This window comes from Xenopus laevis, chromosome 2S (genome assembly GCF_017654675.1).
Source record: "Xenopus laevis strain J_2021 chromosome 2S, Xenopus_laevis_v10.1, whole genome shotgun sequence".
Taxonomy (NCBI): domain Eukaryota; kingdom Metazoa; phylum Chordata; class Amphibia; order Anura; family Pipidae; genus Xenopus; species Xenopus laevis.
This window is the reverse complement of record NC_054374.1, coordinates 62,409,887-62,554,065: the sequence shown is the minus strand read 5'-3', so window position 1 is coordinate 62,554,065 and position 144,179 is coordinate 62,409,887. Positions and strand designations below refer to the sequence as shown.

At 40.8% G+C, this 144,179-nt stretch overlaps 2 protein-coding genes and 3 long non-coding RNA genes across 9 annotated transcripts; 2 read left to right on the top strand and 3 right to left on the bottom strand.

Annotated features, from left to right (window-relative positions):
• Positions 1–43,228: 43,228 nt before the first annotated feature.
• Positions 43,229–82,500, bottom strand: LOC108710737 (WD repeat-containing protein 91). 4 transcript variants are annotated; one of them, XM_041583873.1, is made up of 4 exons: positions 82,050–82,500; positions 79,181–79,374; positions 78,045–78,195; positions 43,229–43,527 (listed from the first exon to the last, which is right to left on the bottom strand). In XM_041583873.1, the coding sequence occupies exons 2-4, from the start codon at positions 79,189–79,191 to the stop codon at positions 43,405–43,407; spliced, it is 285 nt and encodes a 94-aa protein (XP_041439807.1). In that variant the 5' UTR covers positions 79,192–79,374; positions 82,050–82,500; the 3' UTR covers positions 43,229–43,404. The 4 variants fall into 4 exon arrangements, 3 of the variants coding, with proteins under 3 accessions (XP_041439807.1, XP_041439806.1, XP_041439808.1); XM_041583872.1 differs by lacking the exon at positions 82,050–82,500 and having other exon boundaries at positions 79,181–79,791; XR_005965807.1 differs by lacking the exons at positions 43,229–43,527; positions 82,050–82,500 and adding an exon at positions 74,896–74,916 and having other exon boundaries at positions 79,181–79,786.
• LOC121400549 lies at positions 73,145–78,256 on the top strand. Its single transcript, XR_005965808.1, has 2 exons — positions 73,145–74,708; positions 78,075–78,256. It is a non-coding gene; the product is annotated as an uncharacterized LOC121400549 (long non-coding RNA).
• Positions 82,501–84,158: 1,658 nt separating the features above from the next.
• Positions 84,159–87,082, bottom strand: LOC121400548. The gene is made up of 4 exons (XR_005965806.1): positions 86,549–87,082; positions 86,285–86,319; positions 85,829–85,977; positions 84,159–85,688 (listed from the first exon to the last, which is right to left on the bottom strand). It is a non-coding gene; the product is annotated as an uncharacterized LOC121400548 (long non-coding RNA).
• Positions 87,083–87,129: 47 nt separating this feature from the next.
• LOC121400547 lies at positions 87,130–90,187 on the bottom strand. The gene is made up of 4 exons (XR_005965805.1): positions 90,153–90,187; positions 89,768–89,855; positions 88,043–88,159; positions 87,130–87,219 (listed from the first exon to the last, which is right to left on the bottom strand). It is a non-coding gene; the product is annotated as an uncharacterized LOC121400547 (long non-coding RNA).
• Positions 90,188–105,549: 15,362 nt separating this feature from the next.
• On the top strand, positions 105,550–121,617 carry nuak2.S (NUAK family, SNF1-like kinase, 2 S homeolog). Of its 2 annotated transcripts, none has more exons than XM_018248426.2 (7): positions 105,550–105,731; positions 114,067–114,187; positions 115,151–115,302; positions 115,539–115,604; positions 117,173–117,292; positions 117,999–118,131; positions 119,026–121,617. In XM_018248426.2, the coding sequence occupies exons 2-7, from the start codon at positions 114,115–114,117 to the stop codon at positions 119,994–119,996; spliced, it is 1,515 nt and encodes a 504-aa protein (XP_018103915.1). In that variant the 5' UTR covers positions 105,550–105,731; positions 114,067–114,114; the 3' UTR covers positions 119,997–121,617.
• Positions 121,618–144,179: the final 22,562 nt, after the last annotated feature.

Genomic DNA, 144,179 nt, shown 5'->3' with positions numbered 1-144,179 from the left:
GTAAGGATATGGTCTGTAGTTCAAAAACGAATGGGATATTACAAGATAGATTGTAAGGCTCTGCAAACTTCTATTGGAGAAACAAGGGTTGCATCTATTTACCTTCTGTAGAAGGTCCACTGTGCCCTAATGAAGTTTCCTCAGGTCAGCAGGGAAAGCCCGGCACACTGCAAATCTCTTTGCCAGTCAGACTGACACTCTGCAGCTCACTTTACCGGGCTCTGTTTGGGAAAAAGATAGGGAAAAATATAAATTAGTGACTTTACTATACCCAGATCAGATAAGAAGAAACTTTGTAAAAGGATTAGAAAACTGGATTTTTCCTAGTGGATTTTAAAAGAAGAGCTTCAAACACATTGCACTGGATGAGGAGTAAGGATATGGTCTGTAGTTCAAAACGAATGGGATATTACAAGATAGATTGTAAGGCTCTGCAAACATCTATTGGAGAAACAAGGGTTGCATCTATTTACCTTCTGTAGAAGGTCCACTGTGCCCTAATGAAGTTTCCTCAGGTCAGCAGGGAAAGCCCGGCACACTGCAAATCTCTTTGCCAGTCAGACTGACACTCTGCAGCTCACTTTACCGGGCTCTGTTTGGGAAAAAGATAGGGAAAAATATAAATTAGTGACTTTACTATAACCAGATCAGATAAGAAGAAAGTTTGGAAAAGGATTAGAAAACTGGATTTTTCCTAGTGGATTTTAAAAGAAGAGCTTCAAACACATTGCACTGGATGAGGAGTAAGGATATGGTCTGTAGTTCAAAAACAAATGGGATATTACAAGATGGATTGTAAGGCTCTGCAAACATCTATTGGAGAAACAAGGGTTGCATCTATTTACCTTCTCTAGAAGGTCCACTGTGCCCTAATGAAGTTTCCTCAGGTCAGCAGGGAAAGCCCGGCACACTGCAAATCTCTTTGCCAGTCAGACTGACACTCTGCAGCTCACTTTACCGGGCTCTGTTTGGGAAAAAGATAGGGAAAAATATAAATTAGTGACTTTATTATAACCAGATCATATGAGAAGAAAGTTTGGAAAAGGATTAGAAAACGTGGATTTTTCCTAGTGGATTTTAAAAGAAGAGCTTCAAACACATTGCACTGGATGAGGAGTAAGGATATGGTCTGTAGTTCAAAAACAAATGGGATATTACAAGATAGATTGTAAGGCTCTGCAAACATCTATTGGAGAAACAAGGGTTGCATCTATTTACCTTCTGTAGAAGGTCCACTGTGCCCTAATGAAGTTTCCTCAGGTCAGCAGGGAAAGCCCGGCACACTGCAAATCTCTTTGCCAGTCAGACTGACACTCTGCAGCTCACTTTACCGGGCTCTGTTTGGGAAAAAGATAGGGAAAAATATAAATTAGTGACTTTACTATAACCAGATCAAATAAGAAGAAAGTTTGGAAAAGGATTAGAAAACTGGATTTTTCCTAGTAGGATTTTAAAAGGAGAACTTCAAACACATTGCACTGGACGAGGAGTAAGGATATGGTCTGTAGTTCAAAAACGAATGGGATATTACAAGATAGATTGTAAGGCTCTGCAAACATCTATTGGAGAAACAAGGGTTGCATCTATTTACCTTCTGTAGAAGGTCCACTGTGCCCTAATGAAGTTTCCTCAGGTCAGCAGGGAAAGCCCGGCACACTGCAAATCTCTTTGCCAGTCAGACTGACACTCTGCAGCTCACTTTACCGGGCTCTGTTTGGGAAAAAGATAGGGAAAAATATAAATTAGTGACTTTACTATAACCAGATCAGATAAGAAGAAAGTTTGGAAAAGGATTAGAAAACTGGATTTTTCCTAGTGGATTTTAAAAGAAGAGCTTCAAACACATTGCACTGGATGAGGAGTAAGGATATGGTCTGTAGTTCAAAAACAAATGGGATATTACAAGATAGATTGTAAGGCTCTGCAAACATCTATTGGAGAAACAAGGGTTGCATCTATTTACCTTCTGTAGAAGGTCCACTGTGCCCTAATGAAGTTTCCTCAGGTCAGCAGGGAAAGCCCGGCACACTGCAAATCTCTTTGCCAGTCAGACTGACACTCTGCAGCTCACTTTACCGGGCTCTGTTTGGGAAAAAGATAGGGAAAAATATAAATTAGTGACTTTACTATAACCAGATCATATGAGAAGAAAGTTTGGAAAAGGATTAGAAGACTGGATTTTTACTAGTGGATTTTAAAAGAAGAGCTTCAAACACATTGCACTGGATGAGGAGTAAGAATATGGTCTGTAGTTCAAAAACGAATGGGATATTACAAGATAGATTGTAAGGCTCTGCAAACATCTATTGGAGAAACAAGGGTTGCATCTATTTACCTTCTGTAGAAGGTCCACTGTGCCCTAATGAAGTTTCCTCAGGTCAGCAGGGAAAGCCCGGCACACTGCAAATCTCTTTGCCAGTCAGACTGACACTCTGCAGCTCACTTTACCGGGCTCTGTTTGGGAAAAAGATAGGGAAAAATATAAATTAGTGACTTTACTATAACCAGATCAGATAAGAAGAAAGTTTGGAAAAGGATTAGAAAACGGGATTTTTCCTAGTGGATTTTAAAAGAAGAGCTTCAAACACATTGCACTGGATGAGGAGTAAGGATATGGTCTGTAGTTCAAAAACGAATGGGATATTACAAGATAGATTGTAAGGCTCTGCAAACATCTATTGGAGAAACAAGGGTTGCATCTATTTACCTTCTGTAGAAGGTCCACTGTGCCCTAATGAAGTTTCCTCAGGTCAGCAGGGAAAGCCCGGCACACTGCAAATCTCTTTGCCAGTCAGACTGACACTCTGCAGCTCACTTTACCGGGCTCTGTTTGGGAAAAAGATAGGGAAAAATATAAATTAGTGACTTTACTATAACCAGATCATATAAGAAGAAAGTTTGGAAAAGGATTAGAAAACGTGATTTTTCCTAGTGGATTTTAAAAGAAGAGCTTCAAACACATTGCACTGGATGAGGAGTAAGGATATGGTCTGTAGTTCAAAAACAAATGGGATATTACAAGATAGATTGTAAGGCTCTGCAAACATCTATTGGAGAAACAAGGGTTGCATCTATTTACCTTCTGTAGAAGGTCCACTGTGCCCTAATGAAGTTTCCTCAGGTCAGCAGGGAAAGCCCGGCACACTGCAAATCTCTTTGCCAGTCAGACTGACACTCTGCAGCTCACTTTACCGGGCTCTGTTTGGGAAAAAGATAGGGAAAAATATAAATTAGTGACTTTACTATACCCAGATCAGATAAGAAGAAACTTTGTAAAAGGATTAGAAAACGGGATTTTTCCTAGTGGATTTTAAAATAAGAGCTTCAAACACATTACACTGGATGAGGAGTAAGGATTTGGTCTGTAGTTCAAAAACAAATGGGATATTACAAGATAGATTGTAAGGCTCTGCAAACATCTATTGGAGAAACAAGGGTTGCATCTATTTACCTTCTGTAGAAGGTCCACTGTGCCCTAATGAAGTTTCCTCAGGTCAGCAGGGAAAGCCCGGCACACTGCAAATCTCTTTGCCAGTCAGACTGACACTCTGCAGCTCACTTTACCGGGCTCTGTTTGGGAAAAAGATAGGGAAAAATATAAATTAGTGACTTTATTATACCCAGATCAGATAAGAAGAAACTTTGGAAAAGGATTAGAAAACTGTGATTTTTCCTAGTGGATTTTAAAAGAAGAGCTTCAAACACATTGCACTGGATGAGGAGTAAGAATATGGTCTGTAGTTCAAAAACGAATGGGATATTACAAGATAGATTGTAAGGATCTGCAAACATCTATTGGAGAAACAAGGGTTGCATCTATTTACCTTCTGTAGAAGGTCCACTGTGCCCTAATGAAGTTTCCTCAGGTCAGCAGGGAAAGCCCGGCACACTGCAAATCTCTTTGCCAGTCAGACTGACACTCTGCAGCTCACTTTACCGGGCTCTGTTTGGGAAAAAGATAGGGAAAAATATAAATTAGTGACTTTACTATAACCAGATCAATAAGAAGAAAGTTTGGAAAAGGATTAGAAAACTGGATTTTTCCTAGTGGATTTTAAAAGAAGAGCTTCAAACACATTGCACTGGATGAGGAGTAAGGATATGGTCTGTAGTTCAAAAACGAATGGGATATTACAAGATAGATTGTAAGGCTCTGCAAACATCTATTGGAGAAACAAGGGTTGCATCTATTTACCTTCTGTAGAAGGTCCACTGTGCCCTAATGAAGTTTCCTCAGGTCAGCAGGGAAAGCCCGGCACACTGCAAATCTCTTTGCCAGTCAGACTGACACTCTGCAGCTCACTTTACCGGGCTCTGTTTGGGAAAAAGATAGGGAAAAATATAAATTAGTGACTTTACTATAACCAGATCAAATAAGAAGAAAGTTTGGAAAAGGATTAGAAAACTGGATTTTTCCTAGTGGATTTTAAAAGAAGAGCTTCAAACACATTGCACTGGATGAGGAGTAAGGATATGGTCTGTAGTTCAAAAACGAATGGGATATTACAAGATAGATTGTAAGGCTCTGCAAACATCTATTGGAGAAACAAGGGTTGCATCTATTTACCTTCTGTAGAAGGTCCACTGTGCCCTAATGAAGTTTCCTCAGGTCAGCAGGGAAAGCCCGGCACACTGCAAATCTCTTTGCCAGTCAGACTGACACTCTGCAGCTCACTTTACCGGGCTCTGTTTGGGAAAAAGATAGGGAAAAATATAAATTAGTGACTTTATTATAACCAGATCAGATAAGAAGAAAGTTTGGAAAAGGATTAGAAAACGGGATTTTTCCTAGTGGATTTTAAAAGAAGAGCTTCAAACACATTGCACTGGATGAGGAGTAAGGATATGGTCTGTAGTTCAAAAACGAATGGGATATTACAAGATAGATTGTAAGGCTCTGCAAACATCTATTGGAGAAACAAGGGTTGCATCTATTTACCTTCTGTAGAAGGTCCACTGTGCCCTAATGAAGTTTCCTCAGGTCAGCAGGGAAAGCCCGGCACACTGCAAATCTCTTTGCCAGTCAGACTGACACTCTGCAGCTCACTTTACCGGGCTCTGTTTGGGAAAAAGATAGGGAAAAATATAAATTAGTGACTTTACTATAACCAGATCAATAAGAAGAAAGTTTGGAAAAGGATTAGAAAACTGGATTTTTCCTAGTGGATTTTAAAAGAAGAGCTTCAAACACATTGCACTGGATGAGGAGTAAGGATATGGTCTGTAGTTCAAAAACGAATGGGATATTACAAGATAGATTGTAAGGCTCTGCAAACATCTATTGGAGAAACAAGGGTTGCATCTATTTACCTTCTGTAGAAGGTCCACTGTGCCCTAATGAAGTTTCCTCAGGTCAGCAGGGAAAGCCCGGCACACTGCAAATCTCTTTGCCAGTCAGACTGACACTCTGCAGCTCACTTTACCGGGCTCTGTTTGGGAAAAAGATAGGGAAAAATATAAATTAGTGACTTTACTATAACCAGATCAGATAAGAAGAAAGTTTGGAAAAGGATTAGAAAACGGGATTTTTCCTAGTGGATTTTAAAAAGAGACTTCAAACACATTGCACTGGATGAGGAGTAAGGATATGGTCTGTAGTTCAAAAACGAATGGGATATTACAAGATAGATTGTAAGGCTCTGCAAACATCTATTGGAGAAACAAGGGTTGCATCTATTTACCTTCTGTAGAAGGTCCACTGTGCCCTAATGAAGTTTCCTCAGGTCAGCAGGGAAAGCCCGGCACACTGCAAATCTCTTTGCCAGTCAGACTGACACTCTGCAGCTCACTTTACCGGGCTCTGTTTGGGAAAAAGATAGGGAAAAATATAAATTAGTGACTTTACTATAACCAGATCATATGAGAAGAAAGTTTGGAAAAGGATTAGAAACGTGATTTTAATAGATGGATTTTAAAAGAAGAACTTCAAACACATTGCACTGGATGAGGAGTAAGGATATGGTCTGTAGTTCAAAAACGAATGGGATATTACAAGATAGATTGTAAGGATCTGCAAACATCTATTGGAGAAACAAGGGTTGCATCTATTTACCTTCTGTAGAAGGTCCACTGTGCCCTAATGAAGTTTCCTCAGGTCAGCAGGGAAAGCCCGGCACACTGCAAATCTCTTTGCCAGTCAGACTGACACTCTGCAGCTCACTTTACCGGGCTCTGTTTGGGAAAAAGATAGGGAAAAATATAAATTAGTGACTTTACTATAACCAGATCATATAAGAAGAAAGTTTGGAAAAGGATTAGAAAACGGGATTTTTCCTAGTGGATTTTAAAAGAAGAGCTTCAAACACATTGCACTGGATGAGGAGTAAGGATTTGGTCTGTAGTTCAAAAACAAATGGGATATTACAAGATAGATTGTAAGGCTCTGCAAACATCTATTGGAGAAACAAGGGTTGCATCTATTTACCTTCTGTAGAAGGTCCACTGTGCCCTAATGAAGTTTCCTCAGGTCAGCAGGGAAAGCCCGGCACACTGCAAATCTCTTTGCCAGTCAGACTGACACTCTGCAGCTCACTTTACCGGGCTCTGTTTGGGAAAAAGATAGGGAAAAATATAAATTAGTGACTTTACTATAACCAGATCAATAAGAAGAAAGTTTGGAAAAGGATTAGAAACTGGATTTTTCCTAGTGGATTTTAAAAGAAGAGCTTCAAACACATTGCACTGGATGAGGAGTAAGGATATGGTCTGTAGTTCAAAAACGAATGGGATATTACAAGATAGATTGTAAGGATCTGCAAACTTCTATTGGAGAAACAAGGGTTGCATCTATTTACCTTCTGTAGAAGGTCCACTGTGCCCTAATGAAGTTTCCTCAGGTCAGCAGGGAAAGCCCGGCACACTGCAAATCTCTTTGCCAGTCAGACTGACACTCTGCAGCTCACTTTACCGGGCTCTGTTTGGGAAAAAGATAGGGAAAAATATAAATTAGTGACTTTACTATAACCAGATCAAATAAGAAGAAAGTTTGGAAAAGGATTAGAAAACTGGATTTTTCCTAGTGGATTTTAAAAGAAGAGCTTCAAACACATTGCACTGGATGAGGAGTAAGGATATGGTCTGTAGTTCAAAAACAATGGGATATTACAAGATAGATTGTAAGGCTCTGCAAACATCTATTGGAGAAACAAGGGTTGCATCTATTTACCTTCTGTAGAAGGTCCACTGTGCCCTAATGAAGTTTCCTCAGGTCAGCAGGGAAAGCCCGGCACACTGCAAATCTCTTTGCCAGTCAGACTGACACTCTGCAGCTCACTTTACCGGGCTCTGTTTGGGAAAAAGATAGGGAAAAATATAAATTAGTGACTTTATTATAACCAGATCATATGAGAAGAAAGTTTGGAAAAGGATTAGAAGACGTGATTTTTCCTAGTGGATTTTAAAAAGAAGAGCTTCAAACACATTGCACTGGATGAGGAGTAAGGATATGGTCTGTAGTTCAAAAACAAATGGGATATTACAAGATAGATTGTAAGGCTCTGCAAACATCTATTGGAGAAACAAGGGTTGCATCTATTTACCTTCTGTAGAAGGTCCACTGTGCCCTAATGAAGTTTCCTCAGGTCAGCAGGGAAAGCCCGGCACACTGCAAATCTCTTTGCCAGTCAGACTGACACTCTGCAGCTCACTTTACCGGGCTCTGTTTGGGAAAAAGATAGGGAAAAATATAAATTAGTGACTTTATTATAACCAGATCATATGAGAAGAAAGTTTGGAAAAGGATTAGAAGACGTGATTTTTCCTAGTGGATTTTAAAAGAAGAGCTTCAAACACATTGCACTGGATGAGGAGTAAGGATATGGTCTGTAGTTCAAAAACAAATGGGATATTACAAGATAGATTGTAAGGCTCTGCAAACATCTATTGGAGAAACAAGGGTTGCATCTATTTACCTTCTGTAGAAGGTCCACTGTGCCCTAATGAAGTTTCCTCAGGTCAGCAGGGAAAGCCCGGCACACTGCAAATCTCTTTGCCAGTCAGACTGACACTCTGCAGCTCACTTTACCGGGCTCTGTTTGGGAAAAAGATAGGGAAAAATATAAATTAGTGACTTTACTATAACCAGATCATATAAGAAGAAAGTTTGGAAAAGGATTAGAAACTGGATTTTTCCTAGTGGATTTTAAAAGAAGAGCTTCAAACACATTGCACTGGATGAGGAGTAAGGATATGGTCTGTAGTTCAAAAACGAATGGGATATTACAAGATAGATTGTAAGGCTCTGCAAACATCTATTGGAGAAACAAGGGTTGCATCTATTTACCTTCTGTAGAAGGTCCACTGTGCCCTAATGAAGTTTCCTCAGGTCAGCAGGGAAAGCCCGGCACACTGCAAATCTCTTTGCCAGTCAGACTGACACTCTGCAGCTCACTTTACCGGGCTCTGTTTGGGAAAAAGATAGGGAAAAATATAAATTAGTGACTTTACTATACCCAGATCAGATAAGAAGAAACTTTGTAAAAGGATTAGAAAACTGGATTTTTCCTAGTGGATTTTAAAAAAGAGCTTCAAACACATTGCACTGGATGAGGAGTAAGGATATGGTCTGTAGTTCAAAAACGAATGGGATATTACAAGATAGATTGTAAGGCTCTGCAAACATCTATTGGAGAAACAAGGGTTGCATCTATTTACCTTCTGTAGAAGGTCCACTGTGCCCTAATGAAGTTTCCTCAGGTCAGCAGGGAAAGCCCGGCACACTGCAAATCTCTTTGCCAGTCAGACTGACACTCTGCAGCTCACTTTACCGGGCTCTGTTTGGGAAAAAGATAGGGAAAAATATAAATTAGTGACTTTATTATAACCAGATCATATGAGAAGAAAGTTTGGAAAAGGATTAGAAAACGTGATTTTTCCTAGTGGATTTTAAAAGAAGAGCTTCAAACACATTGCACTGGATGAGGAGTAAGGATATGGTCTGTAGTTCAAAAACAAATGGGATATTACAAGATAGATTGTAAGGCTCTGCAAACATCTATTGGAGAAACAAGGGTTGCATCTATTTACCTTCTGTAGAAGGTCCACTGTGCCCTAATGAAGTTTCCTCAGGTCAGCAGGGAAAGCCCGGCACACTGCAAATCTCTTTGCCAGTCAGACTGACACTCTGCAGCTCACTTTACCGGGCTCTGTTTGGGAAAAAGATAGGGAAAAATATAAATTAGTGACTTTACTATAACCAGATCATATGAGAAGAAAGTTTGGAAAAGGATTAGAAGACTGTGATTTTTCCTAGTGGATTTTAAAAGAAGAGCTTCAAACACATTGCACTGGATGAGGAGTAAGAATATGGTCTGTAGTTCAAAAACGAATGGGATATTACAAGATAGATTGTAAGGCTCTGCAAACATCTATTGGAGAAACAAGGGTTGCATCTATTTACCTTCTGTAGAAGGTCCACTGTGCCCTAATGAAGTTTCCTCAGGTCAGCAGGGAAAGCCCGGCACACTGCAAATCTCTTTGCCAGTCAGACTGACACTCTGCAGCTCACTTTACCGGGCTCTGTTTGGGAAAAGATAGGGAAAAATATAAATTAGTGACTTTACTATAACCAGATCATATGAGAAGAAAGTTTGGAAAAGGATTAGAAACGGATTTTTCCTAGTGGATTTTAAAAGAAGAGCTTCAAACACATTGCACTGGATGAGGAGTAAGGATATGGTCTGTAGTTCAAAAACGAATGGGATATTACAAGATAGATTGTAAGGATCTGCAAACATCTATTGGAGAAACAAGGGTTGCATCTATTTACCTTCTGTAGAAGGTCCACTGTGCCCTAATGAAGTTTCCTCAGGTCAGCAGGGAAAGCCCGGCACACTGCAAATCTCTTTGCCAGTCAGACTGACACTCTGCAGCTCACTTTACCGGGCTCTGTTTGGGAAAAAGATAGGGAAAAATATAAATTAGTGACTTTATTATAACCAGATCAGATAAGAAGAAAGTTTGGAAAAGGATTAGAAAACGGGATTAGAAGATGTGATTTTAAATAGATGGATTTTAAAAGAAGAGCTTCAAACACATTGCACTGGATGAGGAGTAAAGGTGGCCATAGACTTAAAGATCCGCTCGTTTTGGCGACATCGCCAAACGAGCGGATCTTTCCCCGATATGCCACTAAACTGTGTGGCTATATCGGGGGTAATTGGAGCGTTCGGCCGTATGGCCGAACGATCGAATTACGATGCGCCATGCGGCTCCGACGGGTAAAAATCCAACCTTCCCGATCGATATCGTGGCCAGATATCGATCGGGAAGACCCGTCGGAAGCCCCCATACACGGGCAGATAAGCTGTCAAATCGGTCCAAACGACCGATATCGGCAGCTTTATCTGCCCGTGTATGGCCACCTTAAGGATATGGTCTGTAGTTCAAAAACAAATGGGATATTACAAGATAGATTGTAAGGCTCTGCAAACATCTATTGGAGAAACAAGGGTTGCATCTATTTACCTTCTCTAGATGGTCCACTGTGCCCTAATGAAGTTTCCTCAGGTCAGCAGGGAAAGCCCGGCACACTGCAAATCTCTTTGCCAGTCAGACTGACACTCTGCAGCTCACTTTACCGGGCTCTGTTTGGGAAAAAGATAGGGAAAAATATAAATTAGTGACTTTATTATAACCAGATCATATGAGAAGAAAATTCGAAAAAGTTTTGTGTGTGGCTGAGCTATCCACAGAAGAGGAGAAGACATATGGATTTAAGGGTATATATTAATATGTTGTAATGAACTTCTTGTATATGAGTGATATCTCTAAAGTGAGCACCAACCATTTGTGTTGTCTGGTTTGCTGCAGCCATTAATGTGGATACAGTCTTAGGTTCTTGTGGTAACATGGATGTTCTTTAAAGTGGGTGTGGTTGAAAAACAGTGAGTGGCCAACACTCACTTCCATTATTGGCTCTCCTTCACACAATCCAGATAAATTCTGGCCCTTGTTACCACAGAAATTGGACAGAATTGTCCTAAAGTAATGTCACAATTTCCCACTTGCTACAGTACACCTGAATTAATATTAGCCATACCACAAACATGTTTATAAACCTCAGCTGTGGTTGCGATCTGGTGGTGAAATGGGCCACGGCAAATCTGAAAACAAAATTCTACATATTTCATCAGTCATGTGAAATAAATTGTATTAAATATGCATTCGACAGCATGGGCAACATTTCTATAATACATTTATTTGAGAAAACTGGATCCTTTAGGAAAACTTGAAAGAAAAGCTCTTGACCTTGGTGTCATTGGAGGGATTAAAAAACTAGTGATCAGCTTCTGTATAGGTTTTGGGGTTCATGCAGTTATGGCTGCAGGGCATATTTTGTACCAGGGTGCAAGGCTACCATATCCTATTACTTATGGTGTATATCTTTAAAGGTGTTAAGTAGTTTATAACTTAAAGTGGGTTGTACAACATATGTAACTATCAAACTGCAAAGCTACACTAACAAAATGTAACAAACAACAATGCAAGCACAAAACTATGATACAATCACAAAAATCAAATCCAATCAGGCAAACTAATAACATAACAAAATATCCAATCAGACAATATGGTTAGCTGTCAGAATACAAAGTAAAATGATAAAATGAAGAACTAAAAAAAGAATACATTTGTTTTTGTGTATGCATGTGTGTGTGTGTGTATCTAAGGAAAAAAGCGTGTGAATGTGTGTATAGGTGTATGTGTATAAATATGTGCAAAAAGTGTGCAAAAATAAAAACTCTAAGCTTAGTAAAATGTTCAGTGTATGTGTGTAAATGCATGTATGTGTCTGTGTGTGTAAATGCATTTTGCATTGTCTGCCATGGAGACAATGGAGTGAAATGATGTTTGTATTAATCAGAGTATTGACCTCTTCTTCTTTTCCCTAAAGGTTACTGATGTTGATAAAGGAATATATAATTATGATCACCATAAGCTTGACCTTGATGTAGTATGGTGACTTGACAATTTTAAAGGTCTGGCCTTGGGCTTGTACAGATTCCCAAAACATAATCGCCAGCATTTCTAGCCTATTTCTTTGCTCATCTTTAGTTCTCCTTTAAGACTTCTAATTACATACCCTGAATATTTCTAAGGAGCATTAAGAATAGCTTATAGTTTCAATTAGCTCAACCTCAGGACAGGATAATAAAATGTTTTGTTATATAAAGTCTGGTTGCTAGGGTCAAAATTACCCTAGCAACTATTCACTGACTTGAATAAGTGACTGGAATACAAATAGGAGATGGCCTGAAGAGAATGATGATTAATACAAATTACCAATGTCAATAAATGTATAGCTTTAGCGTATTTGCTTTTTAGATGGGGTCAGTGAAAAGTTGCTTAGAATTTGCTATAACATAGTAAAAGTTAACTAAAAGGTGAACCACCCCTTCAAGATGCTATAGGTAAAAAACTAGAAGTCAATAAATCACAAAAGAACAATTTGAAACTAGGTGGTGTCGTTTCTGAAGAAACCACAAGAAGTTGGCTTTGAAACGCAAGAGGTGTTGGGGCCAGTCGCCCTGGTGCATAGAGAGTACACAAAGTTGGTAGAATCTGGTTTAAAACTGTGAAAATTGAAGCAGATCAAATTTTACCATTAAAATCAATCCAAAAACCTGATTGGCTGTTTTTGGCTCCACCCACTTTTAAAATTTGAATCCCAGTCCCCCTGTGACCGAATGTGCCAAGTTTGATGTCCCTGCCATTAACTGTGAAAGAATGGCAGCAACTTATATATTGACATTGATTAGCAATAGGTAACATTTGATTGGCTGTTTTAAGCTCCACCCAGTTTTCCGAATTTTAACCCCAGTCACCCAGTCATGGTCTGTACCAAGTTTGGGGCCTCTGGCTTTAAAACTGTGAGAATGGCAGTATTTGAAACTTTTACATTGAAGTCAATAGGTAAAATCTGATTGGCTGTTATTGGCTCCGCCCACTTTTCCTAAATTTTGACCACAGTCACCCAGTGAGTAATTGTGCTGAGTTTGGGACACTTGGCATGGACGCCGTAATAATAGCAGCAATTTGGCGTTTTTCATTAAGGTCAATGGCTGAAATACGATTGGCTGTTGTTGCCCCACCCCTTTTTTTTCCTAATTCTGAACCAGAGTCACCAAGTGACTAACACTTTAAGGTTTCGGAATCATGACATTTAACATGTAAAAATGGCAGCAATTTTATGTTTTTCTATTGAAAATCAATGAATGACATTTGATTGGTTGTTGGTGGCTCCACCCACTTTTCCTAACTTTGAAGTGCAAACACCCAGTGACCACATTTGTGATATTCGAGGTCCATGACATCAATAACGTGCAAATGGCAGCAATTTTAATTTTTCCCATTTAAATCATCAAAGATATCTGATTGGTTGTTTTTGGCTCCACCCACTTTTCCAAATTTTGATCCCGGTCCTCCAGTGACCAACTGTGCCAAGTTTGAGGACCCTCCCATGAACAATCTAAGAGCGGCGACAGTTTTAACTTTTCCCATTGAAACAAATGGCTAATATTTGATTGGCTGTGGTAGACTCCGCCCACTTTTCCAAAATTTTAACCCCAGTGACCCATGGTGCCAAGTTTTGGGTCTCTGGCTTTAACACTGTGGGAATGACAGTGTTTGACATTTCTCATTGAAGTCAATAGGGAAAATCTGATTGGCTGTTTGTTGCTCCGCCCACTTTTTGGAGTCCCCAAAATGTGACAGAACTCTTCAGGTTGACCCCATGACTAAGTGACCCAAGTTTGGTGAGTGTAACTTTAATGCTGTACGAGTGGCAAAAGTTTCACATTTTACAATGAAAGTCTATGGGAAAAAATGGGGTCTTTGGGGGGCCGCCACAGGGCCACGGAGGGTGGGATTGCTTAACAGAGCACAAGCAACCTATTCGGGTATGAGCCCAACAAGTGTGCAAAGTTTCATAATTGTACTCCTAAAACTCTGGGAGGAGTAGCGTTTAGAAAATTGCTAAAATTTCATTGGCTCTTGGTAGCTATTATTTTGGATATTATTATTTGGATAATAATAGAGTCTATAAGAGATGGCCTTTCCGTAATTCAAAGCTTTCTGGATAGCGGCTTTCCAGATAATGGATCCCATACCTGTACTATTCTTTCCAATATCTGTTCAGCATGACACCTAATTCCTTTATGGCAGCTCATCATGACCTAGTTCACAATTGTCCATAATCATTCATACAATGTCATTGTTGCACATTAGTTATGTCACAATAGGAAAGCTGCATTTGTTTGTACTTTGTCTTAGGTGTGTTTATAGCATATTGTTTCATTGTGAGTGAGACAGGCTTTTACAAGATAGACAATTAGGTTCTACAGACACTTGGAAAAGAGATTTGATCAATGTACCTTCACTGGAGGGTCCATAGTGCCTGGATTTCCTTTGAATTTCAATCTTTCTTTACCTCAGAATTCAAGGTCTGACACAATGCAGATCTCTTTGTCAGTTAAACTGACGCTCTGCAGCTCACTTTGCCAGGCTCTGTTTGGGAGAGCCTGGTAAAAGTTCAGCTTCTGCAGAATCTGTATGCAACAATTCTACCAACCCCTATTGGGCCATTTCTGCCCCACCTGCCCCTCCAATACAATAAGATTGCCCTATTTTTCATTTTGTTCTTACCTCTTAGTGAAGAAAACACCTTCAGTTATTCTGAGCCAGCCCAACTGTCAAAGGGTCCCTAACATCCTAGAAGCTGACTGAAGCCAGTTCATTCCAGTCAACAGGAAGTGAGTTTGATTGACAGCTGTTCAGTCAGCTGGCAGCACTTTATGACATCATAGTCACCTACAGTGACTAGGACATTGTAGTCTTTATATAGGAAGCAATTTTTGTGAAATGGCATAGAGCCCAGAATGCTCAGCACCTACACTTAGATACAGTTATAACTAGTAAGATAATCAGATCTCTTGGAAATTGCAGCTTAAGGGCTCTTCCTCCAATTCCTGCCTGAATCACAAAATGGAGGGGGATGTGGGGGATTTCAATTGGCAACTCAACTCCCTCCCTTACTTTGTTCCATGTAAAAATGAAAGATTCTGGAACTTAACAGTATTCATTTAGATTGGTTGGTATGATCCAAATTATCATTGCGCTGATTTCAATAAGAGACTGGAATATGAATAGGGGAGGTTTTGAACAGAAAAAAGGAGTAATAAAAAGTATCAATAACAATAAATGTGTAGCCTTACAGAGCATGTGTATATTAGGAATGGTCAATAACCCCCATTCAAAAGCAAGAAGAAGAGGAGTCAGAAGAACAAGACAAATAGTTTAAAAAAAAGGTCAATTGCAAAATTGCTTAGATTTGGTATAACATACTACAGGTATGGGATCCTTTATTCAGAAAGCTCAGAATTAAGGAAAGGCCGTCTCCCATAGACAGGGTCAGACTGGGGGGGCCCAGGAGTGTGCGCACTGCCCCCCAGCCAGCGTCACGCGCGACCCTGCCCATAGACTTCATTTTATCCAAATAATCCACATTTTTAAAAATGATTTCCTTTTTGTCTGTAGTAATAATAAAACAGTAACTTGTACTTGATCCAAACTAAGATGAAAGCTAAACCAGCCTATTGGTTTTATTTAATGTTTACATGATTTTCTGGTAGACTTAAGGCATGAAGATCCAAATTACAGAAAGATCCGTTATCTGGAAAACCAGACTTTGTTGTATGTATGCTCCATGAGCTCACAATATTATAGCGTTGGCACTCTAACATGACACTTGATTACTCTTTTCAACAAGAGTTACAACAATGTATATATGGAATGATAAATGGAACAGTAAACCAACAGGAAGAGGAGTGGGTAGAAAAGTAAAAGAGGTGGGCCCCAGGCACCCTGCCCATTTGCCAGCAGTCACTTAGACAGAGCGAGGGGCATGCACTTTTCACCTACCCAGCCCTAAAGCCCTGTGCCAAAACTCAATCTAGGGAGCTCCTCCAAAATGGTTTCAATTGGGCCTGCAGTTGGTAAGACTGGCCCTGGGTCTATCTGTATATGTAATTGAGAAGTACAATTTATTCATAAGATCCATCTAATGAAAGGATTTTGCGAATAAGCAGATATTTTCCTGCTCAGTGACAAAATAAATCAATTAAATTATATTTTGTAATATGTAGCAAGTTGTCATTAGAAATATGAGCATTTTAGTAAGTGGCATAAAAAGTACTTCTACCCCTGCTTCCAAATCAGAAGCCCGTAGTAATGATTTTTTCCATGTTCTCTATACTTAGGGCCATTTTAAGGCTTTGGTGGGCCCTGGGCAAAGATGTAATTGGTGGGCCCACCAATAGTGCTGCATGCAGCGCAAGAAAAAAGAAAGACAATAACCACACTGTACCAAAACATAAACCAGACGTGCCCAGGGTCGGACTGGGGGCCCGGGGCCCACCGGGACTAATGTCCAGGGCCCCCTCCGACCCCCCTGCCTCCCTACTATGACGCGCCGAGCACGATTGCACGAAGGCGCTGCTCGGCGCGCCTGCGTGTAGGCGCCGTTCCTCAGTAAAAGGTGCCGCGCGCACCGGGACGGGGGACTGGCCCATTAGGGGTCGGGGCACACCGGGTTTTTTCCCGGTATCCCGCCGGGCCAGTCCGACACTGGACGTGCCAGTATAATTACTGCAGAAAATGGATCATCAGCATATTAACCCTAGTAGCACCAATATAATAATATATAAGTAAGCATGAAGTAAAATTGATAACAGGCATATTAACACTAGAAATGCGAGTATAATTACTATAGTACATGCAGCATATTAACCCCAGCTGTGCCAGTATACTCACTGTAGAGATGGCCAATAAGCACTCTATTAACTCCAGACATGTTTTTAAATGTAAACGGCCTAAACTTGCCGTTAAAAACTAACCTGCTCTGTAGAGAATTTAAGTCAATAGGTCCTAGTATTATATTTATTCAAGAGACCCTGTGAGAATGGCAGTATTTGAAACTTTGACATTGAAGTCAATAGGTAAAATCTGATTGGCTGTTATTGGCTCCGCCCACGTTTCCTACATTTTGACCACAGTCACCCAGTGAGTAATTGTGCTGAGTTTGGGACACTTGGCATTGACGCCGTAATAATAGCAGCAATTTGGCGTTTTTCATTAAGGTCAATGGCTGAAATCCATTTGGCTGTTGTTGCCCCGCCCCCTTTTTTTCCTAATTCTGAACCAGAGTCACCAAGTCACTAACAGTTTAAGGTTTCAGAATCATTACATTTAACATGCAAAAATGGCAGCAATTTTATGTTTTTCTATTGAAAATCAATGAATGACATTTGATTGGTTGTTGGTGGCTCCACCCACTTTTCCAGATTTTGATCCCGGTCCTCCAGTGACCAACTTTGCCAAGTTTGAGGACCCTCCCATTAACAATCTAAGAGCGGCGACAGTTTTAACTTTTCCCATTGAAACAAATGGCTAATATTTGATTGGCTGTGGTAGACTCCACCCACTTTTCAAAATTTTAACCCCAGTGACCCATGGTGCCAAGTTTTGGGTCTCTGGCTTTAACACTGTGGGAATGACATTTTCTCATTGAAGTCAATAGGGAAAATCTGATTGGCTGTTTGTTGCTCCGCCCACTTTTTGAAGTCCCCAAAATGTGACAGAACTCTTCAGGTTGACCCCATGACTAAGTGACCCAAGTTTGGTGAGTGTAACTTTAATGCTGTACGAGTGGCAAAAGTTTCAAATTTTACAATGAAAGTCTATGGGAAAAAATGGGGTCTTTGGGGGGCCGCCACAGGGCCACGGAGGGTGGGATTGCTTAACAGAGCACAAGCAACCTATTCGGGTATGAGCCCAACAAGTGTGCAAAGTTTCATAATTGTACTCCTAAAACTCTGGGAGGAGTAGCGTTTAGAAAATTGCTAAAATTTCATTGGCTCTTGGTAGCTATTATTTTGGATATTATTATTTGGATAATAATAGAGTCTATAAGAGATGGCCTTTCCGTAATTCAAAGCTTTCTGGATAGCGGCTTTCCAGATAATGGATCCCATACCTGTACTATTCTTTCCAATATCTGTTCAGCATGACACCTAATTCCTTTATGGCAGCTCATCATGACCTAGTTCACAATTGTCCATAATCATTCATACAATGTCATTGTTGCACATTAGTTATGTCACAATAGGAAAGCTGCATTTGTTTGTACTTTGTCTTAGGTGTGTTTATAGCATATTGTTTCATTGTGAGTGAGACAGGCTTTTACAAGATAGACAATTAGGTTCTACAGACACTTGGAAAAGAGATTTGATCAATGTACCTTCACTGGAGGGTCCATAGTGCCTGGATTTCCTTTGAATTTCAATCTTTCTTTACCTCAGAATTCAAGGTCTGACACAATGCAGATCTCTTTGTCAGTTAAACTGACGCTCTGCAGCTCACTTTGCCAGGCTCTGTTTGGGAGAGCCTGGTAAAAGTTCAGCTTCTGCAGAATCTGTATGCAACAATTCTACCAACCCCTATTGGGCCATTTCTGCCCCACCTGCCCCTCCAATACAATAAGATTGCCCTATTTTTCATTTTGTTCTTACCTCTTAGTGAAGAAAACACCTTCAGTTATTCTGAGCCAGCCCAACTGTCAAAGGGTCCCTAACATCCTAGAAGCTGACTGAAGCCAGTTCATTCCAGTCAACAGGAAGTGAGTTTGATTGACAGCTGTTCAGTCAGCTGGCAGCACTTTATGACATCATAGTCACCTACAGTGACTAGGACATTGTAGTCTTTATATAGGAAGCAATTTTTGTGAAATGGCATAGAGCCCAGAATGCTCAGCACCTACACTTAGATACAGTTATAACTAGTAAGATAATCAGATCTCTTGGAAATTGCAGCTTAAGGGCTCTTCCTCCAATTCCTGCCTGAATCACAAAATGGAGGGGGATGTGGGGGATTTCAATTGGCAAGTCAACTCCCTCCCTTACTTTGTTCCATGTAAAAATGAAAGATTCTGGAACTTAACAGTATTCATTTAGATTGGTTGGTATGATCCAAATTATCCTTGCGCTGATTTCAATAAGAGACTGGAATATGAATAGGGGAGGTTTTGAACAGAAAAAAGGAGTAATAAAAAGTATCAATAACAATAAATGTGTAGCCTTACAGAGCATGTGTATATTAGGAAGGGTCAATAACCCCCATTCAAAAGCAAGAAGAAGAGGAGTCAGAAGAACAAGACAAATAGTTTAAAAAAAAAGGTCAATTGCAAAATTGCTTAGATTTGGTATAACATACTACAGGTATGGGATCCTTTATTCAGAAAGCTCAGAATTAAGGAAAGGCTGTCTCCCATAGACAGGGTCAGACTGGGGGGCCCCAGGTGTGTGCGCACTGCACTGCCCCCCAGCCAGCGTCACGTGCGACCCTGCCCATAGACTTCATTTTATCCAAAAAATCCACATTTTTCAAAATGATTTCCTTTTTGTCTGTAATAATAAAACAGTAACTTGAACTTGAGCCAAACTAAGATGGAAGCTAAACCAGCCTATTGGTTTTATTTAATGTTTACATGATTTTCTGGTAGACTTAAGGCATGAAGATCCAAATTACAGAAAGATCAGTAATCTGGAAAACCAGACTTTGTTGTATTTATGCGCCATAAGCTCACAATATTACAGCGGTGGCACTCTAACATGACACTTGATTACTCTTTTCAACAAGAGTTACAACAATGTATATATGGAATGATAAATGGAACAGTAAACCAACAGGAAGAGGAGTGGGTAGTAAGTAAAAGAGACACAGTACAAGCAGGAGAAGAGTGTGATAGAATAGAAACTAAAGGGGCAGAATGGGTAGTGGAGATATAGTGGCAGAATAAGGAATGAAAAAGGGGAAGCAGGATTGGAAGAGAAGCTAAACTGTAAAAAGGGAAGAAATAGAAGTATTGGAAAATAGGTAGAATGGCCTTCATTCTTTCTCTCTTGTTCTTATTGTGGGAGCTGTTACTGAGTCTTTAATGAAATGCTTGGAGGGCAGACGGTGCCATAAAATGTAAAAAGGAGTGTAATTTTGTTATTTAGGAGTGTTTTTGTGGTGTTTTGCAGAGTGACACAGTTACAATGCACAGTGGTCCTACAGTCATATGTGGGTAATCTGGGCTAAAGGGAATGCCAAAGGGAAGTTACATAAAACTTACTTTGTGCATTTTGTTGGGGGTCAAGCTTCACTTTTGCCTTAGTCAGTTCTGCTCAACCATATACATTGTAAGGTGTGGCGGCATGTTAGGGCCCCTGGGCTTAGGCTCTCTGGTGGGCCCCAGGCACCCTGCCCGATTGCCAGCAGTCACTTAGACAGAGCGAGGGGCATGCACTTTTCACCTACCCAGCCCTAAAGCCCTGTGCCAAAAAGCAAAACTCAATCTAGGGAGCTCCTCCAAAATGGTTTCAATTGGGCCTGCAGTTGGTAAGACTGGCCCTGGGTCTATCTGTATATGTAACTGAGAAGTACAATCTATTCATAAGATCCATCTAATTAAAGGATTTTGCGAATAAGCAGATATTTTCCTGCTCAGTGACAAAATAAATCAAATAAATAATTTTTTGTAATATGTAGCAAGTAAAAATATGAGCATTTTAGTAAGTGGCAAAAAAAGTACTTACAGTGTATACCCCTGCTTCCAAATCAGAAGCCCGTAGTAATGATTTTTTCCATGTTCTCTATACTCAGGGCCATTTTAAGGCTTTGGTGGGCCCTGGGCAAAGATGTAATTGGTGGGCCCACCAAAAGTGCTGCATGCAGCGCAAGAAAAAAGAAAGACAATAACAACAACCCCAGCTGTGCCAGTATACTCACTGTAGAGATGGCCAATAAGCACTCTATTATCACGGATAATCAGTCAGGATAGCAAATTCAGAAACAGGTAGCAAAAGCTCAGGAAACCACAGGATATGATCCTATAACGGGCCCTGGCTACAGGTCTGAATGGGCCTTAAATAGGGATCCAATTGGCGCCAAAACATGCGCAATTTCGCGCCGTTGCGCACTGGCGCAATCACCCCAGCACCTTTAAGAGGCGCACCGCGCGCGCCCTAGTAATCCAAGATGGCGCCGGCAAGGGCAGGATAGGAGCGGCGCAGCTGGCGTCCACGCCAAGGACGCGGAGTGGACCCCGCTGCCCACTAGACCACCAGGGTAAGTTTCTTACAGTGTGTTTGAAAATGACATTATTGCTGCTGAGCAAGGGGAGATTTGTGCCGCTAGAAAGCTTTACTTATTCACTGCCTGGGAGCAGAGGGACAGCGTATATTCTATACATTACCATTAGCTGATGAGACTATGAAACTGCTCTTACTGCTATAAAGAACTTTTCTGTGCCAAGAGTAAATGTGGTTGCTGAAAGATATAAATTCTAGTAAAAAGGTCCATCTTTTCTCTTTAAGGAATACTAAAGTGATGCCTAAAACGTTCGAATATCTGAATCTGACTCACATTATATCGACTGTTCATTATGCCAGAAGGGAAACACTACTTGGAAGCACAAGAACGTTTCTGGAACTTAAAAAGTAAAGCAAATCTTGGTTTTTTTATTTACGTTTTCTACATTATTATCAAGTACATATTGTCATCAGGAACAAAACGACACTTTATTCTGGTTTCAGTAGCCAATTATATTGTGCCCCCCACACTATCCATTTAAATGACCGTACAGCAGAGGATGTGTACAAACATACTGATATATGTGAGTAATTGTGTGTGTGTATAGGCAGGTGCATATATCTGTTGTTCAGAAATCATTGTTGCCTATTTCCCAAATTAAAGCAAAACCAGCCCTACTCATTCTGTAATGAACACTATAGTAGCAATGTGAATCATTTCCCCTGAAACAAAAGAGAAAGCTCAAGCACACTCACACTCACTCACACACACACACACACTCACACACACACACACACACACACACACTCACACACACACACACACACACACACTCTCATGTGCTCTGAAGGGAATTAGAACCACATTGAAACAAGTAATGAAGTTATGAAGCCAATTCCCTTTCAAAAAGACAACATAATCCATAAATGACGGTCTTTATCGGCCTTTTAACACACAGTTTCTCCTGTGCTGCTCTAATCACTCTCTGCTTTATTTGCAAACACCTAATTATCTGCACACAGACCAGAGGACCTGGTTTTTTCTCACTTATATACATGTGAAAAGATGTAAGTAATGTGTCTAGATGTACAACTCTAGTGGTAGCACGTGGCTTAATGTAATGACAACGGAGAAGTGATGAATTTCAGTCATAAGCTCCCAATACCAGTGTGTATTTATTCACTTTTAGTTCAGCCAATGGCTGTCCTGTAACATATAGATGTGTTATATTATACTTTCTCTCCTCTACTCCTTTACCCTGACTTTTATCTCCTCCTCCTCCTCCATCCCCTTCTTCTCTCTCCCCATCCAGCTTTTCATTACTTCCCTTCACTCTTTTTACCTGTCCCTCTGTGCCCATCACTACCCTATCTAGTGCTGTGTGTCAGTCTGTGGGTCCATCTCCATCATCTACCTATCTATCTGTCTATTATCTATCTATCTATCTACTGTATCTATCTATCTATTTATCTATATCTATCTATCTATCTATCTATCTATCTATCTATCTATCTATCTATCTATCTATCTATCTATCTATCTATCTATCTATCTATCTATCTATATATCAATATATCTATCTATCTATCATCTATCTGTCTGTCTGTCTGTCTCTCTGTCTATTTAAAACAATAACTATAGAAATAAATGATCAACCTATACACCTTTCAATATCTCTTTTTATCCTAGGAAAATGCATCTGTCAATCGTCTATCACCTATTTGTCTGCCCTGTTTATCTGTCTCTCTATGTATCAAACTAAAATATATATAAAAATCTATATCGTGTCAGTCAGTGCATGTCACAGCCCAAGTTACTGACAGTGAGAGGTAAGATGATTAAGAAACATGAAATATGGAATAATCTACGCTCTGACATTCACCCCTTGAAGGTTCAGACATATTATAGCTGATCATTTAACCATTGAGGGCTCACCGTTTGCTAACGAATTCAGCTTTATAGAGGTAACCGCTCCAAAGAATTGTGTTTAGAAATAATTACAGCAAATTGTATTTTTTTTTCATGACTGTGACATGTAATTAGTTTATGTCATATAACATTTTTGTTAACCTTTAGATTTCCTGTATATTTAGGGAAAGATAGAAATGATCCTAAAGCTTCAGTGGTTATATAAAGTCACATTTACAAACATCTACATATATTTCCCATGACGTTTTAAAAGTAACTAAAATACAATATAAAAATTGAATTGTTTCCCAAAAAGAAATCATTTCTATGCCTGTTTCTATGTTATACATAGACAGAGATTGGCATTATTGTCACAGAAAGTAAACTCAGCAGCCTTTTTATTCTGTCGATGTCCATATGAAGTCCTGTAATATTGCTGTCCAGCTTGACCTATTGTTTTTATACAAAATACCCACAAATGGTTTGGAAATGAGTAACACCAGAGTAGTAAATATGGGTTCATTGTAGCTATGCATTTGCAGGAATACAGGCATGTGAATGTTTCAATATTTTCTTTGAATAAAATAACTTTTTAGTAAATTACACATTAATATAGAAGAAAATATAAGAAAAAATATAAAAAATATCCTTCACCGTCTGCTGAATAAAAAGGTAAAAAATTGGAAAGTCGACCAATGAATTTTTATGCACAGATTAACTTGCCCCCCTTGCCCCACCTAAAAAAAAAAGAGAGAGATAATAAATAATCGGTATTATAGATAAACAATAATTCCTATTGCCTGCGACATCATTGTCCTAGCTCAGTGCCCACTGGGAATGTTATTCAAATGACAGGGAAATAAGTGGATGAAATATCACTACTGGTCAGTGAAGAGATGGGAAAATTGCCAGGGCCGGATTTACATAGCGGGTGCCCCTAGACCCACTGCCATTCGTCGCCCCTGTCCCCTCCCCTTTATTCGTGCAAATTTTCATCATCTGGACCAGAGCAATGGGGATTGGCACATGGGAAATTTAAAACATAATTGTATCTCCAGCGCATCCCCAGTGTTTTTGAACCAATGTGGGTGTGATTGGGCAGCATGCCGCCCCCCGAAAATCCTGTCGCCCTAGGCCCGAGCCTAAGTGATCTTTCCACAAATTCGGGCCTCCAAATTGCACAATGTATTGAGACGTATGTGGGAAAAACCCTGCTGGAATTCCGTAGAAGAATCCATGAACATGTGGGGGATGTTAAGCATAAACGAAATATCTCAGTAGCGGTGCATAACAATGAATTTCACAATGGCAATATTAAGGCAATGAAGTTTATTGCATTGGAACAATTAAAAGAAACCTCTAGTATAGGGGATGTAAATAAAAAATAGTTGCGAGCGGAAGCCAAATGGATCTATGCTATGAACAGCAAATCCCCCAATGGCCTCAATGAAGGTTTTACCTTTTCACCGTTTCTATAAAAATATGCCTTTAGAGAATATTACTCTCAGTATCCTAATGGAATGAAAACTTCTATTTTTGGGATTATTATACTTCCCGTATTTACTAACAAAATTGCTGTATTTGGATCGGGCTGGCACAATGTATCTATTTAAAAGAATTTTGCCACACTGATTAGATGTGCGCATGCCCTTCGGCAGTTTAAGCGAAGGTTCAGCGCAGGTTACACATGCGCACTTTGATGCGGCCCACGCTGGACCGAACACAATGGCATTTCCGCGAATGACGTCGGAGAAGCGGAACTGCCACCTGTAGCTATGCCGGTAAGACGGTATTTAAACAGGAAAGCCACGACCGGAATTCACTTGGAAGCCGTTCACGCGGAGAAACGCGTAGGGCTAGACGGCATAGGTGGATGATGGTGAGAGTAGCTCCTATTGCTCCCAACGTAGACAGGCAGATTGCACCAAATGGGAATGGAAGGGAGGGGGGCAGCCCACCGTGGCTTGTAACTGGCCGACTTTAAAAAGGCTTTTCTACTATCGAGACTATACTCTCATACTAACAGAGCCTCACCTAGGGTCCACCTATTGCACTTTTTAGTTATATGGTTTTTATGGAGACAGTCCAGCACTGCGCATTTAAACGCAGTGGGTTTGGTTTTTTGGTTGTGGTTTGTGAAATTATTCACGGTTGTTGCGCCATATACTGTTTTTAAAATATAAATCAATTAACAGTTAATTTTTAATGGCGTATGCTTCGTCAGCCTTTAATTATGTCACAGAAGCAGGTGTTCTGAACTGGTTTGCTGGGGGGTGGGGCTATTATGCTCAGGTCTACTGGGTGTTCTGCCCGACTCCTATTGTTTCTAATTTAATTGATAAATTGCACAATGTGCAGCACCAGGATGAAAGCGATTGGGCTAAAACAGTTACATTCTGGGGGATGAAGCTGCGGGAACAGAGTCGCACTCAGACTGATTGACAGCGGCAACGTCAGCAGGAGGAGGAGACTTTTTTTTTAGAGAAGATCAAGGAAAAGTTTCCGTGGGATCTGGGAATGTCTCCTCTCTCTTGTGTGGAACGAGAGATCGGGATACAACTAGGGTTGCCACCTTTTCTGGAAAAAAATAGCGGCCTATAAATTTTTTCCCTATTAATAACATTGGGATCATCCCTCGTTTTTAGTGGCCAGGTGGCAACCCTGGATGCAACAGGCACTGTGGAAAGGAAGGCTGATCCTTGTGCCTAAATCTACTCACAGCATTGGCCACTTCCCTCTGCCCACAGCTCCCTACCCAGGACACACACGGCCTGAAACAGTGGATCATCTTCACTGAAAACTGCAAGTCGGGGAACCCAGCTGCACCCACCAGCAAATGCTGCTCCCCCGCTCTTGGATACACTTTTAACAAAGAGATAAGGGGACGTTCCTAGAGCCTGGAGTCTGTTTAACCACTGTAAGTTGCCCTTTTATTCGACACTCTCTTCTGTGTGAAGGGAAACAGGGGCCAGGAGGGGAAGAGAGAATAAGCTGCAGATTTATATCCCATACACCCAAGGAATAGAGGCTGGTGCCAGTTACCCAGCACCCAAGTCATCTTGCTCCCTCTTGTCAAACTATTCACTGATTTTTTTTTAGACATTCCAATGAACAAGCATATCATTTTCTCCATTACATCATAATATTAAAAATATTTTTTGTCCTTGCAGCAAATAACGAAATTTCAGTTGTGAGAAAAGGTAGGAGTTGAGAGGCCAATGAGGGCTGCAGCAACAAGGATTGAGGGGTCAGAATATTGCTCTTTATTTGCCTTTTCCTTTTCAGAGCCTATTCCTAAACATCACACCCAACAGAGCAAAGGGACTTATCTGCCTATTTAGTCTACAGTCGCAGACTCAATTCTAAGCACCACTTTCACTGACAGATCTCCCCCCCCACCTTAAGGTGAAGGCCTAAGTTTATATCAGAGTCAGCGCTGTGTGTTATTACTAATGGAGGAATAGGCTAGACACCTCTATATAACTACTCCCATCACCCACTGACTCCCAGCATCCCCTGACTGTCTGGCCTCTGGCTGAACAACCCTGACCCCTTATTCTATAGCAATGACATTAATAATAACAGAAAAGTAATAATACAATGTTATACTATATTTAGTATTATTAGTAATATATGTAGCAGGATTGCTTTGGATGCAACCGTGTTTATACTACTGATTTCGGGGGATTTTAACCGCACGCTACGAATTCTTTTGTAACTAATTAAATTGCGACCCAAGGAATTCAGGCTTGATGGCCTTTACCGGCCGCAGGGGTTTAAAACAGATAAATATTCTTGAATTCTATGTGTTTAGCTAATGTGCATTTACTTTTGTGTTTTATGGGCATTGGTAGTTTTACAAATAGTTTTACATCGTTGCCTGTTTGAAACATTTCATTTGTTTTTAAAAAGAAACAATTGAAACCAAAAATATTTAGCATAACGCTTTGTTTTATTCAGAGTTGATTCGATTATTCAGTGTTATGTAGAAATCATCCGCCTCATCCGATATAAACACAAGGGGAATGTACATTTGAAATCCTTCACTAGAGGGAATTCACAGCGTTTCTTGTTTGTTTCGTTTGAGCGTTGGGTGAGCTTTTTGACACTAGATAAACGGCACAGCTATGATACACCCTAAGAAACTCCACTCTGTAAATAGAAATATTTTCTCTTACCTAAAGAGAGCAGCATAAAATAATATACACACACGTCACTCACAGAGGCACTCGCTCACTATTTCATTCTTATAAATATATATACACACTCACTGGCTCTCATCTCTTCCATTTGTTGGCCTAGAGAAATTGAAAATACAAGAGAGTGAGTTAAGGTGGCCATAGACGCAAAGATCCGCTCGTTTGGCGACATCTCCAAATGAGCGGATCTTTTCCCTGATATGCCATTAACGAGTATGACTATATCGGGGGTAATCTGAACGTTCGGTCATATGGACTCCGACGGGTCAAAATCAAACCTGTCCGATCGACCAAACGACCGATCTCCGCCGGACGAAAGATGTCGGCACTCTCCACGCACGATCCGAAAATCATACGAATCATTGATTCGTACGATAGGATCTGTGCGTCTATGGCCAGCTTTAGAGTGAAAGGGAGGGAGAGAGAGGGTTCAGTTTATTAGTACAGAGGTTGTGAATACATGGACATCAAGCTAAGGAAGAATTAAAAAGCCGTGAGTTTTTAACTTTTAGAAGGAAAAATGAGGAAAGTTCTGTTTTCCAGTGAATGTTGATAAACTAAAAACCCTTACAAGTCTAGAAATTACGCCAGGGAGGACTTTATGAAAAAAGGAGTTTTAAGAAAGGTTGAAACAGACCCTTTTTTTTAAACTTTTTAGAGAATATTTCCCCCATGAGTGGAGTGAACGATCGTTGTGTGCTGGGTCGGTGAGTTGTGGGTCGGTGAGATGTAGGTCTGTCACAGTGTTCTGGGGTCTCTCATTCTCCAAGGATAACAGGCCACTTTGCTCATGTGAGCATCTACCTACGGCCCCCATGTTACTCCAATTGTGACTATAGTAACAGTGGGATAATAGTCTCTGGGAAGGGAGTGTGACTGTGGGATAGCAGGTATAGTAGGGAGAGATGGTGCCTATAGTAACAGTGGATAATAGTCTCTGGGAAGGGAGTGTGACTGTGGGATAGCAGGTATAGTAGGGAGAGATGGTGCCTATAGTAACAGTGGATAATAGTCTCTGGGAATGGAGTGTGACTGTGGGATAGCAGGTATAGTAGGGAGAGATGGTGCCTATAGTAACAGTGGATAATAGTCTCTGGGAAGGGAGTGTGACTGTGGGATAGCAGGTATAGTAGGGAGAGATGGTGTCTATAGTAACAGTGGATAATAGTCTCTGGGAAGGGAGTGTGACTGTGGCATAGCAGGTATAGTAGGGAGAGATGGTGTCTATAGTAACAGTGGATAATAGTCTCTGGGAAGGGAGTGTGACTGTGGGATAGCAGGTATAGTAGGGAGAGATGGTGTCTATAGTAACAGTGGATAATAGTCTCTGGGAAGGGAGTGTGACTGTGGGATAGCAGGTATAGTAGGGAGAGATGGTGCTATAGTAACAGTGGATAATAGTCTCTGGGAAGGGAGTGTGACTGTGGGATAGCAGGTATAGTAGGGAGAGATGGTGTCTATAGTAACAGTGGATAATAGTCTCTGGGAAGGGAGTGTGACTGTGGGATAGCAGGTATAGTAGGGAGAGATGGTGCCTATAGTAACAGTGGATAATAGTCTCTGGGAAGGGAGTGTGACTGTGGGATAGCAGGTATAGTAGGGAGAGATGGTGCCTATAGTAACAGTGGATAATAGTCTCTGGGAAGGGAGTGTGACTGTGGGATAGCAGGTATAGTAGGGAGAGATGGTGCCTATAGTAACAGTGGATAATAGTCTCTGGGAAGGGAGTGTGACTGTGGGATAGCAGGTATAGTAGGGAGAGATGGTGTCTATAGTAACAGTGGATAATAGTCTCTGGGAAGGGAGTGTGACTGTGGCATAGCAGGTATAGTAGGGAGAGATGGTGTCTATAGTAACAGTGGATAATAGTCTCTGGGAAGGGAGTGTGACTGTGGGATAGCAGGTATAGTAGGGAGAGATGGTGCCTATAGTAACAGTGGATAATAGTCTCTGGGAAGGGAGTGTGACTGTGGGATAGCAGGTATAGTAGGGAGAGATGGTGCTATAGTAACAGTGGATAATAGTCTCTGGGAAGGGAGTGTGACTGTGGGATAGCAGGTATAGTAGGGAGAGATGGTGCCTATAGTAACAGTGGATAATAGTCTCTGGGAAGGGAGTGTGACTGTGGGATAGCAGGTATAGTAGGGAGAGATGGTGCCTATAGTAACAGTGGGATAATAGCTTTGCCCCACAACATTTGTACAGAGCTTTATAAATACCATGAAATACTCCGAGTAATGGAAAGGTTCTACTCACAGATAATATTCATTCTATTAGTTTAGCAATGTCACTTCAGGAATATTTTAATGGAGTAATAACTTGTTGTCGAAAACCAATTTGCTCAGTGATTGACTTTTCTGCAGCAGATCGATGGAGAGATTGGGGCAGTGTTGTTTCCCAGTAGAACAGTTATTGAGCATTATACAGGCTGATCGGGGCTTTGCTGGGCTGCATCGTATAAATAGCGCTAACAAGGAAAGAGAAGACGTATACGAGAATTACACAGGAACTTTGTTACTCCCCAGCAACTCACTGGCACTTGGGGGCAAATAACTGTGCCCCATTCTATTTCGTCCACGGAAGCCTCCTTTCCTTTTATTCCGTTGTCACTTTCTATGTTATTAGTGATTATGATAATAAAGGCAGGAATAGAAGGAGTGCACAGATTAAGAAAAATTATATTTAAAAAGTTCTGCCCCCTCTGGTCCAACGTGCGTTGCAGCCAGCAGCAGGTTAATAAAGAAGTGAAATCGCTTTGCCGTAAGCTGGCAGCCATTAATAATGTATAAGGGAGGTTATCCGATTTTTGTGCTGCTTTTAATGGGCTCATTTCTTTTTGCTAATGTGCATGAAATGTAAGGGGGCAGCGCCAGGCAGGGGGCAGCCCGGCTACGAATCGGAGCAGCGCCTTCATCTAACGGCACGACGGAGGATAAAAGTGGCGACTGTAGAAGGCTGCGTATTGAAACAAAATAACAAAACTGCTCCCAAAAATGGGTTTAAAGTTATTTGTAAATGTACTTGCTATTGAAAGCAGCAGCTGCCTGTTAATAACTCCTGAACCAACGTATATGAGATGCATTTATAGTATCCCAGGGAAAAATCCATTATTGCCCCAGAACACACAGTAGGATAAATACAGTGGCAATTCCATATATAATACCCCAGAACACACAGCAGGATAAATACAGTGCCAATTCCATGTATAATACCCCAGAACACACAGCTGCATAAATACAGTGCCAATTCCATGTATAATACCCCAGAACACACAGCAGGATAAATACACTGCCAATTACATGTATAATACCCCAGAACACACAGCAGGATAAATACACTGCCAATTACATGTATAATACCCCAGAACACACAGCAGGATAAATACACTGCCAATTACATGTATAATACCCCAGAACACACAGCAGGATAAATACAGTGCCAATTCCATGTATAATACCCCAGAACACACGGCAGGATAAATACAGTGCCAATTCCATGTATAATACCCCAGAACACACAGCAGGATAAATACAGTGCCAATTCCATGTATAATACCCCAGAACACACAGCAGGATAAATACACTGCCAATTACATGTATAATACCCCAGAACACACAGCAGGATAAATACACTGCCAATTACATGTATAATACCCCAGAACACACAGCAGGATAAATACAGGGCCAATTCCATGTATAATACCCCAGAACACACAGCAGGATAAATACAGTGCCAATTCCATGTATAATACCCCAGAACACATGGCAGGATAAATACACTGCCAATTACATGTATAATACCCCATGTGGATGTAAATTTTCTGGAATTTTCCTATGTTTTTATGTTTTTCACCTTAAAAGCAAACTTTCTTGAAAATTTAAATTTAATATAAGCTTCATCATACTGAAATATTAGACTTTCTAAATACAATCAATAAAATATTCTGCATTAGTTTCTCTCTTCATGCAGCAGTTGGGTGTCAGATGATTAATCCAATATATCTTATAGGGGGGCTCCCTTTCCTAACTGATGTCACTCAAATAACTGATTCCAGTACAATAAAAATCTAACAAGATAATCCTGCATGTAGAGAGACGTGATGTCTGGTGATTTTAATAGAGTGAGCTCTGCTACATCTTCTAGGCAAAAGATATATTGGATCATTGACACCCAACTCCTGCATGAAGTGAGAATGAAGAGAAACAGATGCTAAGAGAGGAATAGTGAAGACAAACGTGATTATTTCAGAAACAATGCAGAATATTTAATTGATTGTATTTAGTAAGTTTCAGTATGATGAAGCTTATAATAAATTTTCATTTTCACGATCGTTCCCCTTAATTAATTAATTAAAATCAGCCTGTGACTCTATTTAGCATCCTTGTTTTACCTAAAGATCTTGGGACAGTCAGTGAATGGCTGGCATTTGGTTAGTCAACGTCAGTTATTATAAAAAGGCTGCCATCTACTGGTTAGGACATGAAAATGTTTTTGCAAATTCACCGATCCAAGACAGAGCTACACGAGCAGGCTCTTTATAAATAGGCAATAGATATATATTCATAAGATAGTTGTACATATTTGGCCTTTTAATTTATAGAATACGCTTGTCCTTCAACCAACAGTTGTTGGTAGCTGAGCAGCCCCTGAGGCTGCAATGAATACGCTTTGAGCGATGGTTTGTGCCTATGAATGAGAACGGGAGCATCCAATTGTTCCGGGGGAGTCATGTTGTTGAGTTAATGCTTTGCAATTCTCCCAGTCGATTCCCTCTGGGCTTTTCCCTTCTGTTCCCCAGTCGCATTTGCCTTTCAAATGACCCATCGCAGACACAGCTTTTTATTAAGAGGTTAATAAGTGCCTTTCGCCGCCGAATATATAAATCGTGTCGCGTTGCCTTCTCCATCTACTCTGCCGAGATTCCCTAGCCATCAGGTCGGTCATTATTCCCAGGCCGATCAAGAGACTCAAGAATAAAAGACGGCAAATCGCCTTTTCTGTGGCTCATATAAATCCTTGTGAAGTGGCTTGAAAGTGCTCCATGAATAAAACTCTCTGAGCCGGAGATACGGAGGAGGGGGAAGCGGAGAAATGTGCAGTTGGTGGGGCTGCCCGTAACTCACTGGCCACCGCTTGCCCCATAAATCCAGCGCTCTAGATGCAAAGTGGCACAAGGCTGAGGGACGGAGGTTGGAAAGAAAAATGGGTTTTACAGTGAATTTCTTTAACCTTATTTACTGCACATTCAAGGATGTCCCTAAAGGAGGAAGTGATTTTTGGAGCTGCTGCTAAAAGCATTTTTGGCCCCCAATCCCCCCATCCCATGGACCAGTCTCATCCATGTTCCTCTTCTTCTCATAAGCCAATCTTCCCTCTTTCCCTGTGCCATTTGGTCCCCAATTCCCCATCCCAAGGACCAATTTAAACCTTCTTCCCAGAAAAAATCTTCCCTCTTTCTTTTATTTCCATGTGCCACTCTATTCTCAATCCCCCCGTCCCATGTACAAATCTCAGCCCCTTTAGCCGCAACCTGGCCTACAAATCTCTCATTTCATGCCATTCCCTTCTTAGTTTTCAGTTTTACCCCTTTTGCTTTGTCCCCTTTTTTTTACCAAGTTTATACTCTGCTCATTTATCAGCTTTGAACTTTGATTTTCCCATCCCACCACCCACAAGGACAGAGAAAATCATTAAAATGTAGGGATAGCAAGAGTTGGTTATAAGTTTGGATGGAAAGATTCCCTCTAGACTGATCCCTGAGTGTCTTGCACTAGGAAAGCATGCGCGTAACCTAATTAAGAGGAATCACATCTCATGTTCGTTGGCACCTATCATTGGGTGGAATAGATCCGCTAAAGACCCCCCTAAAGACCAAACTAATAGGATTTATTCATCAGCGTAACCAGAAACTTTAATTGCTTCATTCTTAACTATCTCTCTGCTGACTGTGCAATTAACACAAGTAAGATGTGAAGAAATGAATGATAGACCATGTGAATGTCTTCTTGACTCTTACACAGTAGTTACAGCTCAAACAAAGACTCATGATGATCAAGTTCAACTTCTATCTAAATTATTTATTACTAATTGCCCCATTTGGGACAAGTCTCCACCCTGACTCGAAAGATTAATAAATCATTTAACAGTTGCTTTCTAAAGTCCCAGCAAACATTTTGTCCAAAATCAAAACCAATAGACAAATGTTCCTGCACCAAATGCTGCTTCCAGTCTTTTAGATTTGTAATGTCATCATGGGAGAAAATACTTAATTTTTTTCATAGCAGTTTTTTTAATAGGATGTTCCAAGAACATAAATAATCTTCCCATCAGATATAATGTTTAACAACAGGCTCAGGCAGGAAGAAGAGTTTTAATATCTGTGAATAAAAGCACATGACATGCTGGGGCAGATTTATCAAAGGTTGGTTTAATTTCCCATGTGAAATTGTTTGGGACAGTCGGGCAAGTGAGGGACAGCAGGGCAAGGAGATGGTAAGGTAAGAGGGAGACAGTAGGGTAAGATGGGTACTGCAAGGCGAGATGGAGACAGTAGGGTAAGATGGGTACTGCAAGGCGAGACGGAGAGAGTAAGGTAAGATGGGTGCAGCAAGGCAAGATGGAGACAATAGGGTAAGATGGGTGCAGCAAACCAAGATGGAGACAGTAAGGTAAGATGGGTGCAGCAAGGCAGGATGGAGACAATAGGGTAAGATGGGTGCAGCAAACCAAGATGGAGACAGTAAGGTAAGATGGGTGCAGCAAGGCAAGATGGAGACAATAGGGTAAGATGGGTGCAGCAAACCAAGATGGAGACAGTAAGGTAAGATTGGTGCAGCAAGGCAGGATGGAGACAGTAGGGTAAGATGGGTACTGCAAGGCGAGACGGAGAGAGTAAGGTAAGATGGGTGCAGCAAGATGGAGACAATCGGGTAAGATGGGTGCAGCAAACCAAGATGGAGACAGTAGGGTAAGATGGGTGCTGCAAGGCAAGATGGAGACAGTAGGGTAAGATGGGTACTGCAAGGCAAGATGGAGACAACCAGGTAAGATGGGTGCAGTAAGGTAAGATTGGAGCAACAAGGAAAGATGGAGACAGTAAGGTAAGATGGGTGCAGCAGGGCAAGATGGACACAGCAGGGTAAGATGGACACAGTAGGAAAAGATGGAGACAGTAGAGTAAGATGGACACAGCAGGAAAAGATGGAGACAGTAGGGTAAGATGGACACAGCAGGAAAAGATGGAGACAGTAGGTTAAGATGGACATAGTAGGAAAAGATGGAGACAGTAGGGTAAGATGGGTACTGCAAGGCAAGATGGAGACAACAGGTAAGATGGGTGCAGTAAGGTAAGATTGGAGCAACAAGGAAAGATGGAGACAGTAAGGTAAGATGGGTGCAGCAGGGCAAGATGGAGACAGCAGGGTAAGATGGACACAGTAGGAAAAGATGGAGACAGTAGAGTAAGATGGACACAGTAGGAAAAGATGGAGACAGAATAAGATGGACACAGCAGGAAAAGATGGAGACAGTAGGTTAAGATGGACATAGTAGGAAAAGATAGAGACAGTAGGGTAAGACGGGTGCAACAAAGCAAGATGGAGACAGTAAGGTGAGATGGGTGCAGCAGGGCAAGTGGGAGACAGGTAAGATGGGTGCAACAGGGCAAGATGGGTGCAGCAGGGAAGGATGGAGACAGTAGGGTGAGATGGGCACAGTAGGGCAAGATAGAGACAGTGGGATAAGATGGGCACTGCAGGACAAGATCGAGAGAGTGGGTAAGATGAAGATGGACTAAGATGGGTACAATAGGGCAAGACCAAGAACAAAGAGAAAGATGATGAGACAATTAAGTAAGATGACCACAGTAGGACAAGATGGAGACAGCAGGGCAACATGGTGACAATAAGGTATGAATGTGAGAACAGGGGAAGATGACAACAGCAGGGCATGATAGTTACAGTAGGGTAAGAGAAAGGTGGGCAAGAAGAAGGCTCCAGTGGGGCAACGTGGCAGCTGTTACTTTTTGTATTTGAGTTGCCCAACTTGTAGACCTTCCTCGTTTTTGCGGGATAGCAGATATAGTAGTGAGAGATGGTGTCTATAGTAACAGTGGATAATAGTCTCTGGGAAGGGAGTGTGACTGTGGGATAGCAGGTATAGTGGGGAGAGATGGTGCCTATAGTAACAGTGGATTATAGTCTCTGGGAAGGGAGTGTGACTGTGGGATAGTAGGGAGAGATAGTGCCTGTAGTAACAGTGGATAATAGTCTCTGGGAAGGGAGTGTGACTGTGGGATAGCAGGTATAGTAGGGAGAGATGGTGCCTATAGTAACAGTGGATAATAGTCTCTCGGAAGGGAGTGTGTCTGTGGGATAGCAGGTATAGTAGGGAGAGATGGTGCCTATAGTAACAGTGGTTAGTAGTCTCTGGGAAGGGAGTGTGACTGTGGGATAGCAGATATAGTAGGGAGAGATGGTGCCTATAGTAACAGTGGATAATAGTCTCTGGGAAGGCAGTGTGACTGTGAGATAGTAGGGAGTTAAGGTGCCTATAGTAGATCCTCAGGTTGTGTTTATAAAAAAAACTTATTTTCCAGTATTCTTGAAAAGAAATCCAAGAATATAGGCTTTACCCAAATTTAATTCCACAGTCACTTTCCATGTGGACACATGACACAATCCATATGTTTTATCATTTTATCCTGACATGTAGAGCTGGCCCTGCCTTCAAATTGTGCCTGTAAATTATCTTCCTTTCTGGTCAATGTTTTTCAGATGAGTTTGTTCCCACACAGCCGGGGGCCTGAGGAACTTTATCAGTCAGGTGTTGAAGTGTTCCACCAAGGGCCACCCCCACAGAGTAATTACACCATCTCCTCTAAGGGAATTCGATTGGGTACTGGTTACAGTCGGCCTTCATTGGGCCTCAGCACTTTTCCAAACTGTTGAAAAGCCGGTTTTATTTATCATTTAAATTCTTGTTGTTTTGGCAGCGGAATCAAACAACCACAATAGAACTGAAGACTGCATTGAAATAGATCAATAGTGTATTGCAATGTGTGCAAGTGACACAGGGCTATGTACGTTGCCATTTTGGAACAGAATTTGACCTGGTGGTATCTCCAAGGTTCAATGTCAATAGGTGCAACAGGTAGATCCACCAAAACATGGAGAAGCAGCATTAACCCCCCACACACACACTTCTTTTTTGGGGAATATTTGGGCACATGTTATTAACAGCCCAAACATTATGGTTTTAAGTACAGTCCAGATGAGTTTGACTCCAGGAGGCAATGTAGATGTTCTCCAGCAAGTGGTTCTCCGCAATGTCCTTTCATCTCTTTCAGTCTTCAGGGTGTCCTTTCAATTCTCTGAGCATTTTTGTCTCTTCCAATAACCTGGGGCTCCTAATCAAGCCTTCATATGTATTTTTTGGCTTCAATCACAAAGTAAGTTTGATTTGGTCAAGGATCCACTTGTTTGTTCTCTTTGCCACCAAGTCTTCTAAAATCATCTCCACACTCAACTTTTAAAGGCATCAATACTTTTCCTGTTCTTCTTCTTCATTCATTCATATCTGTATAACGTCATGGAACGTATCTCAGCCTGGACATTTCTGCTCTATGTTCGGGTAGTTGAAGACCGTTTCTAGGCGATTTGTCCTGGTTCTACCTGGGCTTTGAATGCCGCATCCATTGTTATTAATGATTGATTGAAGGAGACAAAACCGCCTGAGTTCTATTTCTTCACCATCTACTCTAAACCCAGCTGTCCTTCCTACTGTCACAACCTTTGTCTTCATCTGATTTATCTGCAGTCCCATCTTTTCTCTTGGTTCATTATAAGAGTCGGAAGGGCTTCTTCATTTGCAGCAATGTGTCAGGTGTCTCTCAGGTATAGCCAAGAAGAAGAAAATCTAGTTCTGCAGACACTGCTGTATATATAGTAAGGGTTTGATGGTTGTGTTGAGCACCTTGAGTTGTGGTCACCATACGTTTTGTTGTGATGTTAAAGGCAGGGCCTCCTTCTGCACTGTTCCTCGGGTGAGCAAGAATTTAAAATGGTTAGTAAGCTTTGACCCATCTCTCGTTGGGCATGACTCGCCAATGGCTTATGAGAGTTCCATTTGGGTAAAACAGATGATCGGGTCTTCAACAGAGATGCACCACTCTAGGGATTCAAAAATAAGAGTAATGATTCATGATTTACTTTTCAAGGCTTTAGTTCTCCTTTAAGGAAAACCAAAGAATGTGCTGTTTTAGTCATGGATGAGAGAAGACATACAGTATTGGAGAGGATTTGGCTGATCCCTGTCATTTTGCTAGGAAAACGCTGACTGCTGAATGGGGCCTTCATAATTTAGAGGAGCAGCCTATCCAATAAGTGCTTTTTATGGCGGATCAAGAGATAAACACAGAAAAGAATGTAAAGGGAAAGCGACACAGTCATATGATTATGTTTTTGTATCGGTCTACAAAAACATCTCCCCCAGGCGCGTCCCCATCTCCCTCAACATTTCCCATTGTGCGACGCTCCAGCAACTTCCTATTACTGAGAGAAGCTGATGTAAAATCATTGTGACATTTTTTTTTCTAAGAGTGAATTTGTAGCTTTATCTCCCCCCCCCCAACAACTGCGATACGGGGGGGGGGGGGGATAAAACATATTACTGTAATATTCAGTGGCAGCTCTCTAGTTAGTGGCTTAATTATACATAATTCATTAGCAAACATTGTATACCTTAATCATTTTGTGGGGATTTTTTGAGCAGTTTTTCAAGGAGGAACAAAGCCGGCCCACATTGTTTTAAATCATTAACTTTGTAACTGTAAACATTTTTATCAATATTATTAATAAGGTAATAATCAAACACCAACATATTCTGTAGCGCTATAAAATAGAAGGGTGTATACAGAAAACATACAAAAATCATTACAGGAGGTAAAGTGGACCCTAGTCCATAGAGCTTATGATCTAAAAGATCCTTTGCTTCTCCGCTTTGCTGCCATTAGAGCCAAGGCCACATCAGTAACCCACACTTTCAAGTTCCCTGGACCCTTCCCCCCCCATGGGGTCTGAATTATTAGTCCACAGGGTGGTGGGCCCTGCCAACAAGTAAAACAGAGTCTTAGTAGAAAAAAGAAATCTCCATGGATGATGGGCAAGGTCCCTGATTTGGCCCGGTAAGTCTCCAATTATAACAAGGTCCCATCCATGATCCATCCAAAACCCCACCCACTTCACTATAAACCTCATCTCTTTAAATGACCCACAAATCGCAATTTTAAATCTTGAAGTCTCCCTTATGCCTCCTCAGTGTTCCGATGCCACCCATTTCATTACAGACTCAGTCACTCCCCTGTAAGCTGCCATTAGGGTGTTCTAGTTCCACCCACTGCTTGAGCCACAGACTCCCTGTCCCTCCCCTGTAAGCTGCCATCAGATTGTTCTAGTTCCACCCACTGCTTGAGTCACAGACTCCCTCCCCCTGTAAGCTTCAATCCGAGTGTTCCAGTCCCATCCACTGCTTGAATTTCAGACTTGCTGTCTCTCCCCTTGTAGTGCTCCAAGTTTTTCTTACAGTAAACAAAACTTTGGTCCAGGAGTTTCACTCCCAAAACAACTCAGACACTGAAGTGGGAGTATATATGAAATATTGGGCGGGATCACCAGTTTGTTCTGATAGGTTCTTAATGTACAGGTGGAGTTGGCCTGTTTAGGTTGTGGAGTTCGATTGGTTCAGGATACCCAAGAAATAAGCTTGCACAGGACTGCTCAAGGAGAATCTCACAGAAGACTTTGAAGTGTCTGGACAAGTAATCTTGGGTGGTAGGTGGCTAGAACCAGAGGACCAGAGATTCTAGTTTTGTGCAAAGACTACAGCTCTATTTGTTTATCTTTTTGTTAAACTATTGCCTTTGTTATGTCCCTATTTAATGAGGACTTGTCTGATTTTTCTGACATTTGTTATATATATCTTCATGACTGCATTTTAACAGGCTATGTTTTGATTCTGCTTGTTTTATGGTAAAACTTTAATAAAATATTTGAAAACTGAAGACTGCAGCTCTTCAGGAACTTCTGTAAACTTCACCTCCAAAATCGAAGTATTAGGTGTGTAACGGTTTTAATTCACTATAGTAGGCTTAGCATTGTGTGTATCATTTAGGATTGTCAATAGCCATTTTCTTTAGTAAAGTATTATGTGTTATAAGCCATAGTGTGTGTGTTTATTTCCTTGAAATTGACTGCAATTTCTGAACTTAATAGTGTCCTTAGTGCTACACCCCTATCAGTTGCAGCAAAGTGTTCTAGTCCCACCCACTGCTTGAGTCACAGACTTCCTACCACACCCACTGCAAGCTGTCAGAACCCACGTCATAGGCTGCTGCTTGAATGGAAGACTCCCAGTATGGTGCAATAAACATTCACATGATGGAAGTAAGTCCATTTTGAAGAACCAATCTGGTGCTCTAGGGCAGGAGTCCCTAACCTTTTTTTTACAAGTGAGCCACATTTAAGTGTAAAATAATGTTGGAGAGCTGCATAAGTATGCAAAAAGTGCCTTGTGTGCCACATAATGGCTGTGATTTGGGTATTGGCAGCTCCTATGTGGACATGAAGCCAACAGGAGGCTCTGTTTGGCAGTAGACATTATTTTTATGCAACTAAACCTTGTCTTTAAGGCAAGAATTAAAAAAACAAGTACCTGCTTGGAGGCCACTGGGAGCAACATCCAAGGGGTTGGAGAGCAACACGTTACTCACAAACCACTGGTTGGGGATCACTGCTCTAGGGTAAAGTGAAGAACGTCATACATTGATGCCTTGTATGATCATAACTTCATACTCGTATTCCACATTTTATATATTATATTATTATCTCCTGATTATTCTAAGCAGTACACTATCTCCCTGCCATGCTTTATACTTCAGTGTGGAAACCTAGAGTGCAGAAAAATAAATGGAGGAGTTTAGACATAGGCATCAAAGCCCATCCAAAGAGGTACAATATGGGTCATTACTTTTACTTTATCACAAGTTCAATGCGGCTTTTGGAAATGCAGGGCTTCAGCAGCCACAATGTAATAAAGACGCAGTTTCATGTAGTGAGTTAATTAGACATTCTGTAAAATCCTTCAATCCTTCCGTCCGTAGGGGCAGGGCCACTAGCCGCTGACTAGGCTCTATCTCGGAACGTCTGCCAGGGAAGATCAAAATAAGGCATGAATACTTTTATCCAGTAGAACAGTTGCTTCCACGTCTTGCCGGACCAGGCCATAAAATCAGGCTTGTCTCGGTGAATTATGACCACAGTCCTTTTTAAAGATACACAGAGAACTCAAAGTTTTCCCTTAGCTCCATCGCATGTTACAAAACTCCTACGAACTTTCTCAAGTTGAGTTTTCCTTTCTATTGGAAAATGTTTCCTTGGTGTAAGGAACTAGATGGGTGAGGAGTCAGAACAATATGAACTTTATGGATCACTTAATGTTTTTAGGGAAAAATGTGCATGTTTTTTATCTTCAGTTTTGGAGGTTTGACCGTTTCCAATATGTTTTCTGTATGAATATCATTTTCACGTTTGTTATCTTAACAACTTAAGTTCCAAATTTTTATAGACACAAATTAGCGCAAATGCAATGTGAGGGAGAATGAGTGCTGGCTATATACTTTTGGCTATAGTAGCTAAAGAAAGAGCCCAAAGTGACTAAGAACATTGGGTTGGGAAAAGAAAATGATGAAGGCCTATTTGCTCAATATGTTGTTTACAATAGCTAGAGAAAGAGGCCTCAATGAGAAGATTGTGGTTTTTTTGGTTGAAAATACAATGATGAAGACCTATTTGTCCAATATTTTGTCTACAATAACTAGAAAAGAGCCTTCAGTGTGTGAGAGAGTGAAAACTATTGAGTTGTGTGGTGGAAGATACAAAGATGAAGGCCCAGTTGCTCAATATTTAGGCTACAGTAGCTAAGATCAGTAAATGTAGCGAATGAGAGATTGTTGGGTTCTTTGGAGATAAAATGAGGATCCAGTTGCCCAAAATTTTGCTTCCATAGCTAGAGAAAGAACCCTCAATGATTGAGTATTGAGAAAAAGGGAAGATTGTTGGGTTGTTTGGTAGAATATACAACAATGAAGACCCAGCTACCCAATATTATGGTTACAATAGCTAGAGAAAGATTCCTCAGGGCTTGTTTTTTGTGCTTTTGAATGTTTAGTTTTTTAATTTGTCCATTATTATGGTTATGGTAACATTATTTTCAGACTGGGGAAAGGCCAACCGAAGCCTTTTGTAAGAGACAACTCATTTTATCCGTCTTGGATCAACTTATACCGTTATTATCTTAAAGGTTCTTAAATGTATCTCCTGTATCAGCCATCACAGCTTTAATATTTAGCTGAAAAGGATAAGCTGTATTTTTTGACACTTATATGTCCTTTCCTGCAATCACAAGCCACTAATATGCACTAATATGTACTTATGTGGCTCTGAAAATAAATAGTTCCCTTCAGCATGTATTTACCTTGGTAGTATTGGCCCAAATTAATCATATGTCTTCACATACACCTTTTTCCTGTTCTGTAAACAAGCTCAATATATCAAGCCTTGCTTTATAACTCATTCTGTATCCCTTTAATGATTTTAGTTGCCCTTTGGAGAGCACCTTCAAGAGAATATCCTTTTTTTTAATGAATACAGGTGTATCAAATATTCTATCATTTTACTATGAGAGACAGAATGGAGAGATCACCAAGACCAGTGATGGTCATCTGTGAAAATAACATATAGGCTCAACTCATGGAGAGCTGAACTTACAGTATGTATGGCAACCTAGGATTATAAGCTGTATATCAGTGATATTGAGTTAGTCATGATATAGAGTATCTAGTAGATTGAAGTCAAAAGCTACTGGTCTTGGGTAATTTTTCACCACTCATTCAACCAGCGTCTTCAGTTGAATTGGCTTAACTTTTGATGTAACTCTACTAGATACTCTATATTATGACCAGGATGAACCTTCTCAGCCTATAGCCTTGTCATCATTTCAGTCAATGGTGACATACCCCAGCTACCTCCATTGCAAGTTGAGTCTCACAACTGCCGTCTTACCTCTTCAGGTGCTTTTTTGGTGGTAAGAAGAGGTCCCAGGTTTTCTAGATTACTACTTTACTCTCATACACTATTGTCTCTTAAAAAAGGAACCACATATAACTATCCCTTATTGGTGGCTTTTGACTGTCCTGCAGAAATGCTGCATTTTTTACCCTGTTTACCCCATTCATGATTACCAATACATCAAGAGTCTTCTCTAGCCATGCTAGGGTTGTAAATGCTACTTGCCAAGCTTAGAATCCAATGTAAGATGAAGATACCCAAGCTTAGAATCCAATGTAAGATGAAGATACAGTTTTGGGCTACTTACTTTTATCCCATTCCATGTATCTCCTCATTGGCCACAGTCTCTACAGGAATGAATTAGATAGGACGTCCCTAACTGTCCTGTTCCCAACCTCTGAGATTCCAGACACTGAGAATTCACAAGGTTTTAAAAGTTGCTACAGAATGAGGTCAAAACTGATATGACTTAAGGACACCTGAAATGATACGCGACCCTTGTATCACACACCATGCAAAGAATTGAATTTCAGATTCTGCCAGCTCAGTTTGGGTCGCTGTCCTCAAAAATATCAGCATTCACCACTGGTTACACCCAGGCTTATTTCTCTTTAGGATTCTACCAAATCTTATTCGCTGAGCTTTGAAGACAACAAGTGCTTCAGGACAGGTTCTGCAAGCAGGAGTTATGATATCGAGGAGACAGCATTTCCACATTGCCAGGATCATTGTATTTATTGCATCCAAGCCGAACAGCCAAAGGCCGCTGACTAAGAAGAAGCTTGCCCGGCTCCCTTACGCTGATTCCCTTCCGCACTTCTCCCAGCTGGAAGTTTCATATCATCGGCCTGTCCAATTGATTGTGTAAGGCAATTAAAGGGAGCGTGTGGGGTGAGACGGTGTAGAGAAACAATTACAGGTTGGTTTTATGCTTGCCATTCACTATTAGGAGGTCAGACATGACAGATTCCGAATAAACACCAAACAACTTCGGCAGGAATGTTGGAGATGGCCTAGATGATACCTTCAGTGGCTCTTCTGTTGAGGGATTATAGTATCTCCTTTTTCATTTGTTCAGGCTTTGTTTCAGTTACTGAGCTGAATAAAAGATACAAGTGCCTCCAAGTTAAGCCTTTGAGATAGAGGCTGATGATGGCGTCTATGGTGTTGACCTGAAGGAAACAAAAATACTTATTAATTTTGCTTCTAGAGTGGAAAATAATGGAGAAAAAATGACCAATGGATTTAAAGAAAAATAAATGGTATGTAATAATGTGTTCTCTTGCATTAGAGAGAGGCTTCATGGTTACTCTTCGGTAAAGAGTAATTTTCCAGTAGAGCAGTAGATCCCACCCAATGTTTCTATATATCGTAACCTTGTTATGAGCTAAGGGGGTCCAGCCTGAAGGCCAGTTAGGGGGAGATTTGGGGTGAGAGCTTATTTGTGCCCTGGGTACCCCTGGACCTATAGCAGGGTGACACCCCAATGTTTCTATATATCTGTAACCTTGTTATGAGCTAAGGGGGCCCAGCCTGAAGGTCAGTTAGGGGGAGATTTGGGGTGAGTGCTTATTTGTACCCTGGGTACCCCTGGAACTATAGCAGGGTGACTGTTACCCCAATGTTTCTATATATCTGTAACCTTGTTATGAGCTAAGGGGGCCCAGTCTGAAGGTCAGTTAGGGGGAGATTTGGGGTGAGTGCTTATTTGTACCTTGGGTACCCCTGGAACTATAGCAGGGTGACACCCCAATGTTTCTATATATCTGTAACCTTGTTATGAGCTTAGGGGCCCAGTCTGAAGGTCAGTTAGGGGGAGATTTGGGGTGAGTGCTTATTTGTACCCTGGGGTACCCCTGGAACTATAGCAGGGTGACACCCCAATGTTTCTATATATCTGTAACCTTGTTATGAGCTTAGGGGGCCCAGTCTGAAGGTCAGTTAGGGGGAAATTTGGGGTGAGTGTTTATATGTACCCTGGGTACCCCTGGAACTATAGCAGGGTGAATGTTACCCCAATGTTTCTATATATCTGTAACCTTGTTATGAGCTAAGGGGGCCCAGCCTGAAGGCCAGTTGGATGGAGATTTGGGGTGAGTGTTTATTTGTACCCTGGGTACCCCTGGAACTATAACAGGGTGACTGTTTCCTTAATGTTTTATATATATATATATATATATATATATATGGGAGCAAATTTGCAATGGAGAAAGCATTTTGTTTGCCCATATATACAGAAAGTTACCCTTCAGCCCCTGATTGCTTCACTTGCCCAATGCTGTTGCACACTAGACCTTTTTGAAGTCCGTATGTGTCTATCCTACAGTTACACTGACGTTGCACAAAGGAGGATTTATTACACGTCTCAGTGTGACGACAGGTGATAAAAGAGGGAAAAAGAGCATCATTAATCATGAATGAGATCCACAGCGTGGAATTGCGTCTGTGAGTCCAGCAAAAAAACAAACAAAAAGAATGATGCTCCTTGCAGATGTTTTCTGCCCACTGAATTATTAATAAGCACCAAAAGAAAAGCGAGATGCTTCTTATTTCTGCATTGAAGGGTCCAGGTTGGTGTCAGCGAATAATGTATCAATGTTTGTAAAGAGAAGGTGGCAGCATAATGAATAATAAATTTCCTTTTATTACCGATTTGTTTTTAAATGTCCATTTTTATTCTGTTGAATTTGGAGTTTTTGTACTACTTGGAGAAAGATTTTATTGGACATCCAGACAGTGTTGTTCTGTTGTAGGAAATGCTTCAGCAGTATTACTCCCATATCCATAAATATAAATGTACAGAGAGATCTCATAAAACTATGGCAGCATAGGTATTCCCTGTACTAAGCACAATTCAGCAGGAACAGTCCCTAAGTTTGCTCATAGTCTGTACTGAGAGATCCAATAAAACTATGGCAGCATAGGTATTCCCTGTACTAAGCACAATTCAGCAGGAACAGTCCCTAAGTTTGTTCATAGTCTGTACAGAGAGATCCAATAAAACTATGGCAGCATAGGTATTCCCTGTACTAAGCACAATTCAGCAGGAACAGTCCCTAAGTTTGTTCATAGTCTGTACAGAGAGATCCCATAAAACTATGGCAGCATATGTATTCCCTGTACTAAGCACAATTCAGCAGGAACAGTCCCCTAAGTTTGCTCATAGTCTGTACAGACAGATCCCATAAAACTATGGCAGCATAGGTATTCCCTGTACTAAGCACAATTCAGCAGGAACAGTCCCCTAAGTTTGCTCATAGTCTGTACAGAGAGATCCCATAAAACTATGTAATTTATCTTCAGCAGGAGAATGTCAGGGTGGGGCCTAGCAAGCCAATTTGGCAATGAAAAGCGGGAGAATTTTTTTTGTCAATCAGACAAATGGAACTTTTGAGCATGACCCCTAAAGTGATTTATCATTCGGCTGAGATAGGATTTCGTGACATGTGAGAAATGCAGTGTATTCCCAGCGGAAGGTCATTTAATCAATAGGATGATGAATGCAGCCTGGGATTTCAAAAAAAAAAAAAGACTGATTAAAAAAAAAAGAAAATATTATTTTAAACTAATGAAATGAAGGGCATCACTTATGAGCGGGTTCACTTTAACATGGAAATTATAAATATGGAAAAATGTGATGAGGATAAGGGGAAGCTATGTGTGTTGGGAGAACATCCATTCATGTCCATGTTAACATCCTAATCGCTTCAGTAATGGGAGGACCTCGCATCATCATGGACCAAGTCAAGTTCTAGGAATCCAATATGGTAGCCGTGTGTATATATTAGGCTCCAACAGCTGTTCGACCTCAACATGAGGCATGAAAGGTTCTCTGTGCCATAGCCAAGTGGGAGCATCTCAACTGGTGTTCTAACCCATTTGCAATTGGGAGGCCCAGATGTATTTGCAGACATTATGATGATGGTCAACAGTCGGATTCTTAAAAATCCAAGATGGCAACCATTTGTTCATTGGCCAAAGCTCTTCAAAACTCAACTTGAGCCATGAGCAGTTCTCTGGCCAAGGCCAAGTGAGAGCTATGTGTGTAGGACTAAGGTCATACCTACCTCAAGTGGTGTCCTAATCCTCCCAGCAATGGGAAGTCCAGATATCATCACAAACGTTCTAATGGTGCCCACCAGAAGGCTCTGGGAATCTAACATGGCAGACATAGATGTATACACTAGCCATGGCTCACAAATAAATAGTTGAATGACCATTATTTGAGTAGCCTACCTCCCCTCTGAACTTTCCCTAGGCCTGGGCCTTTCTCTTAATCTCTGCACCCTTGCCATGGATGTCAAAGCTCCTTGGCCCAGTTCTGGCTGCTGGAAAGATGTAGCAATGGATGTGACTGAATGACTTATTGTTTTATTTTCCCCAACGGGGGGATTGTGGAATCTCATGGACTAATAGTTATGGGCACCCCCTGGATACCAAGTGCAGTGGAAGAGTGAAATACAAGGGGGGGGGGGGTGATAAAGTGAATCTCATGTTTCCATGGCTGACGTGCAATATCACAGATGGGCCCTTAAGAGCAATTTCGCTCTCGGGTCGGGATTTGTGACACCGGAATATAATTAAAGCGACTCGCAGAAAAGTCTCCCCGTAGCTGCCTGACACTGCACCGCCTCATCCATAATTGAACATGGGTTAGAATTCTTCATTGGGAAAGGTTAGGCCTCGTGGCCCTACATATGTATAGAACATAGCGGCTGAGAGTTGGGGGAGACGAGAGGCGTCTGCTGATAGCAAGGGGGGGACGGAGAAAGGATTTCAGAGGTGCAAAAGGGTAATGGAATAATTTGTGTGCTTCTCCTGGCAAGATTTTATTATCAGTCACATGGGAACCCAGTAACTTACAGTCAGTGGCCAAATGTCTTGTTATATTATACAACATTTAACTGGTGCCAGACAGAGGGGAAGGTGAGGGGCACATACAGAATGAGGAATGTTCCATCCAATACAATTCCTATGGGGGGGGCTTTAGTTCCACTTTATAAATGAAAGTTATTTGCAGTTATGTATTTTTTCTTCTGGCATTGCTAATGATATCCATAATGACTGGAATTATTCAGCAGTATGACAAAGAGATTTCAGTATAAAATGATTTTAAACCTAGAGATAGATTTGCATTTCATTTCCCGGAGTTATTAAAGGCTATTGTTCCCCCCTCCCTTTAAGAAACCCATTAGAGATTGTTGCTCTATTTCCCCCGACACAACATTCATTTCTGATCACACTCACATCGGAACTCTCGAAACAATCCTCTCTGCCTTCCTTCATTCTGTATTTTCATTGTATGTAGTTATCAGGGTGGGAGTTCTGTATATATATCGGCCCCTAATGGCTGATAGATGAGGATCCCCCGGGTTCAAGTCAGTTGATGTGGATTAAATTCTTCTGTTTATTGTGAATTATTCTGCCATTAATGGGATTTTGTTTACAGGAAATTGTGTTTCCTTCGGCTGAATGAGCCCGACATGAACAAGGGAAACGATGTTGGTTTATAATGGAATCTTCCATGTGTACAATATATATATATATATATATATATATATATATATATATATATATATATATATATATATAATATAAAGGAAGGGCTGAGCATGTGGGGGTATACGGGAATGAGATTGGAGTTGTATTATAATACAGACATGTAAAAGATTTCAATAGGAACATGGCTTCATCAACCTACCCAGTTGCATGTTCTAAAACAAATCTCTTGCCTCCACCATCCGGAGAAACTCTCTACCCTAATCCGCCCCTTCCAACCCACACCCAGCCCACCATTCCCCCTCTACTTATAGACCTGACCCACCGTGACATCACAAAAGGGGCGGAGTGAGTCTATAAATTTAGGTGCCAGCAGTGCCAGGTCATGGGCGGGGAGAGCAGGAGAAGAGCTCAACCCAGACCTGCCCATGAGCTGAAGATTTTGTGCAGCAGCAGAGGGGCCAATCCTGTCCAACCTGAGGGTGCCGTGGGTTTCGGGCTGGCCCACACATAACTACAGGATTGCAAAAACTCCCAGCGACGACTGATGAGTAACATCACAACTAAGGAGTAAAGCAAACCCCCAATAGTGACCCATAATCCTCGTCTCTCCTTAGACAACACTATTAGAAGCTGCATCACTGACCAATATAGACAAGTAATGGACATAGGGAGACAGGGGGTACATTTAATACAGGTATGGGATCCGATATCCAGAAAGCTCCGATGGCCTTCTCACATACAGTAGACTCCATTTTATCCAAATAATACAATTGTTTAAAAATGATTTCCTTTTGCGGTGTAATAATAAAACAGTAGCTTGTACTTGATCCCAACTAAGATATAATTAATCCTTATTGGAGGCAAAACCAGCCTATTGGGTTTATTTAATGTTTAATGATTTTCTAGTAGACTTAAGGTATGAAGATCCAAATTACAGAAAGATCTGTTATCTGGAAAACAAGGTCCTGCACATTCTGGATAACAGATCCCATACCTGCCATGATGAAAAAAATGAATGCCAGAGTTCTCTTAAAGGGGTTGTTCACCTTCCAAACACTTTTTTTAGTTCGGTTGTTTTCAGATTGTTCCCCAGAAATAAAGACTTTTTTCAAATACTTTTCATTGTTTATTTTTTTACTGTTTTTCTAAAATCTAATTGTAAAGTTGAATGTTCGTGTTGAATGTTGCAACAATTAGTAGATCCATTTCTCAGCAGCATCTCTGGAGTATCAGCAACTATTGTATCAATTCTAACAGCTGCCTGTAATGAAACCCAGAGACTCTGCTCAGCAGGGACAGAGATAAGAAATGTATCAACTAAATGTATCAATTCAGAACAGTTTAGGGAGTCGGCGACCCCCCCTCCCAGAGCTGCTTTAGAAGGTGAAAAGAGACACTTTACAGTTCAATATTAGAAAAACGGTGACACGTAGAAATAAGAAAGTCATTGGAAAAAGTCGTTATTTCTGGTGATTTATCTGAAAACAACTAGATGTTTCAAGGTGAACAACCCCATTAAAGTCATACTGACACATCTCTGCTCAAGCCTTGGCCCAGGGCCACCATCAGTAATCATGTGGTCCAATACTACTAAGTTAGCTGGACTTTCCCCACCAGGGGACCCCGATTATTATCCAATGGGTGGTGGGTCCTGCCAATAAATAAAATAGGATGCTAATGGGAAAAAAGAGGCACTTCCCAATTATGCCCAAACCCTGCCCACTTTCATGACCCCCAAAAAGCACATCTACATCTTAGGACCTAATATAAGTAATTATAAAACAACTGGACTTGTTTCTTCAAGTTGAACAGAAGAAGCTGCTCGGATGAGTAGTGAAACGTCTTCAATAATTACTCAGCAAGTCCAGTTGTTTTCTAATTACTTATATTAGATATACCATGACCTGGATAAATGAAAATCTTCATAGTCACATATTAGGACCCTATAACTGCAGTACCCCCTGCGCCCCCCTGATGGCGACCTTGTGCCTTTATCTGTGACAATGAGACTATAATCCCTTGTATCTACTTTGAGTCGTGTTGTGCCAATGTAATTGCCTATAAGGGTCGGGGCAGACAGAGCAGGTACAGGGGGATCTTCATCCCTAATGTTGCTGATCTACACCTTGCAGCATGCAGTAAAGCAAAACTCCACCCAATAATTTGCCTAATGAAGTATTATCAGCAACTTCCCAATATCCATTCATTTCATCCAGTCCCTTTCTCTGCACTGCTGCCTCTGACTCCTGATACAACTTCCCAATATCCATTCATTCCTCATTCTCACTGGGTTTATAGTTCTGTGTAACTGTCATTGTGTCGTCCCTTTCTCTTCTCTGCACTGCTGCCTCTGACTCCTGATACAACTTCCCAATATCCATTCATTCCTCATTCTCACTGGGTTTATAGTTCTGTGTAACTGTCATTGTGTCTGTCCCTTTCTCTGCACTGCTGCTTCTGACTCCTGATACAACTTCCCAATATCCATTCATTCCTCATTCTCACTGGGTTTATAGTTCTGTGTAACTGTCATTGTTCTGGAAAGCAGCATTTGTCTGTCCCTTTCTCTCTGGTTCTGTCAGGAGTTGGAACCAGTTGGGTAGAGAACATTAACAGTCATTTTAAAACAGTTTTGGGCAGAGTTCCGTTTGAAATGAATCTGTATATCATTCTTATAGACTCCCTGATAGTGACCTGTTATTTCAGTGAGAATCTCCCACGACAGCAGCTCCTGGTACATTTGGGTAACGGCTTCGGTTTCATTGAAAAATCCATGATCCTGACAAGTAATAAAGTCCCTGGTAGAAGTGCAAAGAGCTTTCTGCTTTTCTACTTATTGTGTTACAGCAAAGAAGTGACTCAAGCAGGAACCGCAGAATAAGGCACAGAAATTACTGATAAAACTTCTCCAATAGAGCCCTATAAAAGGATGTAGTACATAAATGCTTGCTACGGTATATATTATCCTTTTATTATTCTACTTACGCTGTTGTCGCTCTGTTTCCAAGTATGCGTACAGCCTTAACCAATCATCAGCCTGCGTTCCAGTTGGATAGGGGATTGTGGCTTTTCCATAGCTCGGTACTTAATTCTCTCATCAGGCTACATTGATTTTTGGGTTATAGAGGCACAACAGCAGCAGACATTTTTAAAGGACAAGTAGATGCCCCTAGTAACTTAAGGACCCACTCACTATATACAGTAAATACACAGTATAAAAGCCCCAATTCAAGGCTCAGCTTCTCAGCAGCAGCCCAGGAACAACTGAGCATGTGTAGTGCCACTGACTCACAGAAGATGCCCAACGATCCAAGATGGGGAGCCGCTGGGGGAAACTTGATCATTATTGATATCAATTCTGTGGCACCTCTGGGTAGGTACAGTATATAAAATAAACCATTTCTAGAATAGCAGTACTTTTGTAGCCTTATAGAGCATTCGTTTTTTTAGATGGGGGTAAGTGACCCCCATTTGAAAGCCGGAGAAGTTAGAAGTAGACAAATTATTTAAAAAATAATATTTCAAAAAAACAATGAAGACCAATTGAAAAGTTGTTTATAATTATCCATTCTATAACATACACATGGTTAACTTGAAAGGTGGACCACCCCTTTAAGGAATAAAAGTGCCATTACACGGAGGCTGGGGCTGACGGCAGTTTATTATATGTCTGCTGGTTGGAGGGGCACTCGCTGAATGCAGCTCCAGGGTCTCTGTGTTGAGATGAATTTCATTACAGTGAGAACCAGGATATGAGGGGAGCTGTTGGGTTATAGATTTCAAGGGCCTTAGGTATTTAAAGATACCAATCATTCTACAAAGAACAGGGGTAAATGTACAGAGAGATCACACAAAACTATGGCAGCATAGGTATTCCCTGTACTAAGCACAATTCAGCAGGAACAGTCCCCTAAGTTTGTTCATAGTCTGTACAGAGAGATCCCATAAAACTATTGCAGCATAGGTATTCCCCTGTACTAAGCACAATTCAGCAGGAACAGCCCCTAAATTTGCTCATAGTCTGTACAGAGAGATCCTATAAAACTATGGCAGCATAGGTATTCCCTGTACTAAGCACAATTCAGCAGGAACAGCCCCTAAATTTGCTCATAGTCTGTACAGAGAGATCCCATAAAACTATGGCAGCATAGGTATTCCCTGTACTAAGCACAATTCAGCAGGAACAGTCCCCTCTTTTTAATACAGAAGGCTGAGATATCAGCAGCACCATCTTTCTGCTGTTGGGAGTTGTAACTCAACAACATCTGGTTGGCCATATTCATGAAGAGTCAGATGGGGTCAATGCCCTTTGTCAATGCCCTATTTAAAAGGAGCCTCTCAGGTAAGAATGGACAATCCAGGCAGTATCTCAGTGATAGTGACCGGTCATTAGAGAAACTGAATATAATTCTCCCTCATTGCCGATTCACGGAGTAAGATTTGTTGAAATCAGCAAAAAAGTCTCATTTCCAGTTCATGGCTGAGCAAAACCAGAGATTTATCTGTAATTAGTGAGAAACGTGTGTGACGGCCGCAGCCCCCCCTCCCCCACCACTGGGCTGTATATGGGAAGGAGCGGCTTTATATTTCTATATGGTGGGACCCACTGTACATAAAGGCAGAAGGAAAGAGTTTTTAATCACTTGTGAGGGGCAGGAGCCTAAGTCCCATCCTTGTGATTTAAGGTTTCGTTCTGCTTTAAATTGAGATCAACCTTGTAACTTCCCCAGCTCCAGAGACAAGAGGAAAGTGTTGGAAGGGTTACTGCCTGCCCCTTATTAACCTACTTATGGCTAGTGATTTGCTGTATTTTGTGCCTCCACTACTTTATTTACTTCATTTACCTACATGGCCACTTAGTGGATCAGCCCATAGCCACACTACCAGGTAATTTTCTGCTCATGTCGTTGGTCGCTGACGCTCTAATACTGAGACAAAGAGAAGATAAATGTTCCCAGATCTCCAGCAAAGCTGACGTGAGAGCCGCTGAATGTGCATCTTCCAAAACTAACAGAACATCCGTAGCCTGAGCTCCAAGCAAGTGGGGCATGAACTGGTCATTAGTCTCCTTCTTATTTGCACCTTAACCCTTGTCTGACTAGAGAGGCATCACCTCCCACTCTCAGTTGCCTCAGGTCCTGTACAGAGAGAGAAAGAGAGAGTTACATGGAATAGACTGTCCTAAATATGTGACATTAATTAACTGCAGTCACACGGCACCGGGAAGATTTATGAACCCAACTGCCCAATGGATGTTCTGCTCTGTCTTATGAAAGGGGAGTTTATTAAAGGTAAATCTGTAACCTTGTTATGACCTAAGGGGGCCCAGTCTGAAGGCCAGTTAGGGGGAGATTTGGGGTGAGAGTTTATTTGTACCCTGAGTACCCCTGGAACTATAGCAGGGTGACACCCCAATGTTTCTATATATCTGTAACCTTGTTATGAGCTAAGGGGGCCCAGCCTGAAGGTCAGTTAGGGGGAGATTTGGGGTGAGTGCTTATTTGTGCCCTGGGTACCCCTGGAACTATAGCAGGGTGACTGTTACCCCAATGTTTCTATATATCTGTAACCTTGTTATGAGCTAAGGGGGCCCAGTCTGAAGGTCAGTTAGGGGGAGATTTGGGGTGAGTGCTTATTTGTGCCCTGGGTACCCCTGGAACTATAGCAGGGTGACTGTTACCCCAATGTTAATCTGTTGGTTTTGATAGGGGGGGCAGTTTCAGAGATACCAGGAAAACTGTCAGTTAATGACAGTTTATAGAGATATTTATTGCCGTGTATAAGGGACAGGGACCTTTTCATCCTTCCTATGAGACTTTTCACATAACAATCAGTGGATAGAAATGTAGCAAGTGTTTCACCTTCAGATCAGTTAATGTTTCTCATTTTAACAAGGAACAGAGCAAACGAGAGGCCCTGAGCAGGAGAATGTTCTGGAAAGAATAATGAAGTCGGCTCGTGCGCTTCTGTAAATACTTTGGGCATCTTACTTGCTGATCCCTGCAGCTCCCCTGGCAGCTCCGACTCTCCGTAATCCATCAAGGGAGACAGATCTCTGCCTGATCTTTTCCTTCCCTTCTCTCTGTCTATTTGGGTTTCCTTCCTGCAAACCGGAAGCAAACCGGAATGTGCCGCCCTCACTTCCCAAGGTCAATGTCATCTCTGCTGTCTAATTACACTTTCTTCTTATTAAAGCTTCTCACTGACGTCTCCTTATGTGATGTGACTTATGTGACAGCTACAATATTTAAAGGCTACAACTGTCTGTATCATATTTATCAGATCAATATCCAGGGCTGGAATTTCTTGGTGCTTAGATGAAAGTAATTATCAGGCATCTTTTTATTCCTACTAATCCCTTTCTCATTAGGGGAAATTAACAGAGCAGACAGTAACCCTTCCAACACTTTCCTCTTGTCTCTGTCTCTATATATTAGGTACCTATCTAGTGCTACCAATCCCTATTTCTGTAGGGAAATGAGAGAGAGCAGACAGTAACCCTTCCAACACTTTCCTCTTGTCTCTATATATTAGGTACCTATCTAGTGTTACCAATCCATATTTCTGTAGGGAAATGAGAGAGAACAGACAGTAACCCTTCCAATACTTTCCTCTTGTCTCTATATATTAGGTACCTATCTAGTGCTACCAATCCCTATTTCTGTAGGGAAATGAGAGAGAGCAGACAGTAACCCTTCCAACACTTTCCTCTTGTCTCTATATATTAGGTACCTATCTAGTGCTACCAATCCCTATTTCTTTAGGGAAATGAGAGAGAGCAGACAGTAACCCTTCCAACACTTTCCTCTTGTCTCTATATATTAGGTACCTATCTAGTGTTACCAATCCCTATTTCTGTAGGGAAATGAGAGAGAGCAGACAGTAACCCTTCCAACACTTTCCTCTTGTCTATATATATTAGGTACCTATCTAGTACTACCAATCCCTATTTCTGTAATTGGGCTGCAGAGCAGGGAACAGGGAGGCAATAATGCCAGTGTCTCTGAGCTTCTCATAGAAAGATACAAGCGAGAGCAGTTTAGTAGATGGAAACCCACAAAGCAACTGACGCTATTAAAAGATCCGGAGATATAAGTTTATAAAGGAGAGGGAGTTGCAGTTAAGTAGAGGGCACGTGGGGATTTTCTTGGCTGCACAGATAAAGATCATATTAAATGATACAATACAAGGTTTATTCTTGCTGTGTCGGCGGCTTTTAGATGCCTATGGGAAGAGAGATAGAGAAAGGGGCACAGTACTGATATTTTTAAAGGTCCATGATCCCCATTGTAATATGTGGAGTAATTAGGGAGCACTTGCTGAACTCCGCTTGATATTCACAACCCCATTGATCACCGCTTTGATCTCCGAATGTCCCCTCTCAGTTGCAACCAAGGTACTTAACTCTGCTGCCGACCCTAAATTCCGCCTCTGATTATGGCTCGTCAGGGTAATTCTAGATTGGGAAGTGCCGGGTGCTCAGTATCAGTATTTAGGCACAGCCATGGGCACCGATATGGCCCCTTCTTTGAACCATTTTATACTACGCTCATTCTTTATAAGAGTTTATTTACAAAGATTTTGTAAGTCAGAAAAACTGGATTATTACCCTTTGGGCCTTGTGATTGTGGGTGCACCTTCTGTATCTATTAGGGGGCAACAATGTGGAAACAGATCAGGTGACCAGCACTTGTATCCCGTTGTGACTTGTCTTACAGTCGGCACTTGCAGTTGTTTAACGCTAACGACTTCTGACAGTTACAGACGAAATTGTCCCAACCTTGTGCCTTGTCACATCACATCGGCTGAGAGTCATTGGCACAAACATGATGTATTTTAATTTAATGGGAACAACGTTGTGCCCACTTGCCATTGCCAGAAAACAACTCCCAGCTGACGTCCTCATATCCCCATTGGTTAAAGGTTGCTGGGAGTGACAGCACAACAACAGCAGGTCTGTAGGCTGAATTATCACCCACAAACTGGGTATTTTGTCTCTTGTTCTGTTACCTTTGAGCAGGTGAAAAGTACAGCCCAGGAGGTGAGTACAGGGTTTCTTGGCATGTTATACCCCCCGGGCATCCTAATGTACATAAATGAATGCAGACAATTAAGGGAACCAGTAGGAACCTGGAGAGATCCCTAAATGTCTCCCCAACCCACCTGTCTTGAATACAGGGCTGCTAAATGCAGGAATCTCTGTATTCACAGGGGAAACTCAGATCGTTCCCCTCTATTCTAGGACTTAAGGACAGGCACTCACAGTTGCTGATAGCACAGAAAGGTGCAAAAAGCTAAAAACACGACGGTTTGCACATGTTTTATACAATTTACCCCTTGAAGGGGTTTTACACCTTTAAATTAACTGTTAGTAGATGTAGAGAGCGATATTCTGAGACAATTTGAAATTGGTTTTCATTTTTTCTTATTTGGTGTTTGAGTTATTTAGCTTTTTATTCAGCAGCTCTCCAGTTTGCAATTTCAGCCATCTGGTTGCTAGGGTCCAACTTACCCTAGCAACCATACACTGATATGAATAAGAGACTGAAATATGAATAGGTGAGGCCTGAATTGAAAGAGGCGTAATAAAAAGTAGTTATAGCAATACATTTGTAGCTTTACACAGCATTTGTTATTAGATGGGGTCAGCGACCCCCCCATTTGAAAATTGGAAAAAGTTAGAAGATGACAAATAATTCAAAAACTATTTTAGAAAAAGAAGACCAATTGCAAAGTTGCTTAGAATTAGCCATTCTATAAATTAAGGACGCACCGAATCCAGGATTTGGCCTTTTTCAGCAGGATTCAACCTAATCCTTCTGCCCGGCCGAACCAAAATCCTAATTAACATATGCAAATTTGGGGTGGCAAATCACAAAACAAGGAAGTAAAATGTTTTTTCCCTTCCTATGCCTAATTTGCATATGTAATTCGCATTTGGTTTGGTATTCGGCCGAATCTTCCGTGCATCCCTACTTTAAATATACTAAAAGTACTAAGGATGCACCGAATCCAGGATTTGGTTCGGGATTCGGCCAGGATTCGGCCTTTTTCAGCAGGATTCAGATTCAGCCGAATCCTTCTGCCCAAGCCGAACCAAAATCATAATTTACATATGCAAATTAGGGGTGGTAAATCACAAAACAAGGAAGTAAATTTTTCCCTCTTCCTATGCCTAATTTGCATATGCAATTTGGATTGGTATTCGGCCGAATCTTCCATGCATCCCTACTATAAATATACTAAAAGTACAAGGGATGCACCGCATCCAGGATTCGGCCTTTTTCAGCAGGATTCAGATTCGGCCGAATCCTTCTGTCCGGCCGAACCGAATCCAAATACTAATTTGAATATGCAAATTAGGGACGGAGAGGGAAATCGCGTGACTTTTGTCACAAAACAAGGAAGTAAAAAATGTTTTCCACTTCCCACCCCTAATTTGCATATGCAAATTCGGTTCGGTATTCAGCCGAATCCTTCATGAAGGATTCGGGGGTTTGGCCAAATCCAAAATAGTGAATTCGGTGCATCCCTAAAAAGTACCACCCCTGTAACGCTCAGTAAATTGCACGTTGCGCACCACTAGGGGGCAGCAATCCTGCCGCTAACAGATGCAACCAGCGAGTAACTTGCCCTTTATTGTCAGTCCCCTCCATTGCTTATAGTGGTAAGTTAAAGGCGCAGACCTCTATTTATTACATAAACTGAAGCAAAATCATATTTTATTTTCTGGACATGAAACTTCCCCGGCGTCTCTTCTCATCTCCTCAAACACAATTCTCTGGCTCAGGTTTCCCTGCTAGAGATCAGGACCAATCATCTCAGAGAAACCCCTCTGTTCTGCTTCTCTCATTGGGTTTATGTCACATTTATCCAGCGTTTGCAGCCCCCCTGCATGTGCCAAACAGCCCCCCTGCATGTGCCAAGCAGCCCCCCTGCACGTGCCAAGCAGCCCCCCATTTGGTGCAAGAAAAGTAAAGGCTGATGTAGCAGATTACATAAGATAATGCAGCGTGGCTTTGGCTACATTCAGAAAGCAATATTTACTGACAGCGACATGCGCAATAATCTACATTTAATACAATCAGGGCTGTATCTGGGGTTTATACAGCAAAGTTCTGAGGACAATACATTCCCATTTACTGATTCTTTGTCCTGCACTAAGGGGGGGATCACATCTGCGACCCAGAAGGTCCCCCCTTATCCTTTCCCTCTCTCTGTACCCAAATGGAGCATATAATGATGCCAGTAATCTCCCATAGAGCTAATGAGAACATCTACCCTGTGGCTACAGGGGGCATAGGGACCCCAATTAATGGACAATCTCAATATACATTGATAAAACAGGACAATCTCTGGATATGTTGGGGGCCCTAAAATGAATTTGCTGTGGGGCCCAGAATCCTCTAGTTGCACCACTGTTCATGATGGTAGCGACACTACTGTACTAGGGTTCATTTATAGGAGGGATGCACCAAATTCACTATTTGGGATTCAGCTAAATCCTTAGTGAAAGTTTCAGCCGAATCGGAATCCTAATTTGAATATGCAAATTAGAGGCAGGAAAGGAACAAGTGGAAAAAACATTTTGATTTCATTGTTTTGTGACGAAAAGTCATGCGATTTCCCTTCCTGTACATAATTTGTATATGCAAATTCGGATTCGATTCGGCCAAGCAGAAGGATTCGGCAGAATCTAAATCCTGCTAAGAAAAGGCCGAATCCTGGATTCAGAGCATCCCTAATTTATAGTGAGGTGCAACTCAGCGCACAAAATTGCGCCTTTTAAGATGCTGCACTGTGCCGGATGCACCCAGCTTGGCATATCAGGGCAATGTTTGGGCAGAGGGGAACAGACTTTAAGCACCGGGTGTCTGAATCCAGACTACAGAGCCCCTATACACGGCAGTCAATATTGGGTACTCGGAGCAAGTCCCCCACCATTGGGTACAAGCACTTTGTGATGGATTATATTGGAAATTTGGGAAAGAATAGGGTATTGTGGGTAAATAACAGGATTTATGCACTAAAGTTTGGGAATAGCTGTACAAATAGCCTATAAAGGGATTGTCATGGGGCCCAGAGAACCCGTATTATTGACCTATTTGGCCCCTGGGAGAAAGGGTCGGCCAACAAGTACAACGGAGCCTCCAACTGAAAAACAATCCAATATACAGTCATGACCAAGCTGTAGACCCACTTAACTTATATTATGACAAAATCCCACCCATGGTCCACCCAAATCCCACCCACTCACATGCAAGCCCCACCCCCTTTGTGACCCATGCATCACAGTTTTACTTCTCTTCCTTTGTCAGTACCCCGGGCTAAATGGAGTTTATTAACCCCATCAACACAAATGAGACTATAGGGAGTCTTTAATAATGCCAAGGTATTAAGGGGTGCAAAATTGCAGAGCCAGGCCAAGTTGTATTGGGGCCCTCCCCTCAACCCTGGTCAGTCCACACCACTGGGCCACCAATACCCCTGTGTTAGTCAAGCCAACTTCCCCCAGAGCCCAGCAAAACCCCTGCTATAGGGCAGTCAGTAAGTACAAGTATATAATACAATGAATTGTGTGGCTGCAGCTTAGGTGTTGTTTATACAGAGCTCATTTTCTCCCTTTAAACAAAGGGATATAATGTGTATTGGGAAAGGCTGGGGGGAGTGAGTTGATGGAAAAACAGAATAAAAACATAAACATGGGATTTAAATATTTCTTTATTTATAAATAATATTATTTATTATATTATAATGGGATTAAAAATATTTCTTTATTTTTTTTTAAATGAAAGAACATGCAGAATATATATTTATAAATCCAATTTATTGTGCTTGTGTTTAGCAGTGGTATATGGAGTGTATACTGTCCCTTTAAACAGCAGTAAACCCCCCCCCCCAACCAAAATTTAGGGAGGAATTTCCGTTACCATAAAAAGGTGCACTTCCCCTTTATTTATGAATGCCAGAGAATACAATGTGTACTTAATCTGCAGAGTCCCCCCCCTCTCTTTCATTCCCAGGCTCAGTATATTAAAGATAATAAAAAATCAGATGTTGTTGCTCCGCTAAAAATGACTTTAATTCCAGGTTGGGCGACTGATGGACAGACGGAAACAGATAAAGCAGCAGGATTCATTCTCATTGCCTTCTTGCACCTAAACTTAGCTCTGGAATTCACACGGTGCATTCCCTGCGACCTGGAGTCACAAACTGCAGTGTCCTGAGCTCTAAGCACCAAGCAGTGATCTGATCTTTAGATCTCCAGCAACCTGTCCCTACATGGATTGCTCAGGCACCTCAGCTGTATAGAAATAAAGAGAACACAAGGGATGATGATAGAGGACAGTCTGCACATATCGACCTTTGGGAACATTTCCCAATCCTTTAGGCTCCCCATGTAATGCCCCCCTTTGTTTTACTGGGAAGTGTTAGACGCTTGGATTTGAAGCCCCTCTGCTTTCTTTAGTGGGTGAGTCCAACACTTCACAGTAAAAAATGGGGGTGCATTACATGGTGAGTTTTAGGGGGGGGATAGTCCTAGTTCTCATATAGGCAGACTATCAAGGTCTCCTTTCCATCATTGGGGAGAAAACAATAAAAAGTCAGGTATCTTTCCCCTTTAATAGAGAAGGGCAGGAATGGTGGAGCTCTCCATGGTGCTGATTTTGACTTTACAGGGTTCCATTGTGTTTTTACAGAATTAAAGACTGACTGATTATTTAAACAGAAGTACAGGTATGGGATCTGTTATCCAAGGACTTGGGGTTTTCTGGATAAGGGTTTTTTTTTCCTGTAATCTGGATCTCCAAGGCTAAATCTTTATCAGAAAGGTCTATCTAATTACACTAGTAAACCCTCAAAGTAATGCTGCTCTGAGTCCTCTGTCAAAAGAAACAGCACATTTCTTTCCTTCTATTGTGTACTCATGGGCTTCTGTATCAGACTTCCTGTTTTCATCTTAAACCTCCAGGGCTAGGGCTTGAGCATGCTCAGTTTGTTCCCTCCCCTCCCTGCTGTAATCTAAGCCCGGAGCTAATAGTGAGCAGGGAGAGAGTCAGGCAGGAAGTGATGTCACACTAGCTAATATGGCATCTGCTATCCTAAACAAACAGAGAGAGCTTCTAGAGCTGTTTACTCAGGTATGGTAAAGTATTCTGCAGCGTAAATATAGTGTTATAGCTTGCACTATTGTGGCTAATCTATTGGCAATAAACTGCTTTGTAGCTTTCCTTCTCCTTTAAAAGGGTTGTTCAACTTTACATTAACTGATATACAGAGGGATATTCTGAGACAATTTGCAATTGGTTTTCATTTTTTTGAGTTATTTAACTTTTTATTCAGCAGCTCTCCAGTTTGCAATTTCAGCCAACCGGTTGTTAAGGTCCAAATTACCCTAGCAACCATGCATTGATTTGAATACTGGAATGTGAATAGGAGAGGAACTGAATAGAATGATGAGTAATAAAAAAGTAGAGATAACAATATAATTGTAGCCCCCAATTGAATGCTGAAAAGAGTCAGAAGAAGAAGGCAAATAATTCAAAAACTATGAAAAAGAAAAAAACAAAGACCAATTGAAAAGTTGCTTAGAATAGGCCATTCTATAACATACTACAGGTTAACTTAAAGGTGAACCACCACTTTAAGGCTACTAACAAATGCAAATATTAAAATGTAACCAGTAGGATTGTTTTGCCACCAATAAAGATTTATGCAGTAAAGTTCCCTTAAAATATAATATGCCTAGGGCATGTATGGGGCCCGAGGTGTAAGTGCAAGTAGAAAGGGGAGCAAAGATGCAAATCTAGATGACAGTTGGTCGTATGTTGGCAGTTGGCACCATGAGCTCTCCTGCAGGGCTGGAATGAAGGAAAGGCAAGAGAGGTGGCTGCCTTGGGTGCAACAGAGATTATACACTACCATGAGTCCCTGCCCTAGTGGATCTTACCAGCTAAAGCCCCAATAAATATGTAGGGAAAGTATTAAAGGGGTTGTTCACCTTTAATTTAGAGGCAGACTCCCATGGTCTCCTTTCCATCATTAGGAGGAATAGGAGGATATTTCCCTTTAATGGTCAGACAAGGGCAGGAATAGTGGAGCTCTCCATGGTGCTGATTTTGGCTTTACAGGGTTCCATTGTGCTTTTACTGCACTGAAGACGGATTATGTAAAAATAAGTACAGATATGGGATCTGTTATCCAGAATGGCAGGGACGGTTTTCTGGATAAGGTTTTTTTTTTTGTAATCTGGAAGTTTGCAATTTCAGCCACCGGTCACTAGGGCCCAAATTACCCTAGCAACCATGTATTGATTTAAGAGACAGGACTATGAATAGGAGAGGCCTGAATAGAAAGATGAGTAATAAAAAGTAGCAATAACAATAAATCTGTAGCTGTACAGAGCATTTTTTTTTTTTAAGATGCGGTCAGTGACCCCCATTTGAAAGTTGGAAAGGGTCCGAAGAAAATGGCAAATAATTCAAAAACTAAAAAAAAAAAAGAATGAGAGAGAAGGATTAACCTGCAGACACCAAGCTCCAGACCCCGTGTCAGCCGATTTCTATCTCTGATAATCTCCTGTAGCGACGCCCATCATTTTGCCAGTACCCCTCAATCGCACTGCCCAGCCCCTGCTAATTGTACATTCTCCTGTCTTTATGCAAAACTGTCAGTCAGCAGGAAAGAGACTGACTGACAGTTTTATGCCCTCATACTGTACTCTCTAAGGGAATCAATATGGCACCTCCTCCTCCCATATGTATAAATACAAATATACAGAGAAGGAATGTTCTGGGAACACAATAAGCTATACTCTCATACTGTACTGTCTAAGGGAATCAATATGGCACCTCCTCCTCCCATATGTATAAATACAAATATACAGAGAAGGAATGTTCTGGGCACACAATAAGCTATACCCTCATACTGTACTGTCTAAGGGAATCAATATGGCACCTCCTCCTCCCATATGTATAAATACAAATATACAGAGAAGGAATGTTCTGGGCACACAATAAGCTATACTCTCATACTGTACTGTCTAAGGGAATCAATATGGCACCTCCTCCTCCCATATGTATAAATACAAATATACAGAGAAGGAATGTTCTGGGCACACAATAAGCTATACCCTCATACTGTACTGTCTAAGGGAATCAATATGGCACCTCCTCCTCCCATATGTATAAATACAAATATACAGAGAAGGAATGTTCTGGGCACACAATAAGCTATACCCTCATACTGTACTGTCTAAGGGAATCAATATGGCACCTCCTCCCATATGTATAAATACAAATATACAGAGAAGGAATGTTCTGGGCACACAATAAGCTATACCCTCATACTGTACTGTCTAAGGGAATCAATATGGCACCTCCTCCTCCCATATGTATAAATACAAATATACAGAGAAGGAATGTTCTGGGCACACAATAAGCTATACTCTCATACTGTACTGTCTCTTAAAAGGAATATAAATGAACTCACCCAGTCTATACACACAGATTGTATTGATGGGGATCCCAGGAGAGGGTGATGGTTTTGCACCGGTGCAGTAAGTGAGTTGCTTAATGGAGTAAAAGCTCAATGTGACAGGTAAATCTCTAATAAAGGAGAGAGGAAAAGATCAATCCCCAGGCCTAATAAACGTCAGTTTGCATAAGCTTGTGGCCCTCGTCCTACAGACCCCCCACTGTCCCCCCTGCAGGAGACTGGGTTTATGGGAAGTGACATTTAGAAGCAGTGGGGATTGATTTCTGCCTTTCGTGTTGAATGTAATATAAGAGCGGAGCGTCTTAACTTCTTTGGCTCAGACCTGGGAGCAGCTTTACAGCCCAAGATTTGTTGAGTCTAAATCTGAACATCTCAGGGTGCACCAGCACCCACACCCACACCGGGCAAGGAACATGAAGAATGATGGTGGCATTGCGCTCCCTTACCCTGTGCATTTCTTAAAAAAGAGGTGTTCCAGCCGGGGTCAGAGAGTTCTATTTGGCTCATTGTAACAAATTAGCACCTTTCCTTTAAAGTATTTAAGGTTTCCTTGTCCGTAATGCATATGGGTGCTTTCATGGGTGCTTGTATGGCACCTTCCATGGCAGCGAGAGGGGTAGGGATTTTGACTGTTCCAAAGCAATGCAGATTCTATGAGTCCACTCTCACATAGGAAACAAGTGCTATCAATAAACGGAACGTTGAACTTTAATTGTTATATAGGGGAGTCACTGGAACCAGTAACAGCAGGGCAGGTAAGTACCCAATACTCACATCCTAGTGCCAGGGGTGCACTCTATTCCCAAACCCCTTTCTCTGAGCAAATAATGAGCCTTTAAACTGAGTCTAGAACTCCCTGCAGCCTGCACCGGACACCGCTATGCCAAGTGATACAATTGTGATGCAACCAGCTGTGTCTTAAAGATTGGGCTAATACAGTCTCTTACCTCCCAGATACAACTAACCAGGGGGAGACTCTGTTACTTAAATTTCCTGAGACAGACTCAACATCTCCAGGCAGATCCCTTCCAATGTGTTTCTCGTATTCGTGACGGGGACGCAGCAAAGGCAAGTGTTTTATGGTAATGACAAGAGAGGGATTGTGGATAGAGAGGCCCCGTTGTTGAACATTGCAACGAACAGGCTGAAAGCCAGGAATTTATGCTGCCATAGATTATGATTATGTATCTCTCTGTACAGACTATGAGCAAACTTAGGGACTGTTCCTGCTGAATTGTGCTTAGTACAGGGGAATAGTTATGGTGCCATAGTTTTTTGGGATCTCTCTGTACAGACTATGAGCAAACTTAGAGACTGTTCCTGCTGAATTGTGCTTAGTACAGGGAATACCTATGCTGCCATAGTTTTATGGGATCTCTCTGTACAGACTATGAGCAAACGTAGGGGCTGTTCCTGCTAAATTGTGCTTAGTACAGGGAATACCTATGCTGACATAGTTTTATGGAATCTCTCTGTACAGACTATGAGCAAACTTAGGGACTGTTCCTGCTGAATTGTGCTTAGTACAGGGAATACCTATGCTGCCATAGTTTTATGGGATCTCACTGTACAGACTATGAGCAAACTTAGGGTTTGTTCCTGCTGAATTGTGCTTAGTACATGGGAATAGTAATAGAAAAACAGTGTGAGATGCATCTGAAAGTTGCACTTTGCACACATCTTAATTGAGGCTTATGGACTGAGAGCTCTCTGTATTACTTCCCCTTTAAATTCCCAAAGCTTTACATATTTCCAGGTCCCTTTATGTTACATTTCTAATTCTTCTCACATTTCTTCCTCTAATTGAATGTGCTGCACGGAATCAAGAGTGGTACAATAGAAGGATAATAATAATGTTACTTGCCATGATTGTGCCCAACGGGGATGTCAGGCAAAAAAATAATGGAAATGATTCTGAGCACCATCAAGCCATGGGGGGAAATAGCCACCGGATTCAGTGAGATCTGTCCCCCCCCCAAAGCATCACTGCCAATCATTCCCCTTCCCAACAGTGCGGCTGTTCCTACGCAGAACTAGTTAATAAAGTTGCCCACCCGGACGTAACTTTAATCAGCCCCCGCCAGCTTCCTCCAAGTCTTCATGATTGTACCACACAAATGCCAACACTCAGCGACTGCCAAGTCTGAGCCAAAATCTTAATTTCACAATAAACTGTTAGTAATGAATGTGTCATATAGGGAGATTTAAAGGGGGAACATAAGCTGAATACTAGTTGGTTTATAGATAAAGGTATTATTATCCCACTACTATAGGCACCATCTCTCCCTACTATACCTGCTATCCCACAGTCACACTCCCTTCCCAGAGACTATTATCCACTGTTACTATAGACACCATCTCTCCCTACTATACCTGCTATCCCACAGTCACACTCCCTTCCCAGAGACTATTATCCACTGTTACTATAGACACCATCTCTCCCTACTATACCTGCTATCCCACAGTCACACTCCCTTCCCAGAGACTATTATCCACTGTTACTATAGACACCATCTCTCCCTACTATACCTGCTATCCCACAGTCACACTCCCTTCCCAGAGACTGTTATACACTGTTACTATAGGCACCATCTCTCCCTACTATACCTGCTATCCCACAGTCACATTCCCTTCCCAGAGACTATTATCCACTGTTACTATAGGCACCATCTCTCCCTACTATACCTGCTATCCCACAGTCACATTCCCTTCCCAGAGACTATTATCCACTGTTACTATAGGCACCATCTCTCCCTACTATACCTGCTATCCCACAGTCACACTCCCTTCCCAGAGACTATTATCCACTGTTACTATAGACACCATCTCCCCCTACTATACCTGCTATCCCACAGTCACACTCCCTTCCCAGAGACTATTATCCCTATTATACCTTTTTTTTGAGGAATAATGTTTGTCAGTCAGAAATGAATACAATATGTTGGGTGCTTCAGTGAATGGTTATATATATTACATGTGCAGTTCCACTTTATCTCTGACTGTGCCGCGTGGAGCAATTTATAAACCAAATGACACAGAAATAAATATATTTTCCTAATATATTTGCAGACAAGCTGAAGTCGGTGTGAGTTTCTGAACGTCTTTCTTTGTGTCTGTTTAGTCAGAATGAAATAGTTCCTCATTGTTTCCCTTTCATTTTCTAGTGCAGATGTTTAAACATGTTTATTACCTTCCAAATAATTGTGTCATTTTTCTTGTCACCTGGTTGTGTTTTTTTATTTTATTTTATTTATAAAAAAATATTGTAATGTTACATTGCTGGAAAGTTATAAATTAATTAACAGTATCAATACACTATTAATTTAGCTTAGACTCAGTTGTGTTCATAAATGATCCCAGAAATCTGTCTGTTTGCTCGTGAGTTACTCCGCTGACAATCACCTTTGGATTGTGAATTGCAAGTTATTTTTCCATCTCTGGACGTTGAATAATTTGCAGTGATTTTGAGGTTGCGCTCGAGTTACACAATTGAGTTACAAATGATTTTGTGATTCCTTTTGCCTTGTACCATCACATGATAAAGTTTATTACATTACAGAAGGGTATTAGGATTGATTTTGTGTGTCTGTGAGTTACACGACAAACTGCTATAGATGTGACTCATGTTGGTGTTTATGTTCTTGAATATTTTACTGGGAAACTTCACTGAAATTATAAAATCCCTGAATCCTCTGTTCCTGACTCTTCTCTCTCTATTCTGACCTCTCTCTCTTCTATCTCCTGACTTCTCTCTTCTCTCTCTCTTCTCTCTCTATTCCTGACACCCTCTCTTTCTATTCCAGAACACTTCTCTCTTCTCTCTCTCTCTCTCTCTCTCTCTCTCTCTCTTCTTATTCCTAAACAGCTCCCCCTCTCTCTTTCGCCTCTTTTCCTATTCCCTTAGAACCTGACTCACTCTCTCTTTATTCCTGAACCCAACTCTCTCTCCTAACTTCTCTCTCTTTTCCTGACCTGACTTTCTCTCACTTTTTTTGCTCACCTACCCTCTCTCTCTCTCTCTCTCTCTCTCTCTCTCTCTCTCTCTCTCCTATTCCTGAACCTAACTCACCTCTCTTTTCCTGAACCTGACTCCCTGTTACTAACCAATTCACAGAACACCTTAATTCTCATGTCTTCTCCATACTATGCAGCATGGGTATTCTCCCTGTCTAGCCAATTCAGCGGACATCCCCTATTCTCATTCTGAAAGAATCACCATCTATTGCTAGCATGGATTCCCTGTACTAAGCACAATTCAGCAGGAACAGTCCCTAAATTTGCTCATAGTCTGTACAGAGAGATCCCATAAAACTATGGCAGCATAGGTATTCCATGTACTAAGCACAATTCAGCAGGAACAGTCCCCTAAGTTTGCTCATAGTCTGTACAGAGAGATCCCATAAAACTATGGCAGCATAGGTATTCCCTGTACTAAGCACAATTCAGCAGGAACATCATAGGTATTTTCCTGTGGCCCTTTAATTAGAAAGGAAAATGTAAATACTACATGTTGCCCGTCTTAACTGAAGAGCTCAGCCCATTCTGTGCCCACAGCATCTTTGTTTTTCCTGCTGGCAGAATGACAGAATTTGTGAGCATGAGACTGACTGGTGATACATTTCTGTTCCAGGATAAACAGGCACTGGAAGCAGAACAGACTGCCTAATAAAAACTATAGCAAAATACTGTCATATTCATTTATATTGCAATGGTATTTCCTGCCAACAAAGCAACGTAATCCTTGTAGAAAGACAGTCGGACATGCCAGCAGCCTTCTCCACCCCCGCCTATTCTTTAGCAAGAAAGATAACGTCAGAAGAGCTGACAATCAAGATTACATGCCGAAGATAGAATCTTTATTCCATTACTATCACTGCTGCTCTACCACTTCCAATGACAAGTGATTATGCTCCTTCCAGACTTCACCTTTAAACCAGTAAAGGGTCAATGGGCTGCCCCATATCAAGTGCATTTAGTTACTGTGCACCTGCTGCTGCTGCTGAGCTTCCTGGAAGGGATTTGTTTATTGCAAAAACCTCAGCAGATGAACAGCAAATCAAATGAGGAAAAACAGTGCAGGAGAGTCTACAAAAAGCAGAGAGAGAGAGAGAAGCTGTAAGCTCATGGGAACAGTATTCTATCAGCAGCCTAGACAGGAGCACTAACTCACGGGGGAGTTCACAAGGGGTGTAGGAAGAGCGAGACGGGTACAAACTGTGCAATTCCCACAACCTGGAGACTGGCACACAGTATGTCTCACTAGTTCTGCTGCAGCTGCAAGTACAGAGGCTGGGGGCAAATCTAAAGGAGCAGGTGGGATAGAAGGAGGGGTGCAAAAGAATTGAGGGGCCTGATCATTATGGAGGTAGGAGTGCAATGGGCATGGGGTAATCAAGCTCAGTCTTGGCCCAATCCTGGTTCAATCATGAGAATTAAATTTGGAACTAGAGAGAGGCAACAGAGGCTTCAGGAGGGGATGGTGGGGAGGATTAAAGGGCAAGTCGAAACAAAAAATCAAAGGTCAAAGGAAACAAAGGCCTGAAGGTTAATAACTCTAATAACTCAAATGATCTATTAAAGGGGTTGTTCAGCTTTAAATTAGCTGTTGGTATGATGTAGATTGTCATATTCTGAGACAAATTGCAATAGGTTTTTTATTTTTTATTATTAGTGGTTTTTGAGTTATTTAGCGTTTTATTCAGCAGCTCTCCAGTTTGCAATTTCAGCCGTTTGGTTGCTAGGGAGACTGGAATATGAATAGAAGAGGGACTGAATAGAAAGATGAGTAATAAAAAGTAACAACAAAAATACATTTGTAGACCCGTTTTTTAATGGGGTCAGTGACCCCCATTTGAAAGCTGGAAGGAATCAGAAGAAGAAGAGGCAAATAACTCAAAAGCTATATAAAAAAAAAAGTAAAAATGAAGACCAATTGAAAAGTTGCTTAGAATTGGCCACTCTGTAACATACTAAAAGTTACCTTAAAGATGAACCACCCCTTTAACCTTCAGAAGGTATCAGGATGGAAACAGACAGCAGGATAATAAAACAACGTGAAAGGCTGTAAATGGGACAGAAAGAAAAGTAGAGGGTTGCTGGGAGTTCTGAAAGACTTGGCCCAACCACCTGAGTGGGATCAAATACAAAACCCAGGTGTCCAAACTAGTGATGGGCGAATAAATTCACCAGGAGAGAATTCACAGTGAATTTCAGCGTTTTGCCACTGTCAAATAAATTCGCAAAACTGCCGCAAGAATTTGCCGAACTAAAATTTCAGCCACTGTCAAAAACTTTTGGACGTGCGACGGAAAAGTCGCTTGCTACAAAACCATCGTGTGTCAACACACTTTGGACGCCCATTGACTTTAACGTCAGAATTGACGCGGGCATCAAAATTTGTGTAACTAAATTTTTCTGCATTTCACGAATTTTGCGGGAAATTTGCGAATTTTTTGGCGAAACAGGCCTAATTCACCCATCACTAGTCCAAACTAAATCCACAAACACCCCCAACCTCTGCTTGTAGGAACTTTACTCCATCACATAGGGGCGGGTTTAGTGATGTAGTTGCAGTGGTGACCTCAGACTTACACCATTGCTACAACTACACACCATGAGTTACTCCAACAATTCTTGTCTGCAAACATACACACTCCATGTTCCATCACCCCAAAGTAACGCTGTCAGATTAGAGTGATGGGACAAAGAAAATGTTTGGAGGGAGACAGTAGAGGCAGGGGTTGGACATAATTGGGAGGGATGGGATAGGCCTGTGAAGAGAAAGGGAGGTAAGAATGGGGTAGGAGAACAGGTAGGAAAGAAAGAGGTTGGGAAAGAGGAGAAGAATGAACAGATGTGGGATCCAAAGGGTCGGATAGGGGATAGTGAGGGATAAAGTCAGGATATGGAGGAAAGGAGAGCGTAAATGGAGGGGAGGAGTGAGGACCTGGGCAAATTGATAAAAAAGAAGGATATAGAGAGAAGGATAGAGTCCTAATGATGGAGAGAGAAGACGTAGGAAAATTAAAGAAATAGAGTCAGCATGGAAGTGAGTGGAGACTGAGAAGAACAGAATGAAGAATCGAGGGGGTAAGGTAAGAACACTAAGGGGTATTTGGTCAATGTGAATTGAAGGAAAGATTTGGGAACAAGGGAATGAGGGTTAGAGTCGGGCATGGACAGGGCAGGGGTAGAGGGACAACCTAAACTGACAGAAGAAGATTTGGCAAAGAGGTGACAAAGTAAAGAACAGAATGAAGGAACAGAGTGATTTGGGGAGGTGCAGAGTTGTGGTGGGGAAGGATTGGGAGGTGTAAAGATTAGACTGGGATAGAGGTAGGAAAAGGGAAAGAGGGACAGAAAGAGTTATAGGAAGGAGGGAAAGATGGAAGTAAGATTTAGGGTAGAGTATACAGTATATTCTATATTTTATATTTCTGTGTCTGCCATACTGAAGAGAGCATCGATGTACCGCATCTAGAAACACAAGTGTCCTACTGCTGCCAACCAATCAGATGCCCCAGATAAATACAAATTGTCTTGCCCAAATCACAAAAAACCAAGCTCCATATAAATCAGCACAACTAAAGCAGGAAAATGACACGGCAACACAAAATATCCTGCTGAGGGGAACCAACACAGAACTTTACAACCCCCCGGATAGGGGCAATGGTCTGACCTCCCTAAAATAAACAAGTCAAAACCAGCAAACGTAGTGCCCATTGGGAATGATATGGATGGCGGTGCGTTATAAATGGGTTACGCCATTGCTTTGAATCCCTGCCCTGAATCTGCTTAGTATTTCATGTATATAGAGGATGAGTTAGAGGTTAATAGAGACAGGTCCTCACAGCTTGGAAATAGAACAGAAAGATATAGAAAGGAGGTGACAAGGAAATACCCAACTTTTGGGGGCTGACTACAAATATTTTTTTTTATTTATTTTATTTTAACCTAAAGGGATTCTGCCATAATTTTTATGGTGTAGTTTTTGTTTCTAAATGACACTGTTTACCCTGCAAATAATTCACTCTACAATATAAAGTGTCATTCCTGAACCAGCAAGTGTATTTAGTTGTAATATTGGTGTGTAGGTGCATCTCAGGTCATTTTGCTGGTCATGTGCTTTCAGAAAGAGCCAGCACTTGGATGGAACTGCTTTCTGGCAGGCTGTTGTTTCTCTTACTCAATGTAACTGAATGTGTCTCAGGGGGACCTGGATTTTACTATTGAGTGCTGTTCTTAGATCTACCAGGCAGCTGTTATCTTGTGTTAGGGAGCTGATATCTGGTTACCTTCCATTGGTCTGTTGTTAGGCTGCTGGGGGGAAAGGGAGGGGTGATATCACTCCAACTTGCAGCACAGCAGTAAAGAGTGACTGACGTTTATCAGAGCACAAGTCACATGACTGGGGCAGCTGGGAAACTGAAAATATGTCTAGCCCCATGTCAGATTTCAAAATTAAATATAAAAATATCTGTTTGCTCTTTTAAGAAACTGATTTTTTTCCCATGACAGTATCCCTTTAAAGGGGTCCCAGACCACCAATGGCTTTTTATAAGTGGGTGTCAGTGTAGCCTTTTTATTGTAATGTGGGTGGGATCTGGGGTGGGGCTTGGGGCCAGGCAGAGACTAGGGGGCAAAAAAAATGTTGTTGTACAGGGACCGGTGATTCTTGATGGCAGCCCTGCCTACTCACCATAATTATTTTGGGAAGGAAAGAAATGGTAGAGAGAAAGGGGAGGGTGGGTTGTTCATAGGGAGAAGGAGTGCTCACTAGACATTGGCAGAGAGAGGAGAACAACAGGGATATTTGGGGACGACACAGTCATTGTCCAGAGATTAAGAACAGAGGAGGGGGGTGGAACGAGGGTTGGGAAGAGCAAATACCGGGATGGAGAGATTTTAGAGACAGGGAGGAATATGTGTCTGCCCACCTTATGGTAACACCACTGGTAGGTACAAAAGGCACTGGGAAGGATGGAGAAAGTGCTACACATTTGGAAAAGTATAATTCTTTAGAGAAGCGGGACATAGATGTCTGGTGATGGAGAGAGAGAGAGAGTGAGAGAGAGTCTGTGTGAGAGGAGAGAGAGTGTGTGTGTATGAGAGAGAGTGTGTGAAAGAGAGTGTGAGAAAGAGTGTGAGAGTGTGTGTGTGAGAGAGAATGAGAGAGAGTGTGTGTGTAAAAGAGAGTGTGAGAGAGTGTGTGAGAGAGAGTGTGAGAAAGAGTGTGAGTGTGTGTGTGTGTGAGAGAGAGAAAGAGAGGTGTAAAAGAGAGAGTGAGTGTTTGAGAGAGAGTGAGTGTGTGAGAGAGAGCTGCCAATAAAGCTTATTTGATTTGAGTGAGAGAGAGAGAGAGAGAGAGAGAGAGAGAGAGAGAGAGAGAGGGTGTAAAAGAGAGAGTGTGTGAAAGAGAGTGTGAGAGATGATCAGCCAGAGGGAGGGGCACAGAGAATATGGGGGGGGGCTACAGTCAGAATGGGGTTAGACACAGTGACAGATACAGACAGAGGGACAGATACAGACAGAGGGACAGATACAGACAGAGGGACAGATACAGACAGAGTGAGGGACGGATAGAGACAGAGGGAAAGGACAGATAGAGACAGAGGGACAGATACAGACAGAGGGACAGATACAGACAGAGGGACAGATAGAGACAGAGGGACAGATACAGACAGAGGGACAGATAGAGACAGAGGGACAGATAGAGACAGAGGGAAAGGACAGAGTGAGGGATAGAAGTGAGATTGGGTAATAGCTGGGGGGGGGGTGGGAGGACACAGACAGATTTGGCTGAAATTTGGCAGTTGGGAGGGAGGGAAATGCGAATAAGAGGGAGGGACAGAGCAGATAGTGGGTGAGACCCTCACAGAGAAGGAAGGGCCTGGGGAGGGACACTGATAGGGGGGAGGATCATAATTGGGGGTGGGAGGGATTGAGGGGAAGGAGCAGAGTCGGGAGTGGGAGGGAAATACTGAAGAAGGGAAGGGGGGTCGCTAGAAGTCCGGGGGCGCAGGGAGAGACAGAGTCAGAGCTGCAGGAGAGGATCACGTTACACTTCTCTGTATCTCCAGCCCCCGCTCCTGATCTGCGCGACCCCTCAGCCCAACTCGGCCGGTATCTCCTGCCTGAGGATCTGTCCCTGGTGCTGAAAGCCGGGCCCGCCTGTAGCGCAGAGAGAAGCAGCCCCGACATCTCCGGCCCAGAGACACAGTCGCACTGGAGGAGTCGGGAGTCAAGGGCAACGTGTCTAGGGCGCGGGTTTAGTGGCAGGAGAGTCCGAGGCTGAGTGTGAGGCACAGGCCGGGGCAGCTGCTCCCAAACTGACACCAACTCGGGCCTTGAACAACCTCTGATCCACCAGCTGTTCCTTAATAATCATCTCACAGTTCATAGAAGGACCCCCCATAAACCAAACACTGCAAGGACTCAATAGGGAACCTCTTACTAACAAAGACCCCCAGTCCAACTGTGACAAGTAGCTGATTAACAGGAGAAGCCCCCAGGCCTCCAGGGACCATACAAGAGACCCCCCCAGGCTGGACACAAACTCAAAGCCCTTAGTTGGGACCCTCGTTAACAAAAGGAGACCCAAACAAGAGTGAAGTTCAAAACCCCATGCATGGATCTCATTACCAATAACCAAACCACCAGGTAAAAGGTACAACTCCAATCCCCAATTTAGGATCCTTTTACACCCCAAGATAAGCACCAGCTACTGACCAAGTGCGAGATCACAGCTCTGCTTCTCTTTCCATCCACCAGGACCTCCAACATCTACAAGATTATCCTCAGTGGAGACACCCTGGTCTACATATACAAAGAGCAACAATTAAAGGTAATCCACTCTTTTGTGTTTCTACCTATAAACTGATATATACAGTGGGTGGGGGAAGCAGATGCTCCAGCACCTTGACATGTAAAGGGATTCTCCAACAAGTAACCCCATTTATAGGGTCCCAGTGACCATTACTACAAACCTCTTGTTGTCCTAATACCGGTCTCTGAAACCAGCAAGCTAAAACTTTCCTAGACGCAATTAAAGGTCAAGCACACCAGTCTACAGATACTTCCAAGCATGGACCTCTGATCAGAAAAGGCACCCATCAGCCCTACAGATGAACAAGGTCAACGTTGACCTAGATACCATCATCTCCCTGTGGAAATTAGCATCTTCACAGGTCCCCTCATCCTCAGCCTCATTGCCTACCTGGAGTCAATTTAACATTTGTTCAAACAGAGGTGTCTTCACCCACTGGCGTACAATAAACCAAGCCAACGATGATTCATTTCCCTCCTGATGATTTCTAACAGGATTTAAGGCTGACAACAGATTCTTTGAAAACAGGTATGAATGGTAAATAACCACAGGGAAGGGGTCTGTCAGTAAAGGGACTGCCAAACAATTTCATATGCTCAGCCTGAAGCATTTTCATATTACCGAAACAAGTTTGCGCTATTCTGTGTCGATGGCTTGCAAGCTTAGTGTGTATGAGATAAATTTCCTCATGTCAACCTTCTTCTTAAATGCTTTGGAACCCAGCTGGGTCCTCCGACTGAGTAGTTACATGGTATCAAGAGAAAAGCAGGTGCAATTATGTGAGTAAATAGCTCCATATCTTCCAAAGTTATACAATCAACTATACAGTCTGGGATGGGTTATATTATAAACAGTCTAAGAGCAGTGGGATAGTGTCCAGATTTAGGACTATGTTGACGTTTATGGGTGCCTGCACAGTATGGAGCTATATCTTTCCATGATAAATCTAGATATCTAGATAAATGATTCACCGGTAACATTTAGAAAGATTTCAGGGGGTTTAGAACTTGTTTGAAGAACATTCATGTAACAATATGAAAGTTAAACGGTAGATACAAAATGGCAAAAGCCTTAGAAATGGAATTGTCTCCATGCATCAGATTTCTTCATTCTGTGCCTTCATACTTCACCCCCCAGGTGGTCCAGCCATCTCCAGCTTCTTAGATTCTCATTGTTGACATAAATGAAGCGAAAAATAAATTCCCCAAGGACCTCCAAGCCTATGTCTTTCTATTATGTGTAGCATCAACTTGAGCACAGACAAATAAGGTTTTCTTGTTGAAAGTTTCCAATGATGGAATGTCGGTGACTAAAATGCTAGAATGTTCCCGTCAGAAAAGGTTCTTGAAATCTTGGGCAGCATCGTTGGCTGCCCCTTATGTATTGGCAGTTGGGCTGGCAGGGAATGGTTTCTTAGAGGACCCAGTTGGAGTTAGCATAATGATCTGCCTTATTTCAAATACTGATTTAGCAGGAACTTCACTGAGCCCCACCATGAACCGTATGGAGAACCAATTTTGGTTCCCAACTCATAGAATTAGAACCATCATGCTAATGGTTTTGTTTTCTAATTCTCTGGATGGGTGGCTTTGGAAAGGTTGACCTCAATGAGATAGTTGTCAACCTAGTGTTTATGTGCTCAGGTTTAGGCAAATGGATGCCTTTTTGGGCAAGAAGTAATGATCTGCCTTATTTCAAATGTTGATGTAACAGGAACTTTCTGAGACCCACTATGAACCTCACAGAGACCAAATTGGCTTCCCAACTCATAAAATTAGAACCTCATGGTTTTGTTTTTTTCTGATGGGTGCTATAGAATTCTCATCATGTGATGGTTTGTTCTATTCTCTGGATGGGTGATTGGAAGGTTGACATCAATGAGATGGTTGTCAACTTAGTGTGTATGTGCTCAGGTTCAGGCAAATGGACGGATGCCTTTTTGGGCAATCATTGGCTGCAACTCATGAGGCTGAATTGACAGTTGGGCTGGCAGGGAATAGTTTCTTAGAGGACCCAGTTGGAGATAGTGTTGTGACCTCAGCATTGGCTTAGAAGTAATGATGTGCCTTATTTTAAATACTGATGTAGAAGGAACTTCACTGAGACCCACCATGAACTGCACAGAGATCCAATTTTGGTTCCCAACTCATAGAATTAGAACTATCATGGTTTTGTTTTCTTGTTCTCTGGTTGGGTGGTTTTGCCTTATTTCAAATACTGATGTAGCAGGAACTTTCCTGAGCCCCACTATGAACCGTATGGAGGCCCAATTGGATAGTTGTGCCTTATTTCAAATACTGATGTAGCAGGAACTTTCCTGAGCCCCACTATGAACCGTATGGAGGCCCAATTGGATAGTTGTCCTCAATGAGATAATTGACAACCTAGTGTTTATGTGCAAAGGGTAAAGGCAAATGTTGCCCTTTTTGGGCAACATTGGCTGTGACTCATGAGGCTGAAATGGCAGTTTGGCTGGCAGGGCATGGTTTCTCCCAGTTTGAGTTAGCGTTGCAACTCCAGCATTGGCTCAGAAGTAATGATGTGCCTTATTTTAAATACTGATGTAGAAGGAACTTCACTGAGACCCACCATGAACTGCACAGAGATCCAATTTTGGTTCCCAACTCATAGAATTAGAACTATCATGGTTTTGTTTTCTTGTTCTCTGGTTGGGTGGTTTTGGAAAGGTTGACCTCAATGAGATGGTTGTCAACCTAGTGTGTATGTGCTCAGGTTTAGGCAAATGGATGGATGCCATTTTGGGCATCATTGGCTGCAACTCATGAGGCTGAATTGGCAGTTGGGTTGGCAGGGAATGGTTTCTTAGAGGATCCCAGTTGGAGTAGCGTTGTGACCCCAGCATTGGCTCAGAAGTAATGATGTGCCTTATTTTAAATACTGGATGTAGAAGGAACTTCACTGAAGACCCACATGAACTGCACAGAGATCCAATTTTGGTTCCCAACTCATAGAATTAGAACTATCATGGTTTTGTTTTCTTGTTCTCTGGATGGGTGACCTTGGAAAGGTTAACCTCAATGAGATGGTTGTCAACCTAGTGTGTATGTGCTCAGGTATAGGCAAATGGATGGATGCCTTTTTGGCCAATCATTGGCTGCAACTCATGAGGCTGATGGCAGGATTATGATGTTATTCAAATATATCTGTGGTCCTCAGACAGCACTGGGGACAAAGAAATCCTCATTTGGGCAGTTTTGTCTGGCTGTCCACTTGCAACCCATCTGCATGGATAAGAATAGTCACTTCTCATTAAGGGGAACTATAGCAAAAATGAAAATTTAATATAAGCGTCATCATACTGAAATAAGAAACTTTCTAAATACAACCAATTAAATATTCCGCATTGTTTCTGAAAAAATCAAGTTTATCTTCACTATTCCTCTCTCAGCATCTGTTTCTCTTCATTCTGTCTTCATGCAGCAGTTGGGTGTCAGATAATCACTGACAGTTAGATCCATATATCTTTTAGGGGGGCTTCCTTTCCTATCAGATGTATTAGAGCTCACTCAAATAACTGATTCCAGTACAAATAGATTCTAAAAAACAAAAATTCTGCTCAATTCAATTCTGCTCAAATCCTGAAAATAGAGAGACATGATGTCTGGTGATTTTAATAGAGTGAGCTCTAATACATCTGGATCATTCACCTGACACCCAACTGCTGAATGAAGACAGAATGAAGAGAAACAGATGCTGAGAGAGGAATAGTGAAGATAAACTTAATTATTTCAGAATCAGTACAGAGTTATTCAGCAAAGATACCAAATCCCAGTGGTGGGATAGAATAGAGGGTTAAATGAAAACTTGACAAATTATGAACAGCCATATGAAGGACTCTCTCACCAGTCTGTCTCTCTTTGTCGCCCATTCCAGGGAGAGCAGAGCCGACTTGGAGATGGCGGAAGCTTTTGTCTGCATGATGCCATCAATAGACCAGATTTTAATCACCCCGTCAACATCCAGACTAGCCACCCGGCGCCCGGAGCAGTCGACCCTGCCAGAGAAAAAGCAATAATGTTAACGGCTGGCAAAAAATCTACTTTAAATGGATGGTTCACCTTTGAGTTAACTCTTAGAATGATGTAGAGAGTGATATCATTATTATTATTGACATTTATTTATATTGCGCCAGCATATTTCTCAGTGCTGTAAAGTAAATGTGTTTATACAACGAAATCACATGAATTACATACATAGAACATATGGAGTTAAATACAACACAACCAATAAGTTACAAAAGGCGAGGAAGGCCCTGTGCAAAAGAGCTTACAATCTAAAGGGAAGGGAATAAGACACAAGGCGTGGGATTGGGCAAGATCAGATATGAGTGGGTGAGAGATGTAGTACTGTATGTGGTATTGCATTTGGTAGTTAAGCAGAGGGAGGGGAGGCTTCTCTAAAGAAGTGCGTTTTAAGAGTTTTTTGGAGGAAAGGATTTGGAAACAGTAAAGGGGATGTAAAGGCAAAAATAAAATCCAATACAAATCTCTACAGTCTCCGACTGCTCTACAGGGAAACAAACAAAGCTGCTTGAGTTCTGCATGGCTGGGAAGTAAGGCGGGGGCTCCCCCTGCTGTTCATAAGTATGATTGTTTCCCTGCAGAGCAGTTAGGGACCGTCTGACAATTCCTATCCACAGCAGTAAATGAAGGGAGAATTTCACTGCATACAGTCAGGTTTCTTATAAAAACAGTACAGATTTTTTAATTAAAGTATATTGGAGATAGGTTTCTTTTTCATAAAAGAAAGTAAAAATGAGGTTTTATTATTTTGCCTTTACATGCCCTTTAAACGTTGGGCTCCTGGATTCTACTTTCTGGTGTTCCGGATTGGTGCCTGCCTACAATCAATTTTCTATGACTCACTCCCCTTTGCTGCAGGTTTGGGGCATGAGCACCTGAACCCACTGTAGAAATCATTGTGGTTATACAGTTGCCCAAGGATTTCGGCTTTCTGTTTTTTTGAATGAGGATCAGTACCTGCAGTGCATGATGGAGGAATGGTGCTCCGCATACTCATCCTGGCTCAGCACAATGAATGGTTGTGACAATTTCTCCTCTTTCCTTGCGCTGCTTCCCCCAGAACCTCTGCTCACTGAATCCACCGGCTCATTTTGTGCATCCGAACGCGAATCCGGATCAAGGTCTAAACTCTCGGTCTTCTTTTCGGTGCTCTGGGAACAAAACACATCAGATATATAAATGGCACATCCCAGACCCCTCAGGGGCAATCATGATAATCCATCGTATTCCATTTTATTTTCTGCTAATACAGAACAGGAACTGAAACTAGAATAATCACATGGTCAGATTAGTCATCGTTTGAGTGATGTTTCTGCAACAACTGAATGATTTTCCCAAAAAGCTTACAAATGGGTCACCAGTTACACCCGCCATCAGGGTTATCAGGTTGGCTGATTTACAGCCAAATTTAAATCCCACGCCGGTTTTGAAAGTACAAACTAGACAAGTCACCGATTCTTGGGTCTGTGGCTAATTTCCAACTTGGAAACCAACCAAAGTTTTTTCTTGCCCTAATGTGGCCAAGCCTGCGTCTCCCAATGCATCTTGGGTAATGTTGTTTTTGTTTAACTTTTTGCCAAGTTGAATGTAAGACTACAATACCCAGCATGCAATGGGACTGACTTGTGTAGAAGTCGGGAGTTACCAGATTTTGGGCTCTGTACCCCAGTCTCCCGTCACTCTTAAGCATTCTCACATTTTCCGGTGACTTTCCTCAATTTCAGACACTTTTGGGCCAAAAATCTGCTGGTCATCAAAATGTCTGAGCTGTTTTACCAATATTTACTGAAATTGTATATTTATTAGGGCTTTATAGGGTTACCACCTGCCCAGTATTTTACTGGCCTGGATGGTATAAATGATGTTTGATCCCAATGTTATTAATAGAGAATAAAGATCAATATATAGGAAGGTCAGTGATCCCAATGTTATTAATAGGGAATAAAGATAAATATATAGGAAGGCCAGTGATCCCAATGTTATTAATAGGGAATAAAGATAAATATATAGGAAGGCCAGTGATCCCATTTTTATTAATAGGGAATAAAGATAAATATATAGGAAGGTCAGTGATCCCAATGTTATTAATAGGGAATAAAGATAAATATATAGGAAGGTCAGTGATCCCAATGTTATTAATAGGGAATAAAGATAAATATATAGGAAGGTCAGTGATCCCAATGTTATTAATAGGGAATAAAGATAAATATATAGGAAGGTCAGTGATCCCAATGTTATTAATAGGGAATAAAGATAAATATATAGGAAGGTCAGGGATCCCAATGTTATTAATAGGGTGGTTAGGTATCCAGCCCGGTTACCTGCGGACTGCGCGCACAGGGACTTTTTGCCCGAAACCTGATCACTTTGCGGGTATTCACAAAAGAAGAATTTTTCCCACTTTTTGTTTTCCTGCCCCTAATTTGCATATGCTAATTAGGATTTGGTTCGGTAATCAGACAAATCTTTCAACAAGGATTCAGGGGATTCGGCCGAGTCCCAAATAGTGGATTCCGTGCATCCCTATGTATTATTGAAAGTGTTACTAAATTGCAAATACACACTGGGGGTTATTTACTAAAATCCGAATTTATCTCATATTTTATTAATAAAAAAAACTACGACCAAACTCCAATGCCCGATTTTAGCTTATTTTATTACCTTTATCGTATCGCGGAAAAACTAGATAAAATTGAGCAAACCCCCAAATCGCTCCAATTTTTCTGCCTCTTTGCTCAAATTGCTCAAATTTTTCTGTCTTTTTTCCCCGAATTGCTCAATGTGTTTTCAAGTTTTTGTCCAAAAACCCTGAAAAAGTCAGATTTTCGGGCTAAACCCAGCGCAGACCAGGAAAACTTCAAACTGAGATGTGCTTCTCCCGTTGACTTATACAGGACCTTGAGAGGGCTGAGATGGAGGATTTTCAGATTTGGGCTTTTTGCAGCGTTGGGGTATAATAAATCTCAAAAAAACTCTAGTTTTTGTTTCCCTCTAAAAATGTGAGTTTCCTAGTGAAAAAAACTAGAATTTTTAGAGACTTTAACATTCGGATTTTAATAAATAACCCCGTTAGGGCAGAGACACACATAGGGGGAGATTAGTCGCCCAGCGACAAATCGCCTCTTCTTCGGGCGACTAATCTCCCTGAAAAGCTTTCCCGAAGAAACTTTGGACGACTTCTGAAAACTAAGAGTTCCAAGTGCCATCCCGCTGGCAATTTAAGGTATGAGGATCCAAAATACATAAAGATCCTTTATCCAGAAAACCCAAGGTCCGAGCATTTTGGATAACAGGTCCCATACCTGTATTTGATCCCAACTAAGATATAATGAATCCCTATTGGAAGCAAAACCAGCCTGTTGGGTTTAGTACATAATTGTTTAAGGTATGAGGATCCAAAATACAGAAAGATCTGTTATCTGGAAAACCCCAGGTCCTGAGCATTCTGGATAACAGGTCCCACACCTGTACTTGATCCCAACTAAGATATAATTAATCCTTATTGGCAGCAAACCCATCCTATTGGATTTATTTAATGTTTACATGATTTTCTAGTAGAATTAAGGTATGAAGGTCCAAATTATGGAAAGATCCGTTATCTGGAAACCCCCAGGTCCCGAGCATTCTGGATAACAGGTCCCGTACCTGTACAACAGAAACTTGCCTCCAACACTGTAAATCAAAAATAAGCTCCTGCTTTGAGGCCACTGGGAGCAACATCCATGGGGTCGGAGAGCAACGTGTTAATCACGAGCTACTGGTTGGGGATCACTGGGTTAAAGGGACAATAAAGACAGAGCCCATAATAAAGATTATTATTACCCACCTGTCCAGCTGTTCAGACTGAGAGTTGTTTCGTTTGCAGGGATCAGAGCAGCAGTTTTATTCCCTTGCAGAGATGTGAGCCAATCAGCTGGCAGTGCTACGACAGTTTCAGGAAACCTCCTGTTTGATTGTGTCCAGATCCACTTGCAGAACAGACACTGACGTTGCATCATTCTCTCTCCACCCGGGGAGACATTAATCTGCGCTGGTCCTTATATGCCCTCCCTGCAATAACTGCCAGTGTGTTGGGCTTTAACCCGTTCACTGCCAGACCATGTTGCACTCTTTGAGGGTGTTCTCTTCACAGTTCTGCTGCCACCCACCCGTTCCTGCCAATGACCACCCCTTCCTCCTCTGCCTATTCACAGTACTAAAGGGGAGGTGTACTGGCCCTTTAAATTAAAGGAGAACTAAAGCCTAACTAAAGAAGTAGCTAGAAATGTTGTACATGATGTTTTGTGCTTCTGTACCAGCCCAAGGCAACCACAGCCCTTTAGCAGTAAAGATCTGTGTCTCCAAAGATGCCCCAGTAGCTCCCCATCTTCTTTTCTGCTGATTCACTGCACATGCTCTGTGCTGCTGTCAGTTACTGAGCTTAGGGAGCCACTCACAATATACAGTACACATAGAATAGAAATGTCACAATATAAGGTTGATTAGTAATTAATACAGATAATTACTACATGGCAGCACAGAAACCAGTGCAATTAGCATCAGAATTTAATAATCAGCAAACCTGTAGCATCAGCTTATATTACAGCCAGGGAAGCTCATTTTCTGCTGGATAATTAGTGACGAGCCCTAAGCTTAGCTTCTCAACAGCCAATCAGAGCCCACTGAGCATGTGAGTGTCACAGACACTTTCCAAGATGGTGACCCCCTGTGACAAGTTTGAAGTCCTGGATCATTGCTGCTATTGACAAGCTTAAACTTTAGCTTTGTGCAATAAGTTCAGTATATAAAATATGCCATTTTTAGCCCCATTCATTTTTAGGGTTTACTTCTCCTTTAAATGTGAACAACCCTTTTAGTGAGGAATTTTCAGTAAGGGAGTGTGCGCCACCTGCTGAAGGAAGGGCAGCTCTGCAGTTTTAAGAACAGAATAATTGTATGGACCTATTATCCAGAATGCTTGGGACTTACCGGGTTTTCCGGATAACAGATCTTTCCATAATTTTCCATAATCTTCATATTTTAAGGGGCAGATTTATCAAGAAGGGTCAAAGTGAAAATTCGAAGTAAAAAAAAATTGAATTTCAAGCTATTTTGTGTATTTCGACTAAAGAATAGTCCAAATTAAATTTGAAAAAATTAGAATATCGAAATTTATCATGTACTGTCTCTTTAAGACTTCGACCATTCACCATCTAAAACCTGCTGAATTGCTGCTTTAGCCTATGGGGACCTCCTAGAACCCATATGGAATCAATTGGTGGACTAAGTTTTTTTTAAAAAAATACTTCAAATCAAATTCGATTTGTACGATAGAATACAGCCTATTCACCTGCAAAAAAAACTTAGATTTTTTTAATAAATTTCATTTTGTTTTTTTGTTTTTTTATTTAAATTTCAAAAAAACTCCCATTACTTTAGAAATTCGACCCTTGATAAATCTGCCCCTAAATCTACTAGAAAACCTTGTAAACATTAAGGGGCAGAATTATCAAGGGTCAATTTAGAGTTCATGGGAGTTTGTATAGACTCCCATTAACTCTAAATTCAAAGAAAAAACGACCAATTGAAATTGAATTGGATCCGCAAACTCGGATCGAATTCGATTTGAGTTTTTTTTTCCCGAAAAATCTCAATCAACTTCAAATTGATCCCAGGAGTCCCACATTGCAAAAACAGCAATTCGGCAGGTTTAAGGTGGCGAATAGTCAAATACGAATTCTTAAAGGGCCAGAGTATGATAAATTTCAAAAACCGAATTCGAACATTTTTCAAAACTTGGATTATTTGGATAAAATGGAGTCTATGGGATATGTCAGAATGTCTTTCCATGTGCTCCGTACTGCGCCGCCCCTTTGGTTCTGCCTCCTGGCACAATGTACTGGAGCTTAGAACATTCCCCTGCTGAACTGGCGGCTGCTTAGCTCCTCCTTTTGGCTAGCAGGGAGGGCGGGGCTACTGGAAGACTTTGAAGTGTCAGAGTGAAACATCATTTTAGGCAGAATAGTCAGTTTTGGTCTGTGAGGAGGAGCAGAAGTGCTGTTGGTGCTGGTGTAGCCACATAAGGGACTAAGCACAGATATCCTACAGAACTTTCTTGTAATACCTTGTATTGTATCTGTTGTTTCTATGGAAACCTCTCCATTTAGTAAAGTATCCAACCAATCAGCAGTCCACTCTGCAACATACCAAATCATTCATCCTGCAGCCCATTCATGGCAACCAACCCTTCTAAGCATGCAACCCTCAAACCCTCATCCCATCCAACTACCTGCCCTGTTAGACATGCACCCATTCAACTATCATCCAATCATCTCTCCAACTAACTATCCACCCTTCATTCATACACCCATTCAACTAGAAGCCCCTTCATACAATCATCTTCACATTCTATTAGGCATCTTTTATCCATCAAACTAGCTATCCATATGTTTCTTGCACTCTTCCAAACAACTATACAAGTAATCATCAATGCACATATACAACCAGCTATCCTCCCTTCATCCAAACATATATCCATCCATCATCCATGCACAATTAAAATATCCTCTCCATTGTCCACGCATCTCTCCATCCTACCATCCAATCTTCATCCATGCACTCATCAAACCAACTATACACTCCTTTTCATTCAATCATCTCTCCATTCTGCTATGCAATCTTCATCCATGCACCTATTAAACCAACTATCAACTCCTTCATCCAATCATCTCCCATCCTACTATCCACCATCAAATCAACTATCCACTCCTTCATCCAATCATCTTCCCATCCTACTATCCACTCTTCATCCATTCACCTATCTAACCAAATATCCAACAAATCATTCACAAGGACATCCAACCAATCATCCAAGCACTCCTCCATCATCTGATACTTGTTGTTGGTGTCTAACCAACTATTAACTATGCAACCCTTCAACTAACCAGTTATCCTATCACCATTCCTACCAACTAATCATCCATGCACCCACCCATCTATCATCCATGTACTCATCCAAACAATTATACATTCATCATCCATGCACACATTCTGTCATCTGTCCATCCAACTACAGTATCTCCAACCAACTATCCATCACCTAATGCATGCCCAGAGTTTAACCCACTATGAATTCCTTTATCCAGGTACCCCTCCAACTAACCATTTATCCCACACCCATGCACCCATTCTGCCAACTAGTAATCTATCTGTTAGTGGTGCGATGTGGGGTATGAATGTGGGGCTATAGGGAAATACCGTTACTGGACGTTGATTTTGGGCTGCAGCAGGTTTGGCTCAGATAAGCCACTGAATACTGTTCCCCTATTGGTGGGTATAGCAGGGAGGGACAGTGGCTCCATCGCTTCCACGCGGTTACCTCTCCCGTCACGCTCCATGTTGCTCGTTGGGGCTGAACTACACACGAGTTTCTCTTTAGTGCTTAGGAGAGGATTGATCCCTCGATGCCCCAGGGAAGCATCAAAGCCTGTAACACAAATAAATGGAGCCTAACCAACTGAATGTAGATTGAAAATCTACCAGTTAAAGGGGAAATTAACCAGAAATAATTTGGAATATGGGGCAAACAAAGGTACTGTCAAGTCAGGGAGAAAAACTCCTATTTACCTGGGAAATCAGGAACCTTGGGGTCTCTGTGGGCTTCGCTGGGATGGAAAAGGCCAAACCATTTGCTTTTTGGAGCAGCTAATGGGATCATAGAGCAAAACTGTAGCACGGCCCAAATCTCCGTTCCTCCAATCCAAAGGCTGCTGGTTCTGACAGAGACACATTGTATATCGTGAAATCATTGTGATATAAAGAGCTTTAAAGGGAACATAAACCTTCCTAACTCTCTTGCTGCCTCTATTGCTACAAAGAAGGCTCCACAACTGTGCTCAGTGCAGGAGACTCAATGCTATTGATATTCCCAGCGAGAAATCTCAAAGTAAACACACAAGCTTAGGCAGAGAATTATGACACTGGAGTGTAACTACAATTCTCAGCATAAGGTTGCTGGGAGTTAGTTACAGGTTGGACATTCCTAATCTAAGTAATTGTCTCCAGACCTGGGCGCAGACTTACCTTGGCTGTTTCGGAATCAGGAACCGGATCTTTCCCTAAGTAAAAAAAATAAAAAAAATAGTCCACTTATATCTTTGGGTGCACAGCACTGATCCTTGGAGCTTACATTCTGTGATACAGCTGCTTTCCCCTTATTTCTCTGCTGGCAATTTACTAATCTCCATTTAGTAAATTGCCTGCAGAGAATCACTGTACCAACCACCTCCAGCAGGAGGCAGCAAAGAACAGATCAATCATTGCTGCCCCACCCCTGTGATCCCTCACCTGATTGGTCTATAGCTCCTCCGATTCCTAAATCCTGATTGGGGAGGCCATTGGGGTGAGGAAACTTCTTGAACAAAAGGCGTTTTAGCAATGGCGGGGTCCTGCTCCAGCCAAATCCTGGGGACACAGAGCACTCACATAAACACTCACATACAGTCTTACCCCTTCTCACAATCACATAGGGTGCTGGGAGTTGCAGTTCAAGTGCATTGATATCTATGGGTACTTCCGGGGGGGGGTTACTCACCACCTATAGTGTTGGAAATGTCCTTTATGCCTACGTTCCGGAGACACGCGTGAGACTGAAAGAAAGGGGAGCGAGAAACACGAAAACGAGTTAGTTATAGTTTGGGGGATATGATAAATAGGGGTGCTCCAAATTCAGCATTCACTGATTGGACTGAAACCCGGCAGGAATCAGCAACAATCTCTAGAGCTCAGCAAAACTCAATCAAAACCCCGCAAAAGTCAGTGCTCCAGCTCTGTTCATCAGCCAGGCTTCTGCTACATTATTTCGGAGTCGGAACCAGCAGTGCAGAGTATAAACAGTCACTGGTTACAAGTAGATTGTGACGTGATTGTGATAGAGTGCGGCGATGAAATCAATCTGCCTCTCTCCTTGTGGAAATGACTTGTCCGTCGGGGTTGAAGACCAGATACACAACGGACACCTTTGCAGAGACATAAATGAAGGAAGGGTAAGAAAATGAAACCATTTCAGACTCTTGCTGCAGCTTCATTGCTCTGCCTCACGTTGCTGCACAAATCTCAGATGACTGGGAAAGACACATTTCAGATATACATTTCAGGGCATCATAGAAATCAGTGCAGTCTGCATCAGAATTCATTCATAATCAGGTCTGTAGCATCAGCTTCTACAATAGATGAACCTCACTTTCTGCTGAATGATTTCCCCCGACCCCTAAGCTCAGCTTCCCAACAGCAGCCCAGGACCCACTGAGCATGTGCAGTGCCACTGACTCACAGAAGATGCCTAACAAGATCCAACATGGGCAGCTGCTGGGGATAATTAAAAGGGTGGTTTATCTTTAAGTTAACTTTTGATATGTTATAGAATGGCTAATTCTAAGCAACTTTTAAATTGGTCTTCATTGTTTATTTGTTGTAGTTTTTTAATTATTTGACTTTTTCCTCTGACTCTTTCCAGCTTTCAAATAGGGGTCACCGACCCTATCTAAAAAAACAAACGCTCTGTAATGCTACAAATGTATTGTTATTGCTACTTTTTATTACTCTTTCTATTCAGGCCTCTCCTCTTCATATGGTTGCTAGGGGAATTTGGAGCCTAGCAACCAGCTGGCTGAAATTGCAAACTAAAGAGCTGCTGAATAAAAAGCTAAGTAACTCAAAAATTAAAACCAATTGCAAATTGTCTCAGAATATCCCTCTCTGCATCATACAACAGTTAATTTAAAGGTGAACAACCCCTTTAAGGGATCTCCCTAAACCCACAGCTGAACCCTTAGGCCAAACCTTTTTGTTATCCGGAATCCAGAATAAATCCTCTCTGGGAAGTTTGGGAGACGCAGTCCTGATCTTCGCAAGCGTTTTCTGTAACTCAGTCGCCTTCTGCAGCGCAGCCAATCGTATCTAAGGAGCCGCAGGGATTTCATTAACAACTCCACGACATGAGCAAAACAAAGTCACTGCCATCAACATATATAATAGGTACCATTTCCCATGTGCTGTTTGTGGGCTGAGCCCTGCACTGTTCTGCATAGCAACAGAATTCTTTCTGCAGGAGCTGCACTAGTTATACTAGTAATTAATCTGATATAGGCAGTAATGCAAGGGCAGACTGCTGATTGGTTGCTGTAACAGCACCGGTATTTAAACAAATCCCGGAACAGATACTGGATGTGTTAGTCACCATTCTGGCTCCATACCTTCCATAATTCTCTGTATCCCCTTCCAAATCCCTCCTGCTAATGAGAAAAGGATTGGAGGTGTGGTTAGCAGATGTGGGTGTGGCCGGCGTACTGCTTGTGTGCGTATGCGCGTAATGTTTTTGCCGCAACCGCCCGACAAAGGAAGAGGTCGTGGATCTGGGCCAGCAGGTTTTTTCCCAGTGTTCTGCCGCCCAGTCTGATCCTGTTTACAGGAGGTCTGTGACTCAAGCAGGGGTGGAGCTAGAACACTCCTATGGCAGCTCACAGGGGAAGGGTCAGGAATGCTTAAAATCAGAGATCACATTAATGTTTAGGCAATCCTGCATCAGTAATAAATATATTGTATATGTTAGGGTTTTGCCAGATGGGCAGATAATTGGCTGCAAATGAAGAGGTGCCACAAGAGCTGACGCTTCACTTCACCCATTAGGACTCATTGCACAGAGGGTCCGTAAGAAATGATATGTATAAGGACCCAACAGTATCGTTTTGTCTTCTTTACAGGGAGAAACCCTGTGAGATCTCAATGAGCAGAACAAGAGATAAACAAGAACTATCGATCCTTACGGCAAATCCTCGGCTGATGCAACACTAACAGGATCTCGCTATAATTAATATTCTGTATTGCAGCAGCTGTCTGGTTGCTATGGTCCAGTTTACCCTGGCAACCATGCATGGCTTTGAATGAGAGACTTGAAAATTAATAGGAAAGGGGCTGAGTAGAAAGATAAGAATCAAAAATAATAACAATACAATTGTAGCCTCACAGAGAAATAGGTTTTTTGCCTGCAGGGGTCAGTGACCCCCATGTGAAAGCTGGAAAGAAACTGAAGAGTAAGGTAAACAATTGGATTTGGTTTATGGGTTGTCTGGCACCCATGTGATGCGATGATGTTACTTTAAAGGGCTTGTTCACCTTTCAATTAACTGTTAGTATGTAGAGAGGGGTATTCTTTTATTTTTTTTTATTAATTGTGGTTTTTTAATTATTTAGCTTTTTATTCAGCAGCTCTCCAGTTTGTAATTTCAGCCATCTGGTTGCTAGGGTCAAATTTCCCTAGCAACCATGCATTGATTTGAATAAGAGACTGGAATATGAATAGGAGAAAAAAGTACCAATAACAATACATTTGTAGCCTTACAGAGCATTTGTTTTTTAGATGGGGTCAGTGACTCCCATTCAAAAGCTGGAAAGTGTCAGGAAAAAAAGGCAAGTAACTCAGAAAGAGCCTCTAACACATAGATAATGAAGACCAATTGCAAAGTTGCTAGGAATTAGCCATTCTATAACATACTAAAAGTCACATACCTGGGTTTCTTGCTTTGTGTTCAACTGAAGATTCCTGTGCAGGTTTCTCTTCTTTTTTTGTCTTCAGAACCTTCTTCATGGGCTTCGTCTAAACACAGGGAATAAAGAGCTAACACTTCTCTACAACAGGGTGTAGCACTATATCTCTGTATGTGCAGCTTCCATGGTCTCTAATAAAAGGGCGGGGCTTTGTTTTAAGTGGAGCCGGTGTATAATACACAGGGCACAGCAACTCCATGCAGCAAAACATTTGTAGCTGCCTCTTAATTGTATTATATTTTAAAACAAATAATAAACGTTGAACAAAAGGGCAGACAGAGGATGATAAAGACTTCCTTAGTAAAAGGCTACTAGAAATTTTTTTTTTTTTTTTGCTGAAGTTTACCTTTAAAGCCATTTCCAAAGGTGAGCAGGGGGTGCATTAGAGTCAGAGCTGTCAGAACATGCAGGAACTGAAAAGCAATTTAAACAGGGGGTACATTATCCCTTATAATACATGAGTGATACTCAGTTCCCTGTATAACTCAGCCTGCAGCCTTGTGTCTTTATATGGTCCAGAACAACCCCTCAGTGACTTCTAATATCCTTATCATTTACAGTAGGGGGTACATTATCCCTTATAATACATGAGTAATACTCAGAGTTCCCTGTATAACTCAGCCTGCAGCCTTGTGCCTTTATATGGTCACAGAACAACCCCTCAGTGACTTCTAATATTCCTTATCATTTACAGTAGGGGTACATTATCCCTTATAATACATGAGTGATACTCAGAGTTCCCTGTATAACTCAGCCTGCAGCCTTGTGCCTTTATATGGTCACAGAACAACCCCTCAGTGACTTCTAATTAGGGATGCACCGAATCCACTTTTTTGGATTCGGCCGAACCCCCGAATCCTTCGTGAAAGATTCGGCCGAATACCGAACCGAATCCGAACCCTAATTGCTTATGCCAATTAGGGGTGGGAAGGGGAAAACATTTTTTACTTCCTTGTTTTGTGAGAAAAAGTCATGCAATTTTCCTCCCACCCCTAATTTGCATATACAAATTAGGATTCAGATTCGGTTTGGCCGGGAAGAAGGATTCGGCTGAATCCGAATCCTGCTGAAAAAGCCCGAATCCAGGCCGAATCCCGAACCGAATCCTGGATTCGGTGCATCCCTACTTCTAATATCCTTATCATTTACAGTAGGGGGTACATTATCCCTTATAATACATGAGTGATACTCAGAGTTCCCTGTATAACTCAGCCTGCAGCCTTGTGCCTTTATATGGTCACAGAACAACCCCTCAGTGACTTCTAATATCCTTATCATTTACAGTAGGGGTACATTATCCCTTATAATACATGAGTGATACTCAGAGTTCCCTGTATAACTCAGCCTGCAGCCTTGTGCCTTTATATGGTCACAGAACAAACCCCTCAGTGACTTCTAATATCCTTATCATTTACAGTAGGGGGTACATTATCCCTTATAATACATGAGTGATACTCAGAGTTCCCTGTATAACTCAGCCTGCAGCCTTGTGCCTTTATATGGTCACAGAACAACCCCTCAGTGACTTCTGATATCCTTATCATTTACAGTAGGGGGTACATTATCCCTTATAATACATGAGTGATACTCAGAGTTCCCTGTATAACTCAGCCTGCAGCCTGCAGCCTTTATATGGTCACAGAACAACCCCTCAGTGACTTCTAATATCCTTATCATTTACAGTAGGGGGCACATTATCCCTTATAATACATGAGTGATACTCAGAGTTCCCTGTATAATAAACCCAATGCCACTCACCTAGAATCCAGATCCGAGAGAATATTGTCCCGCAGGGATTCGGGTCTAGTTGGCCACTCCTGGCTTTTACTTGTAGTATCAGGATTTCCTCCAGTTCTTTTAGGAAGATGATGTTCTAGGACATAAACCAGGGAGACTTTCAGTAAAGACTAAAGTTTGTCTGTCCCTTTAAGCTCTCTGGTTGTGACTCTTGAACGAATGTAGCAGAAGTCAAACCTCCTGCAGGTCTGTTCACCTCCCAGTTGCAACTACACTGTTTCAGGAGTCAGAATCATTTAAGAAAGGTAGGAAGGTTCATGAGTCTTACCTTGGTTTGATGGGGGTCGCAGAAATCACACAAATGATATCCCACGGACTCCAGATATTTGGTGCTGAAATGGGTTCCACACCGCCCACCTCTAAAGCGGGAATTGCATTGATCATTAGAAAAGAAACACATTAAAAATGATGGATAAGTGGACGGGGCTTGTTTAATCACGTTAAGGAATCAAATTTAGGTGTAACACTGACAATCCTCTTACCTAGGGTTGAACCACAGTACGTGGCCTCTAAGGTGTAACTGTTCTGGATTCCCATTTTCCACATCACCCCTCGCCCTGTTCCCTCCTTACTCTTCTGCACCTTCAACTTACAGCTTGAGAAAGAAAACTGAATGGGGCGACAGTAAGTGGTCTCACTGGAGAGGGTTTTTATGAGCTCAACAACTCAAGGATTTCACTCCCTTATACCCTATAGCTCACCCCTTCTACGAATGAACCTTCCCGCAGGCTATTCTCCCCACTGTTACTATAGGCACCATCTCTCCCTACTATACCTACTATCCCACAGTCACACTCCCTTCCCAGAGACTATTATCCACTGTTACTATAGACACCATCTCCCCCTACTATACCTGCTATCCCACAGTCACACTCCCTTCCCAGAGACTATTATCCACTGTTACTATAGGCACCATCTCTCCCTACTATACCTGCTATCCCACAGTCACACTCCCTTCCCAGAGACTATTATCCACTGTTACTATAGGCACCATCTCTCCCTACTATACCTGCTATCCCACAGTCACACTCCCTTCCCAGAGACTATTATCCACTGTTACTATAGACACCATCTCTCCCTACTATACCTGCTATCCCACAGTCACACTCCCTTCCCAGAGACTATTATCCACTGTTACTATAGGCACCATCTCTCCCTACTATACCTGCTATCCCACAGTCACACTCCCTTCCCAGAGACTATTATCCACTGTTACTATAGGCACCATCTCTCCCTACTATACCTGCTATCCTACAGTCGCAGTCCCTTCTCAGAGACTATTATCCACTGTTACTATAGACACCATCTCTCCCTACTATACCTGCTATCCCACAGTCACACTCCCTTCCCAGAGACTATTATCCACTGTTACTATAGGCACCATCTCTCCCTACTATACCTGCTATCCCACAGTCACACTCCCTTCCCAAAACTATTATCCCCACTGTTACTATAGACACCATCTCTCTCCCTACTATACCTGCTATCCTACAGTAACACTCCCTTCCCAGAGACTATTATCCCACTGTTACTATAGACACCATCTCTCCCTACTATACCTGCTATCCCACAGTCACACTCCCTTCCCAGAGACTATTATCCACAGTTACTATAGACACCATCTCTCCCTACTATTACCCACTATCCCACAATCACACTCCCTTCCCAGAGACTATTATCCACTTTTACTATAGACACCATCTCTACCTACTATACCTGCTATCCCACAGTCACACTCCCTTCCCAGAGACTATTATCCCACTGTTACTATAGGACCCATCTCTCCCTACTATACCTGCTATCCTACAGTCACACTCCCTTCCCAGAGACTATTATCCACTGTTACTATAGGCACCATCTCTCCCTACTATACCTGCTATCCTACAGTCGCAGTCCCTTCCCAGAGACTATTATCCACTGTTACTATAGACACAATCTCTCCCTACTATACCTGCTATCCCACAGTCACACTCCCTTCCCAGAGACTATTATCCCCACTGTTACTATAGACACCATCTCTCCCTACTATACCTGCTATCCTACAGTCAAACTCCCTTCCCAGAGACTATTATCCCACTGTTACTATAGACACCATCTCTCCCTACTATACCTGCTATCCCACAGTCACACTCCCTTCCCAGAGACTATTATCCCACTGTTACAATAGGCACCATCTCTCCCTACTATACCTGCTATCCCACAGTCACACTCCCTTCCCAGAGACTATTATCCACTTTTACTATAGACACCATCTCTCCCTACTATACCTGCTATCTCACAGTCACACTCCCTTCCCAGAGACTATTATCCACTGTTACTATAGGCACCATCTCTCCCTACTATACCTGCTATCCTACAGTCGCAGTCCCTTCCCAGAGACTATTATCCACTGTTACTATAGACACAATCTCTCCCTACTATACCTGCTATCCTACAGTCACACTCCCTTCCCAGAGACTATTATCCCCACTGTTACTATAGACACCATCTCTCCCTACTATACCTGCTATCCTACAGTCAAACTCCCTTCCCAGAGACTATTATCCCACTGTTACTATAGACACCATCTCTCCCTACTATACCTGCTATCCCACAGTCACACTCCCTTGCCAGAGACTATTATCCCACTGTTACAATAGGCACCATCTCTCCCTACTATACCTGCTATTCTACAGTCACACTCCCTTCCCAGAGACTATTATCCACTGTTACTATAGACACCATCTCTCCCTACTATACCTGCTATCCCACAGTCACACTCCCTTCCCAGAGACTATTATCCACTGTTACTATAGGCACCATCTCTCCCTACTATACCTGCTATCCTACAGTCACAGTCCCTTCCCAGAGACTATTATCCACTTTTACTATGCACCATCTCTACCTACTATACCTGCTATCCCACAGTCACATCCCTTCCCAGAGACTATTATCCACTTTTACTATAGACCCATCTCTCCCTACTATACCTGCTATCCCACAGTCACACTCCCTTCCAGAGACTATTATCCCACTGTTACAATAGGACCACTCTCTCCTACTATACCTGCTATCCCACAGTCACACTCCCTTCCTAGAGACTATTATCACACTGTTACAATAGGCACCATCTCTCCCTACTATACCTGCTATCCTACAGTCACACTCCCTTCCCAGAGACTATTATCCACTGTTACTATAGACACCATCTCTCCCTACTATACCTGCTATCCCATAGTCACACTCCCTTCCCAGAGACTATTATCCACTGTTACTATAGCACCATCTCTCCCTACTATACCTGCTATCCCACAGTCACACTCCCTTCCCAGAGACTATTATCCACTGTTACTATAGGCACCATCTCTCCCTATTATACCTGCTATCCTACAGTCCATCCCTTCCCAGAGACTATTATCCACTGTTACTATAGCACCATCTCTCCCTACTATACCTGCTATCCACAGTCCAGTCCCTTCCCAGAGACTATTATCCACTGTTACTATAGACACATCTCTCCCTACTATACCTGCTATCCACAGTCAACTCCCTTCCCAGAGACTATTATCCCCACTGTTACTATAGACACCATCTCTCCCTACTATACCTGCTATCCTACAGTCAAACTCCCTTCCCAGAGACTATTATCCCACTGTTACTATAGACACCATCTCTCCCTACTATACCTGCTATCCCACAGTCACACTCCCTTCCCAGAGACTATTATCCACAGTTACTATAGACACCATCTTTCCCTACTATACCCAATATCCCACAATCACACTCCCTTCCCAGAGACTATTATCCACTGTTACTATAGACACCATCTCTCCCTACTATACCTGCTATCCCACAGTCACACTCCCTTCCCAGAGACTATTATCCACTTTTACTATAGGCACCATCTCTCCCTACTATAGCTGCTATCCCACAGTCACACTCCCTTCCCAGAGACTATTATCCACTGTTACTATAGACACCATCTCTCCCTACTATACCGCTATCCCACAGTCACACTCCCTTCCCAGAGACTATTATCCACTGTTACTATAGGCACCATCTCTCCCTACTATACCTGCTATCCCACAGTCACACTTCCTTCCCAGAGACTATTATCCCACTGTTACTATAGGCACCATCTCTCCCTACTATACCTGCTATCCCACAGTCACACTCCCTTTCCAAAGACTATTATTCAACAAGTCAATAAAAATTTCCAGTAATACCTTTTCCGGGGCATTCTTGCTGAGCATGAGTGGGAATATGCGCTCGTACAAGTAGTGGTGTTTATCCGGGAACTCTTTTTGCAGCGATGCATAAAAACATTCTGATTCCAGCTGTGTCCTTGTAGGTCGCAGTACAGCAGTATCTCTTGCTCCTGCATTATACTGAGTGTGTGAGAAATAAAGTAATTCTACAGTTATTTATTGTAAACTACTTTAAATGATAAGGATATTAGAAGTCACTTAGGGGTTGTTCTGTGACCATATAAAGGCACAAGGCTGCAGGCTGAGTTATACAGGGAACTCTGAGTATCACTCATATATTATAAGGGATAATCTACCCCCTACTGTAAATGATAAGGATATTAGAAGTCACTGAGGGGTTGTTCTGTGACCATATAAAGGCACAAGGCTGCAGGCTGAGTTATACAGGGAACTCTGAGTATCACTCATGTATTATAAGGATAATTCTACACTTACTGTAAATATGAATAAAGGATATTAGAAGTCACTGAGGGGTTGTTCTGTGACTATATAAAGGCACAAGGCTGCAGGCTGAGTTATACAGGGAACTCTGAGTATCACTCATGTATTATAAGGGATAATGTACCCCCTACTGTAAATGATAAGGATATTAGAAGTCACTGAGGGGTTGTTCTGTGACCATATAAAGACACAAGGCTGCAGGCTGAGTTATACAGGGAACTCTGAGTATCACTCATGTATTATAAGGGATAATGTACCCCCTACTGTAAATGATAAGGATATTAGAAGTTGAGGAAAGGCTGTTGTCGGCCTGAAACTTCGCTGTATTCCTGTCCAACAAAAGCCCTTTTGCAAATAAAGGCTTTTTAAGAAAAATTACGGAACGTGTGGTGTTGTCTATCCACGAAAATAGAGTTTTGTATTCGGGTGAAAGTGGCTGCCTGAGACGTGCACCCCGGCTGCAAAAGGTTTCCATTGCCCAGTGCTGACTCCTACTACACCACTACCATCTACTAGAAAATCATATAAACATTAAATAAAGCCAATAACTCCCATAACTCACCGCTTGATCATGTTGTGGGTGAACCAGATGGAAACGCCAAATACTGGGGGGCCCTGAGGAATTTAGCAGCCTACTACCCAAATGAGAACCTGGCTGAGGCACATTCAGAGACCAACTGGGCCTGGTGGAAGATTCCAATAGTCAACGGCAGCCTACAATGGAAGCTCCATAACTCACCACCTGATCATGTTGCTGGTGAACCAGATAGAGCGAAATGAATCTTTCAGCTTGGACTTGTAGTTGCGGTTGAGGTCGCTACCAGTCAGAGAGCAGCGGTAATTACCCACAATCACCCCGTCCGGGTTCAGCATCGGTACCACTTTGGAATCGCGTTAAGACTTGGGCATCATTACTGGCACTTAGAATATAATCCAGGAAGCTCTTGGTGGGCCCTGGCCGTTACTATCACTACTTTCTTCTTCGTTGGTCGGTCGGTAGTAGGAGACGGGTTGGTAATGGTCAGTACATACACCATGTTCCTAGTGTAAGAAATGTGTAAAATAGCCACCCCTAGTATTTTGTGCAGGCAGTCCCTCAATGTTATGGACACCTAACTGGGTCCTAAAATACAGTTGGGAGGGGTACTGTTTGCTCTTTCTGCTCTAAGCTAGGCCCCTGCTACTTCTCACAGTGACCAGCAGATGGCACTGTGCTAGGATATAAAAGGCTCTGAAGCCATGCTTTCACTGTCCATTTTGTGTTAGCTCTGACCTGAACAGGTAGGCAGAGCTCTGTGGAATCTAGACAGGTCAGGTCTAGTAAGAATAGGCTACTCACCATTATAGGTCACTCTAGGAGTGACAGATAGGCAGGTTATTTAGCTGAGCAGCTCAAGGCTCCGACGAGGAGAGTCAGAGGGATTAAGATCCCGGGTACTAATGGCCCAGAAGTAGGGACTAAGTGTATAAGAACAGGGTAGATAGATTCCCCTCAGGTTCCACTTAGGGAAAAGGCTGGAAGCTGGGTGTACCTTTATTGCTGCTGAGCACGTCCTCTTGCCTGTGGGGATTAATACTGACCATATGGTGCTGTGAGTATTGCCTATTCAATGTGATACCAAAATCCTGTCATGCTCTATTGTATACTCCACTGAGGATTGTGTATGTTCAATAAACCAGTTCATGTTTAAGTTATAAGAACCACTGGTGCCCAATTATTATACCCTGAATCCAGTTACAGTTGCACGACACCCTGCCTCCACACCGTTGCGATGGCTCACTCCCTAAGATTACAGGTCTCATCTGGGGCACATTTATTGGGAGTGGAGCTCAATAGTGGTGTAAATAACACACAATTTACTATAGCGCTACACTAGCTAAGGAACGGCACAGGACTCTGATCTTACAGTACTTGGAATGTTCCAGGCCACGGGTGATACTGGCCAAGTAATCCTGCAGGTGGGAATAGGTATACGGGTAACAGTGTGCAAAATAGCACGTGTCCATCTTCAGTGTTGGACTGGGATATAAGGGGCCCACTTTCCAAACTATCCTCTACTCACTCAACCTCTTTATTCTCCTATTAGTCTTTTATATTATATTCTTCCATTATTAAGCATTTTTCCCCAAAAAGAAATAGGGAATGACCATGAAATAGGCCAAATACTGTAGTTAAAAGCAAGAGATCACTGACACCTGGGCCCACCGGGAGTTTTCCTGGTATCCCAGTCCGACACTGTCCATCTTGTGCGGGAAGTGGAAGGTCAAAGACAGAGAGAAGTATGGCTGCCCATTCTGCTCCAGGTTGTTCCTGTAGTACTTTATATTCTCTCCTGTTCTGCGCCAGCCAACGCCGCCAGCTTTTTGCCTCCGCCACGGAATATACGAGCGGCCGCATGCCACGGCTGTAAAGGCTGGACGGTTTCCTGAGGTTGACGATGGTGAATCGGTAAGGGACGGCGGCTCGGGTGTTGCGGACTCTGAAGTAAAACCACTGCGTCTGGCGGTCAGTGTACAGGTCAGTGCGAAGGGTTAACTGGTAGTCGTATTCACCTCTAGGAGACAGATCAGAAGGTAAGAGATTTTAAGACCTTTAAGTTAACTTTTATAGTGTTTAATTCTGAGCAACTTTTCAATTGGTCTTCATTGTTTATTTTTTATATATATTTTTTTATTTGCCTTCTTCTTATGCTTTCCAGCTTTCAAACGGGGGGGGGGGGGGGGTCACTGACCCCTTCTAAAAAACATATGCTCTTTAACTTTGTAACATTTATTGTTATTGCTCATCTTTCTATTCAGGCCTCTCCCATTCATATTCCAGTCTCTTGTTCAATGCATGGTTGCTAGGGTAATTTTGACCCTAGCAACTGGATGAATGAAATTGCAAACTGGAGAGCTGTTGAATAAAAACTGGGTAAATAGATAGGCTGTGCAAAATAAAAAATGTTTCTAATATAGTTAGTTAGGCAAAAATGTAATGTCTAAAGACTGGAGTGATTTCATGTATAACATGTCAGTCAGAACACTTCTTTTCAGCTCTCTTGGTTTACACTGACTGGTTACCCTGGTTACCAGGCAGTAATCAGAGACTTGAGGGGGGGCCACATGGGTCATATCTGTTGCTTTTGAATCTGAGCTGAATGCTGAGGGTCAATTACAAACTCACTGAACAGAAATGTACCATGTGGCCCCCCTTCAAGTCGCTGACTAACTCAGAGTTATAGAGCTGAAAAGCAGGAAGTTGGATTCTGGCTGTTTTATTAGACATCTGTTCACTCCAGCCTTTATATATTACATTTTTGGCTAACTAACTATATTAGAAACATTTTTTATTTTGCACAGCCTATATATTTACCCAGTTTTTATTTTCACACTGAACTATTCCTTTAAGATGTAGCTTAGAAATGTCGTGCAACAAAAATATAAGGCAAAGAAGAAAGGAAGGGCCATAAACCACGTAATTACAGGGTTATATGCAGGTGTTATATAACATGGCAATGTTCTCCAGACTGTAATTACAAGACCATATCCGAGAGCTATATATGAGGGTAATATACAGATAATTAATTTCAGGGCAATAGACATTGCTGTAATAAAGCTTGCTTTTGTGTCAGGCTCATGCAGCAATATTTGTTTTAATGCCATGTTTTGCCCCATTCATTGACTTAAAAATAATCAGCTCTAGCCTTCAACAGTTAAAAAATATCTATACTCGGCCTAAATTAAAAACTAGGTGAGTGTTTTGTGAATGTAATTTTACACCCTTTATTATATTTTATAACAGAGAGTTTCTTAACATTACATTCACAGAGTAGAAAAGTGTTTCCACCCCCTTTTCCTTCTCACCTTCTTTGTAAAGTGAAGAATCCACCTGAGAAAAATAAAGTGTGTGCTGCCACAAGAAAAAATATATAATTTAAATGGTACCACTCTAATAAATCAAAAAATATCGTTGTTAAGTGAATACCAGGGAGATCCACTCACAGTTCACCTCAGTCCCAAGGTGCAAAATTCAAAACACTATATCCAAAAGGAAGAATGTGAGGATCTCCAATAATCAAGAGCTAAATATTTTTTAAAAAAAGTATAAAATGTATTAGGACATAAAACCTAACGCGTTTCGTGCCTGATAGGGCACTTACTCATAGGCTGATTGAGTAAGTGCCCTATCACAGCCTATGAGTAAGTGCCCTATCAGGCACGAAACGCGTTAGGTTTTATGTCCTAATACATTTTCTACTTTTTTTAAAAAATATTTAGCTCTTGATTATTGGAGATCCTCACATTCTTTCTTTTGGATATAGTGTTTTGAAGAATCCACCTGCACAATAGTTTAGGTACATAGAGCTCCAAACTACTGTATGTGAAAGTGTATTTTGTAGTATTCATAAATCTTTATATTTAAGGGGCAGATTTATTAAGGGTGGAACTGAAAATTCAAATTGGAGTTTTCAATTTTTTTTATGGTCAAAACTGTCAAATTTGACTAGAGAATTATCCAAACTCAATTCGAGTTTTTTTTTTTTTTAAATTCGATTTCCAGGATTTATCATACACTGGCCCTAATAATTTAAATTTGGCTATTCGCTACCTAAAACCTGCCGAATTACTGTATAAGTCAATGAGAGAGATCCAGGGATCAATTTTGTGATTTTGTAGACTTCCTGACATTCAAGTTTTTTTTGGAGAAAAAAACAGGTGAATAGGATTGACCTGAAAACTCTAATCAAATTTGATTAGAATTTTAAAAACTCGATTCGAGTTTATTTCTCAGAAAAAAACAAAAATGTCAGGAAGGCTGCAAACAACTCCAAATTGATCCCTGGACATCCCCCATTGACTTAAACAGCAATTCAGTAGGTTTTAGGTGGAGAATAGTTGAATTTGAGTTCTTAAAGGGACAGTGTGTGATAAATCTTGAAAATAAAATTAGACTTTTTTGGAAAATTCTAATTGAACTTGAATTACTCCCAAGTTGAATTTTACAGTTTTGACCATAAAAAAATTAAAAAATTCTAATTTTCAATTCGACCCTTGATAAATCTGCCCCTAAGTGTTCACATCATAGCAGAATTTATGATGTCAAAGTCTTCTTCTTTTATAAAATTGAACATACAAAGAATTATTTGTTTAAAATGGCTCCATGAAAAATTGCATTCCCATATTTTGGAGCTTACTTAATCAATTTCCATATAGTAGATCCATACTTCTGTGTAAAAGAATTCAAAGTTTGAAAGCTTGCCTACTTCTGACAAGTAATATATAAAGGATCTATTTTCTGAGCAATGTGTAAAGTGTAAAGTCTTAGATGCAAATTGCCATGTTTTTTGCCCACAATTTCAAAACAATTGGGGGCACATGCTAAGTCACACCCACTCTAACCTGCACCCAATTAACTACAACCAAGGTTATAGATTATTCAGTTGGAGTTGGTGGTAGTTTCAGGGTTTCCTAGCATACAAAAAATCCAAATAAGGTGATACCCATTTCCAAGTAAAGCAGTAGCTCTGGTTTTCATTAAGTTAAAAAGGTTTTATTAGGACATTTATAGGCCTAACGCATTTCATGCCTGTGTGGGCACTTACTCATAGGCATTTCTTAGCATACATACTCACAGTTGTGTGCAGTTCATCAAAGTAGGCTGAAAGGGCAAAATAGTGCAAAAGTTGCGCATGCATGGATGCCAGAACTTTTATCATTGATGCTTTCAATTCTAGTGTTTTGCACTTGTGGTCAATTTTTGAATGAGGCCTAAAGTATCTTTTGTGACTTAGAAATGTCTATGAATTGTCTTCTGGTTGGCTTTGAAAAAAAAGCTTCCGCATGAATTGACTGCTCTCCATACTGGGTGCTATTAACCTCAGGAGCACAGTTCACTGTTCCAGAGTTGCATAGAACTGAATAGAAACAAGAACTCCAAATTTCAACCCCTTCCATTAATATATTTTATTGCTTCTTACAAATGTGTAAGAAGCAATAAAATATATGGAGTACTTACATCCTTGACCGGCATTCAGAAGATCTGAATAATCCTTTGTCTTCCAAACAAGTATAAACATTTATGATTATTGGAAATAATGTGTTTTGAGAAAGAAGCATCATCTTCATTTAGCCATAGTTCCCTTTTAAATGTTTCCAAAGTGTAGAAATGATTGCATACAGTTCTACAAACTGGGCAAGAATAATTCTCAAAGCATGTGTATGTGGGCTAATGCTGCAAGAAGAGGTCACTGACCCTTGGAAATTACAATTTAATTTTAATTCTGTTGTTGAGTTTGAAAATTAGCATTTATTACCCAAAACAAATCTTTGAAATTTTAAGTTTCAGCTATTTTCTGTGTAACGTAGTGTATGAGGGGAGAATCTGAACATGATCTATGTTAACGGATGTGATATCTGTCAACATTTAAAGTTTTTTTACTGATTAGAAGACTATGCAGGCAATGTTAATGAGTACCACCTACAAACTCACAAAGCTGATGGCATTACAGTGAAAAATTCTTCCAGTGCTGTTACAAAGATGGACAGGGTCCTCATGCATACATTTTTTTCAGCCCCCATAGTACAATAGTTGGTGACCCCTGATGCTCACTATACATTGCAGTATATCCACAATTCAGCTCATTAAAGGTCACCTGCAAAACGTCACACCCGCCCTCTCCTACGATCTCCCTACTGCTCTGGACAGTATTAAACCGGTGCAGCTGATAAAGATCATTATTGATGTCTATGCAGGTTCAAATTTGCATTTGCTGAGTCTCTAGACTCAACTAGTCTGCATCCATCACTGACCCGTCCACTGTTGGCCATGACTGGATGCTTGTTGTCACTAACAACGGGGCCATACTGGGTATTGGGCAGCAGGAAATTTGACAGCTCTTTGAACCTTCTACCCCCATCCAGTCCTCATAAAGCCACACTTTTTGGCGACAGCTGTACTGAGACAGACTGGAAAGCATGCAGGCCTAGCCCTGGGCCTTTGTGGCTCTCCCACAAATCTAGTATTAGAGTCATGGTATAAACAGGAAATACAATCAACAGTTTGAGGAGAGCCAGTATTTTTTTCCACAGAACGTAGCTGTCCTAGCTATTAGCCAATACTATAAAGATGATAATAGTAAAAATAGAAATGGTATAAAAGTGGCTTTGGACCATTCCATAGTAATTATTTTTTCCATAACATACCAAACAGCAATACACCATACCAATTATTTATATATTTATTTTCAAGCAAAAGCAGGTGTTAGTGGGATAACTAAGCAGAGCTGGGTGCCCTACAAAAAATTCTCCCAATGTCACCCCACCTCTCTGACTCACTCATTAGGTTGTGGCAGTCGGAGAGGGGAGGAGAAGGGTATCACAGGACCTGAAGAGGGAAAACCATATAGCAAAGCACTTGCCATTCACTGGTCCCCTATGGTCATGGCATTTGCTGCATAGTGTTCTGGATCTAAGGTTGCCACCTTTTCTGGAAAAAAATACCAGCCTTCCTATATTCTTGCCATTTTTTCCTATTAATAACATTGGCATCAAGCATCATTTTTACCGGCCAGGTGGCAACCCTATCTGGATCTGAAATCAATGGTTATCTATTGAAAATCCAAGTTGCCTTTCCTGCTTATAACTGCATACTTGCAGTTTTTTGCTGCTCACTATCTTATAATTTGTAAAAAGCTCAAAAAATATTTAGAGAAAACAATCAACAATGCATGGTAGCATCTGAGTGCTATTCTATGCAGATACCCAGACAATACATTATCATTCATTTACTGAATGATATATCCCTAGGGAGCTGGGTGGGAGCCGAAGCCATGCGAGGGGCTGAAGCCAAATGGGAGGGGGCGATTTGGGAGCCAAAGCTGATCTTTCCTAGGACCACCTGCCAAATTTGGAAGGTAAGTTTCCACTTAACACCAATGGTCTTTTTTTAAATCCCTGGTCACAGTGTTTTTTTTAAACGTTTATAGGGGAGAGCACAGACCACCAATGTGTGTTTTTTTATTAAATTTTTACTTTAATGGTGGAGGGCTGCCCATTGTTTTTTATAACTTGGGGGCTTTCAACCATTTTTTTTTATTTTTATGGGGGAGAGCCCTGACCTCAATGTTTTTTTTTACTTTAATCATACCTCCCAACATTTTGGAAGTAAAAAGAGTGGCAAAATTTTTTTTCGCACTTAGCGCAGGGAATTTTTTGACCACGCCCCTTTCTGTGGCCACACCCCTATTTACCATGTTCATTTTACAAAATTTGGCAGGTTATGAAAGTTTGAAGATATTTCTCCTCATCTAAACTGTTTTTTATGTCTGAAAATTGTTACAAAGTATCTTATTTGCACCTGTTAGCTGTTCTGTGCTCTCTGCTAAAAGCCAATTAAGTGAGGAACTTTGCTTCTTTTTCTGGCTGTTCAGTGCAGAGAAAATAGGGACTTTCCAGTACAAATGAGGGACTGCAGGTCGAGCTATCAAAAGAGGGACTGTCCCTCCGAAAAAGGGACAGTTGGGAGGTATGCTTTAATGGCATTGTCATTTTTTGGGGGGACCCTCAGCACCAATGGTTTTGTTTAACGTTTGTGTGTGTTTGTGAGGGTGGGTGGGCTGCTTTGATTTTTTTGCCAGGGCTGCTTTTTCCTCCCAGTCCGGCCCTGCTCTGGGGACAAAGGCTAGCAATCTGTTCTGGCAGATTATACACTGAGGAGCTCTATTCTTACGCACACACTCTCTCTCTCTCCCTTTCACACACACTCTCTCTCACACACACACACACACTCTCTCTCACACACACACTCTCTCTCACGCACACTCTCTCTCAAACACACTCTCTCTCACACACACACTCTCTCTCACACACACACACACGCACACACACTCTCTCTCACACATACACACACTCACACTCTCTCACACATACACACACACTCTCTCTCTCAAACACACTCTCTCTCACACATACACACACTCACACAAACACACTCTCTCTCTCTCTCACACACACACACACACACACAGTCTCTCTCACACAAGGCATCATGTGACCAGACTGTAGATCAGGTTTCTTGGGATGAAAAGGAACAATAAAACAAGCACCAGGCAACAGACAAGCTACAACATTATTGGGAGAGAAGCAAAAGTTGCTGCAATATGTTAGATGTTTCAAAAACATTGGGGACTGCTCAGTCTTGCTTGAGAGTACAATTCTAGCGGAGGAGGGGCAATTGCCCCCCTCCTTTTGACACCTACACAGACTAGACACATTCCTTGTCTGCATCATTCATTGCGAGACCTGGGGAACTTCCCTTCTCTTTCCTCTGCTTCACCTGTCGGCTCTTCCCGTAAGAGGCGGGACTAGGAGATGCGCTTTCTAGTTCCGATCACTGCAGCTTTCATGAAAACAGATGCGTGAAGCAGCCAATTAATGGATAGGGGCGTGTCAATACTGAGGTAGGAAGAGTGTGACTCTGTAACAGCAGTTGGCAGAAATTTCCAAGAGAGTGAGAGAAGTAAGAAGTGGGATACACATCACAGCACTCGCGAATAGTCATGGAGCTCAGGGAAGCAGGGCTGCGTCGTCAGGCAGTAAAGAGACACCTGCACAAACACAATCTGAAGCACCGCTATGAGTTCCTGGAGACACTGGGCAAAGGGACTTATGGGAGAGTAAAACGGGCCCGGGACAGTCAGGGCAGAGAGGTGAGACAACGTGGTCATGTGTTGGCTAGTGAGGGAGTGTATGATAATAACGTTGTGTATGTATTTGTATATGATTGTGCAGTAACAGGGGACATTGCTACCTGTAGCCTCTGCACCACTAGATCACTGCACAAAACAGTCTCAGCGACTCCGCATTTGTTCTGCTACAACATGAGAGATGTTATTGTTTGGATTGCACTTTCCATGTTGTAGCTCATTCTCCCTATTGATGGGCAGCTCTGCCCTGGGACTTCAGTCAGTCCTGCTTTGAAAGTATTGCAATAGGTTTCAAATATGTATAAAATCACAGCTGTCCAGCTTTTACACACTCATTCACCCATAATGGGCCTTGGATTTGTTACAGCTGAGATAGTCGCATTAAGTTCTTTTTGCTTCTTATGACCAGCAGTTACGCAGGTTAAAAAAAGTCATAAGGTTGGACTCTTTTTTTCAACCTAACTTACTTACTTACTTACTTAAATCTTTTGAAAAGAGTTTTATATCAGGTGTTAACATTTTGAAGGAAGAAATTCACCATCCTATATTCTATATTATAATATCACTCTCCAACTAAGTGGAGTTGTTGAATGTAGTTCAACTGTAGCCTAGCAAAACAGGTGTCAGATTTTTTTTTTAAACACAATGCACTTGTATTGATTTGGGGGCTCTCTCTCTGTAATCTGTACTTTGGTGGAACATTAGGGCTGCATGCACATCTTACATTAACTGTATGCTGCTTTCTGAGCTGGTAGCATCGGTGTCCGCAATACATTTTCCAGCGGGGGGTAAGTAAGCTGATATCACATAGGGTAGCATCCCACTAAAGGTGGCCATAGACACAAAGATCCGCTCGTTTGGCGACATCGCCAAACAAGCGGATCTTTCCCCGATATGCCATTAACGAGCATGGCTATATCGGGGGTAATCTGAACGTTCGGCCATACGCCCGAACAATCCGATTATGATGCGCAATGGGCTCCGGTGGGATCGGTCGGGTCAAAGTCAAACCTGTTGGGAATTAAATTTACAAACAATTTCTTGGAACTAACTGGAGAAGTCAAGGTGGGGGCAACAGCCCGCTCTTGTCTCCTTCTTTGGACACCCATGACTGTTAGTCATGCCTGCTTTCACGTGCAAATGAAGAGTTGTAGCTCAGCAAGATGAAGGCAGTACTTATCTGCATGTTTGCTGATTTAGGGACCCTCTAGCTATGCTGTGTGCTCTGGAAAGCCTTCCCGCTGACTAGTATCTAAATCGTCGGCGGGATAGCACTCGGATTGCTTCGTTTTCCAAAGTTGCCTCACTAGGAAACTTCGAAAAAATGAAGTGCTCCGAGTGCTATCCCGCTGGCGATTTAGATCCTAGCTGGTGGGGAGGCGGTGCAGGAAGATTAGTCGCCCAAAAAAGAAGAAGCGGTTTGTCGCTGGGCGGCTAATCTCCCCCAGTAGCTTTGTTTGTATAACGGCAGTGGCACATGGTAAGATTTGTCGCCCACAATTTTTTTGACGTGGCTGCGGATGACAAATTTCCTAAAAATGCCTTTCCACTGCCGGTAATTTAAATTGCTGGCGGTATGTTCTGCATATCGCTAATTCCCAGAAGCTTCTTCCGGAGTCAACTTCAAGCAAGTTAGCGAAACATTGGACATACTGTCAGCAATTTCAATTACCGGCAGTGGAGAGCCAATTTTGGGAGATTTGTTGCCCACAGCCTCGTCAAAAAAATCGCAGGCTTCAATCTTGTTTGCCACTACCCTAAAATTTTTTATATAATCTTGAGGCAACAAGAGGTTTGCTGTGCGTGCCCCAGCAGGCCTTGGATATTTGCTATGCCGCTGCCAAAATGTGGTTGTGGTCACAAGAACAATTAATGTATAATGTATGTTATATCCACTTCAATGGTAGATGCATTCGCTGCTACGTCCTGTTAGGCAGTGGTTTCCTACATAAACAACATGTGAAGATCAATGGAGACCAACTGTCTAATCAAAATGTTGTGTGACTGTTCAGGCCAACCAAACTGGAGCAGTCAGATGGCAAAAGGTAATCCACAAATGGCTGGCCAGGGACCTCATGTGTGGATAAACAGACATTTTTTTAACTCAAACCAGAAATTAATAAGAACATAGATCATAATTTCTGTGACCCACACATGGAACTTGTACTAACCCACAAGTAACAAAGCATGGCAGTGGGTAAAACACCCATATAAGGCTGATTGAAGTAAATAACCGGAAAGGTAATTTGGGTGCTTTGTCACCCGTTGGGTAACGTTTCAGAGCACCTTGTGTGTCGTTGCCCTAATGAATTTGCATTCAGTCTATAATAACATGCCTTTATATATAATTATTACATTCAGGTTGCAGCCAATATTGTTTTGGTGGGGTCTTGTGGGTAGTCTCTCAAACTGTGTCTGTGGCATTTTGCTCAGCCTTTTCAAAAAAGGACCAAGGCAAGAATGTTTCAACTGCAGTACTGTATCTGCTTGGAATTCTACTGTAGTTTAGACATGTTTTTGGGCAATCAGGGGTCACAGCTGCTCTGTATGTCTGTTCCCTCCCACTCTTGACAGGATACGGTTGTTTGCACACAGGTGTTAGACAAAGGCTGCTTTGCTTATGTTTCTATTCCTGCTCTTACAGGTAAATGACAATGAATAATGTAACAGGAGCGGTTTGTATGTCTTTGGCTACCTAGGGCTGGCTTAGTTTCCCTACTGTTTAAACAGTCTCAGAGATGGTCACATGGTTACAAGTAGGCACTGTCTCACCACAACATTTTCCCATTATTATTGTTGATATTTTCATTTTAATTATATAGTGCTGAAATGTTCTGCAAAGCTTTAAAGAGATTGTACATAATTCACATCAGTCTGTAACCTTTTTTTCAATACTCCTAACAAAGGCCTTCAGTCTTCCTTTATGTATTAAGACTCAGGGCTCTTATACACAGGCATTTTTTTGTGTTTAATGCTAGTTTGTGATGCATGTTTGAGGGCACGTAAATGTATCGCAACTTGATTCCATTATATTTTTTTGCTCAAGTGAGTTCAGAACTGCATTGTATTGCCCCCTTTGGATTGTGCCTTTGGAATTTGGCATCAACATTAAATGCAGAAAAATTAGCTTTGCTAAGTTTTTTTTTTTACTCACAGTATTTGGCTAGGGCCAAATGATATTGATTCTCCACAGGCAAAGAATCTGCTGCCTGGCTCTCTTTCTTTAGGTAGGGCAGATTTCTAAATGAAATGCAAAATGTCACGTTTTGGCGTTGAAATCTGCCGCGTCTGCACCCAAGCTGAGTCATTGCTTCCAGGTGCAGGCAGGAGCAGCGGGGGAGCGGATTCTCAGTCTGCGTTTCTCTGCAGACCTAGGTCTGAAATTGTCTGGCCCTAGCCTAAATGTTTACTCCCTTGGGTAGAGACTACAGGGCTGAGTGAAATCAGGGTAGCTTTGCTATCCATTCAGACGAATGTTAAAGTTGGTTCGCTGCAGCAGCTGTATATTAGGGTAGGACTCCACAGACGATTTCCGCACGATCGATTTCCGAAGTAATAGCATTGTTGGATGGTGTTGCAGCTTTGATCCGACGGGACACGACTGTCTGATTCAGACGCTGCACGCTGCGTTCATATGGGGCTACCAAATAGCAATTACAGCACTTATTTAGCACACCTTTTTCATGCTTTTGTTGTTCCCCAACTCTTTTTTTATACATTTGAACGTGACTCACGTTCAAAGGTTGGGGACCCTTGTTCTATATAGTAGTGTCTAGCCTTTGTTCCTTGGCAATTCCCTCGCTCCCTGCCCTTGAGACTTCTTGGCAGGTGCGTTGTTATTATTGCTTTCTTATATATGTAAAACTTAACTTCCTTGAACAACAGTTAACATGAGAGTAGTTGAGCAATACAGGGATTTGCATACACAAGCTGAAAATACAATAGATGTAATTTGCATACTGAAGGAAAAACTGGTAACTGCAGCAGTTTAAGACAGTAGGTAGCAATTAGTCTGTTTCTGATAGCACCTATTGCAGCCGGTGATATGTGTATTGAAGTAATTCAGACAAGGAAGCCTAGTAATGTAACTAAGAGCTGGATTAGTGAACGTTTCTGTAGTCCTATAAAACAGGTAGTGCCAGTTGACATGACTGAATTTAATTAAAGGGCACCTGTTGGGCTAAAATGTTATCCCCAACCAAAGGTGCAGGCTAATAGAGCCTTCACTCCGGTTGGGTTTACAGTCGTTTTTTTTTTTTAAAAAATGGCCCCCCACCAGCGCTAGGACACTTGCACTGGAAAAGAACTCCCGTTGCGAGCGGCCATGTCAGTCATAGTGCATGCGCAAATGCACTTCTGACATCATGCATATAATGAGCAGATTCTGGCACTCGCTCATTATGCACATGTGTGTGTCCCAACATGGACGCTAGTACCAGAAGCTCCCTCCTGTTTGCGAGTGTACTAGCACTGGTGGGGGGCAATTTTTTTTTTAAAAAAAACTACTGTTACCCCCAACTGGAGCCTTTGGTTGGGTATAACATTTGCCCAATAGGTCCCCTTTAAGAACTGAAGGAAACTTCACCCTGATCCCACAATAGCCAATAGTGCTAACAACTTCAGACCATGGTCTATAACCCTGCTGTCCAATCTCTGCAGTTATTTGAGAGAGGCATAAATATACAGAACCAGGTTATACTGAAGTGATCATTGCAGTAGACCATATTTTTTTGACTGGTTTATATATTCCATGACTATATTACTGGTTCATCAGCTCAGAGCACCCACTGTTGGTATTCGATTACACTCCATACCACATTCCATGCATGTATTTCTCTTTACAAGATAAAACAGCAACACAAACTGCAGTAACAAACGGTATAATGCAAAACACGATTTATCACAAAGTCCGAGTTCATTCACGTAGAACACTTAATTATGGCAGCAAATGTAGGATACTGTACAATATAAAAAAACGGTGAACCAAAATAATTCAGAAGATTCCTTTCCTGAATCTTTTAAGTAACACTGATTGCAAATAGGGTTAGGAATAATAATCTGTCCATGTATTTCATTGTGATTGTAGAGTGTAGTTTAGGGTTGGAATTCCTCTTAGCATCTGCTTGCCTGTTGCACGGTTACCCACAATAACCAGCCACCTAGCATACATTTTCCCTGGTCAGTAATCTCTAGATAAAAGCTTTGGCTTCCTTTTATAAAGCACATTCCAGTCTGTCTCTTGGTCTACGATCACACACTCTGTGCTCCTAATGCACTCGCTGACACATGGGGTGATATTCACACTTTGTCTCACTTAAGACTCATTGTCCTGTTGCTGAATTTCACTTGGAGAGAGGCTGAGGGGGAAAATGTCTCAGAAATAGTTATGTTAAACAGGTTCTTTATGCAGTGTGTCCTTATAGATTGTTTTCCGCGCTTAAAAAGAGCATTGTGCAAGTATCAAAGTTTGCTGTCATCTCAGGGGGAAAAAAAACATTTTGTAGTGTCATTTTGTGGCAATACTTAGTACAGGTATGTGACCTGTTATACATATCTTTCCATAATTTGGTTACTCATACTCATTACTAAAAAAATCACGTAAACGTTAAACAGATTCAATAAGCTGTTTTTGCTTCCATTAAGGATTAATTACATCTTCGTTTGGGTCAAGTACAATATACTGTTTTATTATTACAGAGAAAACGGAAATAATTTTTAAAAAATTTGATTATATAGATAAAATGAAGTCTATGGGCGAGAGCCTTTCCGTAATTCAGAGCTTTCTGGATAATGGGTTTAGGGATAACGGATCCCATACCTCTACTAATGTACTGCCGTGGTGTCGGGAAGGAAGGAATTTGACTTTTTTTTTTTTTTTTACATAATACACCTTAGATAGTATGCAAAACCTTTAAGTTCATTTTTAAAGCTTTGTTTTTTTTTTTATTGAATTCATTTAATACCCAGAGATAAAAGAGAAATACTTGTAATTTTGCTTATGGTGTGACTTCTTTATGTCTCATTATTACTTTTGTGGAAAATCTCCCTTTGCTTGTGTGTTGTATGTAAATAGTGACACATTCCTGTCCCGTTGGGATTAGGTCAGCTCCAGCCCTTTTGTAGAGCGTGGGTGGACTTGCAGTGTTAAAAATAGCAGTAGAATTATCTCTATTCATGTTTTCCCTGGGCGCTTTTTCCTTTTGATTAGTGCTTGATTTTAAAAGAATAGCTGATGACTTCAGTGATCCTGTGAACCAATAAGAACTTGGGTAGTGTCTGACGACAGATGCTGGAGTGGGGGGGAAGTGCGTTACAATTCTCTGTCTGCACAACAGTTAAACTTCACTGATCTCAAATAATGATGACTGGAAAAATACAATTCAAGCTCACTTAAAAAAAAAAAGTTTAAAAATAAGCTGGGGAGTTTTTACTTTTAATACACAAGAGATAAATAACCCTTGGAAGCAATGCGTGAGCTCAGCTGTAGTTTCTATTAGCGTGCCAAATAGAAACCATTTTAGTAAAGTGGTAAGAAAAATACAGCACGTATCACCTTTTCTTACAGCTACTCCACAAACAAATAGTACAAATAGCAACACTGGAGTGTTTGGCCCTAGTTCAATAATGACTTTGCATACTCAACCTGCATATGTGTTGGTGCAAGTATTTGTGTATAATATAACACAAATATAAGTTTGAAACTCAACTCAATAGTTTAATGTGTGTTTGTATAAGTATTAATAAATGCTGCCCTCAAAGGACTTAAAATATATAAAAAAAATGTTTATTAAGTCAAGGTTTTTGTCCTCCCTAGGACCTTTCTCAAGACAAGTGGTCCCAGGGAGGACAGAAACAGAGTTATATAGAGTTAGGAAATAACAAATACTTACAGGAAAAAATGTAAATGTTGAGGGTAAAAAGCCGAAAGTATTTTTGAAAGAGTAAACATGGGTGTGTGTCATATTTATTTATAGTATTGTGAAAATTAATATTTAGGATTTCACACCAGTTTCTCCACAGAACTATAAAGGTCACTAAACATGAGGGAAAAGTTTATATAAATAAAAAAAAAAAATACATTGCACCGTGACCTCTTGAATGTGAATGGAAATGTGTAATAGCTTATTCCTTTTGGCGGTGGTGTCTCATTCCCCCCTCCTACCCACCTGTAATAACAAAGGCAACTGTTGTTCTTGCTCACAGACACATACCTGGCGTTCTGTGACATCATTGGGGTAACCCCCTGCTAAGAGAGGATAGAATTCCCTTTTTGGCAGGAAACTTTATAATTCTGTATTCCCCTTTATCTGCTTTAATTATTTCTGCATTCCTGGCCCTGATTGTCTATATAATAGTAATTCCTAACAATTTTTTTGTTTTCCCCAGTCAGGAATTTAGGGACTTTCACACCGTGCTGGTCTGCAAGGTTCCCTCACATAATAGCCCCACACAAAAGATTTTACAAAGCCCGATTTACTGAAAAAAGTTTCAGTCAAGTAAAAAAGACCCTTAGGAATTCCCACTGTCAGATTCTGCTTCATAGATTTGTTTAAATGTTCGGTATCTATTTCCCTCAAAAAGAAACTGATGTGCTGTTTGATGCTTGACAACACATTTCAGATACAGTAGAACCCCCATTTTAAATCCCCTGATTTTAAATTTTCCCTGGATTTTACATCATTTTTTTCTGGTCCCCTTGAAAACTTAAATGGGGGTTCTACTGTACTCTAAAAAGACCAGCAATGCAGAGACATCTTGTGGAAAATCCAAATAGGACTCTCTAGTAGCAAAGGGAAGCAGGAGCTGTGGGGACAGAAACAGTTCAGAAAGCAAATAGTGCTGAATGTGGAGTAAGGGACCTGGGCAGAAGACAAAAAGCAGCAAAGGGAAGAGACAGATGTTGCAGAAGGAGGGAGAGTGTACGATGCCTTTCCTTCTCTTCTCTTTTCCTTCTTTAATCTGTACGTTATTAATACCTTTTATATACTGTATAATCTGTTTTGGTGAACCTGTATTTTCAATACAATTCAAACACTCTGTTATGTATTATTCCTTTAATATAACATGCTTCCTTCTGTTTGTAAAACAGGTGGCTATAAAATCAATACGTAAGGATCGGATAAAAGATGAACAGGATATGCTGCACATCCGAAGGGAGACAGAAATAATGAGTTCCATTTGCCACCCCAATATCATATCCGTATATGAAGGTGAGAGAGACTGGGCACAATAACCCATCTTCTGCTTCATAGCATGCAAGATTTACTTTGGTTACACATCAGTTGCTTCTTTAGAATCTCTAGTCTGAAACTTTAGAATGGCAGTTTTCAGGTTTATGACAGGAAATAATTTTTTTATGGAGAACAAGCAATCCACTTTTATGAAGTGAAACGTTAGAGCTAGTTTCTATTTTCCTGTCGTCAGTACCAGGCTGGGTGAAAGTGCTGGATGTATAAAGGACAGAGAGCATCTGCTTATCAGGGCCACTGCGACAAGATAACAGAAGCATATAGTGCTATAAAAGTCAGAGCACACAAAGTCATGCCTTTTCTAGGTGCATCCTGCAATAAAACAAGTGCAAGCTGCTATTTACTAGGGTTCTTCCTACTGAGGTGTCTGCTGGCTTTTTGGGCCCATATCTAAAGGCAGTTCTGCTTGTTCATAGGAAAAGGCTTAATGTATGACTGAGAGCAAGCAAGCAAGCCAAGCTTTTATTCTGTATATTAGGTGGAATAATACATATTTACTCATAGTTTTAAATGCATAAATGAAGTAGCAATTTCAGCAGACCCTTGGCAAATTTTCTTTTGTCACTTTTAGTAATGAATAAGATTGGAGAAGTCCTCTTACTCTGTACTGTTCCTTTCCCTTTGGGGGGGCTCATGTGAGCTTTTATTTTCTACGCTTTACATACTAAGTTTTCTATACTAGTGTTTCTCTTCTAGTCTATTATATCTGAGTTGCCAATATTATTGTGTGTGCATAATTCTATATTTACCTGCTTAAATTACTAATTTTAACCTCACCCTTATTTTCTTTTTATTCCCTATAATCTTCTCTTTGGTCTTTTGTTGTGCTCTGTGTCCTCCTCCTGCCTTGCAGTTTTTGCTCCCTTTTCTCTATCTGAAAATTATCTATATTGTATAAACCTGCCACTCTCTGTTCAATTGCAGTGTTTGAGAACAGCAGTAAAATAGTAATTGTGATGGAATATGCCAGTCAAGGTGATCTGTATGACTATATCAGTGAAAAGCAGCGACTTAGTGACCTTGAAGCAAGGAGATTCTTCAGACAGATTGTGTCGGCTGTGCAGTGCTGTCATGCAGTAAGTACCTGCTAATTGGAACTGAAGTGGCCATTTCATGTTGGCAGCAGGGGGCAACCTAAAATCAGGGCAGATGTATGAATTGGTCCAACAAATTTTAAAACCATAGAGAATCAGGACTGGTGAATCTAGGAGTCACACTACAGACATGGACCTTTTACATATTGATTCTGTACATATGGATTCTTGATGTATTTTATGTAGTATAAATTTATTTTATCACTATGTCTTCACAGAATGGGATTGTGCATCGTGACCTCAAGCTGGAAAATATCCTTCTCGATGAGAATAAAAATGTAAAGGTAAGTTAAGAATTATAGTGACGTGATTCCACAGGTCCTACTTTTGTTTGTATTTATAGCATTGTGTTGCTCAATGAAAACCACCACATTTTTACAGCTGTTTAAATGTATTGTGATGGAAAACAGACTTTTTATTCTCTACAGAGAACTTTGGAATTCCTCATGTTACATACATTCCCTTACTATCTTTTGGTTCAGTCAAATGCAGATAGCAGCTAAGGTCAGAGAAACTGCTGCACTGTTTATAAGATGCTTTTAGAAGTGAAATAGCAAAGGCAGCAGTATTAAATGTTTGACAGAACTCCATGAAGCTTTGTACTGATTTTAATTGTACATTCATGTATTTTGTGAAACACATGGAGCTAAGTCTTCAGTGAGTGTAGATCAATTTTAAGCTATTTCAGTCTGAGTTAAAGCTCCATGTGTGTGTCTTGTGACTGCCTTTCACTAAGTTGCCAGCTTGTCAAAAGGGGATAAGGCAGCAAATATGTACAGTTCCCTGCCTTATTCAATTATCTTTCGTGTGTAACCTCACCTTAGGGCAGAGACACATGCTGCTATTTCGGAAGATTAGTCGCCCAGCGACAAATTGCTTCTTCTTCGGGCGACTAAGTTCCCCGAACTGCCTTCCCAATGGCTAGAATGTAAATTCGCCATGTGGATAGCACTCGGAACTCTTCATTTTCCAAAGTCGCCGAAGTTGCCTCATGAGGAAACTTCGGGCGACTTCGGCAAGCTGAAGCAATTTGAGTGCCATCCTGCCGGCGATTTAAATTCTAGCCAGTGGGAAGGCAGTTCAGGGAGATAAGTTGCCCAAAGAAGAATTGATTTGTCACTGGGTGACTAATCTCTCAAAATAGCAGCTATGTCTCTGCCCTTATGTTGTCTGGAAGGCTTTGTTGCTGTGAAGAAGAGTGTAAATCATTATTTTCCTATAGTGTTGGAGTCTACAGGCTGGGGGTTGGTGTGGAATTCATGTATCATGTGCAAGGGGCAAAACACCTTATAATTAGGATTCAGGCTTCCTTTTTACTCTGCCTTTCATCACCCTGAATTGAAAAATACTATGGTCCATGATTCTTGAACCGAGAAAGCAATTTGTTGTCTCTCTGAGGTTCTTTGCTATTCATTTTCCTTTTTTCTTGAGATCAGTCTCGTTGCTAGGTACCCTTGTCCTCGAGTACAACTGTATTATACTGGGCAACCATACTGGTGAAACATATTCTGTTGAACTTTCTTTATAACAGGGCTCATTTAAAGTCCTATCACTTAGTACTCTGTTTTTCTGTCGTTGGTGGACTTTACTCTCTTCCTGGATATTTATTTAAATATTGTACGCTGGCATGGTTCCAGCTTCTCTGAGCAAACAAAGCTGTGAGGGAAATAACACACTATGTTTAATATCAGTTTTTCACACATTATCCTGTAGTTCCTGCCCCCACCTTGGCCAGTTCTGTGTACAAGTTTAATTTAGCCTTTTTTATGCTGGACATATTTGCTTCATTAACCCATTTTCAAATTGTGTGTTAATATTTATCTTGATGAACACTTTTTTTTTTTTCTTTTAGATTGCTGACTTTGGGTTGTCAAACATTTACAACACTGAAAGTTATCTACAAACATACTGTGGCAGTCCTTTGTATGCATCCCCTGAAATAGTTAATGGCAGACCGTACATTGGACCTGAGGTGAGATCTTGCAGTGCTCAGCTTATAGCTTTTACATTAACATCTGAAATACACTAAAATATGCCACAGAAATACATTATTTTAACTTTGATTTTGTAGAACAGATATTCGTAAACATCCGAAATGAAGTAACAAAAAACTGTATCAAATAGAATGATACAAAATAAGACTAATGTGTCAAATGCTACTATTGTATGAAAATATCCACATACCTGGTTCTCCCATGGATAAAATAGAAGCAATGTATATATGTACAATAATCTGTGCTCAAAATAAGATAAAAAACTTTACAGCTATATGGTATACGGTATATTACGGACGCTGCTGCAGCGATGTGTATACCATATGTCTGTCTTGATAAAAGTCTTAGAAGGAGACTGAAACATTGGCCTGTCTTTAACGAGATAAATAAAATGTATTTTTAAATATTTTATCAAAAATCCTGATTGTGCACCTATTATTTCGTTTATTAAGTAATACAGCTCAATATGGTAGCACCTGGGTCTTGTCTAGTGAATGGTATCTGGAAGGTTTAAGGTGTGTGTGTGTCAAACGTCCAACTACCCTTACAATTGTGATACTGAATGGCTGCAACTTATTAAAAGATACACTTTTATATACATAAATCAAAGATCGTATTCTAGGGTACATAAATGTAACATTTGACACTCTCATGATACCATTGTTTATAATGTTCATGTTGCAGGTGGACAGCTGGTCCCTTGGTGTTCTGCTCTACATCTTGGTTCATGGCTGCATGCCATTTGATGGGCAAGACTACAAGAAACTGGTATCTCAGATCAGCAGTGGAGCATATAAGGAGCCTACACACCCTTCTGGTAAGTTTTTGCTACAGGTATGGGATCTTTTATCTAGAATGCTCTGAATAACGGAAAAGCCATCTTCCATAGACTGTTATAATCAAATAATCCAAATTCTTACAAATTTTTATTTCCTTTTTCTCTTTTTTTAATAATAAAACAGTACCTTGTACTTGATTCAAAGATATAATTCATCCTTATTGGAAACAATACCTGCTTATTGTGTTTATTTAATATTTAAATGATTTTCTAGTAGAATTAAAGGGGTTGTTCACCTTTGAGGTAACTTTTAGTATGAGGTAGAGAGTGATATTCTGCAACAATTTGCAATTGGTTTTTATTATTTGTGGGTTTTGAGTTATTTAGCTTTTTATTCAGCAGCTCTCTAGTTTGCAGTTTAAGCAATATAGTTGCTAGGGACCCTAGCAATCATGCATTGATTTGAATAAGAGGCTGGAATATTAATAGGAGAGGGCATGAATAGAAAGATAAGTAATAAAAAGTAGCAATAACAATAAATTTGTAACCTTACAGAGCATTTGTTTTTTAAATGGGGTCAGTGACCCCCATTTGAAAGCTTTATAGAGTCAAAAGAAAGAAGCAAATAATTTGAAAAACTATAGAAAATCAACAATGAAGACCTATTGGGAAATTGCTTTGAATTGGCCATTCTATAACATACTACAAGTTAACTTTAAGGTGAACCACCCCTTTAAGGTATGAAGATCCAAATTATGGAAAGATATGTTATCCAGAAAATGGCAGGTCCCGAGCATTCTGGATAACAGGTCCCATACTTGTATTACTATGTCTCATCAAACACATCTCACAGTATTGTGAAATGTATGTGCTGTAATTAACATTTCTTACTTCCTGATTTCAGTTTCTGATTTTTTTGTTCTTTCTATACAGATGCCTGTGGACTCATACGTTGGTTACTTATGGTAAACCCAGAACGCAGAGCCACTCTTGCAGATGTTGCTTCTCACTGGTGGGTTAATTGGGGATACACACAGCCACTAGCTGAACAAGAGCCTTGCAAGGACACAGAATCCCCGTTCTCTATTGTGGGGGGCTGGCTACGGAGATCCTCTCGTCCCCTTTGGGACAATAATTCCAAGATGAGATGTTTTTTACGGCAGCATTTGCCAGGAGGAACGATCACTAGACAGAGGTCCCTCAAACGTTCCAAAAAGGAAAATAACATGAACCAAGGTGTAGTAACACAGACACCACAAGAAAAAGTTCCCACTGTACAACCAGCTCCCAAAAAGGGAATCTTGAAAAAGACTCCGCAGAGAGAATCTGGTTATTACTCCTCTCCAGAGCACAATGAGGATCAAACTCAAACACAGAACAATGAGCTACCACCATCACCACTGACTTCTTCCCCTTCAGAGATTCAAACTTGTCATACTGATAGCAATATATGTGATGAACCTGCCCCTAATGCAGGTAGAAAGGGCATTCTCAAACGAAATGGTAAGTTTTCCTCTCCTTGGGCAGCTCCTCATTTAACGTTTGGAGCTTTAGACTGCCCTTTAAATGAAGAAAACATGCATGGTGGCTTTCTGCCACGGGATAGAACATCCTCTTCGATCAGTCAAGAAAGTATTCTATCAACTGAATCTTTTGAACTACTGGATTTTCCTGGGAAGTATAGGGAGCGAGCCCGGGGCAAGACCCGCCTTATGCGTAACAGCCTCTCAGCAGAAGACCTCTTGCAGCTGAATGAGGGGAATAAGCAGGACATCACCCAACTACGGAATATGGCATGCTATAGGACTCGTGTTGCCGAAAGTTGCCTCTCACTTGGGGCAGGAGAAGAGGAAGTTTTGCAAGTGTACAGAAGTGCAGTGCTTATTGGGCAAGAATTAAGATGAGCAACCAGTGTCTCCTCTATACAGCTACAAAGGTTGATTAATGGGTGAGCCATAAAACGAGAGACACATGGACAAATGTATTTTGCAAAGTTATAGAGTGGAAGGCCATGCAGTTAGGCACATGTTCTTCCCTAGATGCATTTGTAAACTAGTGTATTGTATGGGTCTAGTGAGAGATGTGTTTCTAAGCACCATAAACACTTTGTAAAAGTGATAACCCGGTACAGTTATGCTGTACAGGGTTTTCAATCCAAAGCAACAATACCTACATTGTGTAGGTCATAGAAGGTGTTGTTCATCAATGCTGATACTACCTTTTTAGTAGAGTGTCCAAACTATGATCAGATTAATGTCAGTATCTTATATTATATCCTAGTGCTCTAACAACAGACACTCTTAACAGTCCATAATGGATGTACTAGAAGCACAATTCTTGCACTTTTTGTAACACAACTTCACACACCCATTTCCAGTGAAAATGAGTGAACTTTTGAAAAATTACATTTATCAGTGGAGATGTTCATTATAGATGCTTGTCATGGTAACCTTATCTTGATGATGATGACGATGATATATTTAGAACTATAAAAGAATGCATCTGTCTAAGCTCCCACTCATGTATAAATATATCTAGGAAGGAAAAAGAAATATATTCTTTACTATTTTAAAAGAAAATCTTAGAACACCATCTGTTTAATAATAGAGTATATGATTCATTTAAGATCTTAATTTTAACAAAATAATGATTTCTATACAAATATATGGGCACCCCATTAGTCATTTAATTTTTTTTTAAACCACAACAGTGTTTTTTATGACATTATAAAAAGCAGCAATGCTCAACCTGTGCCCCTTGAATAGTAGAAGTACCCAGAAACACTTGAGATTTCTGAGTTTGGAAATCTGGTATTCTGCTATGTACAGATAAACAACTGGAATGCTGCAGGCTTGAGCTTCTTATTTTGCAGGGAACCAAGAAATGCTGCAAAAAATTAGGTAAAAAGTAGAGATCTGTATCTTGTGAAGGTTACTTGCATTTGGACCTGAGCAACAGCAGTATTACCACGCGGTGATATTGACATAAAGTGACTAAAGTAGAAGTATTCGTTCCAGCTACAAGCGGCTTATGTTTAACATTTAGGTTCTACTTTTGTAAATGGAGTGATGCAAAAATGTCTGTATGTGTATTGTATACTCAAGTCTGCTGATCACAGAATTGCACATTGTCCATGGACTCTTCTTTTTAAGGGAACCAACTTTTAATGTCAATCCAGGAATGTAATTGATTAGAGTGAGAGAAGCTGTACTTTTAGAATTCTTTATTTAAAATTTAAATATTTATTTCTTTTTTTTTATTAGAAATTTGTTTCCAGCGAGTTTCATATCCTTAAAACACAACTTTGTGGGTGCATTCACATTTTTTTATTTACATATATTTTAGGCTGAGCAAACTTTATCAGATTGTGAACTTTTTCATAGTTAGTGGGTACAGTATGCCCCTGCTGCCAAATACCTGAAGTGGGGGGGGGGATGCAACCATTGAAATGCGATGTTTTGTATCCATGATGCTAAAATATGGTCCATTCATTTTCAGCAGATTAAAACAATGGTTTAAAAACTGGAACTTGTGTGTGTATGCGTCTGTCACGTCACAGCTCTTGGGAGTTGCAGATTTGAATTTTTATTATCATATTAATGTTGCAGGTTAATTTTGTCCTATACATTTCAACCTAAGTAGCACATCATCTTACTGTTCAGAATTCTGTTCTTTATAACTATGTTGTGTTAACACAGAAAACCTTGTCCACTTGATTAATGAAGTGGCAGTTATTTTACCTTTCAGTGTAGTTTCAACATTTGCATTCTCATTTCTTGTTTTTTTTCTTAAAGGGCAAGTCAACCCCACAATAAAAAAAAATGCATAATAAAGGAAAACCTAATTCTAAGCAACTTTCCACTATACATGATTAAAATATTTTCAGTGCTCTCAAAGTTATTTGTAAAAACAATTGCTATAGAAAGCAGTATTTACTTAACCCCTGGTTGTAACTTTTAAAACAATGTTACAAAAGTCTTAGTTCCCCAACAAAGCCAGGTCTGTTAATCAGCTGCCTTGTCTTACATTGTATCAACAGTCTGAGCCACCAGGACAAAGAATAGAAAGGGACAGAAAGACAATGCTTTTTAATAGCAATACATATACAAATAACTTAAAAGCCGTATAAAATGTATAATGAATGTACATTGTAAAGTTGCTTAGAATTATGTTTTCTTTTATTAGGCAATTTTTTATTTTAAGGGTTGACTTGCCCTTTAACAAAACCCTAAAAAACATTACTTCCTTCCTTTCTTGTAATTGTAAAGGTCCCCAGGTAATTGCTTGCTTTTATTATATAGAACCATAAGAAGTAGCTGTATAGCCAAGGCTACATTTTTCTTTCCATGAGCACACAGTTCTGCAAACATTCCATTTCACCTTCTTTCCTGTGATCTGAATGTGTCTGTGTGATTTTATATACAGTATAAACTGTGCTGCAGCACTGACTGTATATTCCATAGGTCTTTAACACAATACAACTGTATGGGGCATTTTATCCTTTTTTAAATTTTTTTTTGAGGAACTCCTATCTACTCTATTGCACTTCGCCTGGTCTGAGGTGACGAAGGAAAGTCTTGCATAAGAGGTAACGTTCATTAAAATCCGCATCTTAGTGAATTTGCGTAGTTACATCCATTCGCCAGAGCGAAACTTCGCCTGGCGTTAGAGCGCGAAGTAGCGCTAGAGTCTTATCTCCTTCGCTAGCGATAGTCGCTTCGCCCTTTAGTAAATTTGCCCCTATGTGTGTTCATAAGTAACTATGTTTGTTGTACTTAAAGAAACTCAAGTTTGGGACAAACTTCTGCAGTTTAGAAAATCCTGTGTAATTTCAAGCAGAATCGTCATTTTTTTCCCACAATGCTGCGTTTTTGCCAACGCAATTAAACATGCATTAGGCTGCAAATTGATTGCAAATCTGCCTGGCATAATTTCCAGTATTTGCTGTGCGAGTGATGAGTATGAGCCATATTCCTTCAGGGTAACTCAACTACATTGACTGACACGGTGCTGAGGGGACTCTGGATCTACCACCTGGTCTGTAAGTGGCGATAGTTCCCGGGCTCACCTGCACTCAATTTGGAAAAGAAGGCAGCAAGGACTGAGCAGCACTGAAACTATAGAGAAGTGCTAAGAGCACATTTTGACACATACATTTTAATATAAGTGGTTTTACGCACAACTCACTACGGGGGAAAACTTTGCTGGACTTGCGGAAATAAATTATACTGTCTTTTAGATAAAGAGACTGAGGTTTTTTTTAGTTATATAAGTAAACATGAAGGTAAGCCATCCCTTTAAAGGAGATATTTTAGATTTTCCCAAAGACCTCCTTCTGTGACTAATTTCTGTGACTTGAAAATTGGTGTCTTAAACTTTTAAAACCCAACTAAACTCATGCCGATACACTGTAATAATCATTAACTTACATGATTACTGTGCCAAAGAAACCTGGGCTTAACTTCTTATAGCTACAATGTAATTCTATAATTTCTCATAATCTAACACACGATATAGTATACATAGTCATAGTCTAAATTTGTCGAGACCTTAAAAGTGGCCATAGAAAAAACTTCCTTGTACTGCTATATCTAGAACCCATCAGCAAGACTTGGCATGGGGGAGGGGCTTACTATCTGCAGAAAATACAATTTGAATGTAAGTAAATCGTTTATTAGGGGACAGTTTAAAATGCATTTCAGATGTTTGGTTTTTTGTTCCTGATTATATACACAAATATATAGATGAATGTTGCTTTATCTGCAGTAAAAATAAACTGATCTTAATTTTTCTTTTAAAGTGTTCTAATGTAGTGTATCTGAGTGAGAAATGAAGCTGTATTTAAGAAACTACACTGTGGTGGAAATGACTGAGAAAGAGAAAAAAAAAATATCAGACATACATTTTCTATAGTTGTAAATCCTTGAGGTAGCTCAATAGAAACAGGTCCAAGTTTGATTCTTTAAAAGAAGAATGTCTGGAATGCACACAAGTCTAATCTTTTATAATAGCAGGAGGAAAAACTGGTCTTTTGAGATCAGTAGAAACCAAGAAGTCTGGATGAACAAAATAGTTATAATCTGGTATTGTTGTAAATGCCAGACATGCTGCTCTACATCTACATAGAAAAACTCAAGTTTTACTTTCCATAGACTGGCAGCTCCCATCCTGATCTCTGGTTTTCTGAACAGTTCATTGATCCAACAGCTTGAACCTCCTCCAGTTGGATAATTCTGTATAGGAACCCTGTCGTTTTAAGCACTAAATCCAATCCTTTGGCTTGTATAATACCCTTCGCTGACACCACCCATGGAAAAGCATACACGTTATTAGCTTACATCAGCCAGTGAATGAACAGAGCTGTCTTTTAGTCCCACACTTCTTGTTATAGTTAGAACCTGCATTCTTTCTGTCAGGTGTACAGTGAGGGAGCACCTAGACCATCACAGAATGGCAGCTCAAGGAAAAGATGGTAAAGGCAATAGCTATTTATATGCTTTTTTTTTTTTTTTTTGCTACAGGTCTAGTATCCCATAGCAACCAATTGGTAAAGCAATGTAAGGATCACTTGCTTAAAAACAAACATTTTATAGGTTGTTATGGGTTCCTAGGCTTGGTAGAAAAACTGTTCCTTTTATTGCACAACACCATCAGTGGCTGCAGGTGTGTTTACTTTAGCCTTTCATTTGAGGAAGTAGGGTGTCCTGAAACACTAAGCTGCATTTTGGATGAGCATTGTTTAAAGGAAAAAATATACCCCAAACAATGTAGGATTCTATATAGATATATTCATAAAACAGCTCAAATGTAAAGCCCTGCTTTATCTAAATAAATAATTTTCATAAAAATATACTTTTTAGACGTATGTGCCATCGGTTAAGCCTAAATACAAAATTTCCCTTTTAAATACTAAGGGCCGCTCCCTGGGACTATATTTCACAGTGCACAGAAACAAACCAAGGGCACACATGTCAGATCACATCAGCATCATCCAATGAATGGACAAAGTTTTATCTTTTGCACCCAAAATTGTTACTGTAGAGCAGTATTTCCAGTCAGGGGATCTCTGAGGCAGCACACAGACCTTCACAAATTCTGGTTCAAGGTAAAAGATGTAAAAGGGAATTATTTACTGACTGGGCCGGAATTAGGGGTAGGCAGAACAGGCACGTGCCTAGGGCGCAACGGAGGGGGGAGCACCTGCCATAAATCTCTTCCTTCACTTACCCCTTCTTCGAGCCCTCGTCCACTCAATGCTTGCTTACTGGATATTAGTGTCCCCCAGCGTGTGTGCGTGTGTCCGCGCGTCCATTTGCTCGTTCCTGAAGGGGTGGGGCAGAGGAAGCCGTTCAAGTTGCCTAGGGTGCCTGGCTGCTGGCTGGCTAGGCCCAGCAATGTTTACTGATACTATATATATATATATATATATATATATATATATATATATATATATATATATATATATATAGTCCGATTTGGTAAGATTATTTTACAGGCCACTTGATATTATATCTGTTGCTTCTGTATTCATTTTGGGGTATAATGTTACTTTAATCAAATTCAGAGTGGAATTAGAGCTCTTCATAATCCGCCAGTGACATTCCACCACTCTCTGTTTGTTTCTTTGCATTTATTGAAGACCTGTTTAACTAGTGGACAAATCTAGTGTCTTTTACTCCAAATTATCTTGTTACAGTTAATTTTTTTTTTTTCATTTGCTAATATTTCTGTTAGCGAGGGCACAGAATGGTGGCTAAAGGTAAAAGATGTAAAACAAAAAAATAAATATTTAATACAGTAGAACCCCCATTTTACACCCCCTGATTTTAAGCTTTCCCTCATTTTACATTGTTGTTTTGAGGCCCCACCTATATATTATGCATAATACATTTCCCTAATTTTACACCATTTTTTTTTGGTCCCCTGAAAAATGTAAAATGGGGGTTCTACTGTATGTATGTAACAATTTATTAAGATTCTTTGATGGATCACCAGTGGCGAAACTACGGGGGTAGCAGGGAGTGTGATTGCACCAGGGCCCGCACCCCTTCAGGGCCAGCGGTACGCGTGGCCGTCAAGAAGATCGGTTCAGGAGGGGGGTGGGGGCTTGGCTGCACAGCCCATACCCGGTGCCAACTAGTTACATTACTGTGGATCAGATATTCGGACATACATATGGTTAAACTCCCTTTCAAACATATGCTGCAATTTATATACAGTAACAAATCAAAGGTTTTATATGCATTTACATTTAAGGCACTATTATCCAGCACTGGTAAAAATTGCATGTTTGTATTAGAGACACTAGTGTAGATTAAATAAATAAGATGCTGTGTAGCTACGGGTGCAGCCATGCAAATGAGTACTTAGCACCAGTTGCTAAAAGAACACAATTCTCTGTTTCTAGACCATAGTTCACAGTTATTTGCAGAGCTTGTATGTAAGGCAGTGAATCTATGAAACAAGGAGGCTTATAAACCATGTATCCACATGTAGACCATAAAGTACAGATCTTTATTGGAAGAAAATAAATTTGCTTTAATTTAAGAATTCTGAAGTCACTTTTTTCCTTGTAGTCCTCTGATTTTTTTCTACTTAACTATTCTATAAAACCAAAACTATGAAGACTTCAAACAAGATCAGTGTTTCTGTGTCTGGAATGTACCAGATTCCAGCCATTTACATCATTATAATATCATCATAATGGATACAAGAGAAACAAAGATTAAACAGGCTAGTTAAGGTACTTTTTTTTTATTTTTTAAATGAAACAAAAAATGGCACATCGATGATTAGGGCTCCTACACATAGATGATTATATATATATATGGTCCTCTGCAGTGGATCTCTTTTGATTAAGACTTTGAAGATTTTCATTCATCCAGGTCATGGTATATCTAATATAAGTAATTCAAAAAAACAGCTGGACTTGCTGAGTAATTATAGAAGACGTTTCACTACTCATCCGAGCAGCTCCTTCAGTTCAACTGACTGGTGTGGGAAGTTCTCTGCATATAAACTCTTCCACTAATCCAATCGCAATGGCACATTGTAACTCTTCAAAGAGGTGACATCTGAAGAAATTGACAGAGGTGTTGATTCTGTGTAGTTACTGTGATAGGGTTATCCAATGGGTCATGCAACTCCTAGAAACAGGTGTTAGTTGTGAGAATTGGTTAGGGTTGTCACCTTTTCCTGAAGCACGGTCCAGGCAGGGCTGGGGGGTTCAATGAAGTCAGAAGATGGGCCAAAGACATCACAGGGCAGGTCAATGACATCAAGGGGGATGGACCAATGATTTCACAGGAATTGGTCGATCACCACTTCAATTAAAAGAATAGCTGCAGTTGGTCTTTGCTTTAAAGGGGTGGTTCACCATTGAAATGAAATTTAGTATGTTATAGAATGGCCAGTTCATGTTTTATTTTTTATAGTTTTTTATTTAATTACTTGCCTTCTTCTTCTGACTCTTCCCAGCTTTCAAATGGTGGTCACTGACCCCATCTAAAAAACAAATGCTCTGTAAAGCTACAATGTATTGTTTTTGCTCATTTGTATTAGTCATCTTTCTGTTCAGGCCTCTCCTATTAATATTCCAGTCTCTTATTCAAAGTAATGCTTGGTTGCTAAGATAATTTGGACCCCAGCAACCAGATTGCAAACTGGAGAGCTGCTGAATAAAAAGCTACATAACGCATATAATAAAAAATGAAAACCAATTGCAAATTGTCTTAGTAAAACACTTTCTTCATCATACGCAGTGCTGGAATTGGGGAGTGATTATTATTATTGTCATGTATTTATATTGCCATCCCTTCATTTCTTTATTTCTGTGAAATAGCATCCCCTCAGTGGGGATGCAATTGTTTTGAATCCCGGAACTGTCTTTTACTCCTCTCCACTTCTGTATGCAAATACAATGCAGAGGTAAAATATAATATAGTTAAATACAGTATATAGAAGGTTAAAGGAGAGAAAAGATTGCTGGGAGAGAAGTAGAAAAGATAGAGAAGTGTTAAACAGATAAAGAAGGCGAGGGCATCAGAGAGGGTTATGGAGAAAAGGATAGAAGAAGAAAAGGAGAAAAAGAGAAAATTATGGTATTAAACAGCATATAGAATATGATGGGGTTGTGCTATGTTATAACAGACAATACATAGAAAATGTGCTGTGTTTGCAGTAGCTGATTTGGCAGATAAGAAAAGTCATATGCACAATTTTCAATTTTGGGTCCCTACTGGTTACATACATACACCTGCATACTGGGCATTAAACTGTGCATTAGATGGAAATACAAAAAAGGAAATACTAAAATGGCTTTGCTTTAAAGTGGGTGAAACCAGAAAGTATTGGTGCTTGAGGCTTTTTATAACTATGGGTGTGGCTTATGGTTGTGGGAGGGGCTTGTTTTAGCATGATGTGCTAACCGAGCATCCCTCCACTTTTTTCACTCCAATTCAAGCACTGATCATACGTAAAGATAATTTAAAGGTGAACAACCCAAATACCCCAATACCATTTTACATTATCTGTGAGAATGAAAGTATAAAGTGAGATTTGCTTGCACGAAAATTGCAACATCTCTATGCACTTTCGATTTGCAGTGAGTTTTTAGCTTTCATTCAATTAACTTTAAATATGCACAATGTCTTAGGTGCATGTGTATGTCTCCTGGATTAATTTAGTAACTGTGGTATTATTTTTCTGGGTGTAGCTGAGATTTTAGGATGGGCGGTGATGCAGGGAGAGGATGTAGAGTGTTTTTGTGATGGGAGTGGTGCTCAAAGCTTGAATTTCTGGTCTGAAAACAGAACCAATCTGGTGTATTAGGCCAATAATCCTCCAAAGCTTGTTTTTTCAGATAATATAAAAAATATATTAATTTCCACCCCCCCCCCCATTCCTTAATTTTTTTATATTTGTTTTTCTTTGTTCTAAAATTCTATTGCATACGTGTACAGGAATGTTCTTGCTTATTAAAGCATTATGGCATATTGAGATCATAAACTAAAACTATGTGACTAAAACCGCTCATTAGAATAGCCAGAGCTTAACATTTTTTCCAGCAGGATCACTTGCTAGCAAGAAGTAGGGTGTCTGTGCAAAGCTAACACCCACAGGCCTGGACTGGGAGTCAAAATAGGCCCTGCCATTCCAAGTATGTAGAGGCCCAAACAGCCCCCTACCAGCCCAAACAGTCCCCAACCAGCCCACTCTATGGTAACTTTCTATGGAACCATACAGCAGCCCTTCTGGCATTTGCCAGAATCCACAGATTGCCAGTCCGGGCCTGAACACCCATCACTGCTATCTATTATATCCATCCTTGTCATTTACATTATCTCCCTGATTTGGAAATTCTGGGGCCCATAAAATGAATTTGCTGTGCATTTAAATATTAGAAATGTTTCTGTTTAAGTCAATTTTAAGGTTCACCATACTATTCTTCTTAGATAAGAATTGAAAGATCATGAAATTAATCCAACATTTAAATAAAAGTAGATGTAACGCATTGGCTTTTTGATAAACAGAGATAAATAGCTTTACCATGTCATGCATGGTAGTATGATCCCTTTGTTATACAATTTTTATTCTAAGGAGCCAGACAGTTAGGGGTTGTTCGCCTTTTGAGATAACTTTTAGGATGATGTTGCAAGTGATATTCTGAGACAATTGGTTTTCATGTTTTATTATTTGTGCTGTTTGAGTTATTTAGTTATTCAGCAGCGTTCCAGATTGTAATTTCAGCAATCTGGTTGCTAGGGTCCACATCACACTAGCAACCATGCATTGATTTGAATATTGGAATATGAATAGGAGAGGGCCTGAATAGAAAGATGAGTAATTAAAAGTAGTAATAACATTACATTTGTAGCCTTACAGATGATTACAGGTAATTAAAAATGAAGGCCAATTGAAAAGTTGCTTAATATTATATAACATACTACGAGTTAACTTAAAGGTGAACCATCCCTTTCAGACTACTTTAAAAAAAAAAGTCAGCCATCAAGAGCAAACAACATTTATATAGTTATTAAAGGGGAGATAAACTATTCATAAACATAACAGGTTGATTTCTCAGGTCAGAGGCCTATCTTCATATGCATGTTTTGTATTCAATAACGTGGCCGATCAAGCCCCCCCCAGCATATTTACTAAGCCCCCTGCTCTCCTTTATTATTTGAAGGGGTCAGACACTGCTGGAACTTATAGTACAAAACTTCACAGGACTTGCGTTAAACAAGCTGAAACTATTTACAGAGTACAGGCAACAACTTTAAAAGATTATTGGTGGAATGTAATAAAAGTCGGTAACGGAAAAATATTCGCAATGTGAAAAGTTATGCCTCTGTGCGAACAAATTTGCCTTTGTGCGAATTTAATATAGCTTTTGCGAACCTGGAAACTGTTTAGCGACGACTTCCGACAGTGGAAGAAGGTTTGTGAATCTTATAGTTAGCTCCAGTGTGCAGTGAATGTAATAAAACTTCTTACTGAAAAAGTTATGTTTGCAGTGTAATTACAGTTTAAGGAAGAGTATTACATTGCGAAATGAGACTTTTTATTCTTATTTGTGCAAATTGTTTTGCTCTTTGCGACTTTTATTACATTCCTCCATAAATATCCAAACCATTTTGCCCTAAGGGCCAATAATGCACAGTAGTAATTATTCAACAGCTGCAAAGAATGAGCAAGGTAAATAGAAGAGAAAGCTAGGCACAGTGTACTGAATGTGAGACACCCTTCCCATTTATTTGTAACCATGTCACAACAGGTTTCCTACATCTGGTTTCATAAAGTTCTTGTATTATATTCCAAAATAGAACGGTTCATTCTACAAACTCCAAATGGCCACCACCTGAAATAAAAATTATTTATAGTTATAGAAAAGCAGATCCTGATGGGATATTGCTGCAGATGGCATGCTGACCACAGGGAAACGCTTCACTGTGATCCAGTAAATGTAGCATAAAAACACAAAGATTGGCCCATTAGTTTCCTGTGGGCCCAATTATTAGATTAATAAGATTTAGCGTGCCACATTTGTGGCCAAATCAGGAAAACATCTGCTATTTAGGCAAGTTTAAACTAAACCTTAAAACTGAAGACATAGGGGGAAACTTATTAACCTGCGAAAATTCGCCCAGAAAACGCTAATTTACTAAAATGCGAAGTCCAGTGTGCCGAAACGCTGGCGAATTTTAATCAGCGTTACTATGGCAATCCAAGCGAAGATGTGCTAGCATTCAATTATGCCTAGCGAAACTTCATTCGAGGTCTTCGCTCAGGCTAATTTGCATACGACGGGAAATTATAAAGTTGAATAGACGTATATACATTACATTACACAAGACCAGGGAACCTTAATAAAGAAAATAGAGTTGTTATAATGCCCTACACATGAGCCCACTGTATAGTTAATGTTCCATATGTTAGAAAATGTATGGGGGAACCTGGTTACCCCAAAAAAAATTTAAGTACTTTTGCAGGCTATCACTCTAAAAAAAAGGAAAAGACGCCAGCGTTTTTTTGGACTTAGACACTTTTTCCACTAAAAATATGATGTAAGTAAAAGAAGATTGAGGAAGATCTATGCACTCCAATGCACTTCGACTGGTCTGAGCTGGCGAAGGCTGGCGAAAGAGGTAACGTTCAGTAAAATCCGCATCTTAGTGAATTTGCAGAGTAACTTCCATTCGCCAGAGCGAAAATTTGCCTGGCGTTAGAGTGCGAATGAATGCTAGCGTCTGTCTCTTTCGCTAGCGACGCCTGTGCCTGTCCGCCGAAGTTCCTGAAAATGTTAACGCTGGCAAGTCTTCGCCAGAGTTAGTCAATTCGCCCTTTAGTAAGTCTGCCCCATAGTCAACTCTAGAATTTAAACACTATAATTACACTAGACAGTTCACAATATCAAATGAGTTTCCATAGCAGTTTTTCCTTATGTGGAAGAAAAAAACTAATTTCAAATATGACTGGGTGGAGGGTTAGTTAAGTGGTAAGTGGAGCAAAATAAAATTAAAGTAGGGAAAATAAACACTGAGACATTTCCTGTGCTGATGTGAATGTGATTTTTTTTAAAACGTAGTCTGTAGGAAACACTGTTACTTCAATATTTTGACATTGCAAGAAATACCTTTTTTGCCGAAAATGGCATGAAAAATGCAATGCTTTGGCAGAATTTGGTAAGTGAGCTATATTTAAGAGCTGAAATTGCAATTTTAAATCAGAAATTGTGCTCTTCTAGTTCAAAGATGCAAAGATGGGGATCAGCATCACGGTGGATATTTCTGGCGGCATATTATAAAGAAATGCCCCAGAAAAATATGAAGCTGGGGTTAAAATATTAGTAAGGATTTGGATAATTTTCCAGTATAAATAAGTATTTTACTCAATTAACTCTGATTCCGACCTAACACTATAGCTGTTCATTCCTCTGCTTTAAAAAAAAAGATTGCTCCTACATAGTTATTGAATAAAGTAAAGCATGACTTTCCACAGAAAAATAATAATAATAAAATAATAATAATTAATAATGTAATAAGCAACAATTAGGTCTATGTCATATTTCCATGTAGAAAGTAATCCAGCAGCACACTGATTTTTGATGTGATAAGTGATATTATTTATTCAGCCCATATACATACAAGGAAAGGGCAACGTTTCGGACCCCACTGGGTCCTTTGTGAGGCTTGACAAAGGACCCAGTGGGGTCCGAAACGTTGCCCTTTCCTTGTATGTATATGGGCTGAATAAATAATATCAATTATCACATCAAAAATCAGTGTGCTGCTGGATTACTTTCTACATTGTATGCTGGACCCTGTGGGCAGGAAAGGGTCAACCAGAGTAAGCACCTGACACCCTGCATAGGGTTATCCTGAAGGGTCGAGCACTCCGAATTTTGCAAATATGTCATATTTCCAGACCTGGAACAATTTCACAGTAAGGACTGGAGATATACAGAGATGAAAAGCAGTAGTGAAAGTATTGTTGTGAAGATAGTGGTTAAGAAAAACTTTCAGTATTAGGATACTTGGGGGTTGATCTGATAACACCTATAGAAGTCTGTTATATATTCATTTAAATAGCTTCAGAGAAATAATATGTCTTGGAAAAAAACAAATAACTCTAATACAAATGTACTAATACAGGGCAAGGTGCAAAGTGCAAAAAAACAGATGCTATTAATGTTTTTTACACTTTGTCCCTGCCGTCCGCTCCTTTGTGTTTCTGCAGATCTCTGCACTCCCTGCATCCCCCCATGAATACACCATTGCCTACATTAAGCAGCACTGAATTTATGAGGGTCAGCATCAACAGCAATTTAACTAAAACTCTCTATAGATGGCAAATATGATATTTTTACCAGCTGGGTGATCTCTGCACTGTATTATGTAATTCCTGAAAATAAATTTTATTCTAGAAATTATTCTAAACTGTACTGATATTTCAGTAGTTAGTGAGTCTAACACCATCATTTTATTTGTGGCTTGTGTATTATTGGCAACAGCATATGATAAAGCAAAATAATGGGTGGCTATTGCACCAGTAAAAGAGAGGCTTGTCCTTCTGAAACATTAAAGGGTTAAACTACATTAATATATATATGTTTAATGTACATAGAAAAGCTGGGTCGAATTACATGTTCTTCATATAGTTCCCCTTTGAAATAATGATATCATTGCAGAAAGTTTTTTTCTTAGAAAACAAAAGAAAATTAAAAGAGAAAGCAAAAGAAAATTAAAAGCTAATTATCATGGGAAGATTTTTATACTTTATGTTTCAATTGAATACTTGTAAAACTGAGGCGCAGTGAAAGGGTTAGCTGTCTGATCACAGTGTATTGTCCTGTGAAATGAGTCAGCACCACACCTCACTCATTTTTCTTCCCAGCCCTAAAAAATATGTTGAGCCAAACACGTGAAATGGAAAGGCGCACCCTATAGCCAACAGCAATCCTTACATCAGCAGATGAGTGCATGGGTAGTACTGACATTACATGACATATTAATTACACTATAAACAATTAGGGATGTCGCGGACTGTTCGCCCGCGAACTAGTTCGCGCGAACATCGGGTGTTCGCGTCCGCCGAATGTTCGCGAACGTCGTGCGACGTTCGCCAATTTGGGTTCGCCTTAGCTGGCGCTTATTTTTGCCCTCTCACCCCAGACCAGCAGATACATGGCAGCCAATCAGGAAGCTCTCCCTCCTGGACCACCCCCACACCCCCTGGACCACTCCCCTTCCATATATAAACTGAAGCCCTGCAGCATTTTTTCATTCTGCCTGTGTGTGCTTGGAAGAGCTAGTGTAGGGAGAGAGCTGTTAGTGATTTGAGGGACAGTTGATAGTAACTTTGCTGGCTAGTAATCTACTTGATACTGCTCTGTATTGTAGGGACAGAACTCTGCAGGGATTTGAGGGACATTTTAGGTTAGGTAGCTTTGCTGGCTAGTAATCTACCTTCTACTGCAGTGCTCTGTATGTAGCTGCTGTGGGCACTGCTGCTGATCTCTCATCTGCTGACTGCTGCCTGTAACCCAATAGTCCTTGTAAGGACTGCTTTTATTTTCTTTTTTGTTTTTTTACTTTGCTACTATAAGAGCCCAGTGCTGTTAGTCTAGCTGTGTTGGGGAGTGGGACTGGTGTGCTGCTCCTAGTAGTTCAGCACCAACCAGAGTAATTTTTTTTTTTAATATATATATATTTTTTTTATTTTACTTATCTCACTGTTCTTTAACGTGTCCAGTGCTGTTTGCTGTTCTTCATAGTAGTGCACCAATAGTAGTGCACTTGCAGGCATTATTTGCCCAGTGTGTTCTTCAAACAACTGCCAGCTAGCTGTGTGAGCTTGTTCACATGTCTAAATATCAATAATAATACCGTCTCCAGAAACACCACCTGAGTGACGTTTTTCAAGCAGCAATAATATATTCCGTATCCACTACTGTATACGTTGCTCTTGCAGGCATTGTTTGCCCAGTCTTTAACCAAGTGCCACCTAGCTGTGTGAGCTTTTTCACATTCCGTGTCCAGAAACATCACCTGAGTGACGTAGTGTGATTTCTGCCCTTTACAGCACAAAACGCAGCGCTGTGTCAACAATGTATTTTTCAGAAACATTTTTGCCCTGGATCCCCCTCTGGCATGCCACTGTCCAGGTCGTTGCACCCTTTAAACAACTTTAGAATCATTTTTCTGGCCAGAAATGTCTTTTCTAGCTTTTAAAATTCGCCTTCCCATTGAAGTCTATGGGGTTCGCGACGTTCGCGAACCGTTCGCATTTTTGTCCGGAAGTTCGCGAACATGTTCGCGAACATTTTTTCCGATGTTCGCTACATCCCTATAAACAATGGGAGATCAAACACTCTCCTTGGCTGATAACTCGAGAAGACAACTGTAGAAGATCTTGCACATACAGACCTGTCACTTTTAGAATAAAAGCACATGGGGTGCATTATTGTCTGCAGGGAGTAAGATTTCCCCCCTGGACAACAAAGCATAAGAATGGCACAAATCCTGCAATTTTATGTGATAACACAATTTACATTTTTTACCTGCAGTGACAAAGCTGCCTCTGTTCTATCACCCTCAGGGGTGCTTTGTCAGCCACAAAAAATGACCTCTTCCATGGGCAACACAAGTTTGGAGAATGTATTAATATTATATGTTTATTACACTGTCTTTCTATACTTTGATGTCAACTTTGCCTGCATTATTCACTTGTAAACTGCCGTAACACTATTTTTTATTAGCTGACATAGTTAAATCAGGTTGAAAAAAGACAAAAATCCATCAAGTTCAACCCCTCCAAATGAAGGCTAAAAAACTGCACTGCTTACTCCAGATACCAGGTACCTATAAAGGGGCAAAATTATGTTTTTATCCCTTGAGTTTATGCCTTTTTTATGCAAGACAGAACTTTATTTGCTTTAGTAGCCACAGAATGACACTGCCCAGAATTAGACAACTTGTTATCTACAAAAAAAACCTTCTCATTTAAGGAAACTCCCAACACACTGCCATTTAGTGTATAATTTGCATGTATATTATTTTTGCCAAAGTGCATAACTTTGTATTTATCAACAATGAACCTCAGTCAACATTAAACCTGCCTCTCTACAGTGGCAAAACTAGAGGTCCGTGAAGGCTGGCGTAAAACCGTGTTACAGGGATGTCTTGGCATCACCTCCATATACCTATTCCCTCTTTAGGTAAAAGGGTAACTATTACAAAAAATATGTTTTCCTTGTCCAAAGCTAATATACTCGTCTAATCATGTAATTCACATTATGTGGCCTGAACATGCATCCTGGGATCACATAAGCTTGAATGATGAATGTGCTTTGCAAAAGTGATGAGCAGCATATTTAGAGGTGTCATATTTAGTTTCTATCAGTATTGTCAAAAAGGTTTATTCCAAGCAGTTGTTATTTTAAATGTGAGTAAATATTATGTCATGTATTTGCTTGCCCTTAACATTTTCTCTGTCTCGCTCTAGGGAAAGGTTACTGAACTATGGACTGTACATTCTATAACTCAAGTCAGTAAATTCAAGTCTGACTATTTAATTACATTTTCTTGAATCTTTAAAAGGCACAAAGGTAAATACCATCCTAAGCAATCTATTCCTAAACACAGTTATTTGATCATCACCAGTCAAATCATCTAAAAATAGCAAACACCTATATTACTTCTGAAGAATTTTTAGATCCAGTGCGCAGAAACAATTGCTTTCATGGGCAGGGCCCTGGTATTATGACGTGAAGCATGAAAACTTACTGAAATAGTTTTCAACATCTTTTTCTGTTACTATAGAAGTGAAGCACGTTTTTGCTATTAATATATTGTCTTAAAATAGTACCATATCCCCGTTCACAAAAATACATTGTTTAATCATAATCTCTCTCTCTCTCTATAGATATATTAAAATATTTCTTACTTTAATAACAAACTAATTTTTATATTCTGCATTTCTGCAGGAATTGTTTTGCTGTGACATCGACTATTTGCTAGCAAAATTAAAGGATCATGGGATCTACACAATGTGTGCACAAAAGTATCACAGATCATAGATTCAGCTTCAGGTCAATAAGAAGAATATTGGCTTTTAAAGTTGCTACTTTGGTTCACCCTCAGTGCCCCCCGCTTCTAGGAAATAAGTGGAAGATGAGCGGCAATGCTTATCGCAGGCAGCAGGTCTGTTTTAAAGTAACTAATATATAATGCTCTTCACTGGTAAAACTGGTGTGTTAACTTCAGAAACACTACTATAATCTATATAAACAAGCTACTGTGTAGCCATGGAGGCAGGCATTCCATCTGAAAAAAAAGGAGAAAAAGCAGAGGTTACATAGCAGATAAGCTCTGTAGCAGAATACAGTGGGTTTAGATTCCTGTGTGTAAGAAAAAAGCCCATTGGGGCAGATTTACTAAAGGGCGAATTCGCCAGAAATACCATCCGCGGGGACATTGCCAATTTACTAACAGACATAGAGGACAATTCGCTAGCAAAAAAACACGTCGCTGGCGTGGTATCGAGCCCTTTCGCCATGGTGCATTTTCGCTCATGCAAACAATCGTCACTTTGCAAATTCACTAAAATGCGAATTTTACAGAACGTTACCTCTTTCAGCCAGAGTTTCCTTTTGCCAGGTATAAGATGAAGCGAAAACCTCCTCAATCTTATGTCAGTGACATCATATCCTGTATCCCGAAAAGTCATAAACATTTTAAAAATCACTTGCATTTTCTCATATTTTAAAGCGGGATGTAATAGTTAAAGTTGTAACTATTAAAATTTTTTATTTTAACTTTTTTTTTTTACCATTTGAGGGATATACCACATTTGTTTTTGGGTGGGTTCATGTCTAGGGCATTAAAGGATCTGTTTTGTCTTAATTTAGCTTCCTTGGATATTTGTAACAATAAATGGCCACAAGCATTTGCATCAACGTCTCTAATAAAGACATATATATGACCTATATGTACCCACCCTATTCAAATTAACCTAAGCATAAGTGTAGTAACGAAGTTTCGCTAGGGAGAAACCAACGTTAGCAAAAGTTAGGATGAATGCTAGGGAAACTTTGCCAGCGTTCAGCAGCAGAAACGCAACTTTGCATTTTAGCGAATCAGCATAGTAGTAGCGAATTTGAGCCTGGCAATGTGTGGTGAAGCCTTCGCAGGCGAATATTCGCCCACTAGTGAATTTGCCCCATCATATTCTTAAGAGCTTGTTTTTCAACCTGTGTCATTTGGCTCTATTTCAGCAACATTATTTAGCGTTTAACTTCAAAATGATTTTATTGCATTCTTTGATTGCATTCATATTTAGCATTTATTACATTTAAATTTTTGCTTTTGATTGCTTGGCCTGGATGGTTAAAATATTTTTATTTGGGGTCTCTATAAGCTACATAGTCTTGTAATCCTAGCTACTGGGTATACAACTGTTCAGAAAAACCCTGGAAATAATGTCTGTAATGTTTTATCATTGTAACTAAGTATATGTGGGAGTGTAGTAAAATGCAAGCTTTGAGGTGATTTATTGCAGTAGCCAAAGTATTAACAAAAGCTTTGTAGTTAGGTAGTTTAGAGTGAAAAGCCATATTTACTCTCTGACTCTGTGGCACACAGGTTTCTGTACTCCATTTTGCAGAACAGAGACGTGACTTCATTTATAAGCAAGACAGGGAGCAAAGTCCAAAAAACATGGTGCAATGAGTCCACTTTCCACCCTTCCTTGCACATACTACATATCCCTTATAGTTTTCTGGGGTAAACTTACTGTTAGTGGCTTTTTTCGCCTTGCAATTGCAATTATATGCAGATTTGTTGCTCACTATCTTGTGAATCTGAATGTTGCACAAGTTAGGATTAACAGGGAATGCCCATATAATTACCACCTAATGTCTTCATTGGATGGAGCCCTACGTAATGCAGGCTTAATTCAGAGTATGGTATTATTTGCACTCCATTCTGAGAGCACAAAATAGCTGTGGCTAGGGGCAGAAGAAGTGGGACATTGTGCATAGTGCAAAAAATCAGGATGCTTTTTTAAGCAAATAGATATAACAAAGTGATGTGCAAGTACAGGTGGGATTTACAGGTTTCTGGCATGGAAGTATGAAATGGACTAAAATGTTAATGGATTAAAATTAGGTTAAAAATAAATTATGTGGAATAATCTGGTTTTTAAATAGCCCATTCCATAACAACAAATACTTTTTTTCGTTGTGTAAAAGTACAGCCTTTAATGATTACCACATTAGGATTGCAGCTATATAATTCTGTTTTGCCCCTGCACACACATGCTTGAACCTACTTCAGGTATTTGTGCTAGCTGGCTTATACAGCTTGGTACTTGTGTAACACTTATACAACAGACTTATTGAAAATTATTTTCACTGGAGTAAGGGAGATTTAATTTCCCTTGAATAAAATTGGGTTTCTGTATACATATTTGTTGGAACCAGGGGGCCAACGGGTCATGCCCCCCCTCAGAACTTCCAGCCCCTGGTTCCAGAATTAAGTACAGATGGGCAGGGAGCTGGAGATAAGCTTCATTCAGTGGAGAAAGATACCCCCTGTCCCCCTGCCGAAAATCATCTTCCCTGGTGCCTGGTAGTAATGTTTAATTATATATCACCTTCTCATTTAGTCAGAACTATGAAATGAAATATTCTAGACACAATCAGTGCAAACCTTTAGATGGATTGTCTAGGAGTGACCCCCAACTTCAAGTCAAATAAATAAGCCCTACCCCTTTAAAACTCGAAAAATTGGAGGCTTCATAAATAGGTCCCTTAATACTGTTGCATGACCTTTCATTTATTTCTTGTTTGTACCTGCAGCAGTTATGGGCTGCTTTTTGGTATCAGGTCCCTTGGAATGCAGCTGTGACACATTTCAAAACATAGACAGAGCGATAGAAGCTGGTCAGATGATGATCAGGTGCAGAAGAAAGTCCCACTTCAGAGAACAGGAGGAACGTTAGGAATGTGCTGCCACGCAGTGTTTGGCCCCCCTGCAAACACCCATGGAATAATAGGAAATCACCAGACAATGAGTCAGGCAAAATAAGAAAAAAGAAAGCAAACGAAAAAGCAAGTGGGCAGGAAAATACAAAGGCTGCTCAGAATGTTGCAGATTGCTATATTTCCATGATGGGAATGAAGGTTTTTAAATAAAGTGAGAGGAGTGATGTGATATTCCATAAAAGCAAAAAGGGAAAGGTAGGAAAATATGAAAGAAGATTTTCACTGGATTTGCATTTACACGCACATCTGATATTTTTAAAGTAGTTTCCCTGACCATTACAGTCAAAATGAGATGAGAATTGTGTGGGAAAAAACCCTTTTATGCTTCAATGTTTTTGGAGTGTCCTGATTTTATGTAATGTTTGCAGTGATTGGAGGAATAGACTTCTGTAGCTTGTTTTTAGTATAGGAGTGCTTCTCCAATAAATCTTCACTTGTTAACTGTCTAGACTCAGGATCTCTTTGGGATGGTTTACTTGTCCCACAACTACAAAATGTTTGTGTTTGCTGTTGTCTGGTATTTAAACATTGACTAGTCTACCAACTACATTTCACCATATAGAGAATAGTTACACAACCCTTTAAAAACTGGACACACATAAAATTAAAATGACTTCTTAATAATTAGTTTAAATTCTGTCAGATATTTTCATTTTATCCTATATAGCCTTGCACATACTTCAGACTTTAAGGGGGTTGTTTATCATATTCTGAAAACGACTCAGACCAAATCCACACAGACCCCCCCCCTATTTATCAATACATTTTTCCAAACATTTCTTGTGCAGGAAAGAATTCAACAAAATCGTGAAAAAAATCCGAATTGTACTAATTTTTCAGATTTGTTGCCGAAAACGGTGACTTTTTTGGATTTGACACCATAAAACCACAAAATCTTCAGATTATTGCACGGAACCCAGTGCAGATCAGTATATCAACTGGACATCTGCCATTGACTTCTACATGAACTCAGCAGGTCTGTGTTGGAATACTTTTTTATTCGGATTTTTAACACTATCATGGTTTAATAAATCATGAAAAAATTTAGGTTTTTTTCCTATGAAAAATGTGTGTTTTTCCTCTTTAAAAGTCCAACAAGAAAAAATCTGACTTTAATAAATAAACTCCTAAGTGGCTGACAACATGTGCTCTCCAGGTGTTGCTGAACTAACTAACTATCTGGTTACAGTATGGGAGCCCTGTAGAAACACTGGCCTGGGGGAAATTTCTGTCTTTCATAAGACCAACAGTATTGCTTTAAAGGGATACTGTCATGGGAAAAAACTTTTTTTTCAAAATGAATCGGTTAATAGTGCTGCTCCAGCAGAATTCTGCACTGAAATCCATTTCTCAAAAGAGCAAACAGATTTTTTTATATTCAATTTTGAAATCTGACATGGGGCTAGACATTTTGTCAGTTTCCCAGCGGCCCCTGGTCATGTGACTTGTGCTCTGATAAACTTCAGTCACTTTTTACTGCTGTACTGCAAGTTGGAGTGATATCACTCCCCTCCCTTTTCCCCCCCAGCAGCCAAACAAAAGAACAATCAATGGGACGGTAACCAGATAGCAGCTCCCTAACACAAGATAACAGCTGCCTGGTAGATCTAAGAACAACACTCAATAGTAAAAACCCATGTCCCACTGAGACACATTCAGTTACATTGAGAAGGAAAAACAGCAGCCTGCCAGAAAGCATTTCTCTCCTAAAGTGCAGGCACAAGTCACATGACCAGGGGCAGCTGGGAAATTGACAAAATGTCTAGCCCCATGTCAGATTTCAAAATTGAATATAAAAAAATCTGTTTGCTCTTTTGAGAAATGGATTTCAGTGCAGAATTCTACCGGAGTAGCACTATTAACTGATGCGTTTTGAAAACATATTTTCCGATGACAGGATCCCTTTAATTGTATACACATGCAGGCATCTTGTGGCCATTTATGGTCATTACACTTTTGTTTTTTTTTATTTTTTGCAATGTGTGCAAAAATGATTTGGACATTGTCACATTGGATAAAGAAGACCACTGGTTTGAACGAGGCGTGAAAGAAGCGATTCATGTTAAGGAGGAGAAACCATCCCTGAACAGAGGCCGGGGCCTTCGACACCACCTTTCTGCTACATACAATGTTGTTCTCACATCTGTACCCCGGTTGTTTCAGAACACTTCACATGTCCATTTGTATAACTCTCGCAAGTAACACCTGTTTCTAGGAGTTGCATTAATATAGAAAGAACCTCACGGCACACAGGTCTGCATGAAGTTTTCAGTGATTTAATGAAGCGGACAAGCAGATGCTTGACAAAGGGGGTGACCCCGAAACGTTGCAGTGCACTCCGCTTCATTAAATCACTGAAAACTTCATGCAGACCTGGGTGCCGTGAGGTTCTTTCTACATTACTGCTTTTGTGGGGGATTGCCGAGCCTCCACCCACGTGCACCGGGCACATCTTCACTTATCAACAAGGTGGGTGTGCTAATCCACACTACATTGTCTAGGAGTTGCATGACACATTGGATAATCCTATCACAGTAACTACACAGAATCAACACCTCTGTGAATTTCAGATGTTACGTTTTTGAAGAGTTACAATGTGCCATTGTGATTGGATTAGTGGAAGAGTTTATATGCCGAGAACTTCCCACATCAGTCAGTTGAACTGAAGGAGCTGCTCGGATGAGTAGTGAAACGTCTTCAATAATTACTCAGCAAGTCCAGTTGTTTTAGATTTACCTATACCAGATATCGGTGGTGGTTATTTTTCTCTGCTGAGTTGGCATAAGATGGTTATTTTCACTGTAACCATTAACCTGGTAAAGGAGCACAGAAACAAGGAAACAAACATAAGGAAGAGGTGTTGCCTTCTAGTCTTGTAATCAACGAGTATTATATGCTTACAGTAAAGTCTGAGAAGGGGCTGTGCCTTAGCATCTGTTCACATTATTAGATTAGACTGTAAGAGCTTTGGGCTAGGGATTGTTCCCTTCAATCAAACTTCAATCTCAAAAATACAGTCTTTGTGAAAAGTGAAAACACTAAAGTCATTCATTATACAGTATAACAAACTGACATTATACAGTATCATATTACAAAAGGGTAAGCATTGTGAAAATGTTCTAAATCATTTAATCCTTCCACTAGGTTCCATTGGTGGGAATCCTTAAGGCCTTACTTTATAACATAATAACGGATAAACAGCTAAACAAAACCTGTTTTTATTAATCCTCATTGGGTAAACCCACCTTCCCTTAAAATATAAAGCACATAAATGTAAAAGAGTGAAAGTGCAACTGTAAAATATTTAATCTATTCTTATAGTTATAATGTATATTTTTCTTTAAATTATCTTCATATTAAGGCATCCCACTATACATGGTACATAGTTCCTCTATCTCTGCACCTTCTAAAGGACCAAGGGTCTTTGAATGGGAGCAAAACAAGTACTAAACAGTAATAATTTAAGGAGGACCTTAACATTTGTTTCAATTACATTTTTTTTTCTATCTGCTATATACTGTATATATTGCCACTCCTTACCCAACTGACTGCCAAGGTCCCTCTGCCTACCTGAAATTTCTGTTTCAGGGAAAACCTTCTGTATAGATGTAGGATAATTATTTCCAGGTTTTTATGAAACTTTAAGTAATGGTGCTCAAAAGATGTTTCAACCCATGTTATATCACAGATAAGTCACTATTGTGTTTTGGAATTTCTCAGCTTGTAATACAGAAGCAGCATACCGTATATATCCTTTTCGGAAGCGGGCCAAGCTGTCCATTCGTGTGCATGCACGTGTGCAGTGACGTCGTGTTAGGAGGGGGTTACATTGAGAAGAAGGGAGAGCGGAGCAGAGGGAGCAATGAAATCCAACCTAGGGGTAGGCAGAAGCACTACCCTGCACCCACCCCCTTTGTTGCGCCCTAGGCAGGAGCCCTAGTTCTGGCCCTGATGCTGTTGAGATTTAAAGCTTCTAGTTTACTAAAAGATTTATTATTCCAGTTTCCGGACAGGGTTCCAAAGGTATCTAATAGTTATCTCT

Bases quoted from the DNA above. Each gene is read 5' to 3' on its own strand.
- LOC108710737 (XM_041583873.1), bottom strand. The intron at 43,528-78,044 runs GTGAGAGAGTCC...TGTTTCCTTCAG, and splicing joins CGACAAAGAGAGACAGACTG to GTCAACACCATAGACGCCAT.
- nuak2.S (XM_018248426.2), top strand. From the start codon at position 114,115: ATGCTGCACATCCGAAGGGAGACAGAAATAATGAGTTCCATTTGCCAC. The intron at 115,605-117,172 runs GTAAGTTAAGAA...TTTTTCTTTTAG, and splicing joins ATGAGAATAAAAATGTAAAG to ATTGCTGACTTTGGGTTGTC. The intron at 118,132-119,025 runs GTAAGTTTTTGC...CTTTCTATACAG, and splicing joins GGAGCCTACACACCCTTCTG to ATGCCTGTGGACTCATACGT.